Consider the following 127,831-nt stretch of genomic DNA (forward strand, 5'->3'; position numbering starts at 1 on the left):
GAGGGTAGGGGAGGCCAGGGGATTGTCAAGAGTGGGGGGAAAAAATGTTCCAAAGTTCTATTAAAAAAAAAGAAGAATCAGCCAATTAATGCATAAGTGGAACAACAAATTGATGTTTCTTTCTTTCCCCCTTCTCTCCCTCTCTCAAATCAACAAATAAAAATTAAAATAAATAAAATGTCTGGACTTTGACAAATGTCATAAGAGAGATGACTTTGTCATAAGCTACATAAAACATAGCTATCATACACAGCACATAGAAATGTAAGCAAGAAGTAAAATGTACTTATATTTGCATAATATATGAAGCTTTGGTGCCATGTTTTTATTGTATGAGTCCTGAGGGAAGAAAATACTCCCACCATTTCTTTTTATTCTAGGACTAATTTTGTACTATTAGTTCAGCTCAAGTTAGATATTGAAGAGGAATCATTCCTGTCTGATAAGTATGGTAGAGATTTATCAATGTTCAGTCAGGACATTGGGCAGGGAAAGTGGCAATTGATATCCTGAGTCTCAGGGTTAATGCAAAAAAATGCCATCTTGCCTGGAACACTGTCTGTACCATACCACCATTCAGTACATTTGAATTAATCAATTAATGAGATTCCTGGGCTCAATCTCTGGATGATCACTCATCTTCTTACACAGAAGGCTGCAATCAAGGTCATTGGTAAACCTGATCATTGGTGATTACTGCTTTAAATGGTAAATGCTTATGTAATTTTGCTAGATTTGACCATTCCCCTTCCCTTGGGATGGTACTATTTTACATTCCCACCATCAAAGTATGACAGTGACTGTTCACAGCCTCACCAAAGACTATGTGGTCAAACTTTTGAATTTTTGCCAACTGATAAGTTAGAAATTATATCATTTTAATATTAATTTATATTCCTTTTATTATGAGAAAGTTTTTTTAATTAAATCTTTATTGTTCAGATTATTACATTTGTTCCTCTTTTTTCCCCCCATAACTCCCCTCTTCCCAGTTCCCGCCCCACCCTCCGCCCTCACTCCCCACCCACTGTCCTGATCCATAGGTGCACGATTTTTGTCCAGTCTGTTCCCACATCTCCCACACCCCTTTCCCCCCCAAGAATAGTCAGTCCATTCCCTTTCTATGTCCCTGATTCTATTATGATCACCAGATTATTTATTCACTTGATTCTTAGATTCACTTGTTGATAGATGCATGTTTGTTGTTCATAATTTGTATCTTTACCTTTTTCTTCCTCTTCCTCTTCTTAAAGGATACCTTTCAGCATTTCATATAATACTGGTTTGGTGGTGATGAACTCCTTTAGCTTTTCCTTATCTGTGAAGCTCTTTATCTGACCTTCAGTTCTGAATGATAGCTTTGCTGGATGAAGTAATCTTGGTTGTAGGTTCTTGGTATTCATCACTTTGAATATTTCTTGCCACTCCCTTCTGGCCTGCAAAGTTTCTGTTGAGAAATCAGCTGACAGTCGTATGGGTATTCCCTTGTAGGTAACTGAGTTTCTTTCTCTTGCCGCTTTTAAGATTCTCTCTTTGACTTTTGCTCTTGGCATTTTAATTATGATGTGTCTTGGTGTGGTCCTCTTTGGATTCCTTTTGTTTGGGGTTCTCTGCGCTTCCTGGACCTGTAAGTCTATTTCTTTCACCAGGTGGGGGAAGTTTTCTGTCATTATTTCTGCAAATAGGTTTTCAATATCTTGCTCTCTCTCATCTTCTGGCACCCCTGTAATTCTGATGTTGGTACACTTGAAGCTGTCCCAGAGGCTCCTTACACTATCTTCGTATTTTCAGATTCTTTTTTCATTTTGCTTTTCCGGTTGGGTGTTTTTTGATTCTTCGCATTTCAAATCTTTGCCTTGATTCTTGCGCTCCTCTGGTCTGCTGTTGGGAGTCTGTATAGTATTCATTATTTCAGTCGGTGTATGCTTAATTTCTAGTTGGTTCTTTTATCATAACATCGAGGGGCTCATTAGATTTCTTGAGGATCTCACTACATTTATCGGCAGCTTCTAGACAGTTCTTAAGAGACCTTAAAAGTGTGGTTCTGAACTCAATATCCTCCATTGACAGGTTTGTCCTGTTTCTTTGTCTCCGAATTTTTTATGCTTTCTTGGTGCACCCCCTAGTGTTCTTTGTGCGCAGTCTTGTTGTAGTTAAGCCTTGATTGTTGTCGGCAATACCGGGGGTGATTCAACCTCCAGGCTAACTGGCTATGAGAGTCCGCTGTGTCTGCAGTGGGAGAGCTTCTGTGCTGGATCTCTAGGGAGGTGCTAATCTAGCGTTTGTCTGAGGCTATCTGGCAAATGGCTCTGGGCAGGGCTTGGGCGGGGCAGGTCCCCAGGGATCTACAGAGCGGGCCGAAGCAAGCAGTTATGGCTGCTCTCAGTTCTGTCCCTAGGGGCTCTGCCTCACAGAGTCCCAGCAACCGCTGCAAACCTCAGAGAGAAAGCTGCCTTCGAGTTCCGACCGAAGCCAGACAGTCCCGCTTCTCCCGTTTGAGTCTGGGTCCCTAGAGACTCGCCCGGATCTGGAGCTCAGAGTCTGAAACTCCCTCCTGATTGAAAACAACAACAGTGCCCTCCGCCTCCAGCCCACTCCACGTGCACTCCGCACCTTAGTATTTCACTTCAGCACTGCGCCTCCTCTGAGTCTGGGTATGATGTTCTCTTTCCTCCTAGTTGTAGAATTTCCACTCAGCCAGCCTTCCTGTGGTTCTGGATGATGTCCGTTCCGTCTTTTAGTTGTTTTTTGAAGTGGTTGTTCGAGGCAGCAATCTCCAGCGTTAACCTATGCCGCCATCTTGGTTTCTTCCATGAGAAAGGTTTAATATTTTTTTTATTAAACCTCTGAACCTGCCTCTGAGCACCTCTATTAGGTTTTGTTCTAGGTGTTTTAAATACATTAGTGGAAAAAATCAAACTCTTTGCCCTCCATGAAGCTGATATTCTAGACCAGGGGTGGGCAAACTTTTTGACTCGAGGGCCACAATGGGTTCTTAAACTGGACCGGAGGGCCGGAACAAAAGCATGGATGGAGTGTTTGTGTGAACTAATATAAATTCAAAGTAAACATCATTACATAAAAGGGTACGGTCTTTTTTTTTTTTTTTTAGTTTTATCCATTTCAAACGGGTCAGATCTGGCCCGCGGGCCATAGTTTGCCCATGGCTGTTATAGATTCTTAGAATATAAAGGAAGAAACAGACAATAAATAATGAAATACCATATACACTGTTATGTCAGGTAGTAATGAGTGCTTTGCATATGTGTGTGGGTATAAGGCTTAGCAGATGGAATTATTATTCCACCTGTAGCTGGAGAAATGTCTGATGCCAATTCTGGAGTGTTTCATGTACAAGATTACTCTAGGATACCTTGTCATATTATTTAGCAAAGAAGCTGTCAAAGATTACTGGGCAGGGGGGAGGTCATGCCAAAAGAACACAGGAGGTAGCCTGAAGTGGCTTCCACTGGCCAAAGATAGAACTTGAACATAAAACAAACAATAATAGTGAAAGCACATTGAATATGATTTTTAAAACTGTTAAGACAATTATCAGAAAAAGGTATGCAAATGACTCAATTATATGAAAAACATATTAAACCTTTCTCATAATAAAAGGAATATAAATTAATATTAAAATGATATAATTTCTTACTTATCAGTTGGCAAAAATTCAAAAGTTTGACCACATAGTCTTTGGTGAGGCTGTGAACAGTCATTATCATACTTTGATGGTGGGAATGTAAAATAGTACCATCCCAAGGGAAGGGGAATGGTCAAATCTAGCAAAATTACATAAGCATTTACCATTGAAAGCAGTAATCACACTTCTAGGAATCTATCCCAAACATATACTGGCAAAAAATGCAATAAGTCATATGCACTAGATTATTCATTGCAGTTCTATATGTAATAGTAAAAGGTTAACAACAAACTCAAATATCCATCAATAAAGGACTGGTTGAATCAATTGCAATACATTCACATGATGGAATATTATGCAGCTATAAAAAGAATGAGGAATATATACTGTATATACTACTTAGGAGTGTCCTTCTGGTATATTGTTAAAGTGAAAAGAAAGCAAGGGAAACAAGCCCTGACCCATGTGGCTCAGCTGGTTGGAGTGTCATACCATGCACCAAAAGGTCATGGGTGCTATCCCGGGTCAGGGTGTGTGCAAGAGACAACCAATCAAATGTTTCACTCTCACATTGATGTTTCACTCTCATATTGATGCTTTCTTCTTATCTCCCTCTCCTTTACCTCTCTCTCTAAAATCAGTAAAGGCATGTCCTTGGGTGAGGATTTAAAAATAAAGCAAAATGGAGGAAAGTATGTATAAAATACTACCATTTATATAAAAAGGAGGAGAGAGCGAGATTAGTACATAGATGATAAAGGTAGAGACAGAGTTAGAGATAGATAGGATAGATAGATTAATCATATTAAATTAAAATAATGGGTAGAATCTCTATCCACTTTCTCCCACCTTGGGCCCCAGAAGTTCAGGCTGTTAGATCAGCAGCAGCCAGGTAGTCCAGCTTTGTGAAGACTCACAGGCAGTCCAGCCGCCCATCTTCCCCACTGAAGCCACTACCAAGATTTTTAAGAAGCGTGTCAGTTCAGCTAAAGAGGCAGTAAAGAAAGCACCCAAAAGGAGATCCACAAGTTGTAGCCAAACCTGTTTCTGCAAAAGTTGAAACTAAGCAGAAACAAAAGGCAACAAGAAAGGATAAAGCTTCAGGAAAAATGTGCAAACATGAGAAAAAGAAGGGGCAAAAAATAAATATCCTGGAGGGGCTAACCAAGACCTAACACTGAAGGAAAAGAGAATTAAAAAAAGGAGAGAGTATAACCTCTGATGTAGCAGAATGGAAAGAAGCCAAATCTGACTGACTGGCATAATTATACCAATTGTTATCAGCATAACCAATACTTCCCTTCTTCTACAATAAGAATGGTTGTATTAGATATTTAGAAAATGCAATTTTTGTAGTTTCAGAAACATATTTTTAAGAAGGAAGAAATTCCACCTCATCCCATTTTAAAAGTATCTTATCTAATAAAGAGGGAATATGCAAATTGATCATCATGCCATAACAGTCAAGATGGCTGTGCCCACAGCTGAGGCCGAGTTCCCATAATGAGCCTTAATGAGCAATTAGCAGGAACCTGAGGCCACATCCCCCACCCTGGTGCCGGGCCTGAGGAACCTGAAGCTGTACCCCCTGCCAGGCAGAGCTTGATGGGGGACCTCAGGCCACACCCCCTGGCCTGAGCCAGGGGACCTCAAGGCGCACTCCCTGCCCCCGCACTGGGCTGGGGGACCTGAGGCTGCACACCCCCTACCTGGCGCTGGGCTGAAGGACCTGAGAATGCACCCCTTGCCTGGCAGGACTTGATGGGGGACCTCAGGCCACACCCCCTGGCCTGGGCCAGGGGACTTCAGGCCGCACCCCCCACCCCGGTGCCAGCCAGGGAACCTGAGGGTGCACTGGGGGACCTGAGGTTGTGCCTCCCACCTGGCATGTGCCAGGGGACCTGAGGCTGGGCCCCCTGTCTGGCGGGGCTTGACAAGGGTGGAGCCAGTGGGTCCGGATCTCTCCCAATGGGGGTGGGGCCAGCTGAGTCTGGGTCTGTGATTTTGAGGCGCCACAGGTATGTGGGGACTTGACTCTGGGTCCCACAGCGTGCCCCAGACTCTGACAGGAGGAAGATTTTCACATACATTTTATTAATTTTCTTTCATCTCTAACACTTCTATTATAGAGAAAGGGCAAATAGCAATATTAAAATATTTCCTCTAATTAATCCCCTTTTGATGTGCATGAATTTCATGCACCAGGCCACTAGTATTTAAATAAATGTAAATGCTTTGTTTAGGAGTTTAAATTGTGTGCTAGCTGTTTATTTTTCTGTAAAGCCAGAAATCAGTGAGACATTTAATTAAAGGAAGCTTTGACTGCCTGTATGTCCTGTTAGCATTTCTTAGACTAGAGACAATGCTAGTTTCTATATCCTATTATATGAAGTATAACTATTATAATTATTTGTTGAACATACTTTTCTTTCTTTGGACTCTAAGCTCTATAAGAGGAAGAATCAGGTATGACTTGTTCACTATTTTATTTCCAGCATTTAGTGTATCACATGGCACAGTGTAAGCACTCAGAAATTACTGATACAATGAAAAACAAACAATCCCCTTATTGTTTTGAGGAGTTCTCTGCTCTGAAGGTGACACAACTGTTGTATTAATTAAGAGACTGGGGATACTAGTTCAGAAAACATCAAAATAGTCTTAATGTTATAATGTTTTCATGTCCTGATGTTCCACCTATCCACAGTTGTGAGACATTCTATCACCAAGGACTGTGCCTAGGAGTGAGTTTGCACATTAAGAGCGCCTGCTGTTTAAGGTCAATTCTCCACCTGTACTCTGCATCCATTCCTGCATAGCATCTTCAGAGACTTTACCTACTTTAATCTTTCCTCTCTACTAGATCATTCTAATAGATCATAGTAGAAATCTAAACCTGATCTAGAATCACTCATCTTTAAAAAGCTCTTCCTTGATCCATACTCCTGTCTACCTACCACTCAATTTCTCAAAAGCTCCTGAGAGCAATGAAAATTTTTCATTAACTTATCTTCCTAATCTCCCATTCACTTTTCAGTGCACTTCAGAATGGCTTCCATCTCCATCATGCCACTGAAACTACTCTTATCACAGCCACTGAAGAATTCCATGCTGTCAAATCTAGTGAACATATCTCTGTTGTCATCTTACTTGATGCCCTAACAGTTGATAAATCCTTTTGTGAAACAGTTACTTCTCTTGAATCCTGGGATATTACTGTCTTGAATCTTGGGATATTACTAATTTTCCTCTTATCCCACTAACCACTTCTTCTCAATCTCCTTTGCTGAATTCTTCCATATGTTGCGGTTCCTCATGACTCTTTTCTATACCCTCTTCTCATTTTCCACTCTACCCTTTTCCTGACAGACACTCTTATAATTCCAATTACAGTTTGCTGTATACTCATGACTCCAGCCAACTCCTGTCTGCTGAGCTTCAAATCCATATATCTGACTGCCTATTGGACATCTCCACTTGATGTCCCTTGGGTACTTCATAGTCAACATGTTTGATGCTAAAAGTCATCATCTTTTCTCCAAATGTGCTCCCCTTCCAATGTTACCTATGTCATGGGCACTATCACCCAATAGTTTGCAGTAACTAGAAAACTAGAGTAATTCTTAATTTATCCTTCTCCTTTACCCACAATCTGCCATGAAATCTTATGATTTCTATATAATTAATATATTTGATTCTCTCCAAATATCTTTTCCCCATTCCCAGAACCAGATGCCCTAAAAATTAAAAAGATTGAAGTGCTCTCATTTCTACCATAATTCAATAATACTAAACTCACATGTATGTTAAAATTAAAATAGCTTTTTGCCTGGCCAGTGTTTCTCAGTGGTTTGAGCTTCATCCCATGCACCAAGAGGTTACTGGTTTGATTCCCGGTCAGGGCACATGCCCGGGTTTCAGGTTTGATCCCCAGTAGGAGGCAGCCAATCGATGTTTATCTCATCAATGTTTCTCTCTCCCTCTCCCTTCCTCTCTCTCTAAAGTCAATAAAGGCATATTAAAAAAAAAAAAAGCTTAAAATAGCATTTGACAAAGACTCCCTCCTTAACCAAACTTTAGTTAGGCCTCTTTGAGCCCTATTCTTGACTAGGCCTCCACCTTGACTTGCCTTCAGCAAAGAATCCTGTTAAGACAGTTTAGCAAGCACTAGTGTTAATAAATGGGTCCCTCCCTTTCTCTAAGAAGCGTGCTTGGTTTTTCTTTGCTCTTCTGTAACATGTGGTTCCCTGAATCGGGAAGCTACCACGTTTTGGCTTTTTTTAGCCTCTGGTGAGTGGACGGGGTTTGAGGCCCGGGGGCACGGAACAGGCCTCCGGAAGGTGCCCACTGCTGATTTTAGCAGAATTGAACCTGGGGGAACTCCAGGCGCTCCAGGACCTTAGCCCAGGACCCGGCTGGCATCTGGAGAAAGTAGACAGACACCTCTGAACCTGTCAATAGAATTTGTAAGGTAGGGGTCCCAGTCAGTCAGGCCTACTCCAAGTTAGTAGAAGGGGGAGCTTGATCACCTCCCCAGAAGTCATAGGACTTCGTCAGGTAATCAGGAATCAGGACTCCAGAGGTGAGTGAATTCAGATTCTATTAAGGAATTATGGGTTCACTCTTCTGTTTGCTTGTGTGGGACTAGCCAATTTGCTACCGAGAATGGAGGGGGGGGGGGCTGGACGCAGCCTTAAATCCTCTGGTAGGTTCTCACCGAGACCACGGTCGAGAATTCTGGTCTGGGGCGTGGGTGCCAGGAGAGTGCCCCAATGCCCATCTGGGGAGTTGGGCATTATCTGCTCAGCTCCAGTCTGGGCTAGTCTACTGAGAGAGTGTGAGTATGGATGTATTATCTGTGATTAACTGGTCTGTGTGAAAGCAAAAGCTACTTTGACTTTCTGTTTGCTCATCTGGTTAAAATGTTTGATTTGCTGGAAGCGGAACCTGTGATGGTCTGCGAAGGTCTCGGGCAATGCTATTAAGTTGGTTTTCTCGGAGACATTTGCTGTCATGGGAGGAATCAGCCCACTTAGTGAGGATTTCTGTCTATGTTTGTGTATTAGGGACTTGTCCTGTATCTGGAGGAATGGTTTCTAGAGGGTATTCACCGTCTCTGGGACTTCCGGGAGGGGAGTCAAAACTCGGACTGGTGAAGGGTTCGAGGTTGGCCTGTCTTTTAAAAAAAGGTAGAAGAGAAGTGTTCCTAGGCAGTTTTCTACTGCCTCTGTTCAGGGACTTGTTCTGTATCTCTGCACAGTTGAAACTGATTTGGTGGTATTTTGTGGTATAAATGTGGTATGCACTGGTGTAAAAGTGTTTTTATGTTTGTTTCTGTTTTGTTTTGTTTCCTTAAAAAAAAACCTTCTAAACCTCTCCCGAGTTTCCGTGGTGATTGAAAGTTTTTAATGGGGAATGTTATCTGTCTTTATTGTTTAAATATGTGTCTTTGTTGTTTAAATTGTTTAGCTTGTGAAATTGCTGTTTGTGTCTCTTAAAAACTATATGAATGTATTGCTAATTTAAGGAATGTTAATTATTTACATGTCACCTAAAAATTAAGGCTAAGAGTTCTAACTAACTGGAAAGTATGGCTTTGGTGTAATGGAGGAAGGTAAAGAGAAATGTTGAAAGAAAGTTGAATGGATGTCAGGCCAGTAAGCTGGGACAAGTAGAATAGGGAAACTGAGCAGAAATCCTGTCTTCCCTAAACCAAGGACACGGGAGTAAATGATTTGCATTTGCCTCCCTAAACAGAGGTTAAATAGTCAATCTGATTAGTGTCATTTGCTGTCCCCACCCAAGGACAAATGAAGTTAGAAAATAAGCCTTATTTTCATTAGTTCTTTTATTCAAGTATTTTTTAAAGAGGAGGCAACCCGGTCCCTCCCCTTCCTGCAACATGGGTAAAAGCTCCTCCTCAAACTTCACTGTCTTAAAATGTATGTTAAGGAATTTTAAAAATCACTCAAACATTGCCACCTTGGGTCTGGTTCTGCGTGTGTAAGAAGAGACAAAGTAAGGTTTTAGTAGCGGGAGTGGAGAAGCAGGCAGGGCAGGAGCAGGCCAGAAGAAGCTGGCAAGGCCATCCAAACCACCCAGACGCTATTGTCCAGAGCCGCCTGAGAAAGGCAACAGCTGACTCTGACTAGGACAGACTGGGCTCTTTCCAACCGGGCCCCCATGAGCCCATGGTCAAAATGAAAATTGGGGGCCAGACTGTGAACTTTATGGTTGATACAGGGGCACGGCACTCAGTAGTTACTCAGAAGGTAGCTCCCCTCTCAGGACAGGAAGTCACCATTATTGGAGCTACCGGGGACCACAGCTGCAGACCGTTCTGCTGCCCCCCTGTAAAGAAATAAAGCTCCCTTAGTCTGTTTCGAGAGGACAAGTCAAATAAGGGGAGCCCTACTACAGGGACAGCTGTGACTATCTATTTGAATATAGATGCATTGTAAATTTCTTCTTGCCATTTGAAGACAGTTATATCACTCTGAAGAGTCCATGAAAAGGACTGACAAGGAAAATCAGATCTTAAAACAGGTCAGTATATAATTCCTCCTTAATTTGGAAATGCTTAATAAATCATGGAAATACATTTCTTTGCATAAATTCAATAAGACCAGTTTCCAATAGTGGTTTATTGACTGGAAACTTTGACTGGAGTATCATGTTTTAAAGAGCCCTGTCTGAACTCTGAAGACTTGAAGCCAATAAGAGTGCCACAGAAAAAAGCCTGGTATCCTGCTTGGGAGCCCTGAAAATGCCTGGCGCTGGAGTGTCAGGGCCATGCCCTACCATCACTTGCAGTTGGTCAGAGTAGAAAGGGAGCAATAAGGATGCCTCTGCATTTCTGTGGAACCCCCACACACTCTAGGTCACAATGAGTGGAAGGGTTACTGAGATGGGCCTTAAAGCCTAGGGTATGGGCCCAGGTGGAATCACTGCAGGTGAGGGATTCACTTAACTCAGCAGATACTGCAGGCAGGCCTGACGGCAGCTGAATGGCTTGGCTTCCTGGCCCTATGGGGCACATTAAGATTCAATCATGAGATTCCAGCAAAGGTAGTCAGTTACCATTCTTGTTGTGTTTATGCAAACAATCAGGCCAAATTGAATACAATAGAAAAATTGGTCTTGACTTGGCTCTTTTAATAAACATAGAGGTAATTTTGAGGAGAAAAATTCTATTTCAATAGAGGTTATTAAAACTGAAATGTTTTCTTTCCCTTCCACCACACCATTTGTTACAGTTTGTCTCTTCCAGGTAACAAGCCCGCCTCCTTCTGTGCCCAGGCCTCATCGTCCCTCTGACAGACAGCAAGGATCTTTTGGCTCTGAGAGAAAACTCCGTCCCTCCTCAGCACAAAGCAGCTACAGAAGAAATTTGAGGTCCATTTTCCCTAAAAGAATTCAGAGCCAGGATCCTTGAAGTAATATATTAGGCAGTTAGACAGATATGAGCAGGGCAAGGATGATGGGCCAACTGGCACTACTGGATGTGTATGTGAGACAAGGGGCATATCCAAAGGGGTCCTCGCCCAAAGTCTTGGGCCTTGGAAAAGACCAGTAGCCTACTTGTCCAAGAGACTCAACCCTATTGCATCCAGTTAGCCTGCTTGCCTCCGGGCGGTAGCAGCCACAGCTATGCGGTTGAGGCTTTGCTCAGGAGCACACCAGAGTACTGAATGTCAAATGCCCAAGTCATCCAGTTTCAGGCTCTTCTGCTACCAGCCTCCTTCCTGATGATGACCCTGAGGAACTCCTACATAACTGTTTAGAGGTCAACAACTTTGTAAAGACAGCCCACCTGGGCCTCACTGACACCCTACTGGCATGGCTGGATGAGGTACTATTCATGGACAGGATTAGTTCTGTCCAGGGAGGAATCAGGTATATGGGGGTGGTGGTGGTTGCTTTGGACTGAACCATCTGATCTCAGGCACTTGCCTGCAGGACTTCGGCATAGACTGCCGAGTTGGTTGCCCTTATTCAGGCTCTCTGGTGGTCAAGAGAAGAATCAGTGACAATTTGTGCTGATGGCGGTTATGCGATTGCAACAGCTCACGTGTGGAGTGCTGTTGCAGGGTATGGGGACTCCACAGAGGCAAGAGGAAACCAGACCACAGACAAGCGGCCCAAAAGGCTGCCCTGGAAACCAGTGGGGCCTCTACAGATTCTACTGGGTAAGGGCCAAAATCCATAACTAATTTTTACTCAAGTTCTTGCAGGCTTTGCAGTCTACCCAGAGGGCAGTCCAGGAGCACATCCGAGATGTTCTGCCTTCCAACCTGGTGACTCTGTTTGGGTAAAGACCACCCAAGGACTGACTCCTACCACATACCATCATCCTGACCACCCCTACCGCTCTCAAGGTTGCAGGACTGAATACCTGGATACCAGAAACACCCCCTGCAGATTCATTGCTCCACAAGGCTAAAAGAAGCTTGTGGGACAATGGGGTGAATGAAGAGGAAACTGGACTTAGAAGGCTTGTCAGGTGATAAAAACTGAACAATGCACTGCCTTGGGGCGGGGGGGGGGTGTTATCGCTGGCCCCAGGACAGATCATCTGATATGACCTGGGAACCCCAACACCTGGGAGCCTTCCTATAAGCCCACGAAAGGGGGCAAAACCATATCTGCAAGACAAAGACCCCAGAATATTATAAAAAGCAAAGCCTCTGTATGTTACTTCACTCTGATTTGGAAATTACTTCCCGGAGTCCACTAGTCACTAGTGTTAATAAATGGGTCCCTCCCTTTCTCTAGGAAAAAAAAAAAGACAGTTTAGCAAGAATATCCCTACCTTCAATGTCTCTTAGTAATTTTTCATCTACTGCACGGGAGAACATATTTGCCAATGATATTACCAATAAGGGTTTAATCTCCAACATTTACAGGGAACTCATGCAACTTAACAATAGGAAGATAAACAATCCAATCAAAAAATAGGCAATGGACCTAGATAGACACTTTTCGAAAGAGGACATACAGAAGGCTGAAAGACATATGAAAACATGCTCAAAGTCACTAATTATACGAGAGATGCAAATCAAAACAACAATGCGGTATCATCTCACACCCGCCAGAATGGCTATCATCAACAAATCAACAAACAACAAGTGTTGGAGAGGATGTGGAGAAAAAGGAATGCTTCTGCACTGCTGGTGGGAATGCAGACTGGTGCAGCCACTGTGGAGAACAGTATGGAGTTTCCTCAAAAAACTAAAACTGGAACTGCCATTTGACCCAGTGATCCCACTTCTAGGAATATATCCCAAGAAACCAGAAACACCAATCAGAAAGGATATATGCACCCCTATGTTCATAGCAGCACAATTCACCATAGCTAAGATTTGGAAACAGCCTAAGTGCCCATCAGCAGATGAGTGGATTAAAAACTGTGGTACATCTACACAATGGAATACTATGCTGCAGTAAAAAAAGAAGGAACTCTTGCCATTTGCAACAGCATGGATGGAACTGGAGAGCATTATGCTAAGTGAAATAAGCCAGACAGAGAAAGATAAATTCCACATGATCTCACTCATTTGTGGAATATAGAGAACAACACAGACTGATGAACAGGGACAGATCCAAAGACAGAGAAACAGTGATCAGACTATCAATCCCCAGAGGGAAAGTAGAGGAGGGTGGGGGTAATGGGAAGAGATCAACTAAAGGACTTGTATGCATGCATATAAGCCAAACCAATGAACACGGACAACAGGGGGATGAAAGCATGAGTGGTGGGGGGAGTTGGGGGTTAATGAGGGGATGGGGGATGAGGACACATTTGTAATACCTTAAGCAATAAAGAAATTAAAGATTAAAAAATGAAAATAATAAAAAAATGTTAGCTTTTAAATTGTTGGTAAAATAAAAACAAGCATGTCTTCAGAGTCATCAGCTTTAAATGTGATGCAGACAAAGTTTTTTTCTACCTGGGTTTGCTAATCAAAGAAGTTTATGTTATCTCTACCAGTTTTCTAAAATTGTAAAACTATAAATTCATCCTAAGAACAACATCCTATATAATAAAAGACTAATATGCAAATTATCCCCTCAACCGGTAGTTCAACTGGGAGTTTGACAGATCACTATAATGTGCACTGACCACCAGGGGGTGGCGTGGAACATAGTGGGCATCAGTGATGCTGCACTGGGCAGCAGTGGAGACACTGCTGGCCCAGAGAGGAGAGCAGGACCGCGGCAGGATGGTAGAGCAGGTGAGTGGGCGGTGCCAGGCCAAGGCAGGTGCCAACAAGGCCAAGGTGGGTGTGAGCTGGGGCCCATTTGCCCTGCTGATCACCCTGCAAATGGCAACCAGCAGCCGACAGGCCCTGATTGCTTGATAGGGGCCCAGACCCGGGCTGGGATGGGGAACTGGGGGTGGGTGGTGGTGACCAATCTCCCACTGCGCTGGGGGCTGTGACCTCTCAGCGGGGTTATGGGACTGAGGTGAGGGAACTGAGGTGCAGTGATAATGTAGGGTGTCCACAGAGCTTGTTCTCACTCTCCCTGCTACCCTCCCCCAGGATGCCAGGGCATATGTGCAGGGGAAACCCCCTGTGCTCAGGTGCCGGGCAGCTATTAGGAGCCCACCCCACACCCACGAGGCCTCTTCCACATGAGCCAGGCCACAGCCGCCAGGACTGGTAGGGCTCCCCATGGGTTCACGCAGGAGCCAGTCTGTGAGGCTGGCCAGGAGAGAGCATGCTGCTGACCCAGCTTCTGTGTGGCCATTCCTGGGCAGTCCAGAAGCCCACGCTGCACCCAGCCCACAGCGTCCAGCCATGCTCACCATATCTCCATGTGGGGATTCAGGCGCCATTACTCAGGCAGAGGGGGGAGTGTGGGGGCCCAGGGGCCCAGGTGCTTCTCAGGGCCCAGAGGTCAGCTGGGACCTGCCCTTCCATGCCATCCGCTCGCGCTTCAATCGCCAGCCAGGCCTAGGGACTGCACCCATGCACAAATTTAGTGCACTGGGCCTCCAGTCTTATATAATAAAAGTGTAATATGCTAAGTTTCTGATCGTTCATTTGACTGTTCGTTCGACTGTTCCACCAGTTGCTATGATGTGCACTGACCACCAAAGGGCAGACACTCTGGCATGTAGGTTAGCTTGCTGCTGGGATCCGGCCGATGGGGACTGGGCGAGATGGGCTGGACATTCCCTGGAACCCTCCTGCAGTCCCTCCTCAGCCAGCCGGCCAACCTCCCACAGTCCCTCCTGGGCCAGATTGCAAGAGGGCACAGGTCAGGTAGAGGGACCCCACTGGTGCACGAATCCAGGTTCATCCAGTGAACCCACACCAGGTACTAGGTACAAGCAAGGAACCATTGTGCCCCACCAGCTCCCTGCTTTGCATCAGGTGAACGTGGGTTTCTCTCAGAATCCCAGACCTCCTTACTTTAAGTAGGAAGTCTATGACTTTAATTGAGCTGTTGTTAGAAAATCCTCCAGATGGATAAAGGTTTAAATAATCCAAGGAGAGGGAAAAAATGGGCTGCTGCATTTTTGAAATTAAATTTATTATGGTGACATTGGTTAATAAATTACATAGGTTTCAAGCATACAATTCTATGATACATCAACTGTATATTGCATTGTGTGCCCATTTCAGCTTTTAATTGAATTGCTTACTGAAAATCTGAACAAAATCTTTTTGGTTAAATGAGAGACTAAATAGAGAAGTTAAATATATTTGGATCTGTTAATAAACATGAAAAATTATACTATGAAAAAAGATATATGTCTCTAAGCAGTGTTCAATTATACAAGAAATAAAATAGCCTGGAATTCTGAAGTTGCAGAATGTTTGGCTAGATGAACAGTGATCTCCCTGCTAGGGCAAATAAAAATTTTATAATATTTTGTACATTTTTTTAGTCAGTTGTTGATAAGTGACAATATCATGACTCATTAACAGTCTTTTGCCACTGGATCAACATAGAAAAATGTGGATAAAGGACAAATATATTCAAGAATTTAAAAATCTAACTCCAGGTTGACCTTCAAAATAAAATCATAAATGATATCTAGAAAGTTTTAAATGGCAATAAAAGAGTCAACACTTTTCCCTGGTGATATATCAACATTTACATACAAAAATCAAAGGAATGTACTGCTACATTTTGGGTATGTTCATGTGCCACATAACGTTTTGGTCAATAACAGACTGCATGTAATACAGCAGTCCCATGAAAGTATAATGGAGCTGACAAATTCCTGTCAATAGTGACATCATAGTACAATGCATTACTCATGTGTTTGTGATGATGTTGGTGTAAAAGCTTATTCGCTGCCAGTTGTATAAAAGTATAGCGCATACAATTATGTACAATACATAACACTTGCTGATAATAAACGCAATGTTACTGGCTTATGTCAAAATGAGATATGGCCTGACTCATAGAGTTGCTCATCAACCTATGAACTAGGAGGTAACGGTTCAATTCCCAGTCAGGGCACATGCCCTGGTTGCTGGCTCCAACCCCAGTAGGGGGTGTGCAGGAGGCAGCTGATCAATGATTCTCTCCTATCATTAATGTTTCTCTCTCTCTCTCTCTCTCTCTCTCTCTCTCTCTCTCTCTCTCTCTCTCCCTTCCTCTCTAAAATCAATAAAAATATATTTTTTAAAAGACATATGCCTTGCCCTAACCGGTTTGGCTCAGTGGATAGAGCGTCAGCCTGCGGACTCAAGGGTCGCAGGTTCGATTCCAGTCAAGGGCATGTACCTTGGTTGCCGGCACATCCCCAGTAAGGGGTGTACAGGAGGCAGCTGATCAATGTTTCTCTCTCATCGATGTTTCTAACTCTCTATCCCTCTCCCTTCCTCTCTGTAAAAAATCAATAAAATATATTAAAAAGATATATGCCTCTTGAAATTATTAAATGAAATTCATAAATTTGCTACAGAATATAGTATATGGCAGTTCAGAATTGCTTACTTTCTAGTTTTCTCTGTAAAAGATTACTAATGGCTAAAAATTCTAACCAATGCCTGGAAAAGAAACTAATAGGAATAATAAGGGTAAAAAAAAACTCTATATGCAAGAAAAACAAGATGTGTTTTTGAGAAGGAAAACTATAAAGGATGTACTTTTGTTATGGGGAAAAAAAGAGAGCAAATTTTTCTTGCAGTATAATTACTAGTTGTTCCAGAATGAGAAAGAAAAATGAGTAGGACAAAAACTGAATGGATATAAAGAAAAATACATTGTAGAAGGTTTGTGAAAAAGAAATGTTATGTGTGATCAGGTTCCTAAGGTAGAGTAGATTTATAAGTTGTTTTCAAAGGAAACTTAATATCAAAAGTACATAGGTGAAAAACTAGAATTTTGCTTTCTCTTTGTTAAAAATAACAGTTTTCTTAGATTATTGGTCTGCTTGTTTATTGATGTATAATTGACATACAACATTATGTTAGTTTCAGATGTACCACATAGTGATTCAATGTTTATATACAGTAACCAACTGTCAACATTCAAAGTTGATACAATACTATTGTCTATATTTCCTGTGTTGTGCATTACATCCCAAAGACTTACTTATTTCATATCTGAAAGTTTTTACCTCTTGATTCCCTTCATCTGTTTCACCCACACCTTCCAACCCCCCTCTTCTCTGGCAACCATCAGTCTGTCTACTTTATCTATGAGTCTGGTTTGGTTTGGTTTGGTTTGGTTTGTTTTTTGTTTTTTTGTGGTCCACATGTACATGAAATAATACAGTACTTGTCTTTTTGAATTAGTGTTTTCATTTTCTTTGGTTAAATATCCAAAAGTGGAATTGCTGAGTTATATTGTAGTTCTATTTTTGTGGGGTTTTTTTAGAAACTTCCATACCATTTTCCATAGTGGCAACACCAATTTATATTCCCATGAATAATGAACAAACGTGCCAATTTCTCCTCATCCTCACCAGCACCTATTATTTCTTACTAGTGGACCGGTGCACAAAATTCATGCACGGGAGGGGGGGTTCTCTCAGCTCAGCCTGCATCCTTTTCAATCGGGGACCCCTTGGGGATGGCCAACTGCCAGTTGCAATCTGGGACCGCTGGCTCCTCACCACTCACCTGGCTGCTTGCCTGATCACTCCTAACTGCCTCTGCCTGCCTGATCACTCCTAACTACCCTACCCTGCTGGCCTGATCTCGCTCCCAACTGCTTTCCCCTGCCAGCCTGATCGCCCCTAACCACCTCTGCCTCGGCCCCCACCACCATGGCTTTTTCCAGAAGGATGCCCAGAAGGATGTCTGGAAGATGTTTAGTCTAATTAGCATATTACCCTTTTATTAATATAAATATAAATATCCTATCTAATAAAAGAGAAACATGGTAATTAGCCGTACCTCCACTACCCTTCCCATTGGCTAATCAGGGCGATATGCAAATTAACTGCCAGCCAAGATGGTGGCCAGCAGCCAGGCAGCTTGAAGCTTGAAACGAACATGAGGCTTGCTTGCTTCAGTGACGGAGGACTCCAACGTTCCCCGCCTGCCGCTGCCAGCCTCTGAGCTTGCAGTTTGAGACATTATTACAAATATAGAAGCTAAACAAAACCCCAGAAACCTGCTTTCAGCCAGCCGGGATCTCAAAGCTGGAGTTGAAACAGTGTTTCGATTATAGAACCCAAACAAACCAGATACCTGCTTTCAGCAGCAGAGGCCTCAGAGCTAGAACCAAGCCTCAGAGCTAAAGCTGGCCCAGAATAAAAAAAGAAAAGAAAAAAAGGAGCGGTTGGGAGCTTCAGTCACCTGCCAGCCTGAAAACAGCCCTCAGCCCCTCATCCAGACTGGCCAGGCACCCCAGTGGGTACCCCCACCCTGAAGGGGGTGTGACCAGCTGCAAACAGCCATCATCCCCTCATCCAGGCTGGCCAGGCACCCCAGTGGGGACCCCCACCCTGATGCAGGACACCCTTCAGGGCAAACCAGCCGGCCCCCACCCGTGCACCAGGCCTCTATCCTATATAGTAAAAGGGTAATATGCCTCCCAGCACCGGGATCAGCGTGACAGGGGGCAGCGCCCAAACCCCCTTATCGCCCTGCGGCTCTGTGTGTGACAGGGGGCGAGGCCACAACCTCCCTATCCGCCCTGCTCTGTTCCTGACAGGGGAAGGCAACCCACCCCCCACGGGCCCTGCTCTGTGTGTGACAGGGTAGAGCCATAACCTCCTCATCGGCCCTGCCCTGAGTGTGACTGGGTGCGGCGCCCCAACCCCCTGATCCGCCCTGCTCTGTGTGTGACAGAGTGCGGCGCCCCAACCCCCTGATCCGCCCTGCTCTGTGTGTGACAGGGGGTGGTGCCCCAACTCCCCTATCGGCCCTGCTCTGTGCATGACAGGGGGGAGCTCCCCAACCCCCTGATCAACCCTGCTCTGTGTGTGACAGGGTACAGAGCCCCAACCCCCCTGATGGGTCCTGCTCTGTGAGTGACAGGGGGCAGCACCCCAACCCCCTGATTGGCCCTGCTCTGTGTGTGACAGGGGGTGGCGCCGCAACCTCCCCATCGACCCTGCCTGAGTGTGACAGGGGGCGGTGCCCCAACCCCCCAATTGGCCCGACCCTGAGCGTGACTGAGGGTGGCATCGCAACCTCCCAATCCGCCCTGCTCTGTGCATGACAGGGGGCGGTGCCCCAACTCCCCAATCAGCCCTGCTCTGAGCCCGGCCAGGGGCTGCACCTAGGGATTGGGCCTGCCCTCTGCCACCCAGGAGCGGGCCTAAGCCAGCAGGTCGTTATCTCCCAAGGGGTCCCAGACTGTGAGAGGGCACAGGCCGGGCTGAGGGACACCCCCCCCCCTGAGTGCACAAATTTTTGTGCACCGGGCCTCTAGTTTTTAATAACAGCCATTCTAACAGGTGTGATGTGATGTCTCATTGTGGTTTTGATTTGCATTGCATTCATAATTGATGATTTTAAGCATCTTTTCATGTACCTGTTGACCATCTGTATGTCTTCTTTGGAAAAATGTCTATTCAGTTCTTCTGCTCATTTATTATTTTTTTAAAATATATATTTTATTGATTTTTTACAGAGAGGAAGGGAGAGAGATAGAGAGTTAGAAACATCAATGAGAGAGGAACATCAATCAGCTGCCTCCTGCACATCTCCTACTGGGGATGTGCCCGCAACCCAGGTACATGCCCTTGACCAGAATCGAACCTGGGACCTTTCAGTCCACAGGCCGACGCTCTATCCACTGAGCCAAACCGGTTTTGGCTCTGCCTATTTTTTAATTGGATTATTTGTTTGCTAGTGAGTTGTATGAGTTCTGTATATATTTTGGATATTAGCCCCTTATTAGATATATGGCTTGAAAAAACTTTCTCCCATTCAATGTTACCTTTTTATTTAAAAAAAATAATGTTTATAAGAGTTTATTTAAACCAAACTGAGGACATGTGCCAGGAAGCACGATCTCAGATTATCCCACCTTTTCATTTTGTTGATGTGCAGAGACTTTTTAGTTTGATGTAGTCCCACTTGTTTATTTTTGCTTTTTCTTTGGGGGCAGACTTAAGACATCATTGCCAAGACCTATATCAAGGAGCTAAGTGCCTATGTGTTTTAGGATTTTTATGGTTTCAGGTTTGGTTGGTTGGTTGGTTGGTTGGTTGGTTGGTTGGTTGGTTTTTATCTATTGATTTTTAGAGAGAGTGGGAGGGGGAGAGACAGATAAAGAGAAACATCGATGTGGGAGAGACACATCGATTGGTTGCCTACAGCAAATGCCCCAACTGGGGCCAGGGATCAAGCCTGCAACTAAGGTACATGCCCTTGACCAGAATTGAACCCAGGACCCCTCAATCCGTGGGCCAAGGCTCTATCCACTGAATCAATGCGACCAGGGTGGAAGGGTTATTTAATGTCCAATGGGTCAGGAGCTTGATGTCACCGGAAGTTCATAGGTTGCAGGTTTGCAACCCTATAGGGAAATAAGAGAAATTAGGTGGTTTCTCTGAGGCAGGCAAATTGCTTTACTTGTATTCTCTCACAGAATTCTTAAAACAGGCCTAGGAAGAGGGAATTTATACACCCAGGTTCTGAATGAGAAAACTGAGGATCACAGAAGCTGCCATTTCCCTAGGTTCAAATAGCTAGTTAGTACAGCAGGGATTCAAAGGCAAATCTGTCTGATTCCAAAGACAACAGCTCTTAGAGAAATAACCACAACAAAAGCGAGGGCCGGAAGATTACATATTTAATCCAAGTGCAAGGGATGAGGAAGAGAATGAAATGTTCACTCCCAGGAGCCATCTTTTAACCACAGACTTCCCAAAAAATTATCCTCTGATGATTTTCCACTTGAGGAGAAATGAACATTTGATTGGCAAGATTGAGGGTAGAATCAGCATTAGTACCTGGACATGCTATCAACTCTCTCCCAAAAGGATACAAGAAATAAAAAGAGAGGGAGCCGGTAGCTGGTTTGGCTCAGTGCATAGAGCTTCGGCCTGGAGACTGAAGGGTCCCAGGTTGGGGCAGTTACCTTGATTACAGGCTCCATCCCAGCCCTGGTGAGTGCATGTGCTGTAGGCAACCAATCAATGTGTCTCTCTCACATTGATATCTCACATCAATGTTTCTCTGTCTCTCCCCCTCCCTTTCACACTAAAATCAATGGGAAAATATCCTCAGGTGAAGATTAACAAAGAGAAAGAGAGAGGGAGGGAGGGAGAGTGGGAGGGAGGGAGGGAGGGAGGGAAGGATGGAGGGAGGGAGGAAGAGAGAGAAGGAGGAGGAGGAGGGAGGGAAGGATAAAAGGAAGGGGGAAAGAGACTGCCAAAAGTAGTTGCATCTTCTTTTAACCTTTTTTTTATTGAGGTACAACATTCACACAGTAAAGTGCACAGATCTTGAGTATATATCTCAACAAACTTCACATACTGGAGAAGGCTTATAGTTGTAAGAGTGGGTGAGTTGACCACAGGAAAATAGAATGACCTCGAAGTAATATTGATGGGCCATTTGAGGTTGCTGATAGTTAATTTATCATTAACCAAACCTCACTTGTTCTGTTTTGCTAAGTGTTCTGGTGTTTTATCTTAGTTAACCCTCAAACAGCCCTGTGAGGTAAGTATTATATACCCCCCTTTTCACAGATGATAAAACGGGGGGACAGCAAAACAATGTCTCTTGCTTAAGGTCACTTGTTTAAGATTGGAGCCAGGCATCAAATCCAGATAATCTGTCTCCAAAGCCAATGACCTTAACCAGTACACTAAGATATGTCCCAAAACAGGTCCTGATCACAATTTAGCATAGCACTGCTCATATAGATCTACATAAATATATTTAATGGTGCACTGCATTATATGAATGTAGCACATACTTTTTTTTTTCCTTTTAGCCACAAGCTCAGTTACCAGGACATGAAGAAAATATGTATCTTTCTTTTTTAAAATTGATTTCAGAGAGGAAGGGAGAAGGAAAGAGAGATAGAAACATCAATTATGACAGAGAATAATTGATCAGCTGCCTTATGCGAGTCCCACACTGAAGATCGAGCCCACAATCTGGACATGTGCCCTGACTGGAATTGAACCCTGATCGATGCTCAACCACTGAGCCACGTTGGCTGGGCATCAGTGATGTTTCTATCTCTCTCATCTCTCTTTCCCTCTTCCTTCCTCTCTGAAATCAATAAAAAATATTTTTAAAAAAAGACATAACGTGTGTGATAAAATAACAAGAAACTTCATAATTTAAAAAGCTTATGGCATTTTGTAATTTGTAACTATGTGATTATAAATATATGGTAAGTCAATGTAAACACACACTAATGCGTAACTATAAGGCAACAATATGCACGATTGCCACGCCCCAAGCTTTCTTCCTGTGCATTACAAATGTCAGTTCACTGAGTTCTCACAGCTTATGAAGAGAGGAGGAGGACTATTCTCCCCATTTTACAGATGACAAAACCAAGGCAGGTGGACTTTCTAAAGGTTTCAAAACTAGTCAGAGGTCAAACCAGGATTCAATGACAGTTCAATCTCTGCCCCTCACTTTCCCTCCCTGTCTTTGCCCCCTCCCTCTGTCAGGTTGCTCCTCCATGAGTTCTTGGGCTCTTCCTCTGGGGCCTCGAATTCTTCCCGTTGAGCTGCATCTCCGGTTCCTCCATAGCAACAGAGGCCCATTAAACTTGAGAACCGGACCTGACAATATGTGTTTCTTTCCCCTTGTGCCATCTTGTAAGAAAGCTCAAGAAGGCTGGCAGAGAACATGGAGTTGTTTGCTTTTCTGGGACTGACTAGAAGCTCTATCCAAACTAAGCCTTGTAGTATACTGGGCCCTGAATATTTCATAGAGAGCGCCTTCATGAATTTGTAAACTGGTTTTATGCTTGACAGCCTCCTCAGTTAATTTTTCAGAAACTCTCCAGCTGTGATTCTGCATTCTCAAGTCAGCCACTAGACAACACCTAATTCCACAAAGGAGAGAGCTTATTTGAGGCTGGGTTACATTTAGGGAATATGAAGATCATTGGTGTAATTTCCCTTTTTTCTGCTGTGCTGTATTTTCCAGTTTTCTATAGAGAATATATGTAATTTTCAACTTGTAGAGGAAACTGAAATTACATTCTCTAAATAAAAAGCCAGGCTAGGCAAAGGACAGAGACCCAAGATTCAGTGCTTTTGATCAAACATAGAGCAAACATAGAGAAATGAAAGCCTATATGTATACAAAGACTTGTACATGAATGTTCATAGCAACTCTATTCATAGTTGCCCCAAATTTGAATTAACAGTAATGTGCAAAATCAAACGAGTAGATAAGCAAACTGTGGTACATCCATACAATGAAATATTACTTAGCAATAAAAATAAATAAATCACAAAACAATTATGCTGACTGAAAGAAGCCAAATAAAAAAAGAGTACATATTGTATTCTTTCATTTGTATAATAGCCTAGGAAATGCAAATTAATGTATATTTATAGGAATCAGATTAGTGGTTACCTCTGGGAGGGGTAGGGATTAACTAGGAAGGGGCCTGAGGGAACCTTTTGCGGTAATGGAAATGTTCTATGTCTTGATCTGGTTACATGAGTGGATTTTTTTTAAATGCCTCTGTGGGGGGAGATATAGGGGACTAAATGGTGATGGAAGGAGACTTGACTTGGGGTGGTGAACACACAATACAATATACAATTGATGTATTATAGAATTGTATATCTGAAACCCTTATAATTTTATTAACCAGTGTCACCCTCATAAATTCAATTTTAAATTTTAAAAAATAAACAAAACAAAATAAAAAATAAATGTCTCTTTAGACCCCCAATTCCACTCCTGCGATAATGTTGGCATTTTTGTACCCTTCTCAGCCAAACTGATTCATATAGTTGCCTATACTCTTTGTTTCTGCCACCTTAACTCCCCCACCTCCCTCAACTAAAACACATTCCAAATCCAGATTTCAGCCCTGTCACTCCATGAAAATATATCACCAATGATCTCCATATTTCTAAATGCAACACATATTTTCCAGTCTACATCTTATTTGACCCTCATCACCAACAGACACTGTTGACAATCCATTCCCTACTTTGCCTTCAATGACTTGAGTCCTCCTAACATCCTTTTAAACCTCCCTGGCTGCTCTTCTCCTGTCTCCTTTGCAGGCTGATCCTTCTCTACTCCACATTAAATCCTGGAGTTTCTTAAGGCTCCTTCCTATGCTCTCCTTCATTCCCCCTCTTATACTCTTCTGATCTGGACAGCATTATTCCCATGCATGGCTTCAATTACCACCTATGGGCATAGATTTCACTATTTATATCTCCAGTTTAGATTCCTCTTCCAAACTGCAGATCCATCCATTGAACTATCCATATGGCTTTCTTGGTGTTCTCAAAAGCATCTCCAACACATGTCTAAGACCAATCTCACAATTTTCATCCTTGAACTCAGTATTCAGTGTCTCTGACCAGCACCTGCAAACATGCAGTTGTATAAGCCAGAAAATGAGAAGTCACCCTTGACCTTTCACTCTCCCTCACTCCCAATTCCAATACATTTCTAATTCCTGTGGATATTACTTCTTGTGTAACTCTAAAATACACCAATTCCCACCCTAGCTGGTTTGGCTCAGTGGATAGATCATTGGCCTGCAGATTGAAAGGTCCCCGGTTCAATTCCAGTCAAGGGCATATGCCAGGATTTCAATCCCCAGTAGGGGGCGTGCAGAAGGCAACCAATAAATGATCTTCCTCTCCCTTCCTCTTTGAAATCAATAAAAAATATATTTTTTAAAAAATACACCAATTCCTTCCAACTAAACTACAGCTAGCTTAGTCCAACCTGCCATCATTTCTATCCTAGATTGTTGTAATGATTCTTAATAGGACTCTCCAATACAGTGTGACCCCTCTCCAGTTCTTTGTCCACACTGTAGCCAGGGTGATATCTTTAAAAGACAAATCAAATCCATTACCACCACTACCACCCACCAACCCCCCCCCCCCCCACACACACACACACATACACACCAGGGTTCCAATGGCCCTTAGGATATAAACAAAACAGCTTAAAGGTGGCTTCTGTTGACAGTCCACTGCCATGACAGTCCGCATGTCCTGACCCCTATATATCAGCACACCCTCAACTCCCACCACACTGCTTTCCCACTGCCTCTTGAACTCCAGCAGTACTGGCATTTTCTCAGACCCTTTCACTCACTATCATATCTTTGAACACATAGCCTTAAGCCTTCTCCTACAACCTAATAAGCCTCTACTCTTCCTTACCTCTCTCTCGGCTCAATAATCACATCCCCACCCTAACCAGTTTGGCTCAGTGGATAGAGTGTTGGCCTGTGTTCGATTCCAATCAAGGGCACATGCCTAGGTTGTGGGCTTGATCCCCAGTAAGGGGCATACAGGAGGCAGCCAATCAATGATTCTCTTTCATCATTGATGTTTCTATCTCTCTATCCCTCTCCCTTTCTCTCTTAAATCAATAAAAATATATGAAAAATAATAATAATCACATTCCCAGGGCAGAATTCCTGACCATCTTGACTAGTCAATTCCCCCGATTTTATAGGTTCTTAGCACTGTGAACTCCTTCTTCCTAGTACTTGTCCTTATTGCAAGGACACACTTGTATGGCTATTTGTTTGCTATTTGGCTCCCCCACTAGAGTGTGAGCTCCATGAAGACTGAGACCTTATAGATGGTTTTTGCTCATATCTGTTTCCTCAGCACCCAGCACAGTGCTTGGCAATAAATAGGCCCTCGATAAGCATTTTGTGAATAAATGGATGAGTAGACACTGTTCAGTGGTCTTTTTAAAAAGAATTGTCCCACAGAAGACAGACTGATATGTACTGCCATAAGCACTGTCTAAAAGTGCCTTCTGTGAAAGAGAAATAGAGCCAGACACTAGTTAAAAGCAGTAAAGACTTTATTCAGTACTATTGCAATAGGGGAAAAGATACTTCAGTATAAAACTGGGTTCAATTTTGAATATAACAAAGACAAGTAGGGATTTATAGCCAAAGAACACGGCGGGGGGTGGGGGGCGGGGGTTTGTCGGTGGATGAAAAATTATTGAGGAGACATCACGGTGGGGGGATTCTTGCTACACCACTTTAGCAAGATGATCAGGTATCAAGTACATGAGATGACTTGGAAAAATTATTGCTAAAACTGGGCTGGACACGTGGACCGCAGGGCCTCAGGACAGAGCCCAAAGGAAGAGGCCTAATTGAAAAGAGGTCCAAAGTTTGGTCAAGGAGAGAGTCTTTATCATTTCCTTAGGCCACTGTATTCCCATTTATCCTGCTAGTCTCTTCACAAAATATATCGTATCTCCAGTATTCTTTACTTATTACCCATAGGCATTTGTAAATGCTTCTTTAAGGTGCAATTTATATTCATAAAGTTCACCTGTTTTAAGTGTATAAGGCAATGGTTTTTAGTGAATTTATAGAGTTGTACAAACCATCACTACAATCTAAGTTTAGGACATTTTCATTATCTTTTAAAAAGAACCTTCAAAAATATAAATATAAAAAATAAAAAGAACCTTCATGCCCTTTTGCAGTTACTCTCCCTGTTCCACCCCATCGGCACTTTTGAAGACCCTCATATTTGCATAAGGATTAAAGGTGCAGCTTAGCCAGACAAGCAAAAATAAAAACTGCCACATGTGAAATAATTTTAGAACCACCAGGTAATAACCGCAGTCTGAATATTTGCTCAAAAAGATTTAGGAAAAGAGAAATCAGTATGAACTGAGGAGTGGAAGGAAGTTTCAAGGAAGAGGTAGAACATTTTAGGGGTTTGCTGCAAATGAAAAAAAAATGCAAAAGAAAAAAATATAAGTTGAGAAATATTCAAACAAAAGAACTCACGTGTTTTCAGAACTTTTTAAATTCTCAGTATGGTGCTATAACACTTGGGGAGCTGTTTGTCCTTGATCCAGTAGGCAATGAGAGTTTTGAGAACAGAAGGAAAAGGATTAATCACAAACCATTAAAGTTGAATCAACATTCAACTGGAAATAAACATGTACTGAGTGCCTGCTGTGTGCGCAGGAAAAAGTGACTCCCTCCCTTGCCTGCTCTCCAGCCCGCTGTCCATGGGCCACGGGAGCCACGGGAGCAACGATCGCACAACTTCGGGGGGAGGAGGGGCAGAGGGAGGCGGCCAGAGATAGCCCACAGAGGGGGCACCAGAGAGGTTCCAGGCCCTTTTCTTCCCTTCTAGATAGGTGTAGCCCGGGTTGGCTTTGGGCCTCCCGCTGCTGGCGCTCAACTGAACCGAAAAGAGTGAGAGGGTCCTGGGAGAGTGGGTGAGGTTCTCGGACGCACCAGGGTTAACAGGTCTAACCGCGGTTAACAAAGGGGGGATGAGAACACATATGTAATACCTTAATCAACAAAGAAAAGAAACAACAAAGTGATACTCTCCCCTCTCAGAACTCCGACACCCGACTCCCCGCCCGCCATCGCCCGCCATTGCCGCGCTGACCAAGCGCCCCCTCTAGCGACCAGCACTAGCCCACGCGGCCAGCCGCCATTGCCCTGGCAGCCTCTTCCGCATCTCTTCCCTAAAACGAAATACACAGGGGCGTTGCGAGCAGACTGAGGGGCTCTGGACTGCGGAAGCCTAGAGAGAGGAATGAGTCTTATCAAACTCTCTGCCCTCCTGATGCCCACTTACCTGACCTTTCCCCTTCCTCTCAGTGGGATCAGTAGGGAAAGGGGACTGCAGGCTGGGAGCGAGAGAGATGATGGACCCACCTCTGGTCATTGCCACCCTCACCACACAGGTCCCATGCGGATCTAAGCCATGTTCTTCTTCTCTTTCCCTCCTCCCTTCCTCCGGCATCTGCTTCTTTCCCAAAGACAAGGTTGATCCTCACCCTCCCTGACTCAGTTTCCTCATCTCTAAAGTGGAGATAGTGAAACTGCACAACCAATGGGTCCGTGCTGCCTGTCACTACTTGAGCCAATTAAGCAGAGACGGGGTTGAATCATATATGAGCATTTATCCCAATACTGCCAGCAGTATGGAAGAGCAGCAGGTCAGCCACAAAAATCTGCTCTATACCCCACCGTAAGCCGGCTGCTTATATTGTGTAGGTCACCATGATGGGGAACCTGTGACACGCGTGTCAGAGGTGACACGCGAGCTCATTTTTTGGTTGATTTTTCTTTCTTAAATGGCATTTAAATATATAAAATAAATATCAAAATATGTCTTTGTTTTACTATGGTTGCAAATATCAAAAAATTTCTATATATGACACTGCACCAGAGTTAAGTTAGGGTTTTTCAAAATGCTGACACGCCGAGCTCAAAAGGTTCGCCATCACTGGGTAGGACAAGGATAACATGGGAAAGTAAGCAAAAGGAATATGAATGGGTATCCAAAAGGAATAATAATGAGTAAAATGGTTGCAGATTACAGGTAATGCGGGCTGGGGGGTTGCAAAGAGCTGGTGCCTCCATTGTTTCAGCAACAAGGTTGTTAATCTTTCTATGATGATAGGCAGTTCTCTGATAAGGAGAATGGACCAAATTTCCAGGTTAACTTCCAGGTCCCGGGTCCTACAACTCCCAGCCAGGTTCCAATGTGCTTATTTTAATCAGAACAAAACAATCATGGTTAACAGGACATGATTAATATTTCTTATAACTATAGCTAGTCTCCACTATTCTATTTTTGCCCCCAAAATGGCACAATGACCTCCAGTGTATGAGAAACAAGCCCAGTGGGGGGGGGGAGTGTCAAGAAGAGGGAGGGAGAGAGTAAGAAAAAGGGAGAGTGGAAAAGAGTACTCACAATCTGCAGGTAAATGTCCTAATTAGTATATAGGTAGGTCAGAGCGTTGGAATACGTAAATAGTTCAGAAAATAATTACTGAATAAATGACAGTGATTCTCAGGTGTTGTCTTTCTGTACCCATCTCTTCTTTCAGAAGCCTAACATTCTCTTTTCAGAGGGCTGGTGGCTGGTGGCTTGTGTGTTCTTTGAATCTGTCTGTGCAGAACACTGCTGGGGGCAGGAGCTTCCACACACAGGCTCCAGGCACAAACTAACCCCTCCCCTCCGGAGTGCTAACCTGGTGACCTCTGAAATATGCCTACTTTGCATTCACAAGACTTAATGTTGGTCAGTGTGGGAGCAGTTTGTAAAACGGCCCTTTTGATTCTCCCAGCTGGGTATCAGGCCAACTATTCCAAATGGCTTCTCTCTCACCTGTTTTGGCTGCCCTGGGCCTGGGAAGCACTTATTGAACAACTCAGGTTTCCTTCCATCAGCGATTCTTTTGCAATAGACCTCTGGGCCCATATTGGAGTAATATTCCTTTTTGCTGGCAGCTTAGGAATTCTCCCTTGATTTGTAAAGGAATTTTGCAATGCATTTCACATTAATTTGCTGGGGATGGGGTACAGAAAATGTGCCATGCTTACAGATAGGATGATGACTAGCTTAGTGACCTCCTTTACGGTTGGGTGAATGAATTCAGGAATAAGTAAATGGATGAATAACAAAATTCATGCAGAAACCAGTGGTTCCGAGCATCAAAATCACCTGGAGGACTTGTTGAAACACAGATTGTTGGGCCCCATCCCTAAGTTTTTGGTTCAGTCAGTCTGGAATGGGGCCCAAGACTTTGCATTTCTAACAAGTTCCCAAGTTATGTTGATGCTGCTGGCCCAGGAAGCTCACACTGAGAACCATTGGCATAAGCCATCAGTGGCGATCCCTTCTAGTGGTTCTCAACCTCCCTAATGCCGAGACCCTTTAATACAGTTCCTCATGTTGTGGTGACCCCCAACCATAAAATTATTTTCATTGCTACTTCATAACTGTAATTTTGCTACTGTTATGAATCGTAATGTAAATATCTGATATGCTATATGTGTTTTCCGATGGTCTCGACCCACAGGTTGAGAAACACTGCAAGTTTAGACCATGATGGTTGTAGCTGCATACTTTAAGATTGATACTACCAAGTAGCTCCTGGGGGCAGTATAAAATGAATCCCTTGAGTTGGTGGTTGGTGAGTATGGGTGTGCTGCCTACTTTACATTCAAGCAAGCTCTCCTGGGTAGTGTTAGAATGTTAGATTTAAGAGAACTAGAGATGGGGTGTGTGTGTGTGGTATGTGTTTATGTGTTTGGATGCCTATCTGTGTTGTTACTCTGAAAGGAACTACTGTCCCTTTCCACACCTCTAGTGCTGACTGCTGATCTTCCAGAGTCTCTGTTTTGACCACTTCCCTAAGCCTTTCTCTTTCTCTTTTTTTAGTTTATTTGGGTGACATGCTATATAATAAGAAGCTAATATGCTAATTAGACCGAACATCCAAATGACCTTCAGACGTCCTTCCAGGCGACCTTCCAGATGAAGCCGCAGCTGTGAGGGCCAAGCCCCTTGCACGAATTTTGTGCATCGGGCCTCTAGTTGGTTAATAAAATATGTTTCAGGCATACAATTCTATAATACATCAACTGTATATTGTGTGTTCACCACCCCAAATCAAGTCTCTTTCCATCACCATTTATCCTCTCCATATGCCCTCTTCTACCATTCCCCACTCCTCTTTTCCTCTGGTCATCACCATACTGTTATCTGTGCTATGAGGTTATTTTGTTGTTGTTTGTTTTTGCCTAATCCTTTTTCACCTAGCCCAGCACCTTCTGTGTTTTCTTATCCAGCTGAGGAAGCAAACACCTTAACTCTCTGGACTCAATCATTTCCTGAGAATTGGCGACATCTAGTGGCTAACTGGAGAATCTTTGCTCACATTTAGAGAACGTTCTGGAAAATTAACTGAGAAGCCTGGAAAGCAAAAACAACCTACTTGTGAACCCTCTGAGAAAGGCTTCCTGAAGGGCTTAGTACAGTGGTTCTCAACTTGGCTGCACATTAGAATCACCTGGGAATCTTTTTAAAATCCTGATTTCTGGGCCACATCCTCCGGAAATTGTTTCTTTTTTACTAATGTTGTGGCCCCACCCCATAACAAAGAAACAGAATTTCCGGAGGATGAGGCCCAGAAATCAGGATTTTAAAAAGATTCCCAGGTGATTCTAATGTGCAGCCAACGTTGAGAATCACTGGCTTAGGAGGTGAAAGTAATGATTGCCTCATTATGGCATGAGTCAAAATGGATTTCTTGCTTTCTTCAGCTGACACAATTAGAAGTCATCAAAGAATCTCAAATCACCTCCAACTGTATACTCAGTATGAATGATTTTCTAGGAATGGTGCTCAATAAAATATGTCCTTAAGTAGTTAGACAATACCAACTTGATATTTACTTTCCCTCTCCGAGTGTTTCTCTGTGTCCCAAGCTCTAAATATACCAAGGATAACAATCCATTTCCAGTCTGGTCAGATCTACAAAGAGATATGTAGAGGTTCAGGTACAGCTTGTACTGACCTGAGGGCATCCAGGCCTTTAGATCATCAAAAGGTGTAATTGTTAATGGCGAGAAATTTATGATGTGGGCAGAAATTTGAAATAACCAAATATCACAAGTGTTGTTAATAAGCATATGCGAAGTGTACTTTAATAGGTAAATTTAAACTACTTTTTACAGGAAAAAGGGAAGGCAATCAGGGATCGTGAAGGAAACTGCTTCAAGTTGCTGTTTTAGGGTTCAGATAAACCTTGTAGAGAGCTGTGATGGATCACAAAACCCGCAGCATTAGCAGTTTCTCAAGCACTACCCCAGAACTACATAATTTCAGAAACTCTAGGAGTGGGGTCCAGTAATCAATGATTTGACAAGTCCAACAAAGGATTCTGGTGCATGCTTGAGTTTGAGAACCACTGGTTTAAAACAAGGTTTAAATGCTCTGAAAAACCTTAAAGGGTGTTTAGAGACTCTTAAGTTACAGAGGAGACTGAATTACTTCTGTAACACAGGCCAACTTTATCAAAACATACAAAAGTGCCTTAAATCTTATTTATGGTTAAATAAAGAGGATTATTTGCTTTTTCTTCTTTGGATTTTGGAGGATGCTGTCTTGAATCAACTAGTCTCTGGAGTAACTCGCCCAGTAGTCCTGTGGACATGTTGATAATAAGTTAAGAAACAGAAAGTTGCTCCACTTGAATATTAATCAAAGAAATACAAATTAAAATAGCAATGGGATACCATTTTTCAACTAACTGGCCAAGATCAAGAATAATGTGCATCATTGAGAAGGCTATGATGGTAAAATAAAAACATTCCTAAGGGAAACACAATCTCTCCAATAAAAGCTTCTAAAGTGTGTGTACCTTTGATTCAGCACTTTTAGGAATATATCTTGGAAATAATTAATGATATATGCAAGAATGTATGAAGATGCTAATGTATGTTTATAATAATTTTAAAAATTAAAAATAACTTAAACTTCAACAGTAGAGGACTGTGTAAAAGAAAAGGCTCATATAACAGAACATAATAAAAATCAAGCTGCACAAGATTATTTTTCCAGTTTTTAAAAGGAAGATTTATTTAACAAGTTTCACTTAGTACAATATGTCTAATGGAAATCACAATACAGGAAAGATTTAAATCAAAGCTTCAGAATTTTATACAAATGACATGACCCAACTCCTAAAGTATCAATTGGTATTACATCTCAAAATTGTCCCAGATCTTAATAAAAATAAGTGTACACTCACGTGCCTTATAGGATAGTAAACCAAAAAGCTAGAATTAACAAACATGCCAAATGTTTTCACTTTGAATTATAGACAGAGCTCCTATATTTGAGTTTTACAGAAAAGCATGTTTCTCAACACACATCCAAAGTTTTCAATGTCTTGTGGTATAAGAGCAACATTTAACATAAGAGAATTGCTTTAACCTAAATATGCTTACTGCTTAGGTACACTTCTACAACATAAACTAACTTGAGGAAAGATGAAAATTGTTTTAACAGTTATGGTCAATACTGAATATTTCAGTGTTCAAAATTACTGAGCTTGAAAACAATTCTGACTCCCATTTTACAGTAAGCATAAATCACAAGCCTGTAATGCAAAAGTATTAAACATAACCTTTGTTTTCTTAAAAAAAAAGAGAAAGAAAGAGAAAGAAAAGTTGACCTAGAGTAATCAGAATCTATTTCCCATTAACCATATTGGATATGCTAGACAGCCCTCCCATTCTATTCAATCCCATAAATGCACAGCTTTCATTGCTGTAGTAGCTGTTTAATGCTCCTTCTCTACCTATGCAAGGTTTGACTGATAGTCACTTGAGTTTTCCTGCAGCACTTGGTCATATCCACTCATACTGCTCTGACCACCATAACCACCTCCGTAACCACCACTCAGCTGCTGGCTAGCAGGACCCCCATAACTAGACTGGTTGGATAAGCCCATCCCTCCCATCATTTGGCTACCATAAGCACCGCTACTTGCCCCTGCTGTAGAATTCAAAAAGAGTTCTACATAGCTGTGATCATAAGCGCCCCCACTTGTTCCTGCAGTAGAATTCAAGAAGAGCTCCACATATCTGTGTTGCATATTAGCCTTGTCTTTTGCCATAGCTGCCACAGCATCTTCATGAGTAGCAAATTCAACATCTGCCTCACCAGTAACTCTGCCATCGGGTCCAATTTCAATGTGTACTCTCATGGGGTTAAGAGGTGAGAAAAAATTGTAAATATCATTCTCAGTGGCTCTGTAAGGTAATCCCCTCATGTGTACACAGTGCCCTGTGGTGCTCTGGAAACTGGACCCACCATCTCCATATCTATGATCAGACATTCCTGAAAAACAGTAATTGAGGTCTCTTCCAAATCTATCAGACCCAAAGCCATACCCATCATTATAGCCACCATAATCATCATAGCCTCCATACCCTCCACCATAGGCACCCCGCCTCATCCTTTCAAACCCAGCCCCTCTGCCAATGCTATTGTAACCTCTGCCAGTCCCTGGCCTATCATAAGGACCAGGTCGCTGCATAGCCATGAGCTTTCGAGGGGGGTCATAATGGGTTCGGACTTCAGCTCGGCTACTCTTAAAGATTTCAATGTACCTGTGGCCTATTCTTTCCTTGTGCTTCTTTAAGGCCTTTTCAGCTATCTCCTGTGAAGCAAATTGCACAAAGGCCTCCCCTGTGCTCCGCCCTTGAAAGTCCACAGGCAGTGTCATCCCATTTGGCACGATTTCCAACCCTGAAAAAAACTGAACAATCTCCTCCTTGCTACAGCCAAATGGGAGTCCTCTAAGGCGGACGAAGCCATCATTGGCAGTATCAGGACTATTCGGACCTGTATGCTTCAACACCCAGTCCATTTCAACACTGTTGGACTTGAATACTTCAACATATCTGTGTCCCATGGTTTCTCTGTCCTTCTTCAAAGCCAATTTCACTTCATCTTCAGATTCAAGTTCGACAAATGCTTCACCACTTGGTCTGCCTTCTCTGGTGTAGATGAAACGAATACCTGATGTGCCATTTTGGATTTTGCAATCAGAGAAGAAGCGCATCACTTCATCAGCAGAGCAGGACCAGGGTAGGCCCCTGACCTTCACCACGAAACCTTCTCTGCCTTCCGTGCTCAGCATCATGGTGACTGTTAGGCTCTTGGTGGCAAGCTCGGATCAATGCAATTTCAGTGTAGCTGAAAAAAATTAGAAGACTATTATCATGGAAAAATGTTCACAATACAGTAAGAGGAAAAAAAACAATGAATACAAAATTCAAGTACACTGGTAGCTTTTTTGGTAAGACATTCACATAAATAAAAGGACTGCACCAAATTTCTAATTCATTCAACAATTTTTTTGATACCTGATACCTATTAAGTGTTGGGTATCATTAATGCTGGTTATTTCTAGATGATAGAATTATGGGAGCTTTTTGTTTCAAGAAATGTTTTCTTTGGAAATTCTGTATGTTCTAAGATACCTACATTGACCATATATTAACATCGTAGTCAAAAGAAAAAGGAGTAAAAAATTAACATCAACAAAATCAGTGGAAGATGCCAGCAAATTAAAAAATGGCTATATATGATTACATAAAAATGAAAAACTTCATTACATCAAAAGTAAGATTAAACAGAATTAAAAGACAACCAATACACTTGAGAAGATAACGGCAACAAATGCATTAATACCCTTATATAAAGAACTCACACAAATTAATAAAATCAGGAAAATATTAAGATCTAAGAGATAAATGGAAAAAAGACATTATGGGGAAGTCACACATTTGTTATACATTTTTCATTTGCCAGGTCCAGTACTTGCCTCTGGCATACAAGAACCAATAAGCCCAAAAAGGACTTATGGTCCTACAGGGGTACTATATGCCTTTACTAAAAACAAAAGGGCAAATAAACATATTATCTCTGCTATGACAGAATTCTGTGCAGGGTGAGGTATTAAAGCAGGGCGTGGTTGGTCAATTCTATCAGTTGGCACAGAACAGTTAAATGAAACAGACTGTTTCAGGGATCCATAAACCTATTTTAAAAAATTATGATAGAGCATAAAATAGGAAGAGGCAAGGCAGGAGATAAGGCTGGCAAGATAGAGATCAGGTCCCAAAGGCCTTATTTGACAAATCTTAAGGGCCTTTAACAAGGGGAGTAACGGGAGCAGAGTGAGGGGAGAAGGGAGTGAGGGGAGAAGGGAGTGAGGAGATAGGAGTTAGGGGAAGGGGAGTGAAGGGATAGGAGTGAGGGGAGGAAGTGACATCTTCAGACCCCTTCCAGATAGATCTCCCTGAAAACAGTGTAGCACTCAGAGGGGGTTGAAGTGACACTAGCAAGATCCGTTAGAACCCTGATCTCCTAGAGATATGTTAAGGATTCACCTAAGGCTGGGGTGGGAAACATCCGGCAGGCCGTACAAGGCACGAAATCATTTGGTCTGGCCCTGCCAAGGCATTAGGGGTGAATTAATTAAATGTTTCGCCAAATACAGAAGGCTAATGTTTAAGCTGATAATTTTGTACGGTCCACGAATGATGTTATAAATATCCAAATGCTCCTTGGCAGAAAAAAAGGTTCCCCACCCCTGACCTAAGTCAGCAGCAATTTAAAAAACGGAAGATGTGATCTATGTATTCAAAGCAGTGGACTCTGTGGAACTTAGTAACAGATTAAAATATAGCAGAACAGAGATATGAGGATACAGGAGAGGAGTCTAGGAAATGTTCAAACTCCATCAATCACCAGAAATGCACCTTAAAACCAGAATTGCCACTTTTCACCAATCAAGATAGTGAAAATTAACCAGTGAGGATAAACCAATGCTGATATTCAGGGTTCACAAACTAACACACACCCAGAAGAGTGCAAGTTGGTACAATATTTCTGGAAAGCAATTTGGAAATATGTATCATGTCTTTTGGTATAGTAAATCCACTCTAGGTAATGTGCCATAGGCGATGATCTGAAATTCAGACAAAGATTTATGTAGCTATATATGCACTGAAAGGTATTTTATTAAGAAAGACAGAATATTACACAATTTTTAAAAATTGTAAAAATATTTAATTACATGAGAAATTGCTTTGCTATAATCTTAAGTGACCCAAGATCACAGCTACTTTATAATCTCAACTATGTAAAAAACATATATTCTTCAACCCTGCTAGAACTCCTTCCAGAGCCTGGTCAACTGAAATACTCACAAATGTTCACTGCAGCACTGTTAGTAATTGCAGAAAATTAGAAACCTAACTCCCCATCAATAGGGGGACATCTGAATAAAGTATACGTTATCCTTAAAGTAGATGCTATGAAGCTTTTAAAAAAGATCTGCCCTGGCCTAAGATTTCCAAAATATATTAAATGAAAAAATATGTATAGTATGATCCTCCTTATTTTAAAATATAAGCATGCATGTATATATGTTTGCAAATGCATAGAAGAAAATCTGGAAGCATAGAATACAAACTTGTTTTTTGAGGAAAGAATTGGAGGGTAGGGAGAGTGGAGTGGATTTCCACTTCATATCCCATATCCTATATACTACTACATAGGTTTAATTTTTTTAAATCATTGTAATTTAAAAAGCAATGTTAGGAAAAATATATGCATGGGAAATGTGTCAAATGTTAACTGATTTCTGAGTGGTAGGTTTATGGCTTGTTCTATTTCATTTTTAAAATTTTTGGTGCATTCTTAATTTTCTAGAGTATTTTAATTCAGCAAAATGTTTGCTTTTCTGGAGTTTGGTATAGCAAATTTTATAAAAAGTTTCTGATTTGGTACGTGGGTGGCTTATCAGACATGGTCTGGGAACACTGGGCTTCTAGAAAAGTACAAAGTGTACTAACTGCCATAAAACTAGAGGATTCAATTCAACCAACACTAATTGCCCATTATATGCCTTGCACACCGCATCTGCGGTGGTTAACAGTCATCACATAAACCATCTTTAGATTTGAGCGATAGATTTTTCCGACTAATTTTTGGCCTGTTTTAGCTCTTGGAACACTCGCCCCATTTAATGTCTCTGCCGCACTCTAGGCCTTAAGATCCCCTCTGTAGTGGCAGGAAAGTTCTAATTCATTACTGTATCACCCGGGAAGATCACTAATACTCCATTGCCTGAAGTAGGAACCAGGATTCCATTTGTGAGTTAAGAATTTGTTTATTTGTATGTGTCTTATGCACATACTTTTTTATACACCAAGTGCGGAGTAGTTAACTCTGGGTAATGAATTACAAGTATTTTTTAAAAACTTATAGTAAAAAAACCAAACTTATATTGTTATTTTTCGAATGTTCAAAATTGACCAAGTAAATTGTTATAAGCAAAAAAAAAACCCAAAACGTTATTTAAATACTCAACTCAGTAAAAACATTTATTGGGCTCCTCTGTTAGGCACATAACGTTTACCTAGATGTGATTTTACATATAAAACTGACTTGGTGCCTCTCCCTACAATCAGGCAGTGGAGACTAAATGCCTGAAAGGATGGACGAGCGCTCAGACCACTAATCTCAATATGTTTTTTTTTTCTAATCTACGGATGTGGTTTTCAAACGTTTTTCTCCGTCAGGTTTCTCTTAAGGGCCCCCCTGAGACCCGCCCAGACAGAAAGATATACAAAAACCACACACAGTCACGAACGTCCACCATTTCCCCACCAGGCGCAGCAAAGGCGGCTTCCCGGCACTGAGATGGGGGAGTGGGGGGCGGGGGAAGAGAAAGCGAGGAGCGAAAAAAGAGAAGGCGGCCTGCGGACCCCCGCTTTGGTCTTCATCATCACCACCCCCGGGTCCCCAGTTCCCACCCACTCACCAACCTCTAACGATGCCGGACGATGTTCCTCCTGCCCTCAAACGGTTATAGCGAGACGGTAGACGACGACCGAACTACTTCTGCTCACGTAAGCGAATGGTCACGTGAGCGCCTACGTCATGTGAGATCTCGGTCACGTGAGTAACTCTCCGTTTAAACTCTAGATCACTAAAGAGCACACTTCCTTCTGATATGGAAATAGGGCGGGCCTATGTTAAGGAAGAAAGAGCGTGATTGGTTGCGGTGCGTCTTACGTGACTGATCATTGGTCCGCCTCTGGGGATAACCGTCCCAGTTGCCTGAGAAACAACAACGTCATTACGTAACTCTCCAGTGATTGTCCCGCCCCTAAGGTTAAACTTAAAAGCCCAGCTTACCGCGGAAATGTTCTGCATGGTTACACTGATGATGAGGCTGACTGGCAGACGCCTCCAGCCGCCGGGCTGCGTGCTGGCGCTTAGCTTAATGGCCCTGATTCTCTGGGAGATTCCTGGGGCCTGGGCCCTGGACAATGGCTTGGCCATGACCCCCACCATGGGCTGGCTGCACTGGGAGCGCTTCATGTGCAACACTGACTGCACAGAGGAGCCGGATTCCTGTATCAGGTATCAGAGATATTGGGTACACCCTTCCCTTCGCCTTTCCGTGAGTTTGGAGGGGTAGAGGCTCTCAGCGGCAACATTTGAGCCTGAGGGAGAGCTTCCCTACTGCTGCTGCTTTTTTATTTGCAGCGAATTGGCCCGAATGGAGACTAGCCCTAAATATACTCATTATGACCCCTCCTGGGGTGGGAACCCGGCCAGCTGCCCTAGCTTCTCTGGCCTTTCAGTTTCTGCCGGATTACCAAGCTAGGGACTTTCTCCATTTACCATCCAGTTCCGTTCAAACCCTTCTTGTGAGCTGCTGCTCTGCTTCTGCTGGTACTAGCAGCAAGCACAGCTGCGGTGAGTGGGAGAGAGGACTTCTTCTTTTGGGTCACAGGGTTCCTTGACTGTAACTTGAGGGAGTTTAGAGGGCCTGTGGAGTCTCTGCGATCTCCCCACCCTCTCACCCTTGAGTGTGGCCTCTGGCTGAAGGGTCGACCTGAAGGAACTTTGTACAGGCACACCTCGTTTTGTTGCACCTTGCTTTATTGCGCTTCACAGATTTTTTATTTATTTATTTATTTATTTACAAATTTAACGCCAGACCCTCAACCAGCAAAAATATTACGACTTGCTTTATTGCGGTGGTCTGGAACCAGATTCGCAGTATCTCCGAGGTCTGCCTGTATGTGGAACCCAAGTGTTGAGGTTTGTTGGCTCACTAACTGGCCTGGAGCAACCTGGGTGTAATCTGAAACCGCCTCCAGTAGCGCAGGGCTGGGAGAAACCCAAGAAAGTGGCAGACCTATCCAGATTAGTAAGTGGCCGTTTTAATGAGCAAGGGAATTTACCTATGCAGCTTTTCTCGGGAGGCTGCAAGAGGAATAGTTTTCCACACCTGCCGGCCAAATAAAGGCTTGTACAGAGGCCTTAGCTGGGTTCAGTCAGGTACAGGCATACCTCAGAGATATTTCAGGTTCGGTTCCAGGTATCACAATAAAGGAAGTCATGTTTTTTGTTGGTGGAGGGTCTTTGCCTTTAATTTGTAAAAACGCGACATCTGTGATGCGCAATAAAGCCAGGGGTGGTGTGTGGGGGGGGGGGGGGGACGTGTATGCCTGTATATCATCCTGATACTAGCAGCACATTTCTCAGTGGGTCAGCTTCTGGGAGCATGGAAGGGAAGAAAAATGCACGCTCCAAGGACAGGGGCAGGGGTCAACAATTGTCAGGTCCCACTGGGAGGGTCACCATCTTATCGCTGATCTTCCCCAACAATGCTGCCTGGATTAGACAAGTTTTGAACCAATCTGATCAGCACATTCCTTGTCTGTAAATTGGGAATAACAACTCTGACTTCAAAGAGTTGACTCAGAAGGATCTGTGAAATAATGGGGTGTTTTATTTAAAATTTTTAATTACAGTTAACACAATATTAGATTAGCTACAGATGTACAACATAGTGATTAGACATTTATATAACTTACGAAGCGATCACCCTGATAAGTCTAGTACCCATCTGTCATATCAGTTTCTTTTTTTAATGTTTGTTGGGATGACACTGGTTAATAACAGAATAGTTCTTAATAGTTAATAACAGAATACTAAAGACACCTGTGGTGCAGAAACCCCTCTGAAATCAGCAGTTATGATACATCCCAGTGCATATAAGTTATTCCTATGAATGTCTTTACAGCTTTACAGATAAAATTAGGATATTGGTCAAACATTACAGAATTAATGGACTTTCTAAGTTTCAGACAAAGTCCATTGTGACCCTGGGGTAAAGTGTATAGCAATTGTGCCCATCACATATTTCTTTTAATTTTTTTCTAAGTGGTGGTTGTCTTTATTTTTGTATCCGATTATAAAACTAATGCATAATCAATGCAAAAAGTGTAGATAATAAAGAAGAGTATAGTGAAAATAAAGAGTCCCCTTATTCCACCACCCAGAAGTAATCATGGTTAATATGGTAATATAAGGCCTTGGAATAGGTTTTTAGTAAGTAACACAAATCACAGATTTCTTTTTTTTTCATTATTTTCAATAAAAATGAAATCATGTTTACGTTGAGTTGTTAGCAAGGCTCTGAACTTTGCTTGCCTACTTTCATTCTAGCTTCCTGTTACTTAGCCATATGACCTTGGGCAAATGAATTACTCTTCCTCAATGTAAGCCTATCATACAATAAGAACTTAATAAATGCAAGTTGTGTGTATATTACATATTTTATTTAAGCAAATTCCTGTTGATACCTATTCAGGCTCTTCAATTTTTCATTATTGTGAACAAAACTATACATCATTGTAAATCATCTGATTATTTCCTTAGAAGTCTAATTACTGGGTCCAAGTATATGCTCATTTTGTGACATACAAACTGTCCTCTCCAAAAGTTTTACAAATGCACATTCCCAACAACAGTGTATGAGAATGCCTGTTTCCCCACACCCTGGCCAACACTGCATTTTTGTCATTCTCTTAAAACTTTGTCAATCAGGTAGGTGTTTTTATTTTCATTTATTTGATTTGTAATATGATTAAACATCTTATTTGTTAAATTGGCTCTTGGCACCGTTTCTTTTATAGAGTGCCTACTTGTGTTAGTTACTTATTTTTCAATTGTTTTTGTTTGCATTTGGGATGATCTTTTGTTTTTGTCTATTATATGCTGTGAATATGGTGGTTCTTGCTATATGTTGGTTTTAACATTTATATATCAAATATAAAGTTTTTCCTTTATTATTTCTGATCTGGCATAATGCTGAGAAAGTCCTTTCCTACCTGAAAATAATATCGTCACCTATATTTTCTACTAGTATGTTTATGAATTTTTTTAAAATATTTAAATCTTTAATGTGTCTGGTCTTTATTCTCCTATAAAGAATACCATATTTAATATCAACTAAATTCCATGGTACCCAATGGCTGGAAGGATCTCTTTCTGAATGTTCTCTTTAATTCCATTGATCTGTGTATTCTAATGCTACTGGTACTACACCAGCTTCATTTATTTTTTGCAGAATGATTATATGTTTAATCTTTTAGGTGAGCCTTTCAAAACATGTCACCAAGTACCTTAAAAAGTTTTTTGGGGATTTGTTTAGGGTTTTATTAAATTCATAAGCATCAGCTGGGGCATGGAAGGGTCTCGGGTTCAATTCCCAGTCAAGGGCATGTACCTTGGTTGCGGGTATGCTCCCCACCCCGTCTGGGCACGCATGCAGGAGGCAACTATTCAATATTTCTTTCTTTCTCTCTCTCTCTCTCTCTCTCTCTCTCTCTCTCTCTCTCTCTCTCCCCCTCTCCCCCCCCCCGTTCCCTCCCTCCTTTCCACTCTCTCTAAAAATCAGGAAAAAAATATACCCTCAGGTGAGGATTAACCAAGAAAATGCTTGAAGTATAGTGAGAATTAGCTTCTTCTTAATATTGTTTCTTATCCAAGAGCAAAATTATATCTTAAATTTATTCCCAGGTATTTTAGGTTTTCCTGTAGTTTTTTAGGTTGCTCTTATCAATGCTATCTTTTTCTCCAACTAGGTTATTGTTGATAGCTAAGGAAGCTCTTGATTATGCCTATTTGTGTTCCCTATTTTTCAATTGGAATGTTTTTTGCATTTGGGATATTTTGTTTTTGTCTATCATATGTGGTAAATATGGTGGTTCTTGCTGTATGTTGGTTTTAACATTTATTTATCAAACATAACTTTTTAGTTTCTAATAACCTTTTCAATTTCATGCATTGCACATTCCAATTTTGATTGTTCAGGGTTCTTAGGGTACAAGTATTAAGAGTGGGGGCAAGGAGAAGAAAAAGGGCTCAGTCCATTTAACTTAACTTGCTTTGGTTGTGATTACTACCCATTACTGGGTTGAAAAAAATTGAAATCCCCAAGGTACCTAACAAATAGGAAGTACCCAAGCATTTGTTTAATGAATTGTAATGATTCTTGGAATTTCTCTTTCAGTGAGAACCTCTTCATGCAGATGGCAGATCTCATGGACTCAGATGGCTGGAAGGAAGTAGGATATGAGTATCTCTGCATTGACGACTGTTGGATGGCTCCCCAAAGAGACTCAAAAGGCAGACTTCAGGCAGACCCTAAACGCTTTCCTAGTGGGATCCGCCATCTATCTAATTATGTGAGTTTATAGATAATTTTCTTTTTCATTCAGGAGACCAAATACTTCTGTATGGAAACTTGTTCAAAAACACTTAGAGAATAAAATAGCTGCCGTTATCTGAAGATTGAATTGTAAGGCTTATCAGGTGGAATTTTCATCTGTCAGCAGACATATATTTTGCAACACTTCTTGAGGCCCATCTTGAGTAATTTCTCCTTTTGCTGAAACAGCCAAATTCTCTGGGAAGAAAAAGGAACTTGTTTCTTGACATATGTGTGCATATATTTCCATGTAAACTTTGAGCAGTACTGCAGTTGTACTATAAACTAGAATTTTAGAAGATAGGAGGAATACTTGCTAAAGATTTTTAAGGGTAATAGAGCCAAACAGTTAAAGACAATGAAGACATTTTATTTAGTACTGTTGTAGTAAGGGAAGGAGCTGAGCTCAATTCTGAATATAACAAAGACAAGTGGGGATTTGTAGCCAACAAGTAGATTGGGAGGATGATTGGATGGAAAATTACTAAGGGGAGGATTCTTGCTAAAGACAGGCCAAGGACTTACACATCAAGGGTGGAAGATGAAGAACTTGATAATATATCAAGAGTAGGAGGAAGGCCCTAACCGGTTTGGCTCAGTGGATAGAGCGTCGGCCTGCGGACTCGAGGGTCCCAGGTTCGATTCCGGTCAAGGGCATGTACCTTGGTTGTGGGCACATCCCCAGTAGGAGGTGTGCAGGAGGCAGCTAATTGATGTTTCTCTCTTATCGATGTTTCTGGCTCTCTATCCTTCTCCCTTCCTCTCTGTAAAAATATCAATAAAATATCTTTTTTAAAAAATTTTTAAAAAAGAGGAAGACTTAGCAGGATTCTTGCTAAAAGTGGACGCTGAATGACAAAGTTGAGGCCTACTTGAGAAGAGAGCTTAGAGGAACCTAACCAAGGTTTGCTCAAGGAGAGACTGTCCAGATATCATTGCCCTGGAAAGGTAACTTTTAGGTTTCCATCCGAGAAAGATTAGAGTGGCTGATAACTTTCTCTTCAGTTCTATGCTATAGCTTACATGTGAGTTTGAACTCAGCAGAATTGGAGAAGTTGCTCTTTGTCTCCCAATAAACTCATCTAGATAATTTTGGGGACTTGTGGAAAAAATGCCCCCAGTACCTGGTGAAGTGTATGTGTCTCTTCCCACAGCATGGAGTAGTTCTCTCTGCTTCATGATTGCACTTCTGTTGTGGTGACTCTTTCCTCTCATTTCAGGTCCATAGCAAAGGACTGAAGCTAGGAATTTATGCAGACGTTGGGAAAAAAACCTGTGCAGGCTACCCTGGGAGTTTGGGACACTATGACATTGATGCCGAAACCTTTGCCGACTGGGGAGTAGATCTGCTAAAATTTGATGGTTGTCACTGTGACACTCTGGAACAGTTGGCAGATGGTATGTTTCATTCAAGAGATTTAGCCATGAGCAAAGAGAAGAACTTTGAGGCCAAGGTAACTGGGTATCCACAGAACTAATCTTCCCATTTTAAGTACCCAGTCACAATACTGGAAATAATTATTCTCAATATGCCAGAGCTCCTACCTCTTCTCTTCTTTCAGTTTGTCCATGCACTCATGCATTCATGCAATATAAAATCCATGCTTACTTAACCACAGCTAATACTGTGCACTTTTAATTGAAGAGGGCTCTGAGTTAATTACAAATAGTAATTCTAACTCTCCATAACATAATTTGAGAAAGCATCTAGAATGTCAAACAGCCACAGAGAAAGGGGCATCTTCATGCCTGCCTTTCCTCAATATATGCACCATCCCACACTATATCCTCAGAACAATCCCAGCAGTCTGGGAGGTATTACACACAATTTCAACACAGAGCAGCTACTTGTCTCTGCTGCTGGTTTAAAAATATAAACGTGGCCCTTCAGGGCAGACCCCATTGAAAGTCCCTTTTGTCCCCTTATTTTACCCATTGTTCTCTCATTCAGGTTATAAGCACATGTCCTTGTCCCTGAACAAGACTGGCAGAAGCATTGTGTACTCCTGTGAGTGGCCCCTTTATATGTGGCCCTTTAAGAAGGTGAGCTAGTGACTCCAGAATTCAATAGAGCCTTGGTGATAGATTTTCAGGACTTGAGAACAAAGGTCTCCTTCAAAGTCCCACCTTACTTAACAGTCTCATCCTACCATCTCCACCTACCCCCAACAATTTTTCCAGCAGCACCAGAGAGTCCTTGTTAAAGTGTAAGTGGAATCACATCACTCCCGTTTAAAATGCTTAACGGGCTTCCCATTTCACTTGGAATACAATCAAACCCCACTGATCTGGCCCTGGACTCTCTCTCCAACCCCATTCCCCATCACTCGCCCTCATTGCACTGGTGTTCTTTCTGGCCCCCAAACACTCCAAGCCTATTGCTGCCTTGGGACCTATTGCTTATTGTTTTCTTCCCCAAGATTTCTGAGCTCCTTCTTAACATTGAGGTCTCAGACCAGATACCACACACTAGACTGATCTTCTCTAACTACTCTAAAATAGTGTTCTATCCTGCCCTGGTCAGGTGGCTCAGTTGGTTGGAGCATCGTCCCATACACCAAAAGGTTGCAGGTTTGATTCCTAGTCAGGGCACATACACAGGTTGAGTGTTTGATCCCGGCACCACGGGAGGCAACCAATTTCTCCCCCCACCAACCCCGTCTCTACCCCCCATCCCTTCCTCTCTCTAAAATTAAAACATACCCTCAGGCAAGGACTTTTAAAATATATTTATAAAAAATAGTGCTCTAACCCAGCCAGTGTGGCTCAGTGGTTGACCATCAACCTATGAACCAGGAGGTTGTGATTCGACTCCCAGTCAGGGCATATGCCTGGGTTTTGGGCTTAATCCCCAGTGTGGGGGATGCAGGGGGCAGCTCATCAGTGATTCTCTCTCACTGATCTTTCCATCTCTCCCTCTCTGAAATCAATAAAAAAATATATATATATTTTAAAAATAGTGCTCTATCCATTCATTCTTTATCACATTAACCTATTTAGTTTTCATCAAAGACCTTAGCACTATATAGAATTATATGTTAACTGACTTACTGTCTGTCTCCCCACTAGAATATAAGCTCTAGGAGGGCAGGGACATTGTCTGACTTTATCACTAGCATATGGTAAGTGTTGAATAATTATAGAATGAATCCCTGTTATTTCTCTTTTTTTTGTTATTAATCTTCACCCAATGACATTTTTCCATTGATTTTTAGAGAGAGTGGAAGGGAGGGGAGAGACAGAGAAACATTGATGTGAGAGAGACACATCCATTGGTTGCCTCCTGCATGCGCCCTGACCAGGGCCAGGGATCAAGCCCACAACCACAGTGGAACCCGGGACACTTCAGTCCTCAGGCCGATGCTGTATCCACTGAGCCAACCCGGCCAGGCTGTTATTTCTTTCTAATCTCTAAAATAATCTTTACCTTTCTCTCAACATCTTAAACCTTGGATATCCCATGTGCCTATTTACAAACTTGTATTTGTTCTGTTAACAAAGTATATGCCTAGGGTTCAGATTCTTATGTTTGATGAGTTCTATGTAATTTTTCAGCTGATTTTACTTATTAAGTTATTTGTGATTTTAAAAGTAATACAGTACATGTTCATTTTAGAAGTTTCAAAGTAGTGAGGTATAAAAAAAACATCCTCCATAATCCCAGTACTTAGTTACCATTGGTAAATTTCCAGCATAAATATTGTTTATGCCATTTTAAGTAGAAATTTTAAGTTATATGGCCTAATTCTGAAATAAAATTTTACAATGAAGTTCCATTATAATAAGGATTTAGCTCTCCTCAATGGAGACTTTTAAGCTATAAACTAAAGAGAAGGCTACAAGTTCTTCCTTTAAACTTAACTATTTTCATCTCGAAAGAATATTAGTAGAAAGTAAGCAGAAGAGTTACAGTATCTCTGTTTTCATAGCCCAATTATACAGAAATCCGACAGTACTGCAATCACTGGAGAAATTTTGGAGACATTTATGATTCTTGGCAAAGTGTAAAGAGTATTTTGGACTGGACCTCTTCTAACCAGCGGACAGTTGTTAGTGCTGCAGGACCTGGAGGTTGGAATGACCCAGATATGGTAAGAACCTGAGCTGTGTTCAAACCCTTGCAGTGGGCCTGTTTCCTACTTGACATTCAAGGTAAATTGGAAAGTTCCTTGGAGCAGCGTTTATGTGAGAGTACTCAAAGCAGGGTGCCATGGAAAGTGGTTTCTGTGTCTAGATAACTTGAAGAATGTTTGTCTTTTCTCATATGAATTCTAATTTCACTCTTTGTCCCAGTTAGTGATTGGCAACTTTGGCCTCAGCTGGGATCAGCAGATAACTCAGATGGCCCTTTGGGCTATCATGGCAGCTCCATTATTCATGTCCAATGACCTCCGACACATCAGCCTTCAAGCCAAAACTCTCCTACAGAATAAGGATGTAATTGCCATCAACCAGGACCCCTTGGGCAAGCAGGGGTACCTACTTAGAAAGGTATAGTAAATGTTCTCTGGAAGAAAATAGGAATTGGCCAAGAACATGTTCTCCTGCCTTCTAGTTTAAAATTCATCCAAATGGCCCTGCCCAGTTTGGCCCAGTGTTGGCCTGTGGACCAAAGGGTCCCGGGTTCGTTTCAGGTCAAGGGTATGTACCCCGATTGCAGGCACCTCCCCAGCCCAGGCCCTGGTCAGGTGTGTGCAGGAGGCAACCAATCGATGTGTTTCTCTCACATTGATATTTTTCTGTCTTTCCCACTCTCTTCCACGCTCTCTGGAAATCAATGGAAAAATATCCTCTGGTGAGGATTAAAAAAAACAATAAAATTCATCCAAATGTTTGTTTGGGTTATGTATTTAAGATGGCTTTATATTCAAATTCCAAGTTTGTCTTGGGCCTAAATCTATTATATATTAAGATATGCACTGATCTTTTGAGAATATATTTTTTAATCTCAGTATGATCAGTAATGAAGCTTTTTTGCTACAATCATTACTTTAGTTCCCAAACATGCTACAAGATAACTTTAATTTTTCCTAGAAGTGTTTGGTAGTTCGGACAATAAGACTGAATGCTACAAAGCAGCTTACTGCTAGTTACCAAGCTATCACACCTATTTTCTTGGCTTGCTTTTCAGGAAGACAACTTTGAGGTATGGGAACGCCCTCTCTCGGAGTTAGCCTGGGCGGTGGCTGTGGTAAACCTGCAGGAGATTGGTGGACCTCGTTCTTACACCATCAGTCTTGCTTCCCTGGGTCAAGGAGTGGCCTGTAATCCTGCTTGTCATATCACAGAGCTCCTTCCTGTGAAGACAAAACTTGGGTTTTATGAATGGACTTCATTTGTAAAAACTCGAATAAATCCCACAGGCACTGTTTTGCTTCAGCTAAAAATAAGCCAGACTACATTTTAAAAGCTTCCTTAAAAACTCTTGTATTGATTTTTCTTAGAGGGATAGAAAGAGAAACAAGTTGTTGTTCCACTCAATCATGCATTCATTGGTTGATTCTGGTCATGTGCCCTGATGGGGATCAAACCCACAACCTTGGCTTACCTGGATGATGCTCTAGCCCAGTGGTTCTCAACCTTCCTAATGCCGCGACCCTTTAATACAGTTCCTCAGGTTGTGGTGACCCCCAATTTCATTGTTACAAATTGAACATAATTAAAGCATAGTGATTAATCACAAAAACAATATGTCATTATATATGTGTTTTCCGATGGTCTTAGGCAACCCCTGTGAAAGGGTCGTTAGACCCCCAAAGTGGTCGTGACCCACAGGTTGAGAACCGCTGCTCTAGCCAACTGAGCTACCCTGCCAGGGCAAAAAAGCTTCCTTAAAAAATCGTATTTTGTTGCCAATGACAACCACACTTGTCTTTTTCTCCCATTCTCACTTCAACTATTCTTTTATTTCCCTGAATAAAATTTCACTACAGTCCTGGCCAGTGTGGCTTAGTTGGCTGGGCATCCTCCCATGCACCAAAAGGTTGCCGGTTGGATTCCTGGTCAAGGCACATGCCCAGGTAAAGAATTTCACTACAGAAACCAACGGTGCAAAAGACCTAAAGTATGTTTTAACAATTCCTTTGCCCGCCCGGTGATTAAAGTTGGAAGACTGTCCTGGCCAATTGCTCAGTTGGAGCATGGTCCCACATCCCGAGGTTGCTGGTTCGATTACCGGTCAGGCACGTACAGAATGTGAACAATTGATGTTCTGTCACGTCTGTTTCTCTCTAGGATCAGTGAGCATATCCTCAGGTGAGGATTAAAAAAAAAATTGCAAGTCTAATCATTGTCAGCTGATAAAAACTGCAATGAAATTGGTGAACCATGACTTAGTCATCCAGATACATACATTTGGAAGCAGCCCTAGCCGGTTTGGCTCAGTGGATTGAGTGTTGGCCTGGGGACTGAAGGGTCCCTGGTTTGATTCTGCTCAAGGGCACATGCCTGGGTTGCAGGCTCAATGCCCAGTAGGGTTTGTGTAGGAGGCAGCTTATCAGTGATTCATCATTGATGTTTCTATCCCCCTCTCCCTTCCTCTCTGAAATCAATAAAAATATCTCAAAAAAAATAAATGTGGAAGCAAATTGCTCCATCTGAGATGCCCTTCCAGTTACCAAAGTAGGTAGCATATTTACTTCGTCATCCAGTTTTACCGCACAAAACTCAGTAAGATATATTCTTTATTCTTAAGGTATTACATGTGTTCTTATCCTCCCATTGCCCCCCACACTCCCCCATGCCCTCACCCCCTGGTGTTTGTGTCCATTGGTTAGGCTTATATGCATGCATACAAGTCCTTTGGTTGCTCTCCCCCTTAACCCCACCCTCCCCTACCTCCCCTCTGAGGTTTGAGCAATGCTTGTCTCTGGATATCCTTTATTACTAAGAGCTGAATCTCCGTAATATAATAGTACACAAAGATGAAAGGGATTTGAATTTGAAACAGGCATTTTTAAAAATGGATTATCACTGCTAGGTTCCATTTAGGATTTTAATTCACTAGAAATATTGTCCTTTGAATCAAGAAAAGAATTTGTATAAATTTGAGATCGGGGGTTGGGGGGGCAGCCAGCATGGCTCAATGATTGAACCTTGACCTATGAACCAGGAGGTCAAGGTTTGATTCCTGGTTAGGCCATAGCCTGGTTTGCAGGCTCAATCCTGTGGGGGCATGCAGGAGGGACTGATCAATGATTCATCATTGATGTTTCCATCTCTCCCTTTCCCTCTCTGAAGTCAACAAAAATGTATCTTTTTAAAAAGTTTGCGGGGGGGGGGGGTGTATTAAAACATTTGGGTGGTACTAGTAGTCTGAAGACATGTAATGCCTAGAGAACAGGGCCCAAATTCTGTACAGGAAGCAACCAGTGTTTTTCCTCTGAAAAAAAAAAATCAATAAAAACATCCAAGGATTAAAAAAAAAAATGATTGAACTCAAAGGTATGAGACAAATTATTTTACTCTTGGTAAGCTTAACATTCACTATGGATACCAATAATTCTTACTTCGTAACAGCAAAAGGGATCCCATGAAGCCCCAAGTGACTAAAGTGCCATCACAACATCTGATTTGAGTTCAACCAAATTCAGTCCAAAATGAGCTAAGTACCCAAAACCATTAAGCTTGAATTTCCCCTTATGGGACACTAGTTTACTTCCTTCCCAAATAGAACAACTACAACCACATGAATTGAACATACCATTTTTTTATTGTCATATAATCAAACAAAATATGAAGATTAGAACTGGATCACTTGACCCTGCAATAGAAAAGGGGGGAAAAAGTGAGTTTTTCTCTTGCAAAGAACCTCTGTTCCATCAAGTGTCTCCTCCTGATAATTCTTTCTCCCCCTCCCCGCTCTGGTGTGGCTCAGTGGTTCAATTCCAGTCAGGGTACATGCCTGGGTTGCAGGCTCAGCCCCCTTGCAGGAGGCAGCCAATCAAGATTCTCATCATTGATATTTCTCTCTTCCTTCCCCTTTGAAATCAATTTAAAGAATATTTTTTAAAATTCATGTAAATTTCATTCTCCTTTCTGCCAAATACCAAAAACCTTACACCTTCAGCTATGGATCAAGTATTTTGAAAGGAGTGCCCCTGATCTTGATGCCACAGAGTGGGCAGAAATACTCACCTCTCCAAATATAATGAAGGTATATAAAAAAGATTGCACCTCCCACCCCAAATTGTATTACCTTTCTCTTCTTATCTCCTCCCAATTCAAAATGCTTGCATCTCTTAATAGCCAGCATTCTCTTAGATCTGCAGTTAGGCTCAACACATTCAAGCCTCAGCACAATCTTCTTTGTAGTTTTAGCCTGGAAGAGAAATTAAGTGATACTACTCATAAATCACTGCAAAAAATCTTTCTTCAAAAATATGACTGCATCGGGTTAACTACCTTAACACTAGATTGCCCAAGGAAGTCATTTTGACTGCTTTTTTAATTTCAATTAGAAAAACAATTATGTATATAAGGACACAATGTCTTAGAATTTTGTGACTTTTTGTACAACATATAAATGCGTTTATTAATAACTGTAGTTACCTCCCTCTCCTTCATTTCCGGTATATATATGTGTTATACCTATATTGCCCAAAAGCAGTCATTTTGACTGCTTGGGAAATTATGACTCTTATTATTGAATTGAGTAAATTTCTTGTATGACCAGTTCGGCTCTGTATTGAAATAAGTTTTCATTTTTTTTCGATTACCATCACATGATAACATACAAGTACATGATCAATTGTCGATACTTGATAAGTTGCAGTTGCTCAATAAGCTAAACTAGTACTTGTTATTCGAATCTTTATGCAGTGATACTTGTTCTAATAAGTTGTTTATTTTATTTCTTTTGCGCCCTAAATTCATGAAAGAAATGTCGAATAGAAGTGAGTTATATTTAAGAGAAAATTTAATAGCAAAGGTGGAAGGTTATCTAATTGCCATCAAGTTCTCCATTCACATCAGGCATCTTAGAGGACTTCTTATCAAAGAGGCACTCATGCCACCTTGAACTTGTGGCTGTTCAGCAGCTTTACAGTTAAATATTCTGAACAATCAAAAATGGGTCATCCAAATTCATGCACTATTAAATAAAAAATACTTTTGCAATTCTTTAAATAGGGTTAAGAACTGTTATGTAAGAAATTTGTGCATTCAACTGTTATTTAACTTAAGGTACACTCCACATAAACACTCAACTTTTTAAGCCTGCTCCTGTAGTCAGAATTCTGCTGCTAGTTTTGCAGTTCTCAAATCCAAAACCTAGCTAGAACCTCCCCATCTTCTAATCAAGTTACCTAAATGTGAAAAGGTAATCATTCCTTTTGTCACTCTGCTATCAAAAATCATTTACTGCACCTAAATGAACACTAAGTCATTCCTTAATACTCTGGAACCAGGCAAAACGGAAGAGCAAAGTGCTAAAGCAAACATTGTTCATGGAAATGCTCTTCTAGGCACCGTGTGTACTTTAAGGAATAGCCAAATCACCTGGAGGAAAAACAAACACATTCAGCCTGAGAATGCAGCGGGAGGTCTGAATGGCGATTTAAGGAGGCTTATGACTTCATGAGATAGATAGCAGGCACATTGCAGGCTTCTGGACTGAGAAGCAAAAGAACATTCTTACTGCCAGCAAGAACTGAGGCTTCACTAGGACTGATGACAGATAAAACAGGGCAAAGAAAGGATCTACTGGTATACTCAAACTTCAGTCCTTTGAAGGGCAGAAAACTTTCCTTAATTTGATGTCTGCCCATACAAAAATCAACCATTGGCCCTGGCTGGTTTGGCTCAGTGGATAGACCATCGGTCCTGGGTTCGATTCTGGTCAAGGGCACATGCCCGGGTTGTGGGTTTATCCGCAGTAGGGGGCACGCAGGAGGCAGCCAATCAATGATTCTCTTACACTGATGTTTCTATCGCTCTCTCCCTCTCCCTTCCTCTCTGAATCAATAAAAATATAGTTTTGTTTCTTAATCCTCACCCAAAGATATTTTTCCATTGGGTTTGTTGTTGTTTTTTTTAGAGTGGGAGAGGGAAAGACAGAGAAACATTGATGTGAGAGAAACACATATGTATTCACTCGACCAGGACTTGGGCTGGGAAGGAGCCTGGAATCAAACCCAGAAGCCTTCTGTCCACATGCTAACGTTCTAGCCACTGTACCAAACCAGCTAGAGCAAAATATTTTTAAAAATCAACCAATGGATGCTAAAGTGGAAAAAATAGATGTTTCCCTATCTCGCTCTCAAATCAGAAAATAATATATATATTGCAATGGCACAGTATTGTAGACAAACCTTAAGTTGTTGCACTCCCAGCTCCACTGTCTACTAAGTATGTCACAGCAGGTGACTGAGATAACTTCGCTGAAACTATGAAAACATATACCTATATTGTAGAGGTGTGTGGGCTAACAACAAATGCAAGGTCTTTACTAGAGTCAGTGGGAATATGTCCAATAGTAATTACTACTCACCTTTTTTCGGAAAATCGGTTTAGTCTGCCCACCATAGCCACTTTGCTTCCTGTCATAACGCCGCTTTCCTGAGAGAAGTTGTTACAGTATGCCGAAGTTAATAAATCACAACAGTCACATGAAAAAGTCTTACGGCTTTATCTTGGGTTTTCGAAAAGAAATATAAATGCCCAAGCGGTGGGGAGAGGGGGGGTCTACACAAATGCCACATTCAAACCAAATCCCATGCAAAAGACCATCTTACCCTGTGCATACAGAGAATCCTTGCCCTTCTTGTACTGTGTTACTTTGTGGGGTTGATGCTTGCCACACTTCTTACAGAAAGTTCGGCGGGTTTTAGGAACGTTCACCTAGTAAATAAACCGTCCAGAACGTGCAGTGTTATCAGATGCCAATGGCACAATGGCGACCCAGTTCACACTAAGGCAGCCCACGAGGACTCGACTCTCAAATTCCTGGCTAACACACCACTCACTAGAAGGTGGTCCAGTCCCATGTACTTCACGTACAGCTGCTGCCTCCCACGAGCCCCAAAGTGGAAAGAAACCATATTCATGCCACCTCCCACTAAGTCTACTTCTCTGATGCCGTCATTTCAATTCCTGGCCCCAAAGCCAGGTCCCTTCGGAATCGATCCCGGCAACACTGGGTTTCTTTGGTACGAGTCCACACAGAAGCCTGGACCTACCCCGGGATGGAACCTTGGCTGGGGGAGAGAAGATTAAACTGGATGTTTCTCGGCCCAACCCCAAAGTCCTACCATGTCTGCGAGAGCTATCAGCAGGGAAAGGAAGAGGATAGGCCGGAAACGGAAGTATATAGGAGGTTCCTGATCGCGCTTCCTCATGGGAGCGACCATAGAGTCTCAGGCTCTGTGCGCTGCGCCGTCTGGCGGCTGAGAGGACTCTATTCGGAGCCGCGGAAGGGAGCTTAGGGAAGGGCTCCCGCTAAGGCTTCCTCCCGCCCCCTAGCTTTGAGACTTTTCTTCGCTTAATCACTTTGGCAGACGCTGATTCCGTGCAGAATTAAGTGAAGGAAGCAGCGCTCTTTCAGACACTCTGGCCTCCATTTCCCTAATGAAAGCCAGGACTAGAGTCAAGTGGAGGGGTCCTTCCCCTGCATGTCCCATTCCTGTTCCACCTCAAGGACACTGTGACCATCTTTTGCACAGTGAACCAACTTCTGGTTCACTGAGGGCTTGAGGGAACCAATGCTCTATTTCATCCATTACATGGCCAGTTCCAATGCTTTGGGCACAATAATCAAATAATCATGCTCATAAATGTGTAATTACAAACTAAGTACCTTAAAAAAAAAAAGGGAACAATGACCAGCATTAAAGCACCCCTTTTTATTGAGGGAGCAAGTTGGCTGCCCTAAATTCTGAAAAGTGAGGATGAAATTGTTCAGCCCATGCAATAGCAATAATCAGGCCAGGAGATAGAAAATATCCAGCAGCTCTTCCCTTCCCTGTATACCTGTATGAACAAAAAAGAGGCCATATACTAAACCTGACAAGCTCAATAACCAAAAGTAACCACAGGATGGTCAGAACATAAAAATTCCTAACTGGACTAATTTAAGGGGAAATGTTCAAAACAGTATTACCTGGTTTCTCTGCAGACTTACTTCTTCCCCAGTGGCCCACTAATGATATCACTCCAAGTCTGAGTGATCTGGCTGTGTTAGATTCTCTCTCCCTTTGTTTTGTTTTGTTTTGTTTTTTACATGCAACAATATTCGTGGTTTTATTTTACTCTCAGGTAGAGTTAACTGCAATCAGATTGTAGTAAGATTTATCTGAACAACAGTTGCTAATTTTTGGATTGGTTAAATGCTATGTCACTGACTATGTCTGGCTGTGTCTCAGAAAAAAAATGTATATACACGCTTTGAATAATAATAATTTGTTTATTAAAATACATTTCATTTTTAAAATTGAGCTATTAGCTGTTAAAGTGTGCATACATTTTTGGAGGACACCCTGTATTTTGTGACTTTGTTATACTTACTAAATGGCTTCCAGGATCTCCTTTTTTTTTTTTTTAATATATTTTATTGATTTTTTTTACAGAGAGGAAGGGAGAGGGAAAGAGAGTTAGAAACATCGATGAGAGAGAAACATCGACAAGCTGCCTCCTGCACACCCCCTACTGGGGATGTGCCCACAACCATGGTACATGCCCTTGACCGGAATCAAACCTGGGACCCTTGAGTCCACAGGCCGACGCTCTATCCACTGAGCCAAACCGGTTAGGGCATGGATCTCCTTTTAATGCATTCCTTTAAGTGGTCCCTGGAAACATTGCTACCCATTTCCATCTTCTCTACCACTTATTTGACAGAATAATTGGATATATGTTCACCTTTATGGCTGCAATTATAGCTTTAAGTTTCTTTGAGTGAAATTGTTTAAGAGTGAGTAACCTCATATACCAAAATCATCCTCTAGGTCAGTGACGGCGAACCTTTTGAGCTCGGCATGTCAGCATTTTGAAAAACCCCACTTAACTCTGGTGCCATGTCACATATAGAAATTTTTTTAGCCCTAACCGGTTTGGCTCAGTGGATAGAGCGTCGGCCTGCGGACTGAAAGGTCCCAGGTTCGATTCCGGCCAAGGGCATGTACCTTGGTTGCGGGCACATCCCCAGTAGGAGGTGTGCAGGAGGCAGCTGATCGATGTTTCTCTCTCATTGATATTTCTAACTCTCTATCCCTCTCCTTTCCTCTCTGTGAAAAATCAATAAAATATATTAAAAAAAGAATTTTTTTGATATTTGCAACCATAGTAAAAGAAAGACTTATATTTTTGATATTTATTTTATATATTTAAATGCTATTTAACAAAGAAAAATCAATCAAAAAAATGAGTTTGCATGTCACCTGTGACAAGCGTGTCATAGGTTTGCCATCACTGCTCTAGGTGCTGTTCAAGGTGGCTAGCATCTGCCCCAGGCTGTGCTCACCTAGCCATTAGAATTCCTGGAGCAAAAAGAGTAGAAAGTTCAGGGCAGGCAAAGCCAAGAGGAGGAAGATGTTTATAAAAAATAAAGGGACATATGTAATACTTTCAACAATAAGAATTTTTAAAAAGTACAAAATAACGGGTACAGAATAGTCATGGGGATATAAAGTACAGCATAGGAAACATAGTCAATAATTTATATATATAAAAGCCTAATATGCAAAGTGTCCCCTTGGGAGTTCAACTGACCAGGAGTTCGATTGCTCCCTATGACATGTGCTGACCACCACGGGGTGACATGGAACGAAGGAAGGCCCCGGCCAGCAGCTGGTAGGCGCTAGGAACCCTACTCATGCATGAATTTTGTGCACTGGGCTTCTAGCATTATAATAACTATGTATGGTGTTAGATGGTACAAGATTTATCGGGATGACCACTTTGTAAGTTATATAAATGTCCAATCACTGGTTTATGCACCTGAAACTATACTGTACCTCAACTCTAATTCAAAAATAAAAAATAAAAAACATTTTAAAAATCCTTATCAAATACACACACACACACACACACACACACACACACATTAGAGGCCCAGTGCATGAAATTTGTGCACGGGAGGGTGTCCCTCAGCCCGGCCTACACCCTCTCCAATCCAGGACCCCTCAGGGGCTGTCCAACTGCCAGTTTAAGCCCGATCCTCTTGCAATCCAGGACCACTGGCTTCTAACCACTCACCCACCTGCCTGCCTAATGCCCACAACTGCCCTCCCCTGCCATCCTCTTGCAATCCAGGACCACTGGCTTCTAACCACTAACCCACCTGCCTGCCTAATGCCCACAACTGCCCTCCCCTGCCATCCTCTTACAATCCAGGACCACTGGCTCCTAACCACTCACCTGCCTGCCTGCCTAATGCCCACAAATGCCCTCCCCTGCCAACCTGGTCACCCCCAACGGCCCTCCCCTGCCAGCCTGGTCATGCCCAACGGCCCTCCCCTGCCAGCTTGGTCGACCCCAATGGCCCTCCCTGCCGGCCAGTTTGCCCCCAATGCCCCCCCCCCACCAGCCTGGTCACCCTCAATGGCCCTTCCCTGCAGGCCTGGTCACCCCCAACTACCCTCCCCTGCAGACCAGTTCAACCCCAACTGCCCTTCCCTGCAGGCTTGGTTGCCCCCGGCTGCCCTCTTCTGCTGGCCTAGTCGCCCCCAACTGCCCTCCCCTGCCAGCCTGATGGCCCCTAACTGCCTCTGCCTCAGCCCCTACCACTATGGCTTTGTCCAGAAGAAAGTTGGGCATCTGGAAGATGGCCAGTCGACCTGGTCATATTAGCATATTACCTTTTTATTAGTTTAGATATATATAGACAAAAATATTTTTATTGATTTCAGAGAGGAAGGAAGAGAGAGAGAGAGATAGAAACATCAATGATGAGAGAGAGTCATGGATCAGTTGCCTCCTGCATGCCCCCTACTGGGGATCAAGCTCACAACCCAGGTATGTGACCTGACCGGGAATTTAACTATGACCTCCTAGTTCATGGGTTGACACTGAGCCACACCAGCCAGGCAGAGGAAGCTTTTATGGAGAGTGAAACTTTACTTTTCTTATCTTTCTGCCAATACCATGTTTCAAGAAAATAACTTAGTTATTAGTGATGCTTAGTTAATTGTTTTTAGTGACACTTTCTTCTGTTAGGTCCCGTGAGTTGTTTCTGCCCTTTATCTGTCACTATTGAGCCTTCCAAGGAATCTTTCCAGACATGCTGGTGTTTTGCAGTCTGTGGTCGCAGGGCTGGGACACTACAGTGACTGCCTCCAGCACAGATATCCTTAACCAGTCAGTACCAACATCATTCTTTATCCAGAAGACTAAAGGCACTGCAACTTTAAACATTTCAGTCTGTTTACTGAGGCACTGGCAAGTCCCAGGGCTAACATAGAACCTCCCCTAGAGGGATTACTGGAGTTAGCTGGGTATGAAGGTGGGTCAAAGGAAGTATCAGTGGGTGGAAGAATGAACAAAATGGCAGTGCTTCTTTGGCTCAGACTCCTAGATTGCTTTACAGGACAGAGCTTTGGGGAAGAACATCATCTCATCATAGCTACTTTTTTCACTTTTGTTATATATGTGTTTATTAGATTATTTGAGTATTGACCTTTTATTAAAAGCGTCACTGTGGTGTTTTGCTGTTGGAAAAAATAAGTTCCTAACTGAACAGGTCATGGGGAGTAGTCATGTCCCAGACATATAGCTTCCTCAGTAAAGGTCGATCTTTAATTTAAGCAAGCCCTGTCCATTGTTCTTCTGCATCTAGGATAACATACATGTGAAATATCAGAATAATTTTCTTTTCTAGATGCCTTGAAGGCACAGCCACAAGTACCAGAGCACAAGACCACTAGAGCATGAACAGACTTAATTGTTATCTTGTTCCCTAAATACCATCTCTATGTGCTATAAATGTTAATTAACTATCCTGTAACCACCAAATGTAAAAGAAGTATATGTTTCTCCATTTAGCTTTTTTTAAAAATTATTTTTATTGATTTTAGAGAGAAAAGGAGAGGTAGAGAGAGATAGAAATATCAATGATTAGAGAAAATCATGATTGGCTGCCTCTTGTAGCCCCCCACTGGGGATTGAGCCCCTAGCCTGGGGATGTGCCCTGACCGGGAATCGAACTGTGACCTCTTGGTTCCTAGGTTGATGTTCAGCTGGCTGGAATCTCCATTTTTCTTTTTATCCAATCCTAGAGATTTTCCCACTTTGCTTTCTCCCACCTCCTTATCAACCACCAATGGATTTCATGTACCTTCCTTAAGTTCTCTCCTTTGATTCTAAATGCATAAAAAGGAATGCAAAACTGCCATTCTCTGGAGCATTTTCTCAATCCATTGACATCTTGCTTCTGCTCATGTCCTCAAAATTGTAGATCAAATAACTCTTATAAAACTTTCCTATGGGTTTGGACATTCTTTTGTTGATACCTGGCAGAAGGCATGTGCTAGGTTTCAAAAGGGTAAGTCCAGACCCTCCAGTGTGGCTCAGTAGTTGAGCATCAACCCATGCACCAGGAAGTCACCAGGTTTGATTCCTGGTCAGGGCACATCCCCAGGCTGGGGACTAGATCCCCAGCAGGGGGCATGCAGGAGGCAGCTGATGAATGTTGATGTTTTTCATCAATGTTTCTCTCTCTCCCTTTCTCTCTAAAAACAATAAAAGGACATATTTAAAAAAAATGAGTCCAATAGAGAAAGACTTCATTGTACTTAAAATGGATTGTCTCATAAAATTCTCACAGTGATTTTAAAAGGTAGGCATTACTATTTTTCTTATCTTACAGATGATGAAATTGAGGCAGTAGGCTGTTTCATCTTGGTTTTTTTTAGCTGAATCTTTTGGGATGACACTGGTTCTCAAGCCATGGCTGTATTTTTGTTTTTCATTTAATTTTGTATTGATTTTAGAGAGAGATGAAGTGAAAGGGAGAGAGAAAAACATCAATCAGCTGACTCCCACATGTCTCTTCCCCCCCCCCCCACCACCCCCCACCCCACCCCCGCCAACTGGGGATCCAACCTGCAACCCAGGCATCTGCCCTGACTGGGAATTGAACGGGTAACCTCTCGGTGTATCATGGCTGTTTTAAAAATTGCCAAATGTTATCATATTTAGTGGAGCCAGGATACAAGCACAGGTGATCTGACTCCTGAGTCTGGGTCTCCTTGCCATTCATTATACAATATGGCTATTGTGGCTTTGTAATTATAACAGTTAACAATTATTGAGCATTTATTATATACCAGGCATTTTCCTAACCACCTTATATACTATTTCTTTTAATCCGAACAGTTCACACACTCTATACCATTATTATTCTTTAACAGGTGAGGAAACTGAGGCACAAGAGATATTAAATTTGCTTACCCAAGGTCACACACATGGTTATTTTGTAGAGCTAGAATTTGACTCCATGTAGTCTAATACCACAGCCTTGTGCTTAATCACAACGTCACACAGGGGAAGCAGGGGCATCTGCAGGATAGAGGAGGATGAGGGGAGAGAATTGGGCAGCGATGCAGGAGGAAGTGCCAGTGTATTAGGGGCTGAGGAACTATGAGAGCCTATGGTTTCCTGCTTACATAACCCTCCAGGAATATCCATGGATCCTGAGCTGACTCTCTGATCATTTCATCCCCTATTTGTTGGATGGTCTTTGGGAATAAGATAATAAAACTTATTTAAAGTTTTTTTCTGCCAAAGAGCCAGCCTGTAGTCTAACATTTTCTTCTCTCAGGCTCTTCTTAGGCAGTCTCTGTACTTTGAGGAGTTTCTAGATGTTTTCAATATTAATATCATGGAAATATGAAGACAGTGAGCATGGCTTCCCTTAGTTCTTTTTATCACACCTTGCGTGACATAGCTTTTGGTTTTTAGTCCCTTCACCAATCCTGGTCTGTTTTGGACATGCTCCTGTTCATTAATTTTTCCTAAGATGAGGCACTCAAAACTGATCGTAGGACTCTAGATATGGCCTGGCTTTGCAGAGTAGGTGGCCCGTTCATGTTCCTCTGTCTTAATTCTTTAAGGAAGCCTGATATCACCTTGTAATTTCTGGCAGCCATATTACTGGCATGGCATTTCTTTCAATTACTAGCAGCAAAAACTTCTGAACCATTTTCACAAGTGCTACTGCTGCCATACTTTCACTTGAGTGATTTGAAGTTCAATGTTGGTGCCCAATTATGGGACATGACCCTTAGCCCTGGTAAAATACATTTTGGTGAATTTGGCTTATCATACCAGGTAATCAATATCTTTTGGGAAACTCTGCTCTGGTTTTCTCATCCCATCTAGTTCACAACAACCTCACATCATTCACTGATTAGCTAGGCTACTTTCTATAGAATCCTCAAAAGTCATTAATAAAAATGTTGAACATGCCCGGCTGGTGTGGGTCGTTGGTTGAGCATTGACTTATGAACCAGGAGGTCATGGTTTGATTCCCAGTCAGGGCACATACTGGGGCTGCGGGCTCGATAGCTAGTGTGGGATGTGCAGGAGGCAGCCAATCAATGATTCTTTCTCATCATTGATGTTTCTATCATTCCCCCCTCTCCCTTCCTCTCTGACATAAATAAAAATATATATTTAAAGAAATAAAGAAATAAAAATAAAAATGTTGAACATGATAGCACCAAGCACAGAACCTTATATTACATTTAGAATCTTTTGAGGTGACGATAGGCCACTTATTTGCACTGTTTGGGTGCAGTCCTTCTAATTTAGTTAATCCCTATCTAGTCAAGTGTGTTCGAGGAATGCTTGTGGGCAGAAGGTAAAGAAGCACCTAGGTTGCCCTACCCAGTTTGGCTCAGTGGATAGAGCATCGGCCTGCAAACCAAAGGGTCCCAGGTTCGATTCCAAGCAAGGGCATGTATCTTGGTTGCAGGCTCCTCCCAGGCCTGGGCCCTGGTTGGAGCGCCTGCAGGAGGCAACACAATCAATGTGTTTCTCTCACGTTGCTGTTTCTCTCTGTCTTTCCCTCTCTTTTCCACTCTCTCTACAGAAGAAGAAGAAGAAGAAGAAGAAGAAGAAGAAGAAGAAGAAGAAGAAGAAGAAGAAGAAGAAGAAGGAGGAGGAGGAGGAGGAGGAGGAGGAGGAGGAGGAGGAGGAGGAGGAGGAGGAGGAGGAGGAGGAGGAGGAGGAAAGGTTTTACTTTACCTATTCCCTTGTCCTGCTCTCCCTTGTCCAGACCCTCCATTGTATGCCTATCAATCCCAAGTCTTCACCCCAAGATGCACCTTGAGAAGGGACAGGGCATATGAGAACAAATAGAATCTGGCTGAAGAAAAGGGGAGGAAAGGCAAATGTCTGTGACCAACCCTCAGGCAGGTGGCTGGAGCAGCTGTTTGAGGGTGACTAGTTCAAATGATATAAATTGTCAATAAAATAGGAAGATCATACAACACTGTCGCCTGTCTATCTTATGCAGGTGTGAGGATTAATCCTACAAATGCTTTTTAAAAAGAAGTCCTATTGGTTTAAAAATTCTGACAGACTTCTAGTGTGATCTGTGATCTGTTTTTACATTAGGATACCACACCTGGGTAAGTACACATGGCAGTGCCTGATGTGTCAAGGTGGGCAATCAGTTCAGTCACCAGGGGATCTGCCGCCATCCCAGTCTGCAGCCATTACTAATTAAATTTCCTAGGATAATCCTCTGGAAGAAGACTGCTGCTGCTGCTGCTGGAACATAAGATAGGAGGTGGCTGAAGGTACCTTCAGGTTTAAGTAACACACCTAAAACACCTAATCCGATTTATCACTTAATAGAATTAATGATACAGGTGTAAACTAGGAGTTAATCCCTGAGGCGGATTCATTAAGGGAGAAAAATCAACATCCACATTAAATGGGGAAGGTCACAAGGCTTTGTGTGGGCTTACATTTGGACATTTTTATCTGTAGAAAAAAATGCTTTCTTAGAAAATGACTCAGCAGGAGGAAGTCTTGTCTCTCATTCTGTCAAGCTTTGTACTTTGGGGTCCCTTTGTGAGGACTTTCCATCCTTCATTGTCAGGTTTAACTGTGTGACCCAAGTCTCCTCTACCTTGGAGGACATGAAACTCTAAAGGCACTCTTCCCCTTTTCCCCCTTTGGTCCCTTTGTTTTGTCTTTGTGGGTCCACATTTCCCCTCTTTCCTGTAAGTCTCCACTCCCTCTGCTGACCATCCTCACAGTCCTTTAGTTATGTTGTCCCTTTACCTTGAGGAGGTAGGCCTGATGACCTGTCTGCTCAAGTGAGCCCCTCTAGAGTCTCAGTGGCTCCAGTAATGTCTTTCAGAGGGGACTGAAGATAGAAGTGTCAGAGGTCCCAAGCAAATGAAGGGCGGAAACAGCTGAGGGGGGGCGGTGTAGAATAGGGACAGCAGCAGGGAGCCAGATACCATGCTGTTGAGAAGAAGAAAAAAAAGGCACTGGTTTAAGTCAGGAAACAAAAAAAGGGAACTGAGTGGCTGTGAAAGGGTGGGGTTTGCTCAGACTGTCCTTCCTCTCTCGACTGTAAGAATATGTCTCCAGGACCAGTGTCTTCTGAGATCGAGTCCCACCTTCAAAGTCCTGGCATCTCAATGCATCTGGGAAGCTACCTGCATTAAGTCAGGACTGAGGTGGGTCTGGGGTATGGCAGGGGCTGGGTAGCAGCAGCAAGTGCCTTTTTGGGGGACCCCTGGAGGCCAGAGAGAAAGCATGGCTGGTGCTGATATAGTAGGCTGGCGGAGGAGGCTGACTGAGGGTGAGAATATCATCAGCATAAGGCCCTGGCAGTCCCTTCCGATGATCAGAACAGGTTGTAAGGGTCTTTTCTGAGGAAGGTTGTGGGGGAACAGTAAGAGAAAAAAAGTGACATGAGGTGATCATCTGAACAGGTAGCAAATGTTGTAAAGGGACACCTATGGAAAACTTGGCTGTAAAGTAATATCGTCAGTGGCAGTAGGATAAAAATAAGTCCTTTGTTCAAATACTGCTTGAAGATCCAAAACATGTACTTGTGTCACTGAGACCCATAGAAGAAAAACATTTAAGATATAGATTATCTGACAAAACAGTAAAAGCTCACATGCCACAATAGGCCGTTGACCTTTCTAAGCTAGGAAAAGCACCAGCTAAACCAAGGTTTGGTAGGCTACCTGCCTCAAGCTGTGTCGGGCCAATGTTACCAGGATCAGAGCTGGCTTGTTGGAAGGATTGTGTGAACCAACCTCGTGGTAATAGTGGGTAAGAGATTGGGCCCGAAGAAAGCAGCCTCAGCCTCAGCTCAGGCTGTGTGGCCAACCCCTGAGGTTTTTCCTATTACCATTGCCTGCCATGTGCACGGCTTTCGTCTTGTCTTCATCATTTCTTCTCTCCTTTCTGCTTCCCTCCTCTTCTTCATCCCCCTTTCCCCCTCCACCTCCTTTCTCTTACCGGTAGCCCCTCTTCTTTATCCCCTCCTTTATTTTGTCCATTACCACATCCCCTGGAACAGAGTCGGTGCTTAATAAGTAATTGTTGAATTGCTTTTCCTGCCCCTTTCCTGTCCCCTGCTCTTTTACTTGTTCCCTTTCCCCTTACTTTTTTTTTCTTTCCCACCTTACTTTCCTAATACTTTCCCCATAGGATTGTTGAGATCGATATGCATGTTAAAACACGTAAAGCAATTAAAACAGGGTCTGGCAATAGTAAGTGCTAATTTCTCAGTGTTTGCTGTTATTTTTATTCTGCCTAAAACTTGCCAGTGTCCCCAGAGGGCATGACTAGAGCAAATGGTGTGGTATTTGGAACAAAAGGGATTGCTGATTCTGACCAAGACATCTTTGGATGTGCTGCTGGACCTCCAAAAGGAATCCCGGTCCAGTTTCCAGGTCACCCAGCTCTCCAAGCTCCAAATCAAATGCTTTGCATTCCCAGAAGCAGGGCAGCAGTAAAGCTCAGAGGCAGGGGTCTACCAGCTCAGGGGCTGTCCTCTGTGCTGTTAGTTGTGTGCTAGTTCTGCTCCTTCCCGCATTTTGCATGCCAAGCCTCTGAACCAAGGGTGCTAGAGCCTTTTTTGGCGTCTCAGTTATTTGATAAAACAATGTCACCCTCCACATAAGCCACAAAATGCAAATACTCATGGAACCTAAAGCATTCTACGGAAACAGTATCCCTTAAAGCTAGCCCTATCTGCTCTATTCTGACCCCTTTTATATTCAGGCTATTTAAACTATTTGCTTATGTTAAGTCCCAAATTCCCGTTGCTTATGTCTAGTGATATGTTTGTTTAGAATCCTTTGTAAACTCCTTTTGGTGAGAACTAGTACAACTTTCCGTTCACTTCTAGGGTCTTGGAGCAATTTTAAATGATTTACTATTTCCATTAGAGCAAATTTCCTACAGAGTTTCCTTTCAGTGGACTAGATCTATATCAGGAAGTGACTTAGGTATAAGGACAAGATATGGCTTTTGAAAACCAGTTTGGGTGTTTTTCACAGTCCATAGATATCTGCTGCTTTTCACTCAAAGATGCTAAGATCTGATTTCTAACTCCTGCGAATAAGGGAGAGCTAGAATTTTCAGTGAGGCAGTGCTCAACAAGAAGCTATAGACCAACCTTGAACTAATTCATTCCAAAGCTGCTTGGTTATGCAAATGAAGCCGTCAGAGGAGGGAGAGAGAGAACTCCTCTGAGGACCCTGAAACAAATGGGCCACGTGTGACTTTCAGTTTCTATGGAGGTTCATGTGCCCTAACTGAGGGTGTTCAGAGAGCATTGGAAACACAAGCCTTAATTTTAGGCTTTCTTTCTTACTCTCTGAGAGCCATCAGTAGATATCCATAAGGTTAATATTGGTCATCAGGACCTCAAGGAGTTGCTCATCTTATTGGCCTGCCTCCCTGGAAAAGAAATAAGCTATAGTCTATTAGCTCATCCCTAGAAGAAGAAAATTCTAGGGAATCAAGATAAGTTAAACTTTAGACAAGTTGTAGGTTGGAATATAGTGGAGTTCAAGATCATTGTCTCAATGAGAAAGCAGATTAGCCTGCAATAAAAACAGAATAAAAATGATTAGAAATGGAGTAGAAAAGAGGTAAAAGTAGGGAGAAAGCGGTCTCTCAAAACTGCTAATGGGAATGGAAATTGGTACAATGTTTCTGGGAACAATTTTGTCAATATATTGCAAAATGCAAAATGCACATACTTTTGACTTGTTCAATTATTCTTATTCAGAGATCCTACTATCATGGGAAAATAATCAGGAGTAATGTTACACAAGAACTTTAGAAATTTTTGTATTGGATGACTGGATAGGTAATGTGCAATATGATCTCAAATATGATAAAAATGCACAGAAAAAAAGAAAAGTAATATGGCCACATAATAATGCTTCTGGATAATGAGCTTATAGTTGATGTTTTCTTCTTAATATTCCTGTAATTGAAACATTTTCTATAATGAACATATGCTATTTTGATATCAAATAAAAATAAAAATGTTTAAACCAGGGAAAACAAAAACTGACAAAAAAGCCAAAGGAGAACACAAGTCCAGAATGAAAGATGGACACTCCAGCAGTCACCGTCAATGTGATGCTGACTGTAAATTTGCACATTAGCTCTCCTTTCCCCATCACTTGGCCAGAATCTACTGTCTCTGGGGCAGGGCAGAAGACATGATGTATTCCAGAGACTCAGAAGTTTCCAAAACCATAGAAGAAAATGTAAAATGTTAATGTGAAATGCTGAAGAAGAACCATACCCCTGAAACATCTTGGAAATGACTACAGCAGATGACAATTTTCCTGGTTAGCACGCAGCCAAAAAACTGATTCTGCCTGGAAGTCCTCACCATAAATTTGGTTTCCTGAAGTCTGACCCTGAAGCTTTTCATAAAATAATTATGTTTCACTAGGGCAGCGATGGCGAACCTTTTGAGCTCGGCACGTCAGCATTTTGAAAAACCCTAACTTAACTCTGGTGCCGTGTCACATATAGACATTTTTTTATATTTGCAACCATAGTAAAACAAAGATTTATATTTTTGATATTTATTTTATATATTTAAATGACATTTAACAAAGAAAAATCAACCAAAAAAATGAGTTCGCATGTCACCTCTGACACGCATGTCATAGGTTCACCATCACTGCACTAGGGTCTGATTAGAGCTTTTTGAGAACCTAACAAAAGTATTTAAGTTTCTTTGTTGCTATGGTTATGATATTTTAAAGAAGACTTCTCTTCTCATTCTCAGGCCAGGACATTCTTAATCAAAATCTCAACCAGAACCTGAGAGATGCTTTTTGGGACTGAGAAGAGATCTTTCATAAGCCAAATTTAGCCCATGCATTATACTCTAATTAGAGACAATTGACAGATAATTCTTTCAGATTTCATAGTAAAGCATCAGTAAGATAGGAATGAAGAGGGAAAAAGGAATAACACAGATAAGCTGGACTTGGGTTTACTACTTTGTCTGAATAAGTGAGAATTCATTTTGAGAATGGAAAACTATCTCACATGTACAAGAATGTTTGTGGCAGCTTTGCTTATAATTGAAAACTAATAACTTCCATATCCACTAATAGGAGAATGGAAAAATGAAGTATGACATAGTCATCATATCATATAGAATATTTTCCACATATAAAAGTGAATTAAAATGGCGAAAAAGGTGAAAGGATTAGGAGAAAAAATATATATGACACATAGACACAGACAACAGTATGGTGATAGCCAAAGGGAAAGAGGGGCAGGGAAAGGTAGAAGGCAAAGTGGGGATAAATGGGGATGGAAACAGACTTGACTTTGGGGGTTGAGCACACGATGCAGTGTGCAGATTATACATTATTGAGTTGTAGACTTGAAACCTATATGATTTTATTAACCACTGTCACCCCAATAAATTCAATAAAATATAAAAGTAAAAATGTATGAACTAGAGCTACCAAGACAAATAAATCTTTAAAAATTACATTGAGAAAGAAAGCAAGTTGTTGAAGAATATGTACCACTTACATAAAAATGTAGAACATGCAAACCAATACTAAATATCTTTTATGAATACTTACATATATAGTAATAATATAAAAACATGCCCACGAATGACAAACACCGAAGCCAAAATACTGCTAGCCTCTAAGGAAGAAGGGATGGATTGTGAAAGACACAAGAAGGTTTCTACTCTATGGATGGTATCACATTCTTTTTTAAAAATATGTTTTTATTGATTTCAGAGAGGAAGGGAGAGGAAGAGAGAGAGAGAAACATCAATCATGAGAGAGAATCATTGATTGGCCGCCTCCTGCATGCCCCTTACTGGGGATCGAGCCCGCAATCTGGGCATGTGCCCTTGACCAGAATAGAACCTGGGACCCTTCAGTCTTCAGGTCAACTCTCTATCCACTGAGTCAAACCAGCTATGGTGCATTTCTTTCTTTCTTTCTTTTTTTAATGAATTCATTGGGGTGACATTGGTTAATAAAACCATGCAGATTTCAAGTGTAAACCTCAATAAAACATTATCTGCACATGCCTACGTGTGCCCATCGCACCAAGCAAAGCCTTTTTCTGTGCCCATTATCCCCCCCCTCTCCCGCTTTGTCCACCTCTGGAAGCAATTATGGCAAAAAGTTAGGACTCTGTAGAGCTAAGTAGTGAGTACACGAGTATAATGTTACTCTTTGCACTTTTGTCTATTTGCAATATTTCATACTATACAAAAAGTTCATTCAATCAAAATTTTACATCCATAATAAGCAATAACAACCCAAGGGACAAAAAAAGTGAGCATTCCACCTAACCACTGAGCTTTTATCCCATCAACAATGAAAAGGAAACAGTGAGTGACTCTAGGAATCTGCCAGTTAGGATCTCCTTGTGGAAGATTTAAAGGAAAATGTAAGAAAACCTGGCAGGACTTCATGTGGGAAAGAATTTTCATGTGGGAAAAGGTACTATGGACAGTTAACAAGGAAAATAATTTTTTTCCAGCCTGGAAGAATATTGTAGAGGAAACTGCTCGACAATCCTCGTACCCCTGTATTTACCACCATTTCCTCTTATGTGGAATGTTCCTGGAAGACGAATAGGAGTCTGTCCCAACTACTGTTTGATAATAGCCATGGGAAATGACAGCATGCTGGGGTAGATGGCATCACACCTCACTGAAAGAAAAAAAAATCCCTTTGGGAGACAATGAAGTATTACAGAAACAGTAAGGGTTATGGAGTCCAGATGGAGGAGGTTGAGCAATTACATAATCTCCCTGAGCCTCATTTCCTTCATCTGTTTTTTTTTTTTTGTGATAAATGAAATAATGCATGTAAAATGCCTGACAGGGAGACTGCATTGATACAAGAGTTCTCTTCCATTTCCCTAGGGAAAAAAGGAATAGCCAGAATCTTGCTGGAAAACTAAATAATGCTTTAAAGGAGAAATAAAGAGAACACACTGCGTCTTGGATATTATGGCTAAGTAGTTATTTGAACTATGAATGACTGGCTATTTCTAATTAGCATCTTCTGCATTCTTCCAAATCATAGGCAGGCTATGAAGTTTCCTGAATTTTGCTCTGGTGTTGTCCCTAATAGTGTTTTATATTAACTTGAGTAAAGATAGGAGCCGAGGGTGGTTTAGATTACTGATTCTGCAAGTGCTATATATATTAATTTCTTGGCATAGTCCAGTCTGTAAGATGGATGAACTATTTCTTATTAAACTCAAAATCTTTGCTTTTGAGTTTAATAACTAGAACATTATAATGTTGTAATTCTGTATTTTAAATGAAGAGTTTTGTATCTATTATTTTTCCTCCTCTTTCTTTATATGAAGTGTGTGTGTGTGTGTGTGTGTGTGTGTGTGTGTGTGTGTGTGTGTGTGATTCATGTCACTTCCATTTCCACCCCCTGAGTGAAGTGTATGGTCAGTTCTCATGGTGCATGTTTGTCGTCAAATCAACTCTGTAGGCTTCTGAAATTGTTAGGAAAAATAATTAGTGCCAGCTATAATGCACACCTAAAGAAACTGCAAGTGCTCTCTAACACACAGTGTTCATTACATAGCAACCTTCAGAAAGACATAAAGATAGATACCTCTCCTTTCACATTATTGCTGGATGGACCAGTGGTGACTAAGAAAAAACTGCCACATTTTCAGGCTGCATTTCCAGACGGGATCACAAGGAAATAGGAGAAGAGCAGTCAAAGAAGGGATGACCAGGCCATGGAAATCCCAGGAATCCTCCAGCTCAATGATCTAGACTAGGGTAGAGTCCATTTCACCGCTTGCTCACAGGGGTTTTGACTAGTGAGAGGCTTACTTACTTCCTCATACTTAGACCAACACTAAACCCTACCCCAACACAGACACTTGAAAGAGAGGAAGGCTCCCTCTTGTACAAACTGGATTTGTTCTAAAAATGAAAAAGAGCAGAGACAGCTCCCAGAAGGACCCGTCTTATAGGAAATAGGAACAGAGACCAAGACTGAAGCAGATGTTGGGTCTGAGCAGGGAGTATATCTATCAAGAGTTTGCAACAAAACCAAAGACAAAATGCTGGATGTGCTTTACTCAGCTTTAAAAAATAGCCAGACATGGTTTGTTGGGAAGCTTCAAATCCAATTTTCTGGTTATGCTACTCAGTTTCTTTAGGATTTTATTTTGTTTCATGTAATTTGAGTCTTTGATTGTGAAGAGGTACTTAATTAGAATTCACCATGGGAACAAATGCGATATTATTACAGGAATCTCCATAAGTTGGCAGTTCCTGAGAAAAGAGTATTATTAGTTGGTTACCACTACTTCTGTGTAAATGAATAACTTTAATATCAAAAGAAACCTCTTCGGGATTTTAGCTGAATCTGAACATAAGAAAGGACTCTCATTGGTTGTAAACACTTAAGAGTTTGTCATTCCCATTTAAACCAAGGAGTTAGGGAAGAGAGCTGTGTGGAAGGGCATGGGGAAAGGTTTGCTCCTTTGCCCAATTTTTTCTTGAAAGATTATTTACAAACCATGAACTAATCCACCCCCAGAAGACAATGGCATCCACATAGCAGATCATTCTGAACATCCCTGCTGTTCCTTTAACCTATTTTTGTCCCTCCAGTATGATAATAGACACTTCTATATCAGAGAAAAGAGTAATATAACGGTGTGGATAGACTCAGGCTTCAATAAAAACTACTCCCTTGCTTTCCTTGTGTGAGTAATAATCTGTGCTTCACAAGCAGTAAAATACCTGCTAACTTTATTTTGCAACCAAGGTACATGCCCTTGACCGGAATCGAACCTGGGACCCTTGAGTCCGCAGGTCGACGCTCTATCCACCAAGCCAAACCGGTTAGGGCATGAGTTACTTTTTATAAATGATCAGAGATGGCATCCATAAGAGTAATACGACTGCATCATTTTTGCATGATGCTGTTTAAGAACTAATCTAAGTAAAAAGGTGGGGAAAAGCCAAAAAACAAAAACAACTCCCTCCCCCAAAATTGTTTTTTTTTTTAATTTTAGAACAAAGCTTCCACGATTTGTAGCTCTATCAGTGGGTGATGAGCAAAATCAGTTGGGCGGCAGTTAGTATTCATCCATAATTGCAGGTGCACCCTCCATATCCTTATTATACCCCTTGTAAAGACCCCAGTGGGACAATGTTTGAAAAATTACACTCACCATCTAGGAAACTGGGAACTGAAAGTCCAATATCTGCTTCAGTGGAGTTCTGGCACCTGCATTATCTCTGTTGTGGATATCAGAGTCCACAGCTGCACAGAGACTTTTGCTATTCACAGATTCTGCACTTATCATCATAAAAGGACGGTTAGTATACATTTGCCTCTAGACATTACCAAGCACACAGGTACATGTCATTTGCCATCCAGAGCATTTCATTGCCTTATACAAGACCTTCGTTTATGTGAGGTTACAATGTTGAACCAATCCACCCTATTCAATGTACATCCATTATACCTGAAAACTGACAGAGATGGGGACTGTGGAAGAAGAATGTTAAGGAAAGAAGAAGGTCCTTTGTTAGCTCTACACGTTTCTGTTCCATTCGAAACTAGGTGGCTAGGCTGAGGGGGTACCAGGGGTGTTTAGAATTAATGTGATGGGTTGTCAAGAGCTTTCGTTATCAACAGCACACAAGTGAGCTCCAGAAAGACGAAACTATGGCTGCAGTAATACTGGAGAGCATCTTTCTGAAGCGATCCCAGCAGAAAAAGAAAACATCACCTTTAAACTTCAAGAAGCGCCTTTTTCTTTTGACCGTGCAGAAACTTTCCTACTATGAGTATGATTTTGAACGTGGGGTAAGTTTCTCTGCTGTGATACCTGAGTATCAAGGACTTGGCCTTCGATCTTCATTGGGGAGGAGTTAGAGTCTTTTTGGTTGGAGGAGAAAGCTGGAAGGGACTTAAGTACATTTTAAACTCAGCAAAATATTTCCTAGACTAGAATTAGCTACAACCACATAGGAGCAAAAATTCAAAGGTGCTAAAAAGCCATGAGGGAAATCTTACCATGGGATTTTTGCCATTGGTGAGCATTCATTAAATGATTGTTGAGAATGAAATCCAAGACTTGAAAATTGCTTCCTTATTTTTTGTTATAAAGACACATAGTCACCTACTCTTTTATAGTGCTTACCCTCCATCTGGTAGTCAAAAAAGGGTGAGAGCTGGAAGTTTTTTTTGTCTTTTCAAAAATGACTGGTCCTGATAATAGATCGTGGGTGTCACCTCACTATGTTGAATGAGTAGATAAAATCTAATCATCTGGTTGCTTAATCACTCTTTTTTTTTCCTTTTTATTGAATTTATTGGGGTGACACTGGTCAATACAATTATACAAGTTTCATGTGTGCAATTCCACAACACATCATCTATATTCTTTCTCCATTTTCTTCCTCACTCTCTTTCTCAGAGAAGAGGCAGTAAGAAGGGTTCAATAGATGTTGAGAAGATCACTTGTGTTGAAACAGTGGTTCCTGAAAAAAATCCTCCCCCTGAAAGACAGATTCCGGTAAGAAGAGACCATTGACAGAACAGGGGTGGGGGTAGGTGATGGGGAAGCAGATAAGAAACTTGGAACACTTCAATTCTCTGTAAATAAACTGGTTGGTGAGACGGTATAATGTGGAACACACAGAAAAAGCTTTATAAAATTCTTCACTCTGTCATGTACTGATCCTACCAAGTCTCAGCATTTTCCCTCAGATTCAGAACAACTCATTTACCTAGAAAAATTTGTAACACATATTTCAAGATGGCATCATATGAACTTTTCAAACTAATCAGAGATGGTTGGTTTTATTCCCCCAGTTACCAGGGTCAGATTTGCAAGGTTGAGTTTGTTTTAAAGCCAGTAACACAGGACTCTGAATAATAAGAATTTTTTTTAAATAGCTCACTTATTCTCTCATTTCCCATAGCCTCTCCTGGGCACACCACTTACTGAGTTAATTTTAAAGTATCTTTTTTTTCAGATTACAAGAGAAATTAATATTATAGAAACTTGCAAAAATATGAAAAGGCACAAGAAAATATAAAATCACAGATAATCACATCATCTAGCTAAAACATTATTAACATGTTGGTGTATGTTTTTTCCACTACCAACACATATTTCCAAACTAATATGTGTTATATATTTAAAACATAGAATCATACTACACATCTTGCTTTGCAACCTACATTTTCAATATATGAAATCTTTACCCCATGACAATAGGTACTCATTAATAATATGAATTTCATGGCTGCATCGTATTCCTTATCATGGATATACAATTCTGTAATTTGTTTAACCAATTCCCTGTTACTACACACTTAAGTTGTTTTCAAGTACTTGACATTATAAACCATGTTGGAGGAACATCCTTGCATACATATGTACTTTTGTTAGTCTTTTTATTCAATAACTTCCTAGAAGTAAAATTTTTCTTCTCTTTATGAAATCTATGCACTTTGGTTATTTTTATCTTTTTATTCTATTTTGTTTACTAGAAGTGGAATTTGAATTTAATACACTCCTACAAATTATGCATGAGAATATCTATTTCTCTACATTTTTTTCAATGCCAGATATTATAGCCTTGGACAGGTTTGGCTCAGTGGATAGAACATCAGCCTTCAGACTGAAAGGTCCCAGGTTCGATTCTGGTCAAGGTCTGGTTGCAGGCTCAATCCCCAACCCTGGTCAGGGAGCATGCAGGAGGCAACCAATAATGTGTCTCTCTCACATTGATGTTTCTCTCTCTGTGTCTCTTCCCCTCCCTTCCACTCTCTCTAAAAATCAATGGAAAAATATCCTCAGGTGAGGATTAAAAAAACAAAAAATATCAGATATTGTAAATGTTTGTTAAGTTGTCATCAAGAAAAATGGTATTTCATTGCTGCCTTATTTTGCAATTATTATTATTGTTGTTGTTAAAGTCTATGGATTTTAAAGTCTATGTCATCAAATTAATTCACCTTCTACTTAATGATTTTAATTTTTATCATTATATTAGAAAACTCTTATCTCCCACAAGATTTTATTGTCAGTTGTTTTTTCTCAGTCATTCTGTTTCATTTTTTTATTTATTTCAGAGAGGAATGGAGAGAAAGAGAGAGATAGAAACATCAATGATGAGAGAGAATCCTTGATCGGCTGCCTCCTGCATGCCCCCTCCTGGAGATCAAGCCCACAACCCAGGCATGTGCCCTCATCTGGAATTGAACCCGGAACTCGACACTCTATCCACTGAGCCAAACCAGCTAGGGCTCAGTTTACTTTTTTTTTTACACATTAAGCTCTTGAATCCATCCAGAATTTACTTTGGTGTATGGTGTGAAATAGCTACCTAACTCCTTCCCCTACCACCAATATTAGTGGTTAAATGTCCCAGTACCATTTATGGAGTAAACTCCATTTCTGCAATGATTTGAGATGTCTGAGGCTCTTTAAAAAAATGAATATGTGATGGTTCCTATGGATATGTGTCCTTACTAGGTTATAGGAAGCAGTCACTAAGAATCTGCATTGTCTGTGCAGGAGATCCTTCTTGGCCTACTGCAAAGAACTCACAGCACCAAAGGAAATACAGGAAAGAACAATGCATCAACCAATAACCATGATTTTTCTTCTTTCATTGCAGAGAAGGGGTGAAGAGTCTGGTGAAATGGAACAGATCTCAATCATTGAAAGGTTCCCTTACCCCTTCCAGGTGAGGTATTTTCTCTCACCAGCTCTCAGAGGAACCTGCAATGTAATCATTAGGGATGGGATGTGGGGCAAAAAGCAGGATACTAAGTCCCAGGAAACAAACGTTGAGGTGAACAAGGAAACTGGACTAAGAAATGAGACTGGTATGATCTAAGAGTGTTTGCTGTTCTATTTTCCCAATTTCACATAGTTTCTTTTAGTTTCTACACCTCAAAGAGACCCCATAATGGCATTAATTTTATTGTGGTGTGTCTTGTATATGATAACTGCATTGAGAAAGATGAGCTGTTTGCGAGTGAGCATTTCACTTCCTCTGGTTCTGCATATCTGTCTAACGGTGGCCATGTGGGTTGAAAAGTCAGAAAAGGGAGGGGGGAGAAGTATTAGGAAGTTTGGTATGGGGAAGGCTTATTAGACTTATACAAAAACCTAAATTCTATTCTAGTCTGGGATGATTGGAGAGCCACATAGACATGTTTGGTAGATGCATTGTAAGCCATAAAGGAGAACAAGAAATTCAATTCATCTTGCTTGTGTCCTGAGAACTCTGTAGGCCACTTGTCGTGAATATAGAAGCCCCTGCAACAGTGAAAGCCAGAAAAGGAAGTGGAAAGTCTCAGGGGAGGGGGCTTTCTGTCATGGATTGATGAGCACAGCAAGACTAACAAGCAAGAAGAAAAATGTAAAAGGATCTTGCTCATGTCCTTGACTGTATCAAAGTTTACAAAAATTTTGACGGAGGGGTATTTTAGACATAGTTTTGCTACCATTGTGTTTCAACAAGATGACATTGTTTGGCTGGGCTAGTAGAAAAAGCTAAACTGCATATAATTCAAAATTAATTTACATTTGACTTTAGAATCTACTATGTGAGGTTTATTAAGTCTCTAAAACACTTAGCACAGTGCCTTGTTCTTGTGAGGTGTTAAAAATATTGACTGTTTGATTTGATGATAGTGCTTAACATATACTTTACTCTTTTTGGAGTGGATTTGTGTCCATGTTTGGTTTACTTTGGCTAATATTGGGAAGTGGAGGCCACTGGGCTGTGAGGGGAAAATTAGCCATGAGTTAAAATTTGGTTCCATATTATCCAAGTGAATAATTCATATGTACTTACCAAGACTTCAGTTATATAAATCATTACTTCAATTCTCTATACAAACTCATAGTTTAATAGGATTATAAAATAGCCTTTGTTGAATAAACAAAAGTCCTGTCTCCACCATGGGCTGAGGGAAACATTATGAACTAAATTTACACACAAATTGAAACATAAGTCAGGAGAACCTAGTATTCAGTAAGCTAAGACCTTCTAATTTCTACATACCTGGATATGAATTGCTTAGGAATTCTGCTGATAGCTCACATGACCCTGGACCAAATGTTGACTAAAGACCCTGCGTTTTTTTGTTTTCTACTATGAATATACAAAGTTGTGACTTAAGATTATTTACATCAAGATCTTTCTCCTTTTATTCTGAATCCTAACTGCTAAAGTCTGTGTGTCCATTGTCCCAGGTTGTATATGATGAAGGGCCTCTCTATGTCTTCTCCCCAACAGAAGAATTGAGGAAGCGTTGGATACATCAGCTCAAAAATGGTGAGAATTATTTGGAAAAGAAAGAAAGAGAATTAATTTCCAAAGAAAAGAAAGGCAGGAGGAAATAAGAGGAATGGGGGAAGATGGAGATGGAGAAAGAGAGAGGAAAAGACCAAAGAGAAGAGAAGAGAATAAAGAGAGAGGGGAAGACAGAAGAGAGAAATAAAAGAGGGGGTGAAGGTGAAAAGGAGAGAGGAAAAGATAGATGGAAGGAGGGAAGTGAAAGAAAAATGAAGAGAGGTGGAAGGGAAGGAGGGAGGAAAGGGAGGAGATAGGAAGAGGAAGAGAAAAAATATCACACACTAGACTAAGAATTTCAACCCAGTCCCACCACTATGTCTGTAGTGCAATGTTGTAATTGTAAGTATCTCTATTTCGCTATTTATAAAAATGTCCCATTCTTTACACTGTTTATAAGGGTGGTGTGGTATGGCATTCAATGGTTATTTGCAATATTTTGAATCCTAAGTATGCAATACCTAATTCCAAAAAAAAATAGATGTTTATAAGAGGGCTTGAAGTCAAGATAGAGAACCTGGTTCCAAGCCCTCTTCCACCACTAATAAGCAGAGTAACCTCTGGCAAGTAGGCTAATAAACTTCTTTAAGACTTGGTTTCTTCTGAATTTGGAGTAATATACATGCCATGCCTACCTCAAAGTTTGTCTTAAGGATTAAAAGATGCTATATATGTGAAAGCATGTGGAAAACAAGTAAAACACTGTACAAGAAAGCACTATACATATCTTCATTGTGGATAAATACTTTCTAAGGAATTATTTTATGTTCCTAGCTTTATGAAGATCTAAACTTGAACATAGTTTCAGCATTTCATATACACCATATGGTGTTCTCAGATAAACTTGACAGTAAATGCTTGTAGCACAGGATGCATGAACACATATTTGTGTGTATATATAGCCACACGTCAAGTGACTGAGAGATTAACTGGTTGAGTTGACATCAGGAAAGGCTGCCTAGAGAAACAGGAAGGATGGCAGACTGATAACAGCATGGTTGGGTTATTGCATGACAGCCTTTTGTCTCAATAACATTTAGATTCTGATACTTGGTAGCTGGCTACACCAGCTTTGTCCACTCCCTTGAATACAAGTCAATTGGTTAAAATAAAAATTACCAATTTTTTCAAGCTGAAAGAGGAGAGGAGTAAGGAATAAAGGGGTCATTTGTTGAATTCTTGCTATGTACCAGACACTGAGCTAAATACCTTATATTTATTTTTTCATTTAAGTTTTATAGCAACCGTGGGCAAAAAACAACAACTATAATAACTAATGTTTAATGAGCATGTATAATCTACCAGGCTCTGGGCCAAGTACTTCAAATGTACAATTTCATTAAATTCTCACAATAAGCTTATGAATTGTGTAGCATTTGTCTATTTACAGAGAAGGGACTGAGGCTCAAAGAGGTTAAGTAACTTGCTCAAAGGCACACAGCTAGTGAGTGGAGAAGACTGGATTCCTACCACATCCCAGGAACTAAGCTAAAAATATAGTTTCATACTACTTGGTTCTCTAGCCCAGAAATTGAACCTATAGTTGGTGTAAGATACAGTCATGTGCTACATAATGACATTTTGGTCAACAACAGACTGCATATATGACAGTAATCCCATCCTATATAATGAAAGGGCAATATGCAAATTGATCCTAATGGTGGAATGACCAGGAATGACTGGTTGCTATGATGTGCACTGACCACTATTGGGCAGACACTCAACACAGGAGCTTCCCCCTGGTGGTCAGTGCACTCCCACAGTGGGAGCTCCACTCAGTTACAAGCCGGGCTGACAGCTTCGAGCCTAAGCTGGCAGGTGTACATCCCCCAAGGGGTCCAGGACTGTGAGAGGGTGCAGGCCGGGCTGAGGGACCCCCTCAAGTGCATGAATTTTCATGCACTGAGCCTCTAATCCTATATAATAAAAGGCTAATATGCAAATTGTCCCCTCAACTGGAATTTGACCCAGAGTTCAACTGGGGATTCAACCAGGGGGTGGGCTGGCTGGACTCCACCTGTGCATGAATTCGTGCACCAGACCTCTAGTAAGATTATAAAGTAGCTGAAGAATTCCAATTACCTAGTAACATCATAGTGCAATGCATTACTCATATATTTGTGTTGATGCTAGTGTAATAAGCCTACTGAGCTACCAGTCATATAAAAGTACAGCAATATGATTGTGTACAGTACATAAGAATTAATATGATAATAAATGACAATGTTACTGCTTATGTATTTATTGTACTATACTTTATTATTTTATAGCATACTTTTTCTACTTATAAAAAAAGTTTGCTGTGAAACAGTATGCCATTTTATACCAGCAGCAACTTCATAGATATTGTATTTACCACGGCTCTTGATTGCATCATTTTATCTTGTGCTTGATTTAATCTTGTGTAGTTATGTACAGTACCATGGTACACAGGCTTGTAGCCTAGGATCAATAAGCTATACCATAAGGCTAGGTGTGTAGTAGGCTATATCATCTAGGTTTGTGTAAATATACTCTATCATGTTCACACAACGATTACAAGCCAAAACAAACAAACACAACCACTTCAGTTGTGTCATTAGTGTGGGTAGGTGCAATTCTACCTTCTTTTCCCTTATGTTTTACCAAAGGCATTTTTTTCCAGTTGTTCCAGACCTGGGTGTATGTCCTGTTGAACCTGCTTGGGCTGACAACATGAGTCAAAAAGCAGGTGTCTTGCAACAAAGACCATAGTTGCTGGAAGATTCAGATGCAAGTTCTAACAACCCCAGGACAGACTGAGGTGCTAGTAATACCAATTGTGAGATAGTCTAGGGGCCATAAAATCCCATCTAGTTAATGTTATCTCACTTTAGAATAAAATGCACCAATTGAAAGTCACTAACATGCCCTGGCCAGTGTGACTCAGTTGGTTGGGCATCGTCCCATGCACCAAAAGGTTGCTAGATTGATTCCCAGTCAGGGAACATGCCAGGGTTGCAGGCTCGAGGACCGATAGGGGCAGTGCAGGAGGCCACCAATAGATGTTTGTCCCTCATCAATGTTTTGCTTCCTTTCTCCCTCTCCTTTCCTTTCTCTCAAAAGAATCAGTAAAAATATTTTTTTTAAATCACTAACATGAGAAGGGGACTTCATCAGAATCCTGGATGCCTCTACTGTGAAGAGGCATGAGGGACCCTTCTCAGGTGCTGGATCTAAGTGTGATTAAGTGGTTTAGACAAATGTGGTTAGCTGTATACCTTAGATATTTGTACTTTACTTTATGATATGTAAGTTATAACTCAATTTAAAAAGTAGAGCCTCAGGTACCTCTTATCCAGCTGCTATGTTTGTTTATTATTTCAGGGGCACTTTCCAGGCAAAGGTTGTATGCCTGAGGACTTAGCCTTGAACTTTCTTATTCCACTTCCTTGAACCTGACAGCAGACACTTCTATGTTATAGCACCACAGATATTTGGCTATATTCACTCTAGAATCTGTTTACTCAAGCTCAATAGAGCCTATCCTAATTGCAATTTCAAAAATAAGAACTCAGCAAAATGAATGAAAGAGGGACATTGGCAAAACTTCAACAACCAGTATGGAGACAAATACTTCATTCATTCCTAAAACAGAATTTTAGACATTGTCTTGATAGCTATGGATATAAGACACCAGTCCATCAAGTACTAGGAGAATGTGCACCAACCACTAGTGCTTCCCAGCCAGGGCTGGCCCTATGAATTGGTGAAGTAAGCAGTTTCTCCTAGCCTTCCCACTGTCTTAGCTCAGGCTGTCATCACAAAATACCTTAGCCTGGGTGGCTTAAACAACAAACATTTACTTCTCATAGTTCTGGAAGCTGGGGAGTCCAAGATCAAGGTATCTCTGATTTGGTTCCTGGTGAGAATTCTCTGCCTGGCTTGCAGACTGGCCACTTTCTCACTGTGTCCTCACATGGCAGAGATAAAAAGAGACTCTCTCTCTTGAGTTTTATCTTATAAGGGCACTAATTCCATCATGAAGTCTCCACTCTCATGACTTAATTCCCTTCCAAAGGCCCTCTCCTAATACCATTACATTGGGAGGCTTCATAATATGAATTTTGTGGGGACACAAACATTCAGTCCATAACAGACCCTCTGCTTTTGCAATTCTCTCCTAAGTATCTGGAAATACCAGCTCTGGATTATCTAACAAAAAAGGGCCACCATTTTAAAGGAACCTCTTAAGAGGCAGACGTTATTTGGTAATGTAGGGTGTGTTCTTAATATGTGTGCTGGAGGTGGGGAGGAAGGAAGCTTTATGTCCCTTCATTAGCATATTAGTATACCTTCATCTATCAGAGTAATTAGTTGTTAAAAATTCTTGGCATATCTACTAGTGCCCAGGCTTGCACCCAGGGTCTTCAAGAGTAGTGTCATTGGAAGAGGGGTAGATGGTGGCAGTGATGGGAGCAATCAATTCTTGCTGAGAGGAGTATATGGAATGTTGTTCAGAATTGCCAGTGCCTGGTAATAATAAAACTCAGACAAATGTTTGGTTGGCTTTACTATTATTTTAAAATTCTTTATGGGTGATGCAGTCCCTTATAGCCTACACTGCATCTGAATAGCTCTCACCATCCTATACTTGGTGCAATGGTGAAGTGGAATGCTGAAAAAGTGAGGTGTGAGGGTGGGCATGGTAAAGTGGTTAGAAATCTTCAAATCCATGTTTAGAAAAACATCAAGATAGCACTTTTTAAAAATATATATATTTTATTGATTTTTTACAGAGAGGAAGGGAAAGAGATAGAGAGTTAGAAACATCGATCAGCTGCCTCCTGCACACCTCCCACCGGGGATGTGTCCTCAACCAACGTACATGCCCTTGACCGGAATCGAACCTGGGACCCTTCAGTCCGCAGGCAGATGCTCTATCCACTGAGCCAAACCAGTCAGGGATCAAGACAGCACTTTTAGAAAAAGATGGCACTTTTGTTCTTTTATTCTTGGCCACCAGAAGTTTCCATGCTCCCCCCGCAAAAAAAAAACACAAAACAAACAAAACAAACAAACAAACAAAAAAAACCTTAAGTGAGTGGACTATGACTAACAAGTTCTTAAGGACTGGAGTTGGTCTCTATAGAGGAAGGTTTTGTTTTATCTTTTTAAAAAATATATTTTATTGATTTCAGAGAGGAAGAGAGAGAGAGAGAGATAGAAACATCAGTGATGAGGGAGAATCATTGATCAGCTGCCTCCCACATACTCTCTACTGGGGATCAAGCCCGCACTCCAGGCATGTGCCCTGATCGGGTATCAAACTGTGGCCTCCTAGTTCATAGGTCAACATTCAATCACTGAACACTAGCTGGGCTTGTTATCTTTTTAAAAAATGTTATGCAGGTTTTCTTCTTAGCAGTAAAAGCTGAGATGTGTATGTCCTCCAATGCTTAGACCAGCCTAGGTCTTAGACCAGCCTAGATCTTTGCCCCAATGGAAGCTAGTGTCAGTTATTTCAGTTGTCTTTGCTTCCCTGTTATCTAACAACATGATCCCAGGAAGACTTACCTAACTGACTCCATGTGAAGGATCTTGAGATGCCACAGTATTAAAAACCATAATACCAATTCCTCTTATCTGCAAAGTACTCCATTCTTTGCAAAATACTTTAGCTTCGGGGAGATTTTCTGATCCTCACAACCCTAGAACAGAAATAGAGCTCCAGCATTCATCTCCTGCAATGAGCTCAACCCACATTGGTGGCCCTAGGAAGATTAAAACCATGTTTATTCTAGATAAAATCTAGAGTCAGAATCACCTTAATTTTCCCCTAAGCTTACTCTGTTGATTAGAATATGAACACAGAAAGCCTGGTGCAGAAGTTCTCTCTAAGGCAAATATCTCTAAAATATATTTAGAGATGTATTGACTCAGGGAGCTGGGACATTGGTATATTGAAAGCTGAAGTGAGAGTTTGGCTTGGACAAATTGTGTCCCTTATCTGGAAAAAAAAAGCACATCGTAATCAACAGCTGCCTTACAAGAAGATTATAATGGCCACATGGGAAAACACAGATAACATATTTTTGTTCTTGGGCTTTGGAGACATCAGATAATTTTATCATGCTGGTCAGGAGATAGTTATCATGACTGACCACTGAAGAGAACTGCACAGGACCTCTCTGGGGCTGGGCATGGGAGCCAACTGGCCTTGCTGTCTGCTTCTCTCCAGGGTGGCTGATGAAGGGGCAGTTGTTTGAAGCTCACCACTAAGCTTAATTGAAGAGGAAAACATGCAAATGGTTGATTCTCCTGCATGTTAGATGTGATCTTTCTCTCTCTTCTCTCCTGTTACAGTAATCCGGTATAACAGTGATCTGGTACAGAAATACCACCCTTGCTTCTGGATTGATGGGCAGTATCTCTGCTGCTCTCAGACAGCCAAAAATGCTATGGGCTGCCAAATTTTGGAAAACAGGAATGGAAGTAAGAGATCTGATCAATATTATTTCTCCCTCCTTTGACTCTATCATACACTCTTTTAAGGGTCTATCAAACCCAGGTTTGTACATTTTGGCCATTGCACAAAGGGGCCTGGGAGAGGGTGGGTGCTGAAATCCAGCTAGTGCTCTGTTCTCCAAGCTGTGCAACCTGCCATGGGGCTGTACCCACCCAGACTTTTTTTAACTTGCCTAAAGGCACTGCAGAGAAGAGAGGGCAAAGTCCCTGACCAAACCACTCTCCAGGCCATTTCCTAATATGCATTCTGTATCATCACTGGTATCTTATTTTGCAGGCTTAAAATCTGGGAGTTCTCACCGGAAGACAAAAAAGCCTCTTCCTCCCACACCTGAGGAGGACCAGGTATACAGGAAAATTGGGCACTGCTATTGCTCAAATAGAAACTTACAATTACCACAGAAAACACACCAGAGTCTTCGAATTTTTCTGGGACTTGGTACTGTTAATTGATATTCTTTCTAAGACAGGGAATTTGTCCTAATTAGGACTTCCCCTTCAGTGGAAAGATAGAGGGCTATTCAGAAGCCCTTGGCAACCATTTAATCCAATCACCTGTTTAAAACAAAACAGATCTTGATTTTTTAAAACAAAAGTATTTTCAAACATAAAGTTAAAAGAATTTAATAGTGAACACCCAATACCTTCATCCTATTACTAATATATTACTTCAAACTTGCTTATTTGGTTACTTTTTGAGGTCTAGAAAGCTCTTCTTCATATACAGGCATACTTTAGAGATATTGTGGGTTTGGTTCCAAATCACTGAAATAAACCGAGCCATAATCTTTTGACAGTGGAGGGTTGTCAATTTCTAAAACAAACAAACAAACAAAAACAAAACAAAACACACAATATCTGTGAAGCACAATAAAGCAGGGCAGAAATTATTATGCTCATTTACAAACAAGGAAACTGAGACTCAAAGCCACTTAGTAGATCCATGTACCTACCCTCTGTGCCAAATAGGTTTCCTGATTGTGTCTGCAAATGGTTTTTGTCCAGAAGCTTTAAAAGTACTGACATCTGGATCCCATCCCCAAAGATTTTGACGTAATTGGTCTGGGAAACTGTCTGGGTGTCAGGATTGTTAAATAAATTTTCCCTACATGATTCTGATGTGCACTCCAAGCTGAGAACTTCTGCATAAGTGCTTAAAAATGGATGCTGAATAAACTGTCTTACTATGCCTGATTTGGATTAGAATAGTGTCTCTAGTAAACCAGAGAGTTCGGAGAGAAGAGAGTATTTAATGTCTAGCCAAACCACCCTACTTTTTCTCCTAACTATGCAGATCTTGAAAAAGCCACTGCCCCCTGAGCCAACAGCAGCACCAGTTTCCACAAGTGAATTGAAAAAGGTTGTGGCCCTTTATGACTACATGCCAATGAATGCAAATGACCTACAGCTACGGAAGGGTGATGAATATTTTATCCTGGAAGAAAGCAATTTACCCTGGTGGCGAGCACGAGATAAAAATGGGTGAGTCCAAAAAAAGAAAAGAAAAATGGGTGAGTTCATGACAGCCCTTCCTGAGCCTTGTGACCACCCACTTCACACACGTGCAACATAATTTCCTTACTCAGTATTCCAATCAGAAATTGTTCTTCCCACATCAAGGTGAATAGGCTGCCCCTCCAAGTGCTTCCCAGAGTGAAGCTCTACATGTGGCCACCTCTCTGAGCCTGTAGGTTCTGGCCCAAATATTGTAGTGCACAAATAATTGATGCCACATGTGCAGAAGCCACACATTTCACTAGCCAAACCATGCATCTGTTACATGATCCTCTTTGAGGGAGGGGTATGGTTTATATACCTCCATTTGAGATTGGTCTCAGGGGTATGGGCCTATGAATCTGTTTCTTCCCCGGGGAATGGGAATGCTGGATTATCTACCACAATGTCTCCTCTACAGGCAGGAAGGCTACATCCCTAGTAACTATGTCACTGAAGCAGAAGACTCCATAGAAATGTATGAGTGAGTACGCTTAAGATTCCAGCGCGCAATCTTCCAGGAGGAATAGAATATAGTATATATGTTTTTGAAGTTTCAACAAAGCTTTGATTTTAAGATACTCATTAAAATCACTGCTAACTGGGTCAAATGATGCCACCACCCCAAGCTAGTGCCTATGTCTTACCCTCGCCACAAATACTATCTGCTTATGAGAGGTGGGGAGACCACCACACCCCCCAAAATCCAAAAGAACCACACTCTAAGACAGAGTTGACAGTCTGATAGGACACATTTGAAAGGGTGAAAATGTCAAACTTCTGCCATTATCCTTTCTCCTTAATCATAGAAATAGATTGTCCTTGAGTGCCCTGTCCCTGATCCCTTCCCTGCAACCCTCTGCCACCTGTCTTTGTCCTCTACTCTCCATTTCCATGAATTTTCAGTACCAACTAAGTTTTGGGAAAGTGATGCAGTTGTGCTTTGCGTATGATAGGCACTCAGTAAAAATAGGGGTTGAGTGGATTGACTGAATCAGTAGGATGGACACTCTAATCTTGGAATCAATTACACCATGGTCTAGGAGCCACTCAAGCACTCTCCCTTTACAGGTGGTATTCCAAACACATGACTCGGAGTCAAGCTGAAGAACTGCTAAAGCAAGAGGTAAGTGTGTGACCACAAGTGAATGGCATCCTCCTTGCACAAAACGTGAGGATCCTGAATTGAGGGCTTGCTGCTGCCCACTAGGCAAGACAGTGTCAAGACCATCATTTTTATCGGGTCCCAATTATACTCTTCATTATCAAAAGCAATGAGGTTGCAGGTGAATCATGGAACTTGGCATTGAAAGCAGGGGTTGTTCTATTTTCTCCCAGGTTTTGGATGCAGATGTGAGCACCACTTCCTCCTTAGAGTGAGCTTATTTTTGTTTGTTTGTTTGTTTCAGGGGAAGGAAGGAGGTTTCATTGTCAGAGACTCCAGCAAAGCTGGAAAATATACTGTGTCTGTATTTGCTAAATCTACAGGGTGAGTGCTACTCTTCCAAGGCCCTGGGGACAAAGGACAGGGGTGCCCACCCAACAGCTCCTTAATGGTGTGCCCCTTGTATTTCCTCTGTCCCTTAAACTCAAAACTCATCTCACTTCACTTCTTGGGTCCTGCATGACCCTTGTTCCCAAGTTGCTGACTTAGAATCTACTTCTTCAGGGACCCTCAAGGGGTGATACGCCATTATGTTGTGTGTTCCACACCTCAGAGCCAATATTACCTGGCTGAGAAGCACCTTTTCAGCACCATCCCTGAGCTCATTAACTACCATCAGCATAACTCTGCAGGTGAGTACCAGGGACACCAAAGAAGGGTGTGCCAAGCCCCAGAAGAAGCAGTTCAGAACAAGGTGATGAGGGGATGAATAAGCCTCACAGGGCAGTCAGTGCAAGTAGCTGTGAAAGTCAACCCCTGTGATGCTCGGTGGTGGTCAACTAAAGAGGTAGTCAAAGACAGGCCTTATACCCATTGGGACTGGCTTCTTATTTGGTGATTTATGCTCAGTGCTAAGGAAAAACATAGAAGAGACTGATGATTAATCAATCAGCAAGTATTCATTGAGTTACTACTGTGTACTCAGCAATTTCCTCGGTACTAGAGGAAAAATGCAGAAAATTATTAACAAAGGTCCTTGCACTCAAAGAATATAAAGTTAGAAAACATCAGAAAATGGCTTGTAAGTACAGTAAGTTCTTAATATCACCAATAGGTTCTGGGACTTTAAGCAAAATGATGTATAACAAAACCAATTTTAACATAGTCTAATTGATATAAACAAGTGTTAAGTTCCTATGGCAGCTCATCAACATTATAATGAAAACGTTATTTGAGGATCTACTGTAGTGTAGACATTCTAAAAACTGAAAAGTTGGTGAGGGAAAAAGCTTCATGGAGAAGATAGAATGTGAGTTAAGCCTGGGCTGGGAGGTGGGGATATATTTAATTGGGTAGTGCGTTTTAATTAGTATTTCTATTTTTTGTACCTAAAAACTTTTTTATGGGAGGAGTAACTTCCAGAAAATGTTGGGTTCATGAAGATCTTCTGGAATTCAAAATGTACTAGAAAGTTGAACATAGGAAGTGTGAGATTTTAAGTGAGGGTGTGTCAGGTATCTCACCCCTACACTGCACCAAGAACATGATGCCCTCTGTATGTTACAGGACTCATATCTAGGCTCAAATATCCAGTGTCTCAACAAAACAAGAATGCACCTTCTACTGCAGGCCTGGGCTACGGTAACTGTTTATTTTTCCAGGGTAGGGTGGACTAGACAGTTGCAAGGACTACCTTTGGCCGACCCAATTAGACCTTGCCTTGCCTTAACCGATGTGTCTCAGTGGTTAGAGTGTTGGCCCTAGCACCAAAGGGTCCTGGGTTTGATTCCCTGCCAAGGGCATGTACCTGGGTTGCAGGTTTGATCCCTGGCCCATACAGGGTGCATACAGGAGGCAACCAGTCAATGTGTCTCTCTCACATAGATGTTTCTCTATCCCTCTCTCCCTCTCCCCCACCCTCCCTCCCTTCCACCCTCTCTGAAAAGCAGTGGCAAAAATATCCTCTGGTGAGGATTAACAACAACAACAACGAAAAAAGACCTTGCCTCATGAGTGTTCTTGCAACACACTGTTCTGCACCAGCTGCCTCAAGGAAGGTTAAGACAGAGCTAAACAAGTTATTTAATGATTTACCCCCTCTGGTGGCTTGAAGTGGGACTGCAAAAATATAAATTCATAAAGTGATTATTTTTAAAATTGTGGTAAAAAACGCATAATCATAAACATAAAGGGTTTTGAGATGTCTAGTCTATCTTCTTCCCTTAGAGCTGACTTGCACCTAAAATTCCAAGATTGCTCCAACCAGTAATCTCTTGTCCCTGAGATTTACCTGAGCAAAGGTGGATTAGTACCCCCAAGAATTTCCCTTTTACTGCTTGCCTATTTCTATTCCCAGTAGGAATTCTTATTTATTGTAGGAATTATATGTACATGACTCCCAAAGACTCACATTAAGGCTTTGTTTTTATAGGATCATGGGAAATTGATCCAAAGGACCTGACCTTCTTGAAGGAGCTGGGGACTGGACAGTTTGGGGTAGTGAAGTATGGGAAATGGAGAGGCCAGTATGATGTGGCCATCAAGATGATCAAAGAAGGCTCCATGTCTGAGGATGAATTCATTGAAGAAGCCAAAGTCATGATGTGAGTTACAGCCCAAACTCAACTCTCAATCCAGTTGCTGGAGTCTAGGAATTACCAGGACAATCCATTGTGGTTTAAGGTGACTTTTAGTGAGAGATTTGGACCAAGGAATGAGGTCAACCTTTGATTGGTAGGAGTCCTAGCTTCTAAGGTAATCATTTATCTGCCTTAGATATTGGTTGAAATTAGTGTTGATCATGGGTGCTTACCATCTCAGTAGCATTTCAAATGGTTGTGGAATATAAAACTTTCAAGAGGAAGACTGATTCTGATTTAGCCTTAGTGTTCATTGATTCCTCGATTTGTTTCCTGTTCTATTGATGAGTCCCAAGTCCCTGCTCACTCTCACATATTAGGTACTGTTGGGATTAAGGGTGGGAAGGAGGAAAGTCAATTTGCTATTGTGGTCCCTTATCTGACACTCTAATCCCAGGCCAACCCCTTTCTACTCCAGCCCTTTTCTGACTGGTATGCAGAGCCAGAAGGGGAAGACTGGTTCATTGCCTCTCCTGTAGGAATCTTTCCCATGAGAAGCTGGTGCAGTTGTACGGTGTCTGCACCAAACAGCGCCCCATCTTTATCATCACTGAGTACATGGCCAATGGCTGCCTCCTGAACTACCTGAGGGAGATGCGCCACCACTTCCAGAATCAGCAGCTGCTGGAGATGTGCAAGGATGTCTGCGAAGCCATGGAATACCTGGAGTCAAAGCAATTCCTTCACAGAGACCTGGTGGGACCTCAGAAGGATTAGCCTGGGATCAAGGGCTGAGGGGGTGGAAGTAGCAGAGAAAGACATATCGTACATGGATGAGGAGGGTTGCTGAAGCTATCATTTCAGTTTTATCTAGAAAACACTGAAAGTTAGGTGAGCCTGTGCCCCAGTGGTCAGCCTTTCAAGGATCTCCAGCCTCAATACCATGAGTTCCGCCATGGTGGGAAATAGAGCAGTCACTTACTGCCAGCCCTGTACCATGCCAAGGAAACGGTGGGGTCCTTCAGGAGTAGAAGAGCAACCCTGCTTCCCAAAGGAGCTGCTCCTGACACAGAGTCATCATTTGCTTACATCAGAGTCACAAACTGGGGGCCTGCGGGTGCATGTTATTTAAAAAATGTTATATATAGCAAACACTTAAAAATATGCATTTCATATTTTTAAAAAAACTGAATTTCCAGCTTCTCTCGAAAGTCTAGACCATCTTGTAACACCAGGTCCACAATCTCACAGGCCATGCTGGAGCTGAAGAGCAGCTGCCTCCTTTAGACAAGCGGCATGCTCTCCACTTTCCTGCAATCTTTATCCACCCACTTCACTCTATCAGTTTGCCTGCATGGCCTCTGAGGCATGAGTTTGTGCCCCCATCAATTTCAGCCAGGTCAAGACTCAAAGGGCCCTAGTCCCACTGGCAGAAAAGTAGAAAACAAAGCACTTGCCTTCTGTTCTCCCTTAATTCTCACAGCATTTCAGTTCAAGAAGGGATGTTGTGGAATTGCCAATGTCAATGAAATCATTCTGCATGTGCTCAGTGTTTCACTTATGAAACAGGTCACTTTACATGTGGTGAAAATGCATAAATGTTTCTCAGTAGCATCAACTAACTCCTGTTAGGTGGAAAGGTGTCTCTAGTTGAAGGAGATGAGGCTGCCTTTGCTTCACTCTCCTGGTGGGAAGAAGCTTTTATGCCTTTAACCTGTATGCCAGGGATGGATTCTCACTGCTATCTGTTGTACTGCAGGCTGCTCGAAACTGTTTGGTAAATGATCAAGGAGTTGTTAAAGTATCTGACTTCGGCCTGTCCAGGTGAGGGTGCCTCTTTCATCTTTCTCTCTAAAAGTAAAAATAGCGCAGTACAGCCGAAACCGGTTTGGCTCAGTGGATAGAGCGTCGGCCTGCGGACTGAAAGGTCCCAGGTTCGATTCCGGCCAAGGGCATGTACCTGGGTTGCAGGCATATCCCCAGTAGGAGATGTGCAGGAGGCAGCTTATCGATGTTTCTAACTCTCTATCTCTCTCCCTTCCTCTCTGTAAAAAATCAATAAAATATATTTTAAAAAAATAGCGCAGTACAAATATGAGGAGACATCATAGTTTTCAATCTTTTCTCTTCTTTTTTTCTCATTCTAGTCTTTTCCAACATCTTTCTACACTTTTTCTTTCTCTGAATGATTTGTCACTTCTTTCATTCTTTTGTTTTACTGTTATATCCCTTTCTTCTATTTCCTTCCCTTTAAAAAATATCTTTATTGATTTCAGAGAGGAAGGGAGAGATAGAAACATCAATGATGAGAGAGAATCATCAATCAATGCATGCCCCATGTGCCCCCTGGGATCAAGCTCAAAACCTGGGCATATGCCCTGACAGGAATCAAACCACTGAGCCATGCTGGCCAGGCTCCCTCCTCTTTTTTTAATTAAATTTTTCCAATACCTTATCTTGATCTGTTAATCCTGTTGACTCTACTCCATCTTTTCTTTTTTTTTCTTTTCTTTTCTTTTCTTTTCTTTTCTTTTCTTTTCTTTTCTTTCCTTTTCTTTCTTTCTTTCTTTCTTTCTTTCTTTCTTTTTCCTTCCTTCCTTCCTTTCTTTTCTTTTTTTTTGTTAATCCTCATCCAAGAATATTTTTTCCATTGATTTTTTTTTTTAGAGAGAATGGAAGAGAAGGGGAGAGACAGAGAGAAAGAAACATTGATATGAGAAAGACACATCAATTGGTTGCCTCCCGCATGTGCCCTGACTGGGGGCTGGGCATTGAGCCTGCAACCGAGGTACGTGCCCTTGACTGAAATCGAACCCAGGACCCTTCTGTCCATGGGCTGACTCTCTAACCACTGAAGAAAACCAGTCAAGGCTTTCTTTTCTTAATCAGTCTAAGTCCCACTGGCAACTGCAGAATAGATGGACGGGAAGGAGAAGAAAAGATAAAGGAAAAGGATAGAGAAGAGAAAGGGAGTACTTATTACATCTTATTTCATTTCATCCTTGCTGTAACTATATTGTCAATCAGGAAAGCTAAATCAGATATGAGAACAGGAACATGTTAAAAATAACATTTGTAGAAGACACTGGATGGCCTGTGGGCATGTATGTGTGCAACTCTTGTTACTGTGCCAAGAAAACATAAGTAAATACCAAACTCTCCAAATCCTAACACTAACAAGTCCTGAATTCTTTGCAGGTATGTTCTGGATGATGAATACACAAGCTCAGTAGGCTCCAAATTTCCAGTCCGGTGGTCTCCACCAGAAGTCCTTATGTACAGCAAGTTCAGCAGCAAATCTGACATTTGGGCTTTTGGTGAGTGATTAAGATTATAAAAACAATGGGGAAACTGACATTTTGCAAGCTGTACAGAGATTATTTGTTCTTGCTTTCATTCATCTAATCCTTAGGGAGTGCTTACTATGTCTGGCACCACAGCATGTCTGGGTATAAAACCAGTAAACTAGACACAATCCCTGCCTACTTACAAAATATTGAGGGGAACAAACAATTCATTCAGTATTCTACAGCTTCTGAATACTGATTATGTACTAGGGACTGTGCCAGACCCTATTACCACGAAGACAAAAAAGATGCTGTCTCTCTCCTGAAGGACCTAATGGTCCATTGCAACCCCAATTAAGCTCCAGTGTAGTCAGTACTATAGTGGAAGTTTGGACAAAACACAAAAAGCACAGAGGGGCAAATCAACTGAATCTAATCTTTGAGGTTAATCTAGGAAGAGTAGGATCCCGGCTACCTGAAAAGACTGAAAAATGACTACTTTTTTTTTCATTTTCTAGGGGTTTTGATGTGGGAAATTTACTCTCTGGGGAAGATGCCATATGAGAGATTTACTAACAGTGAAACTGCTGAACATATTGCCCAAGGCCTACGTCTCTACAGGCCTCATCTAGCTTCAGAAAGGGTATATACCATCATGTACAGCTGCTGGCATGAGGTAAGTGTTTTACTGGGACCTCTTAAATTATTTCCCTGAATCTACTTTATCATTTAGCCAGCCAGGCACCCAGTCCCCACTCTCCCTGGCTGCATGGAGCTACATACATTCTAGGACCCCAGCCAGCACCCTAATCCTTTGATAGCCAGAGGCTTTCCCAGGCCACTCCAAATCCTCACTAGAGTATTATTTGCAGACTCCAGTACCAACTCAGCTTTAGGGAAAGGGGGTGAGGCCATGTCACCTAGTATACACAATCAGTCAAAGGCACTCAGACAAATGTATGGGCATTTTTAAAAAGTCATTAAAATTTGTGTTTATTCCCTTGGGAGTCATTGGTTCTTTCTTCTACTTTACTGCCAACCTTTTCTGGCTGTGGTCCTAAGTGAGATTTTAAAAATAATGACCCTATGACCCTAAAGGGAACTAAAACAGGTAGTGCACTTTTAAAAAAATATGGTACATTATGGGGCATGTGGTATCCTAATATATAAAAACCCAGGGTCCGTAACATCCAAAATGACTGAAGGCTCAACCTACCAGAAGTCAGTCCTGCAGTTAGTGCTGGGTTACCATGGCGACTCAGCACTGACTGACGCTGCTGCAGGTGCTGCAACCCAGCACTGACTGCCGAGGGCTGCAGATCAGGCCTGAAGAGAGGCCTGGAGAGAGAAGCAGGGTCTGATCCGTAGCCTCTGTGGCAGCTGTTGATCAGCCCTTGCCTCTCTCTTTCTCTCAGGGCCTGGCCAGCAGCCACGCCTCTCTGTCTCTTGGGCCTCCACTGGGGCTGCTGATCAGCCCCTTTGATAGACCTGGAGACACTGACTGGCATAGAAACTGAACAGTCAGAACCAAATCTGGGTGAACTGTGAGGAGCCAATGGCTGCCTAGGGAGGTGGAGCTTTTGACACTGACTGGCATAGAAACTAGGTTACCCTCACTCTGTTAGTTAACAGTTTCAGAACCTAATCTGGGTAAACTGTGAAGGCAGAACCTAAGGTGGGCGCTGAGGAGGGGTTTTAAGGGGAACAGCTGTTTGGTGTAAGGTGTAAGAAAGTGGTTCAATATTTTAATGACCAGCAGTATAGTGCATATGACTGGCTATCAGTCCAGATATAGGGGGTATGTATTTTTGTCTGCCAAGAGCATCTCCTGCTGAAAAAGGCTCCCCCGCATTTAAGCAACCCTATCTTATATAATCTATCTATACTACTAAAAGGGTAATATGCTAATTAGACCGGGTCAACTGGCCATCTTCTGGACATCAGACTTCCTTCTGGACAAAGCCATGGTGGTGAGGGCCAAGGCAGAGGCCATTAGTGCTGATCAGGCCAGCAGGGGAGGGCAGTTGGGGGAAAGATCAGGCCGGCAGGCAGAGGTAGTTAGGGGCGGTCAGGCAGGCAGGCAGAGATGTTAGGGGCGATAAGGCAGGCAGCAGAGGGATTAGGGGCAATCAGGCAGGCAGGCAGAGGAAGTTCGGGGCGGTCAGGCAGGCAGGCAGATGAGCAGTTAGGAGCCAGTGGTCCCAGATGTCCCCCAAGGGTTCCCCGGTTGGTAAGGGTGTGGGAACCCCCTTCCCTGCACAAATTTTGTGCACAGGGCCACTAGTTTTGAAAATAAAGGGCCTGTCCCATTATTACTAAAATGCTTTGCTGCTCTCACCTTTGGTTCTTCCAGAGGTGCCTTCTCCACTTTTCAGTAGATCCTTGGCAACCTTAATTTGGCAACCTAAACCTCTTAGTTCTGCCCTACTAGAAACAGAGAAGAATAGACAGTGTCCAACAAGCACATATGTGAATCTAGAGCAGTGATGGCGAACCTATGACATGCATGTCAGAGGTGACATGCGAACTCATTTTTTTTGGTTGATTTTTCTTTGTTAAATGGCATTTAAATATATAAAATAAATATCAAAAATATAAGTCTTTGTTTTACTGTGGTTGCAAATATCAAAAAATTCCTATATGTGACACGGCACCAGAGTTAAGTTAGGGTTTTTCAAAATGCTGACACGCCGAGCTCAAAGGGTTCGCCATCACTGATCTAAAGCCCTCTTGGTGGGGTGAAAATTGGAGATCTGGATAAGAGCATGGCAAGTTTTCCTTCAACAAATGACTTGGATCACAAAGAAAGTATGGAGAACCGCTTGAAGACATTTCCCTTCTATCTCCTGTGCCATGCAGGATTAAAGGTGACTGGCTATGCTCCCTCCCAACTAGGTTACCCTCACTCTGTTAGTTAACAGTTTCAGAGAGGCACTTTCCCTACAGCCTGTTTAAAGTGGTAGTCTCCAAACTGGATGCACATCAGAATCCTTGGAGAACTCTTAAAAGTACAGATGACTGGGCCTTATCTGCAGAAATTCTGATGAGGTATATCTGGAGTGGAACCCAGAAATATCTTTTTAAACTTCCCAGGAAATTCTGATACTCAGCTAGGTTTGAGAACCACTGACTCATAGGAACAAGAAATTGATGGCACTTTGGTTTTGATGAATTGAGACCTTTGTGGTATGACTATGCCCGGAATCACTAAATACCTCAGGGGCTTGTGGACCATGACAATAGTCTAGACAAGACAGTAAGTCTCAGGTGCTCAGGATCCCTGCCCAGTGATGCAGTCCATGGTTTCAAAATGTTAAAATTCCTTGTTACTTTTGACTACGAGATAATAGAAACAGTGTTTGAAACCCAACTAAAAATTACCAAAGGTTATAGGATTTTAGTTCTATCAACCACTTAAATTTGATAACCATTTTTTCAGTTGAGGATGCAAAATAATAATGCATTGGTGTATAATTATGTAATGAATTTGCCCTGTTTTAATCAGTATGTTAGTTTGGTTTGCAAATTGACCTCATCACATTAATAACCCAACGGATAGTGCACGAGTATTTTATAGAGTGCTACTATTTCTTTTCCTTTATCTTTTCTGTCTCGACAGGGTATATTTCTGGGCAGATAGTATATACTTAATAAACATTTGCTGCACACTCATTGCATTTCCCTTGAATTCTGGATTTTAACTCATTATAATACTTTACTTTTTCTTTGGTTTTAGAAAGCAGATGAACGTCCCACTTTCAAAGTTCTTCTGAGCAACATTCTAGATGTCATGGATGAAGAATCCTGAGCTCACCAATAAGCTTCCTAGTTCTACTCTCCTCCACAAACTCCAATTTCACTTTCTCGAGGCAAACCAAAGCTGCAGGCCCTGGAGCCTTTGTGCTCTGGCTGAATACACAAAGGCCCCTCTCTACATCTAGGGCTGCCTCTCTTCTTTGATTCCCTGGGATAATACCTTCTGAGCAAAGGCCAAGGAATTATGGTGCCTGGTACTGTCCCCCAGAGAAGAAATTTCCCAAGAGTATTAAGACAGACTGAATCTGGGATGGAAACAGTTTTTGGGGAGGGAAGGGTGTAAATAGCCTCACGAGGGGTCCAACAGCTCTTTTGGGTATGCATTAGAGCTTGCTGGGAGGGAGGCCGAATTTGGCAAAAATGTAACTGTGTCATAAAAATGGGAGGGGTGTTTTCATAAAATAAAATTACTGGAAAGCATGAAGGTTTTTTGCTCTCTCGATTAGTCATGCAGCCTCCCTGAAACACCCTAACTCTCAGTGTTCCAGAAAACTATTGTGCAGCATTTGGTTTGGCATATTCCTACCTTGAGAATTCGACAGGATCCTAGGCATTTAACCCCTCTGGCTGTTGGAAAATTCTGCCTCTGAATCAAACTAACAAGCTAAAAATTACAGTGCCTTGCACACAGTAGGCATGTAATGTTATCGGGATAACGCTTACAATTGGAGCCGAATTCTCTTGGATCCTTTTTTCCCTGTCAGGAGGGGGCAACCATCAAATTAGAGCCGCGGGCCCAGATGGCTAAGAGATGGGCCGAGCAATCCCTGCCGGGCACTAACAAGGTAGTTGGGAAAGCCGGGGCCAATTTGGAAGCAGGCGGGGTTGTAGGGGCTGAAACAGGCCAGGTAGTCTGAAGTAATTTCCTTTTTTACTTTATTTTTATTTTTTCGGAACAATGTCTGCACAGCGTCTTGGCGCTGGGATGCAAGACCTGGGACCTCAGTCAGCAGGCAGGGCCGAAGAAGGGCGCAAAGGCGGCCGGGAGCAGCGCCGGGAGCGGGAGGGGCGTGGTCGCGCGCGCGGGAGGAGCGCCTAGAGAGGGCGGAGGGCAGGGGACGGGGGTGGGTTCGCAGCGCGCGCGAGGGGGAGGAGCTGGGCCCGGAGGAGCCAATTAGAGTGGGGCGCTGGGGTTGCCGGGAGGAACGCCCCGCAGGGGGCGGGGCCCGCGAGGAGAGCTCGCGCGAGCTCAGTGCGCTCACGGGAGAGGCGGTCCCCAAGGCAGCGGGTTGTGGTTCCGGTTCCGTCGCGGAGACACGTGAAGGTCGGCGAGTTGGTGCGGAGTTCGTTTCGGCGCGCGTGGCCGGGCTGGGATGGATTCCTCTTCGAATTCCTCCGCGGCGGGTTTGGGCTCAGTGGACCCGCAGCTGCAGCATTTCATCGAGGTGGAGACTCAGAAGCAGCGCTTCCAGCAGCTGGTGCACCAGATGACGGAACTTTGTTGGGTGAGGAGCCTGGGGCTGGGACCTGGCCACCTTACTTACTTTCCCCTTGTCCTTGCCCCGTGGGACTCGCCGCGATGTCCGGAATTCGGGGAGGGGGAGCACCCGACAGCACCCCTTGGTTTCCTTATATTCCACGGGCCGAGCCGGATGGGAGAAAAAGTGACTCCGCTTTTTAGGGGACTGTCACTCCGGACCTAGGCTTTGTTGGTGCGAAGAACCGGGGATCATAGAAGACTTATGCCGCCGTTCCAACCAGCACTTTAGGCCAGCAAGACTGATGACAGCCCCTCCATACTGGGGTCTTATTTTTGGAACCTCGAGTCCTGTTCCAGGGTTTACCTTGATTACCCAGTTTCTCTAACCTTCCTCTGTGGGAAATGAATGACTCTAGCCCACTACCTATAAAAGTGGTGTAATCTCTCCACACTTACTTGGCCCTTTTCTTGCATTGTTGTGTAATACCAAGCCGTTTTGGGTCTGAAGGTTGAGGAATTGAATATGTCCTGTGAGGGGACTTTGGCAAAAGGGTGAAGGCATTTGCGCCTTGGGATCAAACTGTTCTCTGGCTGCCAACAACAGCATAACTGCCCAGCCATGATATACAAAATCCATAGACTTCAGAGGCCAAGGGTAATTTTTCGGAAGCAGAGGTTTTGAGGCTTGTGTACAGAGCATAGAATAATGACCAAATTCATTTGAACTGCTTAACTTGAACTATATACACTCAACGGTTTCCTAGTCCTTTTCCCATAAACTTGCAGTATTGTTGGACTCTGACCCTTGACAAATGCTTACCTAACTCCTGTCTGCCTTGGAGCAGTGCTTTGATTCTTTTAAAAAAATGTGATTCATTGTATTTGGTCCAGTGTTGGGTATGATTAAGTACTCCTCCAAGACTCTGTAAGTTTTAGGAAAATTCATGCAATTTACTATTCATATTGGACTCAAGAACCTCTGGCTTAAGTAGACAAGGTTACAGAATCTCAGGTCATAGACCTTTTTTTTCCCTTTGGTAGGTTTTTTTATGGTGTCTTGCTGCAATGATTTATCCTTTTACCCTTTTATTCTGCAGTAAATTTAAAGGCATTTAATACAGTTGGCATTGTGGAGTTATAACCAAATTCAGTGAAGGATTAATTAACTTATATTTTACCATTTTTCTAGTTTTTTAATAATCTCAGCTCTACAATTTTATGGTACTATGATGTTAGGCAAAATATCTCTGTGCCACAGTTCCCCTCTTTATAATGCGAGGATTAATAATAGTACCTATTCTGTAGGGTTATAAGAATTTGATGTAAGACTGTAGAAAATTTCTCACCACAAAGTAAGCTGCTGCCAAGTGTGAACTATTATTAACACATCAGATACTGTTTTAGGTGAGGTGTTTCCTTTAAACAACAAGAAGTTAGTCCCCTTTCCTTTTTTCCCAAGTTCCCTTTGTGATTCTTATCTTGTCCTCCTGACCAGGAGAAGTGCATGGACAAGCCTGGGCCAAAGTTGGACAGTCGGGCTGAGGCCTGTTTTGTGAACTGCGTTGAACGCTTCATTGATACAAGCCAATTCATCTTGAATCGACTGGAACAGACCCAGAAATCCAAGCCAGTCTTCTCAGAAAGCCTTTCTGACTGATTTCAGCATTACCTTTTTGGAAAAAGGAAGGTAGTTCAAGAGTGGTTGAAGAAAAGGCTGCAGGGGGATTGGCTCCCACCTTTGGCACTCTGGAAGTACCTGGTCATCTGAGAATGAACAAAGACCAATATTTTTGTGTGCTTGGGGCTTGAGGGTTATATGTGTATTTGGTTGTGCTTTTTTAATGTTAATCTTGTGAAAATAGTTGGCAGATGAATGGAAAACCTTCTTAGATGCATATCACTGTATGTGGGACTATGTTTTTCTGAACGTCCCATTAACTGCTTTGTATAATTTGGATAGTGGAACTGCTTTTTATAATTTGATAGTGGGACCACATGGATAAAATCTGTCATTTGTGGATTCATTTCAGATGCGTAGGGACATTGATACACATCTTGGTGTCTGAGAAAGGGTGGCAATGGGGGAAGAGTTATTTGGTACTTAACTAGTGTTTTGACCATCAGTGCTGGGAAAAAATCTATAGAATATTCATATAATATAATTCAGCTTTCTAAATTATCTCCCTTCCTTATACTGTGATTTACTTAAGTATCTATATAAAGTATGGTCTCGAGGTAGGTAGTACAGGCAGCCTGAGTATCTAGAGGCCTTTAGTTATAAAGGAATCTAGCCAGTGAACGTAATTCTCATTACTAAAGTGCCATGAGGAAGAATTTAACTGATCCTGTATATCAGGGTCAAAGAAATTCAAAGATGGGCCTAAATAAGTTGTAAAGATTTAGGCCTGTCAAAAACTAACAGCAGTTTCATGTAGAGGTGCATGTCTAATGTCAATCAATCAGTATAGATTCTATTTACTGCAATTTTTTGGTCATTGAAATAAAAGCTTCTACAAGATTCAACTGTGTGATTGAGAAGGCTTTCTATTCAGGTTTTCGCCTGCACCCTGGAGAGATTGGGTATGTACTGGTTCCAAGACTGGTTTCAGTCTGGGTACCTGCTCTGTGTAAGTTATAGCACAGTAGCCCAGGGATCCCTGACCTTTTTGTGGAAAAAAAAAAAAGAGAGAGAACCTTGAGGAGAAATGGGGAGGGAAAGAATTCAGTGCTGGCAGTCACCCTGAGTGTAGTAGAAGAGGTTATATTGATTGGATTCCCCTCTTACTTCAAATCCTAGTAGATTGGAGTCTAGTTGGAACTACTTGTTTGGTGCCTCTAGTGCAAATCCATGATAGTTGGGGAAATAATATATTTCTAGAAGCCTCAAGTCCTTTTAGCTTTCCTGCTTATAGGCATAACAAGGAATTTGAAAATTTTCTGATTAAAACAATTCAACAAACATCGAAGTGCTTACTTTGTGCCCGGAATTCAGCAGTGCACAAAAGCAAAGTCCCTGTCCATGTGGAACTTATGTTCTAGTGAGGGGAGATAGGCAATAAACACATAAATATATTAATTATTGAGTGCTATTGGAGAAAAAGCAGAGTAAACGGTGTTGGGGAATGTCCATGGGGTGTTGATATTTGAGATAAGATGGTTAGAGAAAGCCTCATTGGGACAATGGCATTTCAGCAGAGACTTGCATGAATTAAGTGTCCAAGCCATATAGGCTTCTAGGAGAAAAACATTTTAGGTAGAAGTGATGCAAGTCCAAAAGCCCCAGAGTGGGAGCTGCATGCGGTGAAGCTAAGGTAGAACAGTGGTCAGTATGGCTGGGGTGAAGTAAGGAGAATGGTAAGAAAATCTGAGATATTCTTGAAATGGATTGGGGCTGGGAGGTGGGGCAGGGATGTGCAGTGATCATGTAGGGTATTGTAGGCTCTTGCAAGGACTTGGATTTTACCCAGCAAGATGGGGAGCCATTTGGGGATTTTAAGCAAAAAAGTGATGTGATTTAACTTAAGATTTAGGAGGGTCTGGCTGTTGTGTGGAGAACATGTACATGGGAAAGAAATAGCAGCAGCAAAGTAGTAAGAATAATGCCATTTTGAGGTCCAGAAAATATCAGGTTTTTAGGGTAGTTACCTTCCATACACTTTGTGTCAATATGCTCCTACAAAATTTAGTGTGTTCATGTAAAACCTCAGGTCATAAAGAAAAGGTCCTTTTGTTATTTCCTTCTTATTCTTCCTTATTCTTTTTACTAGAGGCCCGGTACATGAAATTCGTGCACAGGGGCGGGGAGAGGTGTCCTTCAGCCCAGCCTGCACCCTTTCCAATCTAGGACCCCTTGGGGGATGTCCAACTGCTGGTTTAGGCCCAATCCCACAGTCAGACATCTCTCTCACAATCCGGGACTGCTGGCTCTCAACCGCTAGCCTGCCTGCCTGCCTGATTACCCCTAATCGCTTCTGCTTGCCGGTCTGATCACCCCCTAACCACTCCCCTGCCAGCCTGGTTGCCCCCAACTGCCCTCCCCTGCCGGCCTGGTCACCCCTAACTGCCCTCCCCATTCAGGCCTGGTCCCCCCCAACTGCCCTCCTCTGCTGGCCTGGTCGCCCACAACTGCCCCCCGCCGCCGGCCATCTTGTGACAGCCATCTTTTGACCACATGGGGGCAGCCATCTTGTGTGAGGGTGAGATGGTCAATTTGCATATTACCTTTTTATTATATAGGATTATATTATTAGAGGCCCCATGCATGAATTCATGCACAGGTGGGGTCCAGTTGGGCCCAGTCCCATTCAGGGTGGATTGGGGCCAGGCCTGTCAGGAGGAGGAGACAGTAGGAAGTTGGCCAGCCTGCTTGTCCCAATCAGGGCCTGATCAGGCCTGGGCCAGCATGGGGGAGGGGCTGTGGGTGGTAGGCCTGCTGGCCCCACCCCCAAATGGGGGAATCAATCGGGGGTCAGTGGCTGGGAGAAGGGCCATGGGAGGTTGGCCAGCCAGCCCCATCCCTGATTGGGGGGGGGGGGCAATTGGGAGTGGAGCTGGGTGGGGAGAGGGGCTGTGGGTGGTGGGTCAGCAGTCCCAAATGGAGTGGGGGGGCCGATCGGGGGCCAGCTGCTTGGGGGAGGGACCATGGGTGGTGGGGGCAAGGGGGAGAAAAAAGGGGGGACATCTGTATTACTATCAATAATGAAAATGATGCTTAAAAAAAGAATTTTGATATGTATCAGCAATATGATAATAATTGGTCTGCTTTATTGAGAGTATACTATTTCCCATACTAATTATTTTACGTAGGCCATCTTTTTAAAAATTATGATTCTATGAGAGAGGAACTATTATTATCATGCCCATGTTATAGATTGAGAAGCCAAGGCTCAGAGAAAGAAACTTATTCAAGGTTACACAGCTAATAAATTGTAGGGCTGGAATTTGAACCCAGGCAGTTTGATTCTAGAGCTCATGGTCAGAACTACTATACCAAATTGCCTCCTGATGTTTAAAGCAGCGGTTCTCAACCTGTGGGTCGCGAACAATGAAAATACATCCTGCATATCAGATATTTACATTATGATTCATAACAGTAGCAAAATTAGTTATGAAGTAGCAACGAAAATAATTTTATGGTTGGAGGTCACCACAACATGAGGAACTGTATTAAAGGGTCATGGCATTAGAAAGATTGAGAACCACTGATAGACTAGAGGCCCGGTGCACGGGATTTGTGCACTGGTGGGGGCATGGCCTGCGGGATCTGCCTGCTGTGGGAGCGCTGCTCATCCCGGTCAGCCAAGCAGCTGTGGACCAGCCCTCTGAGTGGCTGCTCCCTGGTCCGGCATCTTCTGTGGAGCTGGAGCACTCGCCTCTCCAGGGGACCCAGTCGGGGTTGGGCCCAGGGACAATAGCACTGAGAGGCAGCGGAGTAGGCCTCAGTTCCACAGCGGTCAGGGACCCACTTCCCAGCCTTCAGGGTCAGCTCTGTGAGCCCTGAGGCAGCACTGCATGGCCTGCAGGCATCCAGAGGAGGCAGCAGGGAGCGAGGAGGAGGAGCCTGGGGTGAGGAGGCAACCATCACAGCCCAGGTTCCTGCCAGTCAGCCCGGGGTTCGCAGAGGGAGCAGCTGCTCCTCCTGGTCAGCGGACCGGTGCTCCCACTGTGGTAGCACACTGACCACCATGGGGCAGCTCCTGTGTTGAGCGTCTGCCCCCTGGTGGTCAGTGCTTGTCATAGCAACTGGCTGGTCGTTCTGGTTGTTCCACTCAGCAGGGGTCCTCAAACTTTTTAAACTGGGGGCCAGTTCACTGTCCCTCAGACCATTGGAGGGCTGGACTATAGTTTTATAAGTACCGCGCGCTAACCGATTGCGCCACTGGAGCTCCTGGACTATAGTTTTAAAAAAAACTATGAACAAATTCCTATGCACAGTGCACATCTTATTTTGAAGTAAAAAAAACAAAACGGGAACAAATACAATATTTGTATTTGCATGTGGCCCCCGGGCCGTAGTTTGAGGACCCCTGTTCCACTGTTTAGTCACTGGGTTTTTATTATATAGGACAGGAAGTAATGTTTCCTTAAAAGGTAGAGCTAGAATGACCAGAACATTTCATTCCAGAGATGGGATGGTATAGTGCAGTGGTCGGCAAACTCATTAGTCAACAGCCAAATATCAACAGTACAACGACTGAAATTTCTTTTGAGAGACAAATTTTTTAAACTTAAACTATATAGGTAGGTACATTGTTATTAACTTAATTAGGGTGCTCCTAAGGCTTAGGAAGAGCCACACTTAAGGGGCCAAAGAGCCGCATGTGGCTCGCGAGCCGCAGTTTGCCCACTGGTATAGTGGAAAGAATGTAAGTTTTAAAGCTAAGCAGAACTGTGTTCAAATTCTGACTCTGCCAACACCTACGTGACCTTAGGGAAACTGAGGATCACTTAACCTCTTTGATCCTCAGTTTCTCTATAAAACTGAAATGTAATGCCTACCTTACACAGTTGAAAAATGAAATCACATGTAAAATGCTTGGAAGACTATATAGATGCTTTAATTGGTGCTATTATTATTATTATTCAGAACTGAGCATCTTTGATAATCCTGGCAGACTCATCTGGGAGAACAAGAGAAAAGCAAGAAGCCACCTAATGAAGCTGATTAATTGATGAAGTGGCACAGTTAATGGAGCATATAATAATATGAATTTTGAGTTTTGCACTCTGGATCAGTTAGATGGGCATCATCCCATGTACTGAGAGGTCACTGGTTCAATTCCTGGTCTGGGTACATGCCCAAGTTGTGGGCTGTCCTCATCAGGTGGCAGGCAATCGGTGTTTTTCTCTCTCTCCCTCTCCCTTCTTCTCTAAAATCAATAAAAACATATTTTAAAAAATAACTTTTAGTTTTATCTTACAATCAATGGAAACTATAGGAGTATTTTAAACAGTTGAATGACAATGATATTTGCACTTTTTTAATGAAAAAAGTACTACACGCGTTTTAAAACTTTCAAACAATATAGAATTACTTAAATGCAAGTCCCCCTTACCCCATACATACATTTAGAAAGATCACTTTAGCATCTGGATAAAAGCAGAGAAATAATAGTAATAATATTTCCCTAATCCAGGCAGGAACATTTGGAGGATTCAGTTCAGATAGTGGAAGTGGGGATGGACAGGAGGAGACATTAGGAATATAGGGGAGCTGTGAGAGAAATCTGGAATAAAGTGGTAAGGGAGTAAAACATGATAGAAAAGGAGGTAGGGTATAGAAAAATGTGCCAATGACAGAATACTGTGGGATTCAGAGCAGCAAAAGTGACTGTAAGGAAGATAGCTGAACTAATCATGTTGAATGGGCTGCAGAGAGGGAATGACATAAATGGCTCTCCCCAGTTCTATAGCTCCAGTGTCTAGGTAACCCCTGGAGTTGTTTATTGTAGCCTAATTTAAGGAACATAAGCATACCCCTAAGTCAGAAATATTTAAAAGATTATTCACAAATACAATGTTCTATAAGTTTTAATTGGAAGTTTTAGAAACAAGCCAAGAGGGAAACAAAAGATAAAATGTCACTTGATTTTTAACACCCTACTTTATTAAGTAAAGGAGAAAAGAGTGGAAAGGAAAAAAGGAAACAGTGGGGGATCCAGGGACTCAGAAATATTTGTTAAACTGTACTTCAGACCTATAGTTAACTTCTTAAGGCTGAAACCTGTGGTCGGCAAACTGCGGCTCGAGAGCCACATGCGGCTCTTTGGCCCCTTGAGTGTGGCTCTTCATAAGCCTTAGGAGTACCCAAATTAAGTTAATAACAATGTACCTACATATATAGTTTAAGTTTAAAAAATTTGACTCTCCATCGGCCTGCAGACTGAAGGGTCCCGGGTTCGATTCTGGCCAAGGGCATGTACCTTGATTGCGGGCACATCCCCAGTAGGGGGTGTGCAGGAGGCAGCTGATCGGTGTTTCTCTCTCATCGATGTTTCTAACTCTCTATCCCTCTCCCTTCCTCTCTGTAAAAAATCAATACTCATTTGTGGAATATAATGATCAACATACACTGATGAACAAGGACTGATCCAGAGACAGAGGAATTGATTGGACTGTCGGGCCTTGGAGGGAAGGTAACTGAGGGTGGGGCTACGGGGGAGAGATCAACCAAAGGACTTATATGCAAGCATATAGGCCTAACCAATGGACACGGACAACGGGGGGGGGGGGTGAGGGCATGAGCGGGGGGTGGGGATAAGGACACATATGTAATATCTTAATCAATAAAAAATATATTTAAAAAATATATAATTTTTTAAAAAAACATTTGGCTCTCAAAAGAAATTTCAATCGTTGTACTGTTGATATTTGGCTCTGTTGACTAATGAGTTTGCTGACCGCTGGCTTAAACCATTTGCGACATAACATGACTGAATTGTGTACTAAGCCAGTGTTGTTTAAATTAAAAGTCTAACATTACAATATTGCTAGATGTACCTTGTCACTACAAAGGAAACCACCAACACTGCCTAACTCTCTTTCTAAACAGCCATCCTTCCTCATCATTGTGTGGCTGGATACGCCACCAGGCCAAAAGAGCTGACCCCTGTTTTTCAAGCACTTTCTTCTTTTTCTTTCCCTTAGGAAGGTCCTAAGGATGCTTTCTTTTCTTCTTAAAGCTGCCAGCACTGCGGGGTTCTTCCCATTAATTAGATTTACTATTATTCTTACTCACCTCATTCTTCCTATTTGAGACAAACACATAGGCCTGTAGGATGTTTAGGGTTTTGTTTTGAATCACTATGTGAAAATAGACATGTGACAACACAGAATAAATATGAAGAAATTGCAAAAGTTACTGAATTTTACAAAATTCTCCAGTCACCTCTGATTCACATTCCCTTTCTCCCTGCTATGGTGATTACCAAGATCCCACGGTCTTTATTCCAGACTGGGCTTTCATTAAGCTTCGGACTTCCCACAAAACTCAGAAACCATAAAATAAATGGTTCTTAGTTTTGTCTACATAAAAAATCCTAAACAGCAAAACTTCCGTAAGCAAAGTTAAAAGAAAAACAACAAATGGGAACACATATTTAAAACTTCTATAAATGACTAATTTCCTCATTATATAAAGGGCACCTACAAATCAACAATTAAAGACCAATCATTCAATAGAAAAATAAGCAATTGATACAGAGAAGGCAGTTCAAAGAAATGAAAATACAAATGGATCTTGAACATGTGAAAATATGCTTGTTTAACAGAAGAAGAAAAAACCCTACACTGAGCCCTAGCCCTGTGGCTCAGTTGGTTGGAGCATAGTCCTGAACACCAGAGGGTTGCGGATCTGATCTCCGCTCATCCCTGGTCCGGCACTCACTGGAGGCAACGCTCAATGCTTCTCTTTTATCTCTCTCTTTCTCGCTCTCTCTCTTCTCCCTGCCTCCCTCTCTTTCTCTAAAAAAGCAACAACAAACAACAACAAACACCAAACAAACAATAAAAACATATCCTCAGTGAGGATTAAAGGAAAAAAACAGCCCTGGCTGAGTAGGTCATTTGGTTGGAGATTCGTTCCGATACACTAAGAACACCAAGGTTTTGGGTTCAGTTCACAGATATCAACCAATGAATGCATAAATAAGTGGGACAACAAATCGATGTTTCTATTTCTCTCTCTCAAATCAATAAATAAAAAGAAAAAAGAAACCTACACTAAAATATCTCATGTATTAGACTGACAAAGCAAAATATGATACAGTGAGGCTTTGACTTACAAGTTTAATTTGTTCTGAGACTGAGCTCGTTAAGGAGCTCGTTAACTCAAATTACTCTGTCAACTCAATGGTATCTCAAAAAACTCGTTAGTCGGGACACTGGTAAGTCAAGGCCCCACTGTACTGTTGTGTGTGGGTTTAAGGAAAGAGACACTATTACATTACTGATGGGAGTGTAAGTTGGTACCACCACTACAGACGGCAGTTTAGCAATATCTACCAAAATATAGATGTACAAAGCTTCTGTTCCAGAAATTGACTTCCAGGAATTCATCCTACAGATGTACTCACATGGACAAAATGACATATAAACAAGGTTATTCACTGCAGCGTTGTTTATGGTAGAAAGGAACTGGAAACAACTGCCTCTCATTAGGATATTGGTTAGATAATGTTACTACAGTGAGATACCAAGAAACAACAGAAAAGAGTGAGAAACCTCTTAATATACTGATATGGAATGAGCTCCAATACAAATTGTTAAACTAAAACAGCAAGATTCAAGACATACATGGGATGATTAAAATACATGTACACATTTGCTCGAATAAGCATACATTATCTCTTTTTATTTTTATTGATTTCAGAGAGGAAGGGAGAGGGAGAGAGATAGAAACATCAATGATGAGAATCATTGATTGGCCGCCTCCTACATGCCCCCTACTTTGGATCAAGCTGGCAACCCGGGCATGTGCCCTTGACCAGAATCGAACCCAGGACCCTTCAGTCTGCAGGCTGACACTATCCACTGAGCCAAACCAGCCAGGGCCATACATTATTTCTTGAAGGATATTGTTAGCATTAGTTTCCTCTGGGGAGAGGAACTGGATGATCTAGGGGAAGGGGAGGGAGGGAGACTTTTTTGGTTTTTTACTACGTATCTTTTCTTTATGCCTTTTGACTTCTGAATCATGAATGTATTACCTACTCAAAAATTAAATATTCTTTTAAAAATAAAAGAAAATTCTCCCCACTTCAGAACTCTGAACTCTGTACTAAAAAGTGGAAAGGTTTGATGGAAACCACTTCCAAAAATAAAAGCCCCATATTTTAACTACAATACTTGCAGAATCAAATAGATTACTCATTTCTAAGGACCTCAATCAAGCAGGGCTGGGATAGGGGTGGGTTGAGTAAGGCACTCACCTTGTGTGCAAAATTTAAGGATATGCCAAAAATTAAAAAATCCAGAAATATAAAATTTTAATGTAATATTTAAAAATAAAAATAATTCAAAAATCCATGATGAAGAAAATATCAAAATTCTAAATGCCACACCAAGCCATACTGGAGCATGTACCCTTGACAAAAGGAAAAATGTGGTCGCCATATACAAAGTTATATACATATAACTTTTTTCTAGAACATTAAAGCAGATGGAAAATCTTTTGAAAAATTGAAAAGTAGATAGATTAAAACTCACAGCATTAAAGATAAATATTTTATCTATACCAAAATCAAAATTTATTAAATTTTACTTTCCTGGATTTCAATGGAAGCAAACTCATCAATAATATTTTCATTAACTATTTTCCTGGCAATCTGGTGGAATTTAAATGCAAGTAGATGCTGGAGAATCTCTGGAAATGAGAATCACAAAGTAGATGCATTTTTAGTTATGCCATGCTAAGGGCTTTGAATTTTATTTTAAAGGTGGTGGGGTACCTCTAAAGTATTTTAAGCCTGTGTTTTAGGAAGATTACAATCACATCAGTGCCCAGGACTGAAAAAGGAGAAGACTGGAAGTAAAGACCTGATAAACTTTTAAGGTAGAAATGTAATTCCAAGGTTGATGGGCTAGGTTTTGATGACTAAACAAGAGGAGTAAGAGGGAAAATACGAGGATGACTAGCCATTGACGATTCACCCATTTACAACCTGTTCTGTATCCAGATTATATTAATTTGCTCCTGAAATGTGTGAAAGGAAATAAATTACCCTTTTCTTTCTAAGAAGCATGCCAAGCACCTTTTATTTTTGTAGAAGAGCTCACCAAAAAAGTTGAGAATCATTAATCTCATCAATTTTCTCATATTAAAAATGACTCATCCATTATATATAATATAAATAGATATATCTCTATATCTATATATATCTATATATATCTATATCTATCTATCATCCATCTATCTATCATCTATCTATCTATCTATCTATCTATCTATCTATCTATCTATCTATCTATCTATCTATCTATCTGTAAGGTTCATCTTTCTCCTCACACTCACTATAGTCCTTTTAAAAAAAAGTCCTTTTCCAGAAACCTGGCGCCGGAGAACAGGCAGCGAGCTGGATCGCGGAGCGTGAGTGAAGGAGCCCAGCCGCTGGCCCGCCCGCCGCCGCCTCCCCTCCGTAAGCTGTAGCCGGGCCGGCCGGCTGCCCCAGCCTCTCCCTCCTCGTCAGGCAGCGAGGGCGCGCAAGGCAGAGGGAGGGAGAACGAGCGGCGCGGGAGGAGGCGGCCGGACAGAGCGAGCGCGCCCGCGCGCGTTGGGCGTGAGGGGAAGCCGCTGCCCGCCCCCTTCGCCTTCCCTTCTCTCCCCTTCCCTGCTCCCCCCGCCCTCCCCCCCACCGCGGAGCAGCACCACCGGCGGCCAATGTCGGTAAAAAGGAGCTCAACTCCAACCACGACGGGCCCGTGAGACCTCAGAAAAATAACAGCAAGAAGCGATTGAACATATTGATGAAGTACAAAATGAAATAGACAGACTTAATGAACAAGCCAGTGAGGAGATTTTGAAAGTAGAACAGAAATATAAAAAACTCCGCCAACCATTTTTTCAGAAGAGGTCAGAATTGATCGCCAAAATCCCAAATTTGGGGGTAACAACATTTGTCAGCCATCCACAGGTGTCTGCACTGCTTGGGGAAGAGGATGAAGAGGCGCTGCATTATTTGACAAGAGTTGAAGTGACATAATTTGAAGATATTAAATCAGGTTACAGAATAGATTTTTATTTTGATGAAAATCCTTACTTCAAAAATAAAGTTCTCTCCAAAGAGTTTACTCTGAATGAGAGTGGTGATCCATCTCAAAGTCCGCTGAAATCAAATGGAAATCTGGAAAGGATTTGACGAAACATTCAAGTCAAACACAGAATAAAGTCAGCAGGAAGAGACAGCATGAGGAACCGGAACGCTTCTTTACCTGGTTCACTGACCATTCTGATGCAGCTGCAGATGAGTTGGGAGAAGTCATCAAAGATGACATTTGGCCAAATCCATTACAGTACGACTTGGTTCCTGACATGGATGATGAAGAAGGGGAAGGAGAAGAAGATGATGATGATGAAGAAGAGGAAGGGTTGGAAGATATTGATGAAGAAGGGGATGAGGATGAAGGTGAAGAAGATGAAGGTGATGATGAAGGGGAAGAAGGAGAGGAAGATGAAGGAGAAGATGACTAATGAACACTGATGGATTCCAACCTTTTTTAATTTTCTCCAGTCCCTGGAAGCAAGTTGCAGTCTTTTTTTTTTTTTTTTCTTTTTCTCCCCCCCGCCCCTTCTTGTGCTCAGTCGCCCTGTTTTTGAGGTCTCTTTTACACCATGGTTCTCACCTTATTTGGGGAGGATGTACCTTGAGCCAAATACAGTGGGGAAAGAATCTTTGCCCCTTTCTAGTTCCAAATTCATTGTTATCCCTTCCTGTCTCAAGAAAAACTTGATGGAATCAACACCACCGTGCTCTGTGGGAAAAAAGAAAAACCTTCTGCTCCCTTAGCTCTGCTGGGAGCTGGAGGTGGCTAGGCCCCTGGGTAGTAGTGCATAGAATTCTAGCTCTTTCCTCCTTTCTCTGTATATTGGGCTCAGAGATTATACTGTGTCTCTATGTGAATATGGACAGTTAGCATTTACCAACATATATCTGTCTACTTTCTCTTGTTTAAAAAAAGAAAAAAAAAACTTTAAAAGGGGGGGTTATAGAAGGTCAGCAAAGGGTGGGTTTGAGATGTTTGGGTGGGTTAAGTGGGCATTTTGACAACATGGCTTCTCCTTTGGCATGTTAATTGTGATGTTTAACGGACATCCTTGCAGTCTAAGATGGCACTTTTAAAATAAAATTCTCTCCTAATGATGACTTGAGCCTTGCCACTCGATGGGAGAATCAGCATAACCTGTAGGATCTTATTCAGAATTGGCATTTCTCTATTGTAATTTTGTTCTGTTTATTTTTAAAGTTTCTTTTTGTTTCACTGGAAAGAAAAGATAATGCTCAGTTTTAAACGTTAAAAGTGTACAAGTTGCTTTGTTACAATAAAACTAAATGTGTACACACACACAAAGAAACCTGGCACCAAAGCTGGTATTCTGCCAAATGTGCCAAGATTAGGATAAAAAATAAAAGTAAAAGAGGCAGCAGACCTAAGATAACTGGTAAGTTGACAATTTTGTTTCCTTTTTTTAGACAAGCAAAAATAGTTTAAAGATGATTAAATAGGGCAGAAAAAATCCACTTACACTCTTCTATGAAAGAAAGGGAGATGGTCTTTTAAATAAAGAATTAATGTCTAAGCCAATTCTGCCCGCCATCCTATGATTATTTTCCTTTAAAAATAACATATGATGTGTATTTCCAGTAATTTAGTGACCAAAATAACTTAAAAATCCTTCCACAGTACAAAACACTTAAAAATTTAGAATAAAATATAATGTCCTTTTAAATGTACAGATGAGTTTTCAGGTAAGTAAAGGAAATCACTATGAGTCCAAACACAAAATGAAAAGTGGAAAACCAGAACTTTTATTCAGGGTTAGAAGTCTTAGCTGCTCTGATTGTGGGGTCCAGGTGGCTTGATTATCTATTAAGTAAGGTGCTTAGGTTTGGTGTTTTTTAAAAAAAATTTTTCATTGATTTCAGAGACGAAGGGAGAGAGATAGAGAGAAACATGAATGATGAGAGAGAATCATTGATTGGCTGCCTCCTGCACACCCCCTACTCGGGGGGGGGGGGGGGCTCAGAATCAAGCCTGCAACCCAAGCATGTGCCCTTGGCAGGAATTGAACCTGGGACCCTTTAGTACGCAAGCCGACGCTCTATCCACTGAGCCAAACAGGCTAGGGCAGGTGCTTAGGTTTTTTTTTTTTTTTAAATATATTTTATTGATTTTTTACAGAGAGGAAGGGAGAGAGATAGTTAGAAACACTGATGAGAGAGAAACATCGATCAGCTGCCTCCCGCACACCCCCCACTGGGGATGTGCCCACAACCAAGGTACATGCCCTTGACCGGAATCAAACCCGGGACCCCTCAGTCCACAGGCCGACGCTCTATCCGCTGCCAAACCGGCCACGGCAGGTGCTTAGGTTTTTTTTTTTTTTTTTTTGCTTTTTAAATTTTTTTTTTATTGCTTAAAGTATTGCAAAGGGTATTACATATGTATCCATTTTATCCCCCCGCCCTAGACAGTCCCCTAGCCTCCCCTATCACCCCGTGTCTTATGTCCATTGGTTATGCTTATATGCATGCATACAAGTCCTTTAGTTGATCTCTTACCCCCCTACCTCCTGCCCCCCAACCCTCCCCGGCCTTCCCGCTGCAGTTTGACAATCTGTTTGAGGCAGCTCTGCCTCTGTATCTATTATTGTTCAAAAGTTTATAATGGTCTCTATTGTCCATGAATGAGTGAGATCATGTGGTATTTTTCCTTTATTGACTGGCTTATTTCACTTAGCATAATGCTCTCCAGTTCCATCCATGACGTTGCAAATGGTAAGAGTTCCTTCCTTTTTACAGCAGCATAGTATTCCATCGTGTAGATGTACCACAGTTTTCTAATCCATTCATCTACTGATGGGCACTTAGGCTGTTTCCAGATCTTAGCTATGGTGAATTGTGCTGCTATGAACATAGGGGTGCATATATCCTTTCTGATTGGTGTTTCTGGTTTCTTGGGATATATTCCTAGAAGTGGGATCACAGGGTCAAATGGGAGTTCCATTTTCAGTTTTTTAAGGAAACTCCATACTGTCTTCCATAGTGGCTGCACCAGTCTGCATTCCCACCAGCAGTGCACAAGTGTTCCTTTTTCTCCACATCCTCTCCAGCACTTGTCGTTTGTTGATTTGTTGATGATAGCCAGTCTGACAGGTGTGAGATGGTACCTCATTGCTGTTTTGATTTGCATCTCTCGGATGATTAGTGACTTTGAGCATGTTTTCATATGTCTCTTGGCTTTCTGGATGTCCTCTTTTGAAAGGTGTCTATTTAGGTCCTTTGCCCATTTTTTGATTGGATTGTTTATCTTTCTTTTGTTAAGTTGTATGAGTTCCCTATAAATTTTGGAGATTAGGCCCTTATCAGATATGTCATTGGCAAATATGTTTTCCCACACAGTGGGTTTTCTCGTTGTTTTGTTGATGGTTTCTTTTGCTGTGCAGAAGCTTTTTATTTTGATGTAGTCCCATTTGTTCATTTTTTCTTTAGTTTCAAGTGCCCTAGGAGCTGTATCAGTGAAGAAATTGCTTCGGCATATGTCTGAGATTTTGTTGCCTTTGGATTCTTCTAGAATTTTTATGGTTTCCCGTCGTACATTTAAGTCCTTTATCCATTTTGAGTTTATTTTTGTGTATGGTGTAAGTTGGTGGTCTAGTTTCATTTTCTTGCATATATCTGTCCAATTTTCCCAGCACCATTTATTGAAGAGACTATCTTGGCTCCATTGTATGTTCTTGCCTCCTTTGTCAAATGTTAATTGAGCATATTGGTTCGGGCCGATTTCTGGGGTCTCTATTCTATTCCATTGATCTATATGCCTATTCTTGTGCCAGTACCAGGCAGTTTTGAGAACAGTGGCTTTGTAATACAACTTGATATCTGGTATTGAGATCCCACCTACTTTGTTCTTTTTCAGGATTGCTGCAGCTATTCGGGGTCTTTTTTTATTCCAGATGAATTTTTGGAGAGTTCGTTCTAGATCTCTGAAGTATGCCGTTGGTATTTTAATGGGAAGTGCATTGAATTTATAGATTGCTTTGGGTAGTATGGACATTTTAATGATGTTGATTCTACCAATCCATGAACACGGTATGTTCTTCCATCTGTTTATGTCTTCCTCTATATCTTTTTTCAACGTCCTGTAGTTTTCTGAGTAGAGGTCTTTTACCTCTTTAGTTAAGTTTATTCCTAGGTAGCTTAATTTTTTTGGTGCAATGGTAAACGGGATTGTTTTTATACAGGTGCTTAGGTTTTGATGGCAATGTAGAGGCAGGGGAAAAAGCCTTGGGACTAAGTAAGGCAGGGGTTTTGGAACTTATGCGCCTATAGAAAGTTGAGACTCTCAAAGGACTACACCATAGATAAGGATAAACTAAACAAAAATCTGGACAAAAATTCACTAGCATAGGGAGATGACCTGGGATCTGGGAAGGCAGAAAAAGGGTTTCCCTGTGAGGATTTGTAACTACAAGCCTCCTTTCACATGAGCTTGGGATTCAAAATGTATACCTCCTGTAAAGTCCAGGTTTTTAAAAAATAGCATAAAGTGGTTCCTAGCTGTTGATAGCGGTCATACTACTTGGCAGAAGCAACACAAAACAGCATTTTCCCAGGTCTTTAAGCAGCAGCAGCAACAAGGTTCATAAGTTTAGTATCTGTTTCCTTCTATGTAATTTATTCTTTCAGTCTTTTATCCATTTTGAGTTAATTTTTGTTAATTTTCCCCCTATTCTTATTTTACCTAGAGTTTTTATTAGGAATTCCTGATAACTTATTTTTCAAATTCCTTTTCACTATTTATCTATGTGATCATAGGGCTTTCTCCTTTAATTTAGTGATATAATAGATTATGATGATAAATTTTCTTACCTCTAATCACCCTCATCCCTGGAATAAACCACATTTGGTCATAGTCTAACTTGTTATTATATAATTTTAAAATAAAAATCAAAAAGTGATTTTTAACCAGAAATTATGTTCTAGTTTTTAAATCAGTATCTGAATATTTCTGTTTCTCTGCCGTCTGCAACTAGGTAGAACTCTTCTCCCCGTGTTGGGTATAGACCACCATTATTACAGAGCCCTGAATAATTAGGATGAAGCCCATGTTCCCATGCATATTGAATTATCCATTCAAATAGTAAGATCATAACACTGAATTATGGAGAAACAGATAAAAGGTAAATAAACTTAGAATTCTTTCTCAAGAATTAAGCTAGACAGTTCTTGGAAAAGTGGTAAAAATGACCAGTTCATTACAACTTTCTTACACCACATAGATTTTTTTTTAGTGTTTCAATAGGGAATAAGAAATGGTTGTTAATTTAATTCACTGGGAAGCTCCTAGGAACAAAGAAGCAGCAAAGGCATATAAGGCAGACAAATTAAACTAAAGAAAAATTATTGCAGAAGTAACAATTTAAGCAATGTTATAGTTGGTGGGCTTTATACCTGGGCAAATATTCACTGAAATATATAGTATCTTTTGAACACTCTAAAAATTAAATTTACTCCTAAGTAAAGAAAGATACAAGGAAAGTAAAAGATCAGTCTCAACAGAAATAAAATACTATCAGAACTAATAGTATAAGAATTAAAATAAGAATGAGACGCCCAGCCAGTATGGCTCAGTGATTGAGCGTTGACCTATGAACCAGGAGGTCAAGGTTTTATTCCCTGTCAGGACACTTAACCAGGTTGCAGGCTTGATCCCCAGTAGGGGGCATGCAGGAGGCAGTCCATCAATGATTCTCTCTCATCATTGATGTTTCTACCTCTTTCTCCCTCTACCTTCCTCTCTCTGAAATCAATAAAAATATATATTTAAAAAATAAGAATGAGGAAGCTGGAGTAAAACTATGATGATGCTAACAGAAGTACCAGATAAAACTTCTGCTTGCCTGACATATACTTAGTGCACCGAGGGGTTGCTAGGGCAAAGGCACAGCCTACAAAATTGGCAGTTTCTCCAATTCCCACTACAAAGGGGTCACAACATTCATGGTTAAGTGAGAGAACATGACTATACACAAAACTTGGCATATCTGTCCAATTTTTACATATACTACACTTCGTAAAGTTAAGTCCAGCCCATGTAAAGAATCAAAAGCATACATTTGTGCTGCATAAACTCTGTACTTCTATTGAATGCCAATTTAGCAATATCTTTTTTCCCATTTAAATAAATTCCAACAGCTGTAAAACAGGATAGTTCTTCCTGGTGCTCTAGTAGATTTTATCATTATTCTAGTGAGTCAAGATTGATGGTTTCCGGGAGAGGGGATGGGAAGAGATTTATCAAAAATTGATATGCATATATGCATAATCCATGGACACAGGCAATAGCGTGGTGAAGGCCTGGAGGGCAGGAACAGTGGGGGGAAGGGGTCAATGAGGGGGGGGGGGGAAGGGGACATCTGTAATACTTTCAAAAATAAAGATAAATTTTTAAAAAGATTGATTTTTTTTTAGGTTGAGAGTTTCTAATATGTTATGACAGGCTAATCAAAGTGTCAGTAAATGTGCACAAATGGGTAGTTAATAAGGAACAAATGCATCATGTTTTCCAGAGCAAAGAACAGCAGAAAGCATTTAATTTCTATTTTATTATGATTAAGAAAGCTCTACTTCTGCCAGAAGAAAAGAACAAAAATGCAAGATTTTATTTCAGTTTCAATTTCTAGAAATTGATATTAACTTTATCCTTGTCACTTTCTGCTATTTGTTCCTAGGATGACCCCCCCCCCTCATTAGGATAATTTTCCTAGGAATGTTGCTTCTCTACAGTGCAGCTTTGAACAGTAATATCCAACTGTAACTCTCAGCCAAGGCAACGGAAGCTGAAGTTAAATTTGCTTTTGACTTAGTCACACAGAAATGGACCTGAATGTAGAGCAAAGACAGAAATATGTTCTTGAGGTAATTTTTCATTATAGAAAAGTATGCTTATATGAGTATGTCTGTGTACTAGTATGTGAGTGTGTATGTAATTATGGGAGGAAATAGGATTTTACTGAAAATATCTGGGAAAAGAAAAAATACTCTGAATCTTGTTGGCTTATTCTAAACCTAGGATCCATGAAAAAACAAACTTAAAAAAATATATCATTGGGTTAAATATAACTTCAATAGATTGTAAATTGAAAAGCACTTACTGAATATTAGCCCAACCCACCAGAATCATTCTTTCAGGTATGTATGACCACCATGACCTAAAGAATGGCAGAAAAATTATTAATCTATCAATTTTAGAACTCTGCAATAAAATAAAGCAATACTAAAATTATTTATATTATCACCAGGTAAAAAGACAATTGGAAAATATAACTGTTCCATGTAAGCTTGAATCTTTTCCCTCTCACTTTTTAAAAACCTACTTATTTATTTAGATATATTTTAATTGATTTTGAGAGGAAGGGAGAGGGAGAGATAGAAAAATCAATGATGAAAGATAATCATTGATTGGCTGTCTCCTGCAGTCCCACACTGGGGATTGAGCCCCTAAGCTGGGCATGTGCGCTGACCTGGAATTAAGCTGACTTTCTGGTTCATAAGTCTATGCTCAACCACTGAGCCACACTGGCCGGGCTAAAAACCTGTTTTAGAAAAGGCTTAATTTTTTAATAATAAAATTAACATGCGTGTTACCTGCAAAAAAAAAATCAGAGCAAACAGAAAATTACACGGAAGAAAATATGCTAATGGAAAAGAAAAGCAAGAGGAAGAGAAGAAAAGCTAAATAACCAAACTTTTAGAAAAATGTAGAGATTGCTCAAATAGAACTGCCACAGGTCACTTTAATAAGGTCTATCTTCTTTTTTTTAATATGCCTTTATTGATTTTTTTTTAGAGAGAGGGAGAAGGGAAGGAAGAGGAGATAGAAATATCTATGATAGGGAAACATCAATCAGCTGCTTCCTATACACCCCTTACTGGGATTTGCATCCACAACCCAAGCATATGCCCTGATCCAGGAATCGAGGCAGCAACCTCTTGGTGCATGGGAGGACACTCAACCCACTTAGCCACACTGGCCGGGTGGGCAAGGCCTATCTTCTTTAATATACAGCTTCCTCCAACGAAAATGCTATAGCTGAGAGCCTAGAATAGGCCAATGTAGAAGTCAAAGTGGCCAGACATTGTCTCCTTCCAGCAATGATTCTCTGGTTGAATAAAATACTAAGATGGGGCCCTAGCCAGGTGGCTCAACTGATTGGAGCATCATCCCATACACCAAAAGGAATGAGTTTGATTCCTGCTCAGGGCACATGCCTAGGTTGCAGGTTCAACCCCTGGTCAGGTCATGTACTGGAGGCAACCGATCGTTCGTTGATGATTCTCTCTCTCTCTCTCTCTCTCTCTCTCTCTCTCTCTCTCTCTCTCTCCCTCTCCTTTCCTCTCTCTCTTAAATCAATAAAAACATATCCTCAGGTGAGGATTAAAAATATTGCTATAATGGAAAATTTGCCCAGATTTTGAATTCTTATGTTTGTGTGATATCAGTGAAAATGTCAGAGTAGGAAACACCAAAAGTCTTTCCCTTCACAAAAGCAGCAAGTAAACTGGTCAAGTCAACATCAACTTTATAAGAACTCTGGAAACTAATCAGGCACAGCCACTGTGGGAAACAGTATAGAGTTTCCCAAAAAAATTAAAAATGGAACTTCCATTTGACCCAGTAATCCCACTTGTAGGAATATATCCCAAGAAAATAGAAACACCAATCAGAAAGGATATATGCACCCTGTGTTCATAGCAGCATAATTCACCATAGCTAAGATCTGGAAACAGCCTAAGTGCCCATCAGTAGATGAATGGATTAGAAAACTGTGGTACATCTACACAATGGAATACTACGCTGCTGTAAAAAAGAAGGAATTCTTACCATTTGCAATACCATGGATGGAACTGGAGAGCATTATGCTACGCAAAATAAGCCAGTCAGAGAAAGATAAATATCATATGATCTCACTCATGTGTGGAATATAATGAACAACATAAACTGATGAACAAAAATAAAACTGGACACATAGAAGCATTGAACAGACTATCCAACCTATGAAGGAAGGCGGGGGTGAAGGAGTAAGAGATCAACCAAAGGGCTTGTATGTATGCATATGAGCATAACCAATGGACACAGACAGTAGGGGGGTGAGGGCATGTGCTGGGGGGTGGGAGAAGTCAATGGGGGAAAAAGGAGACTCATGTAATACTTTAAACAATAAAGAATTTAAATTAAAAAAAAGACTTCAAAAAGTTTACATCAACTATATTTATCGAGGGACATCACCAAAATATGGCAGAGTAGGTAATTCCATGGTTCTGTCTCTCCACAAAAAACAACTAATACGCTGACAAAAACTGTCAACTTATGTAGAACTCTGGGATGTAGTAAAAATAAATGTAGAACCAGAGGAAATCTTAATGGAGAAAAAGACAGCTACATTGCAGTAAAAAGTCAGAACTGAAGGCTAAGGTGGAGTTGTAAATGGATTGCCTAAGCATTGAAGGAATCTCACAACACAGAGGTGATCTGCAAAAATTGGAAGAGCATTGTTTTCTTTCTCTTTTTCTTTTCTTGGCTCCAGGCATTTAAGACAATTCTGTCAAAATACTACCTGAGCCCTGACCAGTTGCTCAGTAGTTAGAGCATTGGCCGATGGATTGAAGGGTCCTGGATTTGATTCCGGCCAGGACACATGCAGAAGGCAACCAATCGACGTGTCTCTCTCACATTGGTGTTTCTCTTTCTCTGTCTCTCCCCCTCCCTTCCACTCTCTCTAAACATCAATGGAAAAAATGTCTTCTGGTGAGGATTTAAAAAAAAAATCCAAAACTAGTTGATTACTAAGCTAATGGAATACAAACTTTACTGACCACATTGCAGAATAGAAACTTTACAAAATATTTTAGAAAAGTCATTAAACAAACAACCCACAACAGGAAAGGAAACAAACCCTGGAAGGGGGGAAATCGTATATCAATAATTATCATATTATAACACTAAAAATAACTAGCTTTAAAGAAAAATTATAAGGCATGCAAAGAAAAAAGAGGTCACTGGTTGGATTCCCAGTTAGGTCACATGCCCAAGTTGCAGGCTCCATTCCCAGTAGGGGGGTGTGCAGGAGGTTGCTGATCAATGTTTGTCTCTCATCAATATTTCTCTCTCTCTAACTATCCCTCTAAATAAATAAATAAATAAATAGATAAATAAATAAATAAATAAATACTTTTTTAGTTCTAGCTGGTTTGGCTCAGTGAATATAGCATTGGCCCGAGGACTGAAGGGTCTCCGGTTCAATTCTGGTCAAGGGCACATGCCCGGGTTGCGGGCTCAATCCCCAGTAGGAGGCAGCAGGGGGCAGCTGATCAATGATTCTCTCTCATCATTGATGTTTCTATCTCTCACTCTCCCTTCCTCTCTGAAATCAATAAAAATATATTAAAAAATAAATAAATACTGAGTAGTAAATAAATAAATAAAATAAAAACATTTTAAAAATATGAAGTAGAAACTTAGACAATCTATTCAAAAATTGGTTTTAGGAAAACTGGATAGGATATCCACATGCAAAAGAAGGAAATTGAACTCTGACCTTACACTATATACAAAATTGACTCAAAATGGATTAAAGATGTAAACATAAGACCTAAAACTGTAAAATGCTTAAAAGAAAACATGGAAAATCTTCATGGTATTGGTTTTGGTAATGATTTCTTGCATATGACATCAAAATTATAGGCACGAAAAGAAAAAAGATAAATTGAATGCCATCAGAATTAAAGTTTTTGTGCATTAAAGGATACTATCAAGATTATGAAAAAAAAAAAAAAACCACAATCCACAGACTGGGAGAAAATATTTTCAAACAATATATGATAAGGGGTTAGTTTCCAGAATATATAAAGAATTCCTATAAGTCAATGACAGCAAAAATAATAGCAATAATAAAATAATAAATCAGCCAACTCAATTTAAAAAATGGGCAACGGTCCTGAGTGGACATTTCTCCAAAAGAACATATACACATGGTCAATTACCACATGAAGAGATGCTCAACATCACTAGCTATTATGAAAATGCAAATCAAAACCGTAATAGTAATGATGGCTATATGAGTGTTCTGTGTAAGCTACTTTGACAAGAGTGTTATTTCAGGGAATGAATGTGATTGCTCTTCTGTAATGTTTTAGGGATTTGTTTAAAATACATATAATACATACGAGAGGCCTGGTGCATGAAATTTGTGCACGGGTAGGATCCTTAGGCTTGGCCAGCAATCAGAGTCGATCGGGGCCTTCTGGCTGCCAGACAGGGTCTCCCTTCCCCGGTGCTGACTGCTGGCCAGGGCCTTCCTTCATTCCATCTTGCCCCCTGGTGGTCAGTGCATGTCATAGCAAGTGATCAAACTCCCAGGCTCCCCGTCAAACTCGCAAGGGAACAAATTGCAAATTAGGCTTTTATGTATATAGATAATAAAGATGGATATGAATGCTTAAAAAACACAATGAGATACCACTACATACCCATTAGGATAGCCATTTTTATTTTTCAGTGGAAAATAGTAAGTGTTGGTGAGGATGTAGAGAAACTGAAATTGTATGCATTGTTAGTGGGATGTAAAATGGTGCAGCCACTATGGAAAATGGTTTGGTGGTTCCTCAAAAAGTTCAACAGATTTACCATATGATCCAACAATTCCACTTCTGCATATATACCTCAAACAATTGCAAGCAAGGACTCAATACTTGTACACCAAGTTCATAGCATTATTCCTAATATCCAAAAGATGGAAACATCCCAAAAGTCCATTGACAGAAGAATGGATAAACAAGATGTGGTATCCTATATAATAAAAGCCCAGCAACCATAATGGCGTAACGGCAAGAATAACTGCTCAACCAGTCGCTATGAGGTGCATTGACTACATCTCCAATCAAAGGATGGTGAACGGGGAACCAGGATGGGGGAGGGGGGGACTGGGGACTGGTGAGTGGGCTGAAGATGGCCCTGATCGCAGGCTAGGCCTAGGGACCCAACCTGCACATAATTTCGTGCACTGGGCCTCTAGTATCCATATAATGGAATGTTATTCAGCCTTTAAAGGAAATGAAATTCTGATAATGCTACAACATGGGTGAACCTTGAAAACATTATGCTAAGTGAAGAAGCCAGATACAAAAGGACAAACATTGTATAATTCTGCTTTATACGAGGTATCTAGAATAGGCAAATTCATAGACAGAAAGCAAAGTAGAAGTTTCCAGGGGCTGTGGGGAGCGGGGAATGGAGAATAACTGCAAATGTAATTATATAGGGGAGGTCTGAGAATGTAGACATAGACACAGAGTCAAATAAAACTGGACTTAAATTAAGTCCATTTACTATATGTGTGACATGGGTCAGTTAAGTAAATTTTTAAAATCTCAGTTTACTCATCTAAAATAACAACCCCGGGATCATAGTCAAACCAAACTCACAGAGCAATTATGAGGGTTAAACAATATAATACATATAGAGTACTTAGCAAAGAGTAGAGTGCCTAATAAGCATTCAATGAATGTTAGCTATTTTAACTTTTGATAAGTTTCTGGCATATAATGCAATAAATTTCTGTTGGAATACATGCAAGTACATATTTGCTATGATGATGAAACTGGTTGAAGCTTAGTTGGGGGAGGGGAGGAGGGTTTTGGAGGGGATGGGTCCAGAAGAACTTATCAGAAAGACAGCAACAGGACAGAACAGAACCTAGAAATATATTCTGTATATATTTGACAACACGATAGTATGTATATGACAGGTTATTTGTATGTCGGTGTAACTTCTGGGATCAGTTCTCCCCTACCAAGAGAAATCATAATTCACGACTTTTCTCTTTTGCACTTTTTATTCCCTTCTTCCTTAAAAAAGGGGTGGGAAATCTGGCAGTAAGGGGAAAATTACATAATGTGTATGCCTGTATTTTAAGTTTTACCTTCTTCCATGAAACTGTTACCATATTTTAAGCATTTAATAGATGTGTGACATGGGTCAGTTAATTAACTCTTACCATATATTTTTAAAATTTGTTTATTAAGTTATTACATATGTGTCCTTATCCCCACGTTACCCCCCCCCTACTCATGCCCTCACCCCCCTGTTGTCCGTGTCCATTGGTTAGGCCTATATGCTTGCATATAAGTCCTTTGGTTGATCTCTCCCCCTTACCCCCACCCTCCCCTACCTTTCCTCCGAGGCCGGACCATCTGATAAATGCCTCTCCGTCTCTGGATCTGTCCTTGTTCATCAGTTTATGTTGTTCATTATATTCCACAAATGAGTGAGATCATGTAGTATTTATCCTTCTCTGACTGGCTTATTTCACTTAGCATAATTTGGAAACAGCCTAAGTGCCCATCAACAGATTAATGGATTAGAAAACTGTGGTACATCTACACAATGGAATACTGCGCTGCTGTAAAAAAGAAGGAATTCTTACCATTTGCCACAGCATGGATGGAACTCTTACCATATTTTTAATTATTTAACTCTTACCATATTTTAATGAACTCTTACTATATTTTAATTATCTCTTACCATATTTTAAGCATTTACTAGATTGTGACACTGGTCAGTTAACTAACTTTTTTTAAAAAAAAAATCATGCCTGGCACATTAGATTCTTAATTAACATTTGTCAGGTGATTGAATTATAAGTGAGCTGACTATGCTCCTCACCTCCACCCACAGGAATGCTCCCTGTGACAATTTTGCAAGAGCTCTATTTTTTTTTATTGTCTAAAGATTTACATATTAGAGTTCTATTTTTATTTATTTATTTATTTTAATATATTTTATTGATTTTTTGCAGAGAGGAAGGGAGAGAGATAGAGAGTTAGAAACATCGATGAGAAAGAAACATCGACCAGCTGCCACCTGCACACTCCCTATTGGGGATGTGCCCACAACCCAGGTACATGCCCTTGACCGGAATCGAACCTGGGACCTTTCAGTCCACAGGCCAACGCTCTATCCACTGAGCCAAACCGGTTTTGGCAAGAGTTCTATTTTTAAATTATCTAATATTTATATTGAATTCACTTTTTAAAAGGTTTTGAAGCAGCTTTCAGTGTTACTTATCACACAAAATAAAAATTAGGGAATTGGGAGAGACTGTTTAAGATAAAAAGAAATATCAACATATGCCAATAAGGTTCACAGTTTTTAGAGGTGTGTTGCAAAATGAGTTCTGAGCCTCATAGCAGCCATCACAAGGAAAGTAAATTACTCAATTCACATTGCCCATATGATTCAAAACACACAATCACTCAACTATCTCAGTGATCAAAAATATAATTATTTTCCTTTGAGTTATTACATAAAAATTGTATTTTGATGTAATATATGCCTTCACAAATATTATACAGTAAATGAAAGCCAAATTTCATGGTATATTTTGTATTATAACCCTTGATGCAGTAGCCTCAAGGCTAGGTGGATGAATTCTAATAAGGACCAAAAGCAATTTTATCCAGGTTTGAAGCTCTGGTAATTTAGTTTCACTAAATGAAAAAAAAAATCACTTATTCAAAAGAAATGATTGCACAATAATTAGTGTTCCAAAAATATTGTAATTTAGTTTGGATAAGTGTTAGGCAGTAGAGACTTCGTGACTATAATCTCTAACAGGAACCCACAATAGCTCTAATATTATCCCTATGCCTTTAAGAAGGATGCCTTTGACATCGTTTCAGGAAAGTACTAGAACGGTTCAAGTCACATGACTGAGCAGGGAGCCATTTTAGTATCTCAAGTAGGTAGACCATGGAGTACCCTGAGGAACCGTTCTCCCAACTGTCGGAACGTAATTCAAAACCAAAAACGTTAATATCAGAAACTGTAAGTTTCCAAGAGCCCAAAATTGTTGTCGACTCTGGAACTAAAACTGCCAGTGGCTACAGAACCCAAATTGCGGGTGAGCAAGGCACCTCAACTCTTGTCGACCGTGGCGCCGGCGCCCAAACTGGTGCCGACGTCGGCACCCAAGGTGATGCCCAGGCTGCTGCCAGACCTCCTCTGGAAAACTTAACAGGAAGGCAGGGTAAGTGGTTTATGTTCCACCCCCGCCAAAAAAATATTAACGATATTTTTGGGAGTTTATTTGAACTGTGTGACCCCCTTGAGGAGAAATTGGTGTAACTTGTGTTCCTGTCCAAAGATGTAAAATAATGACTCTGTGGAGGAGACGGGGTGGCTAATATGTTACATAGTTTGGGCGGGATTCTAATTATTTCATGGGTTTGCGTAGTGGCATATTTGTCATCCGGGGAGCATCAACCGAATGTGCCACCCCTTTTACAAATATCGCTGTGCACTGGTAAAAGTCCTGTGGCCACTCTGAAGGTTGCCCCGTGCCAAGAGAATTTGTTCTAAAGCCTTGTTCCTCGAGACCCCAGAGCGGCCTGAGCCTCCTGAGCCTTTTCTCCCAACCCCACCCTCACCCCCACCCGGCACACGACGGTCTGGCTGCCGCCTCTAGGCCTCTTGTCTGTCAGCTCCAGCAGGCGGCAGCGGAGGCGTGGCTAGTGGGGCGGGGCTGTGCGCTCTGCTGCTACCTGTGGCTGCACAGTCCACCCGCCTCCTGCCGTCGGATTCCATGGCTTGTTTCCCTGTAGCCCACTCACACCCCCTTCGGAACCGCCAGGGCAGAGAAGGGTGTCCTCCCCGCTAGGTCTTTCGGGTGCCATTGCGAGTCAGAGGAGGAGCAGGTGAGTTGGTCAGGCGGAGGGTTCTGGAGCTGGTTAGTGCTGTGTGTCAGCGCACGGTGCTTCCCTCCGTGCGCTGCTAGCATAGACGGCGAGGCTCAAAGGCTGGAACCTCCAAGTCTATGAGCTGGGCTCTTCCCTTGGAAGCTTAGTGCCCCCTGGAATAAGGATGGAGGGTCATTGCCTCCAAACTGCAGTCCGTGGCTATGAACTTGAGAAAATGCAAATTTTGGCTGATGCTGACTTAGGCTGCGTGGAGCATGTTGTCTGGTGCCTTCCACCTAGCTATAATCCTAATTCCAAATCTAATTTCACTGAAGCTACATGGAGCTTGGGGGTAATGAATGGTGGAGAGAAGTCCCATTAATTTAACTATGTATCAAAGAATGCTTGCCAGAAAAAGTGGATGCCTTTTCTTAAATACGAAACAACCAGTTCATTTGGTTAAATGCAGGTAACAAATTTTAAACCATATTAAAAACTCATTTCAATCCTGTTTTCCCACCTTCACTGAAACTTTCCCTTTTTACATTCTTTCACAAAATAAAGGCATTGAAATGAACAAAATGTCCTACTCTTAGTTCTGCTGAGAACTCTAAAAGTTACTACTGATCTGATAAAATCTTGCTTAGCAGCCAGTTCTTCAAATATCTGTATTTCTGCTCCCAATCTTAAGTGATTGTTACTTTTTATTCTGTTATGCAATGTTCTCAGCCCCAAGATTTTTAATTTAATTTGCTATATTTTAATTAACACCCCCTGTGTATAACTGTATGAAGCAGGAAGAAAAAAATGATTATCACAAATAAGCAATGTCTCTCTTTTCCCGTCCTTTCCTCTCTCTCATCCTGGCTGCCTGCTTTTCCACTGCTGGCTTCTCTTGTGCTTTCTATGCATTTCTGATAGTTTCTGAAGTCATATTAAAGGATTGAAATTATAACTGGTGAATGATTTCACCATAATAAGGTCTCAGACTAACTTGTATGTGATTTTTTTTTAAAAAAGGTTCCAGTGCTTTTAAATGATATTCAAGTTCAAAACTCAGAGCCCAGATAATGGTTTACAGAGTATTAGGAGCTGTACATTAATCAAAGGTACAAGATTTTATAACTTGGTATATAGTATAATGTTCTTAGAACCTAATAAAACTTTGTCAGGTTTCATATATGTACAGTGTTTTCTTTTCACTTTTGAGAAAAGTTTCCTCAGAAGAAGTGAAAGCCCTAAAACCCAAAATGCAAACTACTTAAGAGCTATCAAAAATAGATGGAAAATAAAATGAAAAAATAAGGATTAATTTAGGATTATTCACTTTACAGAAGGTGTATTTTTAAATATAAATGGATCTGTCTTAGGATTCCTTTAAATAACTTTTAGGGGTGTTTCAAATAACTGGTGGTTGTGAGGCTTATACGAAATAATAGACCTAACACACTCCATGTAGTGCCTACACACAGAATGCACGCAGTAAAAGCTAGCAATGAATAAATCAAATTGGATTTTACAGTCTTTCATATTACCTTTCAGGAATGTCTATTCAATGAAGTTAGGTGTACTCATATAGATAGCTTAGCCATAAGAACTGGACTTTTTGAAAGGTAGATCTGAGCTATTTATGCTGGCTCTAGTCTAGAGTCATAAAAGCTACTGGCTCTCCTATGGGTTTGTTTAATTCCTACCAATCAATTATAGTGAATAAAATATTGAAAATTTAGCTTTTGTTTCTTTCTAATAATCATAGAAAATTTCTGCCAGTGGTTTGGGGGTTGATTTCCGACTTTGGTTGGCACCCTCCCTGCAGAGGAATGTAGTTTGCTTCACATACCCTTCACTTACCCCCTTCACTTACAATTGGTGAAATTGTGGTCCTTTATCTGAGAGTAAAAAAATATCATTAAAAATACCAAATCAGCTGTAGCCGGTTTGGCTCAGTGGATAGAGCGTCGGCCTGCGGACTGAAGGATCCCAGGTTCGATTCCAGTCAAGGGCATGTACCTTGGTTGTGGTATATCCCCAGTGGGGAGTGTGCAGGAGGCGGCTGGTCGATGTTTCTATCTCATCAATGTTTCTAACTCTCTATCTCTCTCACTTCCTCTCTGTAAAAATTCAATAAAATATATTAAAAAAAATACCAAATCATGTTTTATAACAGATCTTATTTTATTTGTTATGCTATTTGGATTGATTTTTTTAAATCTTCAAGTATTGT

The 127,831-nt window shown here is 41.5% G+C and overlaps 5 protein-coding genes and 1 pseudogene across 8 annotated transcripts; 4 read left to right on the plus strand and 2 right to left on the minus strand.

The window, feature by feature from the left end:
* Nucleotides 1-33,206: 33,206 nt before the first annotated feature.
* On the minus strand, nt 33,207-38,567 carry HNRNPH2 (heterogeneous nuclear ribonucleoprotein H2). Its single transcript, XM_059680272.1, has 2 exons — nt 38,411-38,567; nt 33,207-34,766 (listed from the first exon to the last, which is right to left on the minus strand). The coding sequence occupies exon 2, from the start codon at nt 34,711-34,713 to the stop codon at nt 33,364-33,366; it is 1,350 nt and encodes a 449-aa protein (XP_059536255.1). The 5' UTR covers nt 34,714-34,766; nt 38,411-38,567; the 3' UTR covers nt 33,207-33,363.
* Nucleotides 38,568-38,753: 186 nt separating this feature from the next.
* Nucleotides 38,754-50,445, plus strand: GLA (galactosidase alpha). Its single transcript, XM_059679787.1, has 7 exons — nt 38,754-39,011; nt 42,961-43,135; nt 44,379-44,556; nt 45,110-45,201; nt 47,088-47,249; nt 47,452-47,649; nt 48,290-50,445. Exons 1-7 carry the CDS (start codon nt 38,791-38,793, stop codon nt 48,563-48,565), a joined length of 1,302 nt encoding a protein of 433 aa, XP_059535770.1. The 5' UTR covers nt 38,754-38,790; the 3' UTR covers nt 48,566-50,445.
* Nucleotides 42,949-54,545, minus strand: RPL36A (ribosomal protein L36a). Of its 3 annotated transcripts, XR_009450711.1 has the most exons (7): nt 54,408-54,545; nt 53,892-53,997; nt 53,648-53,715; nt 51,356-51,478; nt 50,861-50,920; nt 48,266-48,455; nt 42,949-43,356 (listed from the first exon to the last, which is right to left on the minus strand). XR_009450711.1 is itself a non-coding variant. In XM_059679788.1 (6 exons), exons 1-5 carry the CDS (start codon nt 54,504-54,506, stop codon nt 50,900-50,902), a joined length of 417 nt encoding a protein of 138 aa, XP_059535771.1. In that variant the 5' UTR covers nt 54,507-54,545; the 3' UTR covers nt 44,764-48,455; nt 50,861-50,899. The 3 variants fall into 3 exon arrangements, 2 of the variants coding, with proteins under 2 accessions (XP_059535771.1, XP_059535772.1); XM_059679788.1 differs by lacking the exon at nt 42,949-43,356 and having other exon boundaries at nt 44,764-48,455; XM_059679789.1 differs by lacking the exons at nt 42,949-43,356; nt 54,408-54,545 and adding an exon at nt 54,123-54,328 and having other exon boundaries at nt 44,764-48,455.
* A 9,105-nt stretch (nt 54,546-63,650) lies between these two features.
* Nucleotides 63,651-96,197, plus strand: BTK (Bruton tyrosine kinase). Of its 2 annotated transcripts, XM_059679024.1 has the most exons (19): nt 63,651-63,788; nt 72,282-72,452; nt 73,066-73,164; nt 75,281-75,349; nt 76,870-76,951; nt 83,294-83,422; nt 83,733-83,800; nt 84,750-84,937; nt 85,371-85,433; nt 86,021-86,075; nt 86,359-86,438; nt 86,619-86,746; nt 87,621-87,695; nt 88,486-88,657; nt 89,173-89,389; nt 90,393-90,457; nt 91,832-91,950; nt 92,439-92,596; nt 95,657-96,195. In XM_059679024.1, the coding sequence occupies exons 2-19, from the start codon at nt 72,312-72,314 to the stop codon at nt 95,726-95,728; spliced, it is 1,980 nt and encodes a 659-aa protein (XP_059535007.1). In that variant the 5' UTR covers nt 63,651-63,788; nt 72,282-72,311; the 3' UTR covers nt 95,729-96,195. The 2 variants fall into 2 exon arrangements, with proteins under 2 accessions (XP_059535007.1, XP_059535008.1); XM_059679025.1 differs by lacking the exon at nt 63,651-63,788 and having other exon boundaries at nt 72,286-72,452; nt 95,657-96,197.
* A 749-nt stretch (nt 96,198-96,946) lies between these two features.
* TIMM8A (translocase of inner mitochondrial membrane 8A) lies at nt 96,947-99,679 on the plus strand. Its single transcript, XM_059680549.1, has 2 exons — nt 96,947-97,181; nt 98,652-99,679. Exons 1-2 carry the CDS (start codon nt 97,050-97,052, stop codon nt 98,811-98,813), a joined length of 294 nt encoding a protein of 97 aa, XP_059536532.1. The 5' UTR covers nt 96,947-97,049; the 3' UTR covers nt 98,814-99,679.
* A 4,769-nt stretch (nt 99,680-104,448) lies between these two features.
* Nucleotides 104,449-110,473, plus strand: LOC132223506 (protein SET-like; annotated as a pseudogene).
* Nucleotides 110,474-127,831: the final 17,358 nt, after the last annotated feature.

Source organism: Myotis daubentonii, chromosome X, assembly GCF_963259705.1.
Source record: "Myotis daubentonii chromosome X, mMyoDau2.1, whole genome shotgun sequence".
Lineage (NCBI taxonomy): Eukaryota > Metazoa > Chordata > Mammalia > Chiroptera > Vespertilionidae > Myotis > Myotis daubentonii.

Bases quoted from the DNA above. Each gene is read 5' to 3' on its own strand.
- HNRNPH2 (XM_059680272.1), bottom strand. From the start codon at position 34,713: ATGATGCTGAGCACGGAAGGCAGAGAAGGTTTCGTGGTGAAGGTCAGG.
- GLA (XM_059679787.1), top strand. From the start codon at position 38,791: ATGTTCTGCATGGTTACACTGATGATGAGGCTGACTGGCAGACGCCTC. The intron at 39,012-42,960 runs GTATCAGAGATA...TTTCTCTTTCAG, and splicing joins GAGCCGGATTCCTGTATCAG to TGAGAACCTCTTCATGCAGA. The intron at 47,650-48,289 runs GTATAGTAAATG...CTTGCTTTTCAG, and splicing joins AGGGGTACCTACTTAGAAAG to GAAGACAACTTTGAGGTATG.
- RPL36A (XM_059679788.1), bottom strand. From the start codon at position 54,506: ATGGTCGCTCCCATGAGGAAGCGCGATCAGGAACCTCCTATATACTTC. The intron at 53,998-54,407 runs GTAGGACTTTGG...TTTATTTACTAG, and splicing joins TGATAGCTCTCGCAGACATG to GTGAACGTTCCTAAAACCCG. The intron at 51,479-53,647 runs GTGAGTAGTAAT...TTTCTCTTCCAG, and splicing joins AACCGATTTTCCGAAAAAAG to GCTAAAACTACAAAGAAGAT.
- BTK (XM_059679024.1), top strand. From the start codon at position 72,312: ATGGCTGCAGTAATACTGGAGAGCATCTTTCTGAAGCGATCCCAGCAG. The intron at 75,350-76,869 runs GTGAGGTATTTT...CCATTGTCCCAG, and splicing joins GGTTCCCTTACCCCTTCCAG to GTTGTATATGATGAAGGGCC. The intron at 76,952-83,293 runs GTGAGAATTATT...CTCCTGTTACAG, and splicing joins GATACATCAGCTCAAAAATG to TAATCCGGTATAACAGTGAT.
- TIMM8A (XM_059680549.1), top strand. From the start codon at position 97,050: ATGGATTCCTCTTCGAATTCCTCCGCGGCGGGTTTGGGCTCAGTGGAC. The intron at 97,182-98,651 runs GTGAGGAGCCTG...CCTCCTGACCAG, and splicing joins AGATGACGGAACTTTGTTGG to GAGAAGTGCATGGACAAGCC.